Genomic DNA, 136,677 nt, shown 5'->3' with positions numbered 1-136,677 from the left:
CAGTTTTCCTTCCAGATACTGATGATATTTTACTTTTTTTCTCTACAATGAGGTTTATCATAAGGGGATTTTAGTAACATTTACTTAGGAGCTTTACTGTTCTACAAACAATAATTTCAGAGAATCTAAGCTAGTGAGTGAGTATAAGAGACCTCATCTTGCTCTTGCAGCCCTAAAAATGATTCATTTTGGCCATATGACAGGATCACATCCAGGATCCTCATGATTTCTGTGGAGGACTCCAAGCACTCAATGTTTCCAGAAAATTCACATACACAAACACCTGAGAAAAATAAGCAACCAATACTGGTACAAAACCAGGACTCAATCTACCATAAAATGGAATGTCTGGCTGTGACACAATCCTTTCCCCTTTTCAAGGAAAAGAACTAAATGCAATTCACTATCCTTTCACAAAATCATTCTAATGCCCTCAAAAATACATTTACTTTCAGAAGGAAGGCATTGCAAGTACCTTCCAATAACATACCAAGCCAGCTTCTTCCTTCTCCATTTGTTTCTCATTTCCCAGAGCACCCTCAGATCCTTGGGGTCTGCTCCATGTTTGGGTACAGTTCATTCTGATGATGAACCAGGGCCCTCCTCACGCCCTGCCAGCAGGCAGGGGGTGTGTGTAGACCCTGCCCCAGGAGTTCACCCACACCTCCAAAAATACCTGCCAGCAAAACCCCATACCAAGGGTGAGGGGCAGCTTTGGCACAGGACCTTGGCAGGGCTGGGAAAGTGGGGCAGATACTGTCCCTCAGAGGGGCTCCCTGCCTTCCAGGCTGACATTACCTCCTTCTCTGCAGCTCCTGACTGCAAACAGGGCAGGAGAAGGGCTCCCCAGGCTAAGCACGCAGGAGACCCTCAGGAGAAAGGCGCACCAGAAGGCTCAAGGCCCTCACGCAGCGACGCCCCGGGGAAGAGGGACAGCTGTGCTGCTGCTAAGGCTGGGCAGCCCGAGGTAAGGGCGGCTGAGGGAAGGCTTGAAGGGCGCCCTCCGGAGTCCCGGGAGAGTGAGGGCGGCCGTGAGGGTGAGGGAGGGGGAGAAGGGCGCCCTGAGGAGCCCCGGGAGGGTGAGGGCAGGCAGGGACGGTCGCCCCGAGGGGCCCCGGGAGAGTGAGGACAGGCAGGGGTGATCGCCCCGAGGGGCCGCGGAAGGGTGAGGGCAGGCAGGGGCGATCGCCCCGAGGGAGGGTGAGGCCGGGAAGCCGAAGCCGCAGCCGCACCCTCAGCAGCCCCAACCCGCGGGTACCTGAGGGGCGGGGGGGGCACGCGAGGCCGCAAGCAGGTGCGCCCCGCCCCCGCCGCCTCCAAGGGCCAATCAGAGAACGCGGCGGTGCCTCGCGCGCTACACAGGGCCTTGGGCAGAGGGGACGGGGGCGGGGCTTCCCTCCCCCCTCACGCCCCGCCCGTCGCCCCGTCCCCTCAGCGCGGCAGTGAGCAGCGGCCCAGAGTATCGGTTTTGGCTATTTATTTGTTTATTTTGGCCTGCGGCCGCCCTGAGCCACAGGACAATGCCTATTTGCAGTATTTGTCGGCGTCCAGGTTCTTGTGCTCGGGGTTGTAGGGCGCCTTGGCGAAGCACATGGCAGCGGTGCGGTCGCAGTTGCAGATGAACGCGGCGCAGTCCTTGTTCTTGCCTGGAGGAGAGAGAGGAGCGGTCAGAGCCCGCGGCTCCTTCGCCAGGCGCTGCAGTGGCTCGGGCTGGCATTTCTGCTCTCACGGTGTACCCGTTTCACTGCTGCCATCGTTCTAGGGGGGAACAGGCTTCTGCCCACTAACCCAGTGCCCTGAAAGGTGTGTGTTCCAGCCAAGCCATCTCTCTCCTTGCCCCTTCTTCTCTTCCCTGCAGCTTTATTTGCCAGCCTCTCTGCTCTTTACCTACCTTCCAGAGCCCTGTAAAGTCTCCACTATTCATCAGAGGTGTCTGGCAGAAACTGTATAACAATACCAAGTTAACATGCTGATCTCTTGCATACTGCCATTAGAAGGCCTGCCAGAAAAGTACTCAATCCCCTGAAGACTAGACCGGCTTCTCTATCTTCACAAACTCTGAATTGTGGGCTATATAGAGAATACTAATTCCAGTGCCTCTTTGAGGTGCCCTCTTTCTAACGACCAGCTCCCCTGGCAAGAACTTGCACCGTGCCTCCCTGTGCAGAGGTGTGAGTGTAACACAGCCCTGCTCTTTCCTGAGAGGCTGGAGAACATCTGGAGTGAAGTGGAAATGGACGTACTGCTACATGTGACCTGCCCATTAGAGCAGCTGAAGTGGTACAGCTTAGTGTAGGGGTTGTCCAGGAGGAATTTGCAGGAGTCCATTTTCATTGCCTCTGAGTAGCAGTTATCATGTGCTTGGCAGCACCTGGGAAACAGGGAGAAAAAGGTTAGAAAATACCAGAATCACAGGCTCAACTGACCTGTAAGACACAAATATGTTAGGTTTGCTTTGACAAGGCTCTTGACAAAAAAAAAAAAAGATACCCAGCAATAAGAGGGCAGACACAAAGGACCTCAAAGGGATAGAGTTGTGCCAGCTCATGGTCCAAGAGGTATCTGGTAAATACGTACTTATGGGAGCATCTTCACAGTTGTCTATTGGGCACAGGGAAAGCCAAAGCTGGTGTTTACCCTACACTTCCCCTCAGGTAGCTGACAAGCTCTCAGCCAACACAATCCAAGACTTGGCTGCCAGATTTGTGTGTCTCTAAATTGCCCATGCCATTGCTTAGCATTTTGCAACCCAGCCTGTGCATGTTGATGGTCAAGCACCAAGCAGAGTGTGCAGAACTGCATCCAGGCTGCTGGACCAGCACTGCTGCTGGAAAAAAAAAAAAAAAAGCTAGAATGAGCACACTGTGCCACCATAGAAGAGAAGAGCTACTGTAATTATATTTTATCTTAGTCATAAGGCATCAAGATGTGATAGAGCACATCCTTTTTTTCCCTGAATCCATCTGTGAAAGAAAGCTTCCTTCACAATAGCCAGAGATTTTTGTAAACGTTCATAGGCAGGGCCAGCTGAGCTGAAGCTGAAGCAGGAAAGTACAAGCAAGGAAAGAGGTTTGTAAAAGCAGAGCTATAAACCTGTCGAGCTCGTCCACCGGAGTGCCGCTGCCCCCCAAGCCGCAGTAGCAGCCGTAGCCGTTGAATTCCAGCAGTGGGTGGCTTTTGGGCAGGGTGCACTTGATCATGTCACGGAACAGCCACACGGCCCGGGGTGAGACCTCCTCGGCGCTGGCTGCGCCCACTGCGGACAGACACACAGGGTGGTTAGAGTCAGGTTCGGGGTTACCTGCGCCAGGACGAGGGCACCTACACACCCGACAGCAGGAAAAGCAGGGCCAGGAACTTCATTCTTGCAGCTCTTGACACAAACACTGGTGCTAAGGGAAATGAGTCTTTATACAACAGGCTCGCCTTTTATCTCATGGGTATGAGATAAACCAGCCAGTATTTATGTTACTAAATACAGACTTCTTCCATCGGAGGCTGGGGGCAGTAGGTTGTGGCATGACCAGTTGAAGGCCAATTGAGTTAAATCCATAAAAGCTGGAAAAGCAAATATTTGCTCTCTAGGATTTTGCTATTGAATTATTAGAAGTCAGCCTGAAAGATCTGGATATTTTTAAGGGCTCTCTACTTAAAAATAATAGAAGTATGGTAGTTAAGTTGGAGGTTTCTGGCGCACTAATAACCACCTGCCACTAATACTTGCATCCTCTTTTTATGGTATCCCACATTTCATTAATCCTGGATCTCTCCATGGATTCTCCTGGCATAATTCAGAGAATAAGGTACAGGTTGTCCACTCGCATCAAATGACCATTTGGCATGAGCTCAACTGAAAAAAGGAATCGAGCTATTCTTTAGTTTAAAAACACAGAGGAGAAGGAGGTACTACTAGACAAGAAACAGGAGCCAAGTGACCTGGAAAACCTTGAGGTGGCTTAAACAAGGAGTAGTATCTGGTTTTAAGTGGCCTTAAGCAATCTACATTGGAAATGAACCAGGCTTAGAAGTTTCAACATACACAGAAGTCTTCAGTGACTGAGAGCAGTTTCTCTTTCTCCAACACCGATGCAGAACCCAGTTAAGAACCTTTGGTTTTCTATGCCATAGGATGAGGAGAGTTGGGAACCTTGAAAGAAGTTCAAAAAAATGGGTAAGAAAAATCTTCCTGGAATCAGTCAGGGGTAAGTAAAACAGTGTGCTCATATTTAAATCCCAGAGGCTCTGGCATTTTCAGGGCTACAGGTTTGGCATTTTTACACACTCAAGATGCAGTTCCTAGACATGGTTGTCAAGTCTGCACTGATAAACAAAGCACCAAAGAAACACAAAGGCCACATTTCTGCAACCGCCCTGTACACCAGGGTGCTCAAGCAGGAAACTTTGGGCTCACATCCCACCAGTAAGTTCCAAAGGGTTGATGAGGACACTTTCTACCTCATAGGGTCTGAAACTACACCAGGGCACCCACAGTACCCACTGTGTGTTACATATCCAAAAGACATCCAGGGAAAGTTAGACATGGTGCTGAACAACCAGATCCATTCTGACTTTTTTGATCTCTTCAAGTGCTCCCATTCTGGGGCTCCCCACCCATGGGTTACCTACAGCTGAACAGATGCTGGGTTGATTTAAGATTCTCAGTGTTCTAACCAAGTATTGAACAAACATTAAAGGCTGATGTAAACGACAATCTGTACCACAGTTAGTTCAGAAAAAAAATTCTTTCTTTTGCCCACAGATCAATCTGCCAACTTTCCCTTCAATATCCACTTAAGAGATCTCTGTCTTCTCTGCTTTTAACATTAAAAAAAAAATGTTTTCTTACCTATGAAACTTTGGAGTTCGGTTCCTTTTTCCTCTGTTCTCAGTATCTGATGTATTATTGATGTTTCCTAGCAAGTTTCCAGTCGACTGGCCATTTCAAAATCATAAGTCAACAATTTCCTACATTTTTAGTTCAACAAAAGGATCACCAAGTATGGGAAAGCAACCACATGAGTTTTACAAGAGTGCCTCATGAGAAAAATCCCAGCAGAGTACAGATTTTTCCACCAATGCTATTTTTGGTTTCCCCAACCTGTGCTGTATACAAAGCCACTGGTCCCTTGGTAAACTTGTGAACACATTTCAACCTACAACTGGTTCCAATTTATAAGTTTTAGCATAAATTATTTTTAAGACTATTTTATAAGCCTATTGCAGAATTCCCTACTATTCCACACTGTTAAAATTCTCCTTTTTCTCTTTTGTCTCTTAAGGACTTTACTTCCTTGCATCTAGGTTCCTTGGTCCACCATAGTCAATTGAATCCAGGGTATGTTCTAAACCTGTAAGCACCACATTCTCTCCTTTCCTGAACCTACAAATACTTACACAAAACCTCTGTAACGTAAAGAGACACAATCTCTCCTAAAACCAGATCTGCCTCACATTATAAACTCGCCACTGCCATAGCGTGGGAGCAGAACAGCAAATCAGAGACCTGCCTGGGGCTTTTCTCCTCAAGGCAGGATTCAATTCCTGCCAGGTCCTGAAATCTCCCCCACTGGAAAACCTTGCACCCCCAAATAATGACAGAGAAGGACAGTTTTCAAATAATTTATTAGGAATTTAAAACTGAAATCTGGAAAAAGGGTTACAGGTGTGGAGAGAACAAACACTGGAGTGTAATAACTTACTGGCTTAAAAACACAGCTTTATTTCTTTTAAAAAAAATGCCCACCCTGAAACCAGAGCCCCAGCCTCCAGGCAGTGGCCAGAGAGTGACTCACAGCCCAGCAGCAGCACAGCTGGCCCGGGATGTCTGGAGGGGGCACGGAAGCAGCTCAGCGCATACACCAAGAGGGAGGAAAGCGCTGTCCGCAGACCCAAATTTGAAGTATATAGAATAAAAATAAACCCAATAAAATGCAGCTCTTCTTTAATTAGGAAATATTTAAAAAAACAGACATACAGACTCTTGTCTCAGTAACAAAAATTATTGCTTTGTGTTTTCAGTACTGATCTGTTAAGTACTTTCTTACCTAAACAGAACTCTCCAAACGCATCGCCCAGGTCAGGACAAGTTCCAGCAGACGGGGGAGAGATAGAAGAGAAAAAGGGCCCTGTGGGCACTGTGGCCCTCCCAGTCCTTTTCTAAATGCCCATCTCCTTTACAGGGGCTCAGTTTGGGGGAAGAGAGGGAATGATTTTTAAAACTTAAGATGAAGCTTTTATTTCCCTGGGAAAAGAGTTTGGCTGCATCTTAATAAAAGGCTTAATCACCCCCCTTAACAAGGTCTTTGGTTCACTGAAATCCAGACCCAAACCTGCCCCATGTATTCCTGCTGGAGGTCTCCCCTGGCAGAGTGCTGGTTGGCAGAGGCCTGGACCATACCAGGGGAAGCCCCAGCAGGTTCTGGAGAAGGGACCAGATCACCCCGCACAGGACAACGGACAAATTCCCACAGTCTTCAGAACACAGAGTAAAGCAAACGGGAAGCTGCAATTCTATAATTCATATAATCCCTGAGAAGCCCTTAACCCGCCCCCAAATCACCACCCTAATGCTTTTCTCCCCTGTTAATGAATCCCCATCCCAGAGCCCTGCCCTTCACAGAACGACTACCCAAATCTCCCCCTGGCTGACACCCCTTCCAATACCCTCGCCTCCAGAGGAGGATCCCCTTTCCCAGGAAATCTTGACGCAAGCGATAAAGTTTGGAGAGTGAATTCCTTTCAAAGTAACCAAGACAAGCAACGGCGGCAAAGCCCTTTCCCTAAGCCAGCCCAGAGCCGGTGCTACGGAGCCCAGGGATGGAGTCTGTACATCAAGCAATTGGAAGCAGCTTTAACCCGCTCAGCAAAACAGCCGATGGCTGGTACGTTTCACCCCGCCCGCCCCCCGCCCCCCTTTCATCTCATCTCATCAGAGGTCTTAAAATCTTACAGTAAAAGGTGTACAAAAAAAGAACGAAGTCCTGTCAGGATTCTGCTGGAGAGTATTGCTCACGCTGCGGCACCAAGTCCAGGACTTGGAGCTGCTCCTTGGAGCCAGGCTGCAGGCAGCAGCCAGGTTCAGCTCACGATATTTACATATTATACAGGAGGAAAAAGAAAACCCCACGTAAAACTAAACCTAGGAAAAAAAAATCTTTCAGCTGTAAGGATAGTGTTTTTCACTTAGCAAAATATACATTTGTTTTGTTCCATAGCGATGTCCAACGTTTTCGGATCCTTGGAGTTTCACACTTTTCAAAGCCTCACATTTACAAAACAGAAACAATTAAAAACAGTTTCTTTAAAAAAAATAGAAATACAGCAGTTCCTCTCAGCCTTTGCTCTCTCTCTGTCTCTTTCTTCCCTTCAGAACTGCATTCTTGTTACATACCGTGCTTTAAAAACACTGACGACAACAAACAACAGAGTTGAAAATATTCAAAACAGTTTCAAAGCCAAATAAAAATACTCCTCAATGAAAACTACCTAACACAATCACAAAGCCAATTCATAAAATATGTCTACTAGCTCGGGAAAGAGCAAACAACAAAAAGAAGGGGCAGCCCCCAAAAAAGATAAAAAAATAAAATAAAAAAATAAAACTAACAGCTAATAAAATAAATAAAAGAAGAATCAGTGGGCTGGGGGCAGGGAGGGGGAAGCGTAAACCGTCGGTGGTTAGTAGGAAAGCGAGATGATCTCCTCGGGTTCAGTCCAGTGTGGTCTGGTCAAAGGGAGAGATCGGGCAGGGCGGCAGGAGCCTGGCAGCCAGCCGGCAGTGTGCAGTTTGATTCAAGAGAAAGGAAACCTTGGCTCATCCCCCGAGGCTCACCAGATCCTCCAGCCACGCGCTGTCCTCGGTTAGGTCACTGGGGAATCTGCGGGAAACAGCAGGGGAGGGAAGGGACAGGGTCTAGAACAGCCACAGCTTTCCTCCTGGGGTTTTCTTCTGGTGTGATCTGACAGAAACACTCAATACTCAAACTCTGCCCCAGCACAGTCTTGCTCTGCACATGGCTGGCACAGGGACAGGGCATGGCAGAGATGTTTCCGTCTTCAATGGCAATGTGCAGGCCTGGGGAAAGAGGTCCCACACACCACGTGGCCTAGTCCTATGAGGGCTGGGACATAGCAGAGTCCAGCCCTGCCAGGCTGCCATGAGCTCCTGTCTGTGGCCACTGCTCCCTCCAGTTTTTGCCCTCCTTTTTGAAAAGCTGGTTGTTTACTTTTTTTAATTTTAAATTTAAGCCAGTTAACTTCAGTCACATTTGCAAAGCAAACAAAAACTATTCACCAGTTCCCTCTTAGCCCATCCAAGGACCAATACCAGAACTGATCAGATTATCCTTCTGCCCTTCTCCCAGGCAGGAGATGAAAAACTTCACTTCCCAGAGACTGGTCTCAGCAGCAGTGAGAACAAGCAGGTGTATGGTGGAGCTGGGCTGTGACTCTGGCCAACCCTGCAGATGTTTTCTTTTTTTGTCAGTGCTTCATTTTCTTCCTCTTTGTGCCAGACACTAAGACACTCTCCACTCCCAGCCTGGGGAGCGTTCAGTAGGAACCCAACCTGCCAAGCCTCCTGGCTCAGGAGAGAGCCCAGGCTGGCCACAGGACTCCTCCCAAAGGCTGGGCCAGGCCATGGAGCCTCGCAGCAACATCCACAGCTTCAGCTGAGAGCCCAAGCACAGGGACCAGCTCAGAACCTCACTCCTCTCTCTCATTACCTGCTCCTGTTCAAAGCTGTCTTACCTCCTGCCTCCTTGGTCCCCAGCTTCAGTGATACCCATTGGTAAAAGCTGTTGCAATCAAGGGACCCTGTGAAGAAAGAGTTAAAACCCCACTATTAAACAAAAGAACAGTGAAGAAGAATTGCTAACACAACAAATTCAGTCATGGCCCAGATGACAGAGTAAATGTTTTCAGTTGGAGGTGCCAGGTCTAAAGATCACATTGCCCTGCAGAATGCTGTGTCAGGGCCAAGATGGGCTCTTGGAAAGCCTGAGCTAGATCAGGGAAAGGACTGGAGATCAGGACCTTGAGTGGTGATCAGAGAGAGCCAATGTGGGCTCTGCACCGTCCATCTTGGTCTGGGGCTCAGCAGTGGCACAGCCAATGCTGCAGTGGGTGGTATTTCATCACCAGGAAAGAGACTGTGGGCTGAGGGGGCTGCCTGCTGCGGCTTACCTCCCTCACCACATGGAGGCACAGCCCACCCCCCATGTTCCTCCCTCCAGAGGGACAGAGGGAGCACTCACCCCTAGGCTGTGTCCAAAGCCGGTGCTCGGGGCGGGACTGGCAGCGCTGATGTAACTGCTGACCCCTGAGTCCTGGTTGGCGGCTCCGTAAAGCTCTGCCATCGGCCCGGGACTGGTGGTGCCCAGAAAGCCTCCGGTGCGACTGGGGGTGGAACCTACAGCAGGCAGCAGAACTACGTAGTGAAGATCCCAAAAATGCAACCCTGTCCCACCCCCCTCCCGCAGCCCCTTGGCAAACCTCCTACAGGACCCGTGCTGGGGAGGAAAGTGGAGTTACCTGTCCCTCGCACCACGGCCGCCGCAGCCGCTGCTGCTGCCATCGGTCCATACGCAGTGAGGGGGATTGCTGGAAAAGAAGGAACGGGCATCTCAGGAGCACTGTGGCTACATGGGAAACTCCTCAAAGGGAGCCTGCATTTCCTACTGCAAAATACTGGGCTCACACATATGTATTGGCTTAGTGCACCACAGAGGACATTAAAGGATGACAACAGAGAAGTGCAAAGCCCTGAATTTATCAGTGTTCTTTTGCACAGCCAATGTCCAGGGGAATACACGAGCCATGCTCTGTCAAGCCCACATCCCAGAGCAGCCAAAGGCATGGTGTGGAAGAGCTGAATGAGAAGTGGGCAATTTCAGATGTATCCTGTCACTACTAAGCTCGCAAGATGCAGTTAATCTGAAGCTACAGATCCAGATTTTGGCAGTAAATGTGGAGAATGGCAATAGCTCAGGGACAGCAGCTGAAGCTTAACATCCTGAGGCTCAGCCCCTCCTCTGTCTCTTGTTAATATTCTTGAATAACAGTTTAATAGGCTCTTTCTCCCTATTTCTTTGCTCAAGACATACCATTCTCCCCACACTGAGTTTTGCTCCTGATTGCTCAAAACCTTTTTGTTTATTGTAGAAAAGCAGGAAACATATACCTAGGGAGCAGGAACTAGAAATGGCTTAATTAAAACAGTAAGTCTTCATTTATATGTAGCAGTTCTAATTCCCAACTCTACTGCCACAGGCATTCTGCCCTCAGGGCAAGAGGCATCTAGCCAGTATGTTTCTCTTTGCCCTTAAAATGACTGGGTCAGCATTTCATGCTTGAATGTGAAATTCACTGTGATTCTGTTTAGAGCACCATAAAAAGAGGTCAGAACAAATCAATCGCGTAAAGGCTGAAACCCAGACTAGCTTAGGAGGGAATATTTAGTAGCAGGCACCAGCCTGTTTCAAGCAAACGTCATACGAGGCTTCTATCTGGGTTAGCCGCTCATTACAGGCCCTGGGCCAATGCAGGCATGTTGCTGCTTCACATCACCCCCAAAGATGCTGTTCTGGGAAAGAAAGGCTGCTGGCGGCCACCCTCCTGCCCCATCCCTGCTGCAAGTCCCTAACACACGAGTGAATGTGGTTTTACTGAGAAAGGAGGCAAGGTCATCTCAAAAGCTCCAGCTCTTTTGCCAAGAAAAATCCTTCTTGCCTTTGCAGTCTTATCTGCAGGTTTGTGCTGCGGTGACAAAGCACCTGCGTGTGCATCCCTGCCTGTGCCATCCCCTCCTCTTGGCTGCCCTCCCGGAGCCGTGAAGCACAGCCCATGTGTGCTGCAGCCACTCGAAGGCACAAGGGCCCTCGAGCGCACGGCTCTGCCCTCCGCAGGGCCAACTGCAGCCTCTGCACGGAACCGCAGCCGCGGCCCGGCCAAGGCTGCACAGCGCCTGCTTAACAGGAGGGAAGCGTATCGGGGAGGGAAGAATGCCACGATCCCCAGCTGGTACTTCAGCGAGACACTCAGGACTGTAAGCTAATGTGGCACCCAGCCAGGACAGCAGCATTAATAACTTCTTGTTTTGCAGAGCTCCGGTGCACCCCAGCCACCAGTGACAGCCTGGCCCCGGGCGAGTCACCTCTGCTAGGAAAAGGCACAGGACAGCCAGGGGTGGACATGAAGGGAGAAACTCTTCTACCAAGTCACCAACGTTCCTCTACAATTGTGATGGGTTTTGCAGAAAAACACACATGTGAATAAACAACTGGACACACATCTGCTTTGCTTGCCAAGCAGAAGGCTCAAAGGTGCTTATGCAGCTGCATACATGATGTCAGGGAAGGGTTTTGTTATGAGGGAAATGGGATTTAGTTTTCCCCTATCTCCCTCAGGGAAATTTGTTCGTTGGTGGCTGCCAACCTCAGCATCCTCATGAACAGAGAGACCCTGAGGATTAACATAGTTTTGTGCCAAAGAAACTCCTTTTAAGCCTGTTTGTACTGCTAATTCCAGAAGGGCTTCCTAGGAAGGTTTTCCATACCCCTTTGCAGAGAGATTCAAACCCTGAAACAGGTGGGGGCAAGGAAGCACTGGGAAGGAGGAACACTGTGGAAATGAAATGGCACACGGGGAGCAGAGTGCTACACAAAGCTGCTTTTCTATGACAGAAGCCATGGACAGGACAGAGCTGGGGAAAACATGGCCATGGAAGGGAGAGTAGACAGAAGGAACATCACATAGGGAGAACACACTGCACACACCCCAGGGGCTGAGGATCCAGAGGGCATTTGCACTTTGAGGAAGGACACTGAGAACAATCCTCTGCTCCCATTTTGTTCCACAGCTCCCTACAAGGACTGCAGGACTTTGCAAGGTCCCACCACATTCACTCCTACCTGGGAAGCCTGTGTGGGAGTAGCTGGGGAAGTGCACCGCTCAGAGCAGGGAAAGCATTCCCTGCAGCCACTCCTTCCCAGGGAAATGGGATTAGAGCAACCAAGAGTGCATCCACATCCTCCTCTCAGCACTCCAAATTTCATCTTTGCAACAGCTCAGGTTAAAGCCATTTGTAAACCTGTTGAAGTCACCCTGCTCTCTGCAGCTTCCATATCTGGTCTACATACAGCCTGAAGCAAGGAGCTAAAAATGAGGCAAGCAGCAGGAAAGGACCTGCATGGCCCTCTTCAGAGGCAGTACACATGGCTCTGATTGCCTCTCCATCTTTCCATTCCCAGCTTTGGATGGAGCTTATCCAGATGAAAGAGGAAATAAGGCACATTTCCAGTCTAACTGCACCAGGCTGTGGAGCAGCAATACCACTGAAACAGCACAAAGCCCCCTTCTCCCCTTCCAGCTTGTGAGTTTAGGAAATGAGTGGGACTGACCTGTGAGCTCAGGGAGGACGGGGGCACTCGGGAGAGGGGTCCGCTCTACACGGAACTCTAAAAACGAAATGCAAGACAGCTTAGGAACTCATCAAACGCCCCGAGGGAGACCCCCAGAGACACAGCAGCCAGGGTCTGCTGGGGGAGCAGTCTGCAACCAGACTGCAACCAGGCCAGTGTCTTCTTTAAACTGATTTATAACTGGTGCTGAAAGGTGCTGGACTCCTGCCCTGAAGGCTGAAAGGATCCATTTATCCTTGGAATAAATGTGGCCACGGCAGGGCGAGTTTAAGTGTCACTGTATAGCCTCAGGTCTGCCCTGGAGCACCGCTCTGCAGTGACCTCTCAGCGGCAAGGCCAGTGGGTGCTCAGTATGTGCCACGCTCAGCCTGGCACAGGTTTACAATGAGGGACTTGAAGCCACTACAGCTAGATTCATGGAGAGCTTCCAGACAGCCAGGAGGCAACAGCAACTTTCAGCCAGTTAGCCCGGGCTCACCTCAGACAAAGAGGAAACTTCCCATTCCCAGCCCTTAATATCAAAACTTCATATATCAACCATCACACTGAGGGATGGAGTAAGGAAGGGATGCTCAAAGTTGCCACAACTCTAGAAAATAGCAATAGCAATAGTACAGTGTGTCTCTTACGTGTGCTCTGCCTCATTCCCCGGCCTGGCAACGAGCAGGAGGGGAGGCCCCACAGCTCTGAGCAGCTGCGGCACAGCAGGCTCCAGCCATTGATCGCTGAATCCATGTTCTCAGCACATGGCAGTGTTAGAAACCACCCAGTTTGCAGGGGATCTGCAGCCCCTTGGCCCAGCAGATGCTTTGTGAAGGCTGTGAGTGGTCCAGGCACTGTTCAGAACACAACTGCAGTGCTGCAGGCACCTGCCTTTTGCACGCCCAGGAGATCCCTGGCACATGGGGTTTAACATTCTGTGCTACTTTCAGAGTGGTGGCAACTCTGGTAAAGAGAGACAGACACACACAAAGGCGGTGAGACAGGCAGAGCTGCGGGGCCCTTCTGTGTCACAGCAGCAGCCCTGCGGAGGAGGCCAGCAGAAAGGACGTGGGAGCAGCCTTGGGCTTTTCCTGCCACTGCAGTGTGAGGATAATCCTAACGAAGGACAAGCTGTTCCCACCTATTCCAGGGCTTCTCCAATCCCCCTTCTACATCCATCTCCAATTTAAAGAAAGACCAAACAGGGAAAAGGGTGGAAGGGGCAGAGCCTGGGTTATAGATCATGCCAGGGGCTCCCATCACCTGAAGGCAGACCAAAGAACAGAGCAGGGAGCTCCACTCACCAGGGAACTGGTAAGTGTAACCAGGTGCAATGCCAGTGTAACTTCGACTCGCGTAGGTGGCAGCTTGGAAGCCCGGATAACCTGGGGAAGAGAACAGGACTCCGTTACTGCAAGCTGGCAAGTTCTGGCTGCTCACGAGCAGCAGGAGCATCCTTTGGCATCAGACAGCAGAGGCAGGTAACAGCAGAAGCCCCAGCAGAGCGCTGGGCAGAGCACACAACACGTGCGAGCCTGCAGAGGAGTTTTAGCAGGCCCATTTAATTTTTTCTTCCTCCCAACATGCAAGGACATGGAGATTTCCTTCTCAGAGTCACAGCTGTGCAGACTAAGGCTTTCTGATGCATCAGCTGGATTTACAACCGGGAGATCAGGGAGGAGGGGGCATTTGAATGGCTGAGTCACTTTTGCACTAGAAGGGTTGGTGAATGCAGGTACAAAGAACATTTCTTCGTGGCGCAGGCAGGAGCACAAGTCCTGCTCTTCCCCAGGAAGCTGACCACCTATAGGAACAAGCCTGTGAGAATGCAGGGCATTGACTCACAGATGAATATTTAATTTGAGATCTCCCAAGACAAGAATCTGTGGATTTCCCAGTGACTCAGTTTGAGTCTTGCTGCTTTAAATTCAGATGGCTTAGAAAAGGCAAAACCCAAAACCACCGGCTGGAGATTTATTTTCCTTCAATAAGTCAAGTGAAAACATTGGTGGAAAAATGCCCTTTTGGGGGTTTTGTTCAGTGACTAACTGCTACTCAGCAGGCTTAGCACTGAGAGCCAGGCTGAGTACATCCTGCCCAGCAACACCAGCAATGATCCTGAGCAAACAGCGCTCTTGGGTCAGCTCAGTCCTGGCTCCAATGAAAGTGAGAAGAGAGAAAAGCCAGTAACAGCACCCACACTGGAAGGATCATGCTGACTCTCAGATCCAGGCATGAGATTTTGTGGTCCTACAAAATAGTGTCCTACAGATAGGGCTAAAAATTACTTTTGTTTTTCATTTTTAAATTTTTATCTGAATGCTTTTGTCTTGGGAGCATTGGTAGACATGAAACCCAGCCTGCTTGTCACCAACTTCTCCTTACAAGACAGTCCCATGATAAATGTGCAACTTTCCCTGCAATACCAGGTTTTTACTGTACCTGAGAGGGAGGGAACACAGACAACACTGAACTAGAACTTTAAGGGCATTTTAACAGTCTTTAAATGGCAGTGGGAACATTTACACAGACCACTGCTTCAAGTGGAAGCTTAGTGGCTCTTTAATCAACTAATTCATCAGAAAGCCTGTACAAGTATGGCATGAAGAGGCCTGGGTACAGATTACTCCACACTCAGCTCTGCAGTCACATCTCATTCCACATGAAGGAATTGCTGTCCAGGTGCCACGGTCCTGCGGGACCGTGGAGGAGCTGCCGAGGGGCAGAGCCGCCCCGCAGGGGCTGAGCCCAGCCAGCCTGGCTGCCACAGGCCAGCCCGGCTGTCGCAGGGCGGCGGTGGCCCGTCTGCAGTTTTTCCAGATGCCACCAGAGGGCAAGTTGCGATCGCGAACAGGTCCCGGTGGCCCCGCACGGGGAGCGCTGCCCTTGGCCGCCCCGCCGCTCCCGGAATAAACCTCTAAGCTGCTGCCTGGCACGGCCGGGAGCGGGGGGAGCGCGGCAGAGCTGACCGGGGGCTTACCCAGCATGCCGATCCCCAGCATGAAGGCATCCATCCCGTAAGGCATGACTCGGGACCGCCCTCGTGCAGAGCCCGTTGGGGACATCACCTCCTTCGGCTGAGCTTTTTTACACTCCACCTGCCACAGGAAAGTAAGGATCAGGCTTGCCTGTCACAGGCTGGATCACAGACTGTCACAGGACACAGCCACAGAGCACAGGCAGGTCAGGCAGGGCTGCCTGCGTGACAGCACGTCCCAGCCCCAGCCACTGCTGTCAGCCTGCTCTGCTGCCCTTCTCTGGCATCGCTGTCCCCAGCCCACATGGTGCCAGCCTTCCCTCTTGCTCTGCAGCCACCACAGGCAATGGGGAGCTCCAGCACTGCTTTTCTCTTTGTGGCCTTACCCTTGATGTTCTACCTGACCCTGCACCTGAGCCTCAAAGCCTAATTTTCCTCATTTCTGAATAAAGGTAAAACCTTTATCTGTCCCCTCCCAGGCCACTACAAGGTTTTTTGTAACTTCAAAAACTCCAAGCACAGTACAATTCCTTGTTTAGTTAGCTCTCCTCCTTGAGAACTCAGTATTATGCTTGCTCCCCCCCATACAGTGAATTTCTTCCCCAGACTGACTGCTGTGATTTTTGGAAAAAGACTCAATCTGATTCCCCCGCGGCAGAGAACATGCATCAGGACCCAAGTGCCTCACACCCTGCCTCTGTGCCACTGCCCTGCTCTCTCCCACATCTCTATCCCTGCTCCCCCCAGCTCTGCCCCAGACACTCACCATTTTATTGTTGATCTCATGGAAGTGGATTTCACATACTTTTTCCACAATGTCTTCACTTTCAAATGTGACAAACCCAAATCCTGAAGAAAAAGCAAAACTCCCTGATCAGGTCAGACCTCTCACAGTTTGAACCCTCTACTCACAGCCTTTTATTGGCAGGAGAAAAGGAGAGTACAATCGGCCCTTTCGAAAACAGCTGTCACTCATCTTCCTCTCCAGCAAATTCTACTTTTATGCACAAGAACAGGACTGTCCTCTTACAGATTCTCCTCTCCTACTCATCCTGTACTTCCCACCCACTCTGAACCCAATTGGTCTCAAACCCAGGTTTGTTGGTTTTTGTTTTTGTTTTTTTTTTTTAAACTTTGCTATTTGCAAGGCAAACCACATGGCTGGTAACACTGGGGAGGACCTGGGCAGATGCTCACACAAAGAATCAGTGGGGAAAGCAACAGCTGCTTGCCAGGACATCACCACCCTCACTAAACGCACCCCACCAGCAGGAATACCCTGCAGCTCCCTCGCAGGCACTGGCCATAAAGCCTCGTGTGAGCAGGCACAGATCAGCAGTGCAGCTGCACACAGCGAGGCAGATACAGGCACAGCGATTTGCAAAGTTTCACCAAAGTAATGTTTGTATCTGGGGTAAGACAGGACAGCGTGTTCCTGGCCTCTGGCCCACGCTCACACCTCCTTTCTCTCACCAACCCCTTTGCTGACAGTTCTGGCAAAGCCCAGCTTGGGTGGGCAGACTGAACTCCTCTAAACTGACTGCAACTGTTTCCGGAGAACTGAGGCAGGTGGGAGGATGCCTTAAAGCTTGCTGTGCAAGCAAGCTGGGATTAAGCAGAACTTCCCGCTTCCCAGAGCTGGCCAATTCCATGGTGCTATAAAATACCATTCAAAAGCAGATGGGAATCCACTGCCCAGAACCCCACCTTTTCTCCACTCTGCCAGAAACACCTCGCTATAAACCCCTCCATCTCTCTGTGCCTAGGTAGATTCACACCAATCACCTCAACACCCATAAGCAGAGGAGCTCAGGAATTCAGCAGAAAAATGTCAAAAGCAGTCCTGAGCCCCATCACACTCCCAACCAGGCCTGCTATGCCCTGGGCTGAGCCCCTCACTGTTGACACAGTGGCTGGCAGCTCTCCCTGCTGCCTCCCAAAATGCCCAACAGCTCTAATTGGACCAGTGACTGGCAGGCACCCATGGAGGAACAGGGGTTAATGCTTCTTCCTTTTCAAGATGAAGCTGGAACAACATCCTAGGACTGCCGAGGCCTGGCAGTCAGAGTAGATTTAATGGCTTTAGAAAAAAGTAAAAATCTGAAGGGCACAGAGAGTAGCAAGAGCAGAAGGGAGAGTTCCCTCACTGCTCTGGGGGCAGGAGTGCTTGGAAGTGCTTCAAACAACACACAGGAAGGCGGCCAGCACAGGGCTGTTACTGACCCTGACTGGGAAGAGGCTGAAGCTAAGTTTGCAGGTCAAGCTGTTGCCATTAAATCTCCAAGTTGGATGCAATTGTCAAGCCCTGCCACACTACCAGGTAGTTGGTCTGAGGACTGACCAGGAAGGCAGGGACACCCATGGATGGGCTGTGTCCGTGTAGCACAAATAGTACAGCCTTGCTCCCATCCTGTAACCAGACTCCACCAGCAGGACTCGGGTAAGAAAAGGTGACCTGGGAGCACAAGTGGGCTCCAGGCCGAGGAAGGGGCGAGAAGCAGGCACTCTTCAGGCTCTCGTGTCAGCTTTCCCAGAGCTCAGATTACTCGGGACAAGGTAAGACACACACTGCAGACTGGAGCCACGGAGGTGAGCATGCAGAGGAGGGGGCCGTCTCCTCTCACATATCTGCAACTCGACGAGTTTACAGCACAGGAAACGCACAGGACAAAAGCTCTCTGTGCTGCAAGGGCCACTAGTAAAAGATGCAGATGCAAAAGAATGGGGTGACTGGAGGCAAGATAAGAGAGCAGCTGTGACTTGCATCCCCTGCTGCTGGGATACCGACCCCTCCCTAGGCAAGGCAGGAGGCAAATCCTCTGCAGTAACCTTTCCTAGAGCCAGAAGAAGCTCTCACCTCGGTGTCGGTTGGTTGTTTTGTCAAACATCAGCATCGCATCATCCACCTGCAAAGAGAATGGCTACAATCAGATTATTACTGCTGCAACAAGCATCCTCCAACACAATTGTTCAGAGCTTCCCTGGCTTTCCCAAACCTGAGGGGATCAAGATGAGACATCCTGTCCCCAAAAAGGAAACAGGGTGTGCACACATGTGCAGTACACATAAGCTATTACACCAGGCACTTCCTCAAGCCACAACCAGCATGGTCCTGGTCCCCCCACCAGCCCGGGGCAGGTGCTGCTGGGCTGAGCCCTTTCGGCCCAGCCCCTGGCAGCAAGTGACCCTGATTGTTTGCCTGCAGCTCCAGCCGGGGGCCAAGGAGCAGGGAGGGCATTGTTCCCAAATCCCGGCCTCAAAGGAGAGGAGAATCAAAGGGGGGCAGAGAAGCAAAGCTGGAGAGGGGAGAGGAATAAGGGGCCTCCCAGCGGTGGGGGAAGCGGAGGCCTCAGACAACAGAGCCTGCCTGGGAAAGCTGGGAAGCGCCCCCACCCCCATCCCATGAGGAGCCTTTCCTCTAAGTGAGGTTTCCCACTGCTGGAGGCTGTAATTAGAGCAAATTTACTGCAAGGCCTGAGCAAGGCTGCCTTCCCGGGAGGGGGGGGGGGGGAGGGGCAGCCGGATCCCATCCCCCAGCCGGCCTGGGGCTGCTCTCCTCCCCATCACCGCCTGGTGCCACTTTTCCCCCCATCTTCCCGCGGGTGTTGCCTTGTGGAGCCGCATCCACTCCGCAGGTCAGCCCGAGCAGGGTTAAAAAATACACTTCAATCCCCTCCGTGTAAGCCTCAGTGTAAACCTGTCCCACTGACCCATCCCTCCTCTAATACCACTGCCTTAATCCGATTATGAAACTGGACGTGCAAGTGCTCAGGGGAGGTGGCAGCAGACTCCGGCCAGCAGCTGCCTGGCCCTCCTCCTTCTCCATGTGAGACAGCCCCTCCCTGAGCAGCACGCCCTGCACACCCCCCAACTCTACAGGATTACTCCCTTGTCTCACCCCGGGAAGAATCTGCATTGCTGCCTCCTTCTGAACAGTCACTGGACAGGGCAGAGCGCTGCCCATGCCCTGGCACAGCCAGGCACGGGCTTTGCTCATGGAGACCCCACAACCCCAGTCAGGAAGGGAGAGGCTCCTACTCTCAGGCCCCCAGGACACACAGCTCCACCTCAGGGCTGGGTGGATGGAAGGAGCCCTTACTGACAATTCCAGTACCATCATAAGCAGACAGGGATCATATTTGATGCCCTTGGCATTGTCTAACACATCCACTCCAGGTGACAACAGACAACCTGGCTCCTGCTCATCTCACACACTAACCATCCTGGCTCAGCCTCCCTCAGCCAAGTAAACAAACACCTGAGAAACATGCCAAGCATCCAGCCTGGAGCCACAGGGGACATAAGCCTTGACACAGACCCAAAGCAACTCCTCAGCAGCTTCCCAGGACACACAGTTAGGGAGATGGGCGCTGAGGGCAGCTCCTCACACTGTCATTCCCCATTGTCACTTGCTCCCACATCTGCAACACTTCCCTTGATGGCACAGCACAACTGTGATGTGCTGGAGAGAAACCCAACGTGGCTTAAAAAAAGTTCAACAGGTTTTATTGTCTGGTTTTCCTCATTTTAAAATTTAGATCCATTCCCCTATCCAGTTGACAAAAAAGCTGGAGAAATAGCTGTTCTCCTCCCCAGTAAACACTGGGAGAAAGCTGTGTTAAAGGCGCTCTGAGACAGTGCCACTCCTAGCTCTGGTAGCTGGAGACCACAAACCCATCACAAAGAAAGATGGGCATGAGGAAAAAACAAACTAATGTCAATGAGCACAGGCCCACTGCTGACTTACTCTGCCTGACCAGCCCTCCTCCCTGCAGAGCCTGGGAAGCAGGAGCAATTGCAAGTGGCAGAGCCCACTGCACTTCCACAAAAACTCCTGGCACAGCAATATCCCAGGCAATGGCTGGGCACTGCCACAGCGCTCAAGCACTCAGAGAAAGAAGACGTGCAACCACTTCATCCCAAATCACGCTGTATGCTGTGAGGAGAGCTGCAGCCTTCCTCCTTCTGTGCTTTTTCTCATGGCTCTGCTTTGAGGTGTACCCAGCACTCCAAAATGTACTTGCCTTGCAGACATATTTATTTTAACACATGTACTCTATTTGAAAGCTTTTCCTGCTAAAAACTAAATCTTATACAATACGTAAGTATGTGTGTGCATATATATGTGTATATATACAGTTGTATATGCACACAACTCCAGGGCTTCAACTCTGTATGGCTGTAACTGATACATTTTATTGCCATTAAAACCTACACATTACCATCTTTATGTCTCCTTTCAAGGCAGCCTGTGGGCTGAGTTGGGTGGTCTCAGCACACACCTGTGAGGTAAAGCAGGGCCCAGATCCCCCCTAACCCTGGCTCTAGGGGATACCCACGTCTGTCTCCGGCCATGGATAACTTGGGCAGACCCTCACTCTGAGGCACCACATCCAGCACCCACCAAAGCTCTGCCCGCACCGACTCTCCAGCCACCACCGGCCCTCAGTGGGCAGCTATTGTGGTGCTGAAGCACCGCAGTCCCCCCACCCCCGCTCTCCCCGCCGCGCTGGGCCTTTCCCGGCTGGGCCGCGCCGGGCCCCAACAAAGGCGGCCGCCGGCGGGGCCGTCGCGATGGCAACGCGGCCGCCATGGCAGCTGGGGCCCGGATTAGCGGCTCACAAAGCCGCCCCGCAGCGCTCCGTGCCCGCGGCCTGCGATGGGCTTCGGGAGGGCACCCAACGGGGGCCTCCGGCACCCCAGCGCAGGCGGATCGGCATTCCCGAGGGATTCATCACCTCGTTCCAGCCCCGCGGCTCTGTGCAGGGACACCTTCCACCAGGCTGCTGCAAGCCCCTCCAAGCTGGCCTTGAACCTGCCCCTAGGTGGGGCAGCCTCAGGTTCTCTGGGCAGCCTGTGCCATGGCCTCGCCAGCCTCACAGGGAAGAACTTCATCCTAAGAGCCAATACAAACCTACTCTCTCTCTCTCCTTCAGTTTGAAGCCATTCCCCCTTGTCCTGTCACTACATGCTCTTGTAAATGATCACCCCAGGAACCTGGTGCCTGAGCTAGAGGAATCAAGACAGGATGACTTGGTGCTCCCTGTTTTCTAGGTCCTAATGTTCCTATGCCTTCCCTAAATAAGGGGAAAAAAAGAGGAGTGGTTTTTTTGCATGCTTTCTGTCTGGGCTAAAATGTATTTTTCAAAAGCATCTATCCTAATTTAAAGATCTTAAGTGGTGGCAAATCTGAGGCACACTCAGGCTTGTGGCCTGGGGGTGACATACAAACCTTCATGCAAAAGCCATCTACTGGACTCCCCTGTCCTGAGAAGCAGAGCATGATCTCCCCCTAAAGTCAACATCCAAAGTGAGCTTGCCACTGCACTCTCAACAGTTGACTAAAAATCAGCCCTGGGACCCTGGCACCTTGAGCTTGAGCAATCAAGACAGGATGACCTGGTGCTCTCAGCTCTCTCCTCTCTAGATCCTAAGCGTTCCCATGTCTTCCCTGGACAGGCAGGAGAAAAGAGGAGCAATTTTTGTCCTGCCAGGTGCTAAAAAACTGTGGGGCCACTTTGAAGAAGAGTGAACAGAGTTCACTCAGAGAAAGCCCTTTCCTCAAAGGCTAAGTGCCCTAAAGAAATACTTTCAACAGTTCCTTTTCACACAGTCCCAATGCAATTCCAGAAGTAGTACTAGACCCAAATTACAGGAAAAAGTCTGCCTGAAAAAAACATTTTCTGAGATGAGGATACCATGACTGAAGCTTCAGCACCTCTCATTTAATGGTGCCATAATCACAAATGATCCATCCAGCCTTGCCCAAAATACCCGGGGGGTTTTCAGAGGTTTAATTCCACTCTAATATCTTTCAATTTTCCTGTTTCATTCTTAGTTATCTGCTATGGGGAAGCCAATGACATCCTCATGCAGATTTAATAAAATAATAATTTCCAATACCAGTTTGATAAGAAATGTTGGATGCACTTTCACAAAGGTAGTATTTGAAAGTTGTAAATATTCAAGCAGAGGGTTTGTGGAGACGGACATCTTCCACCGAAAGTACAAATAAAAAGGTCTGAGCTGGTCCTAGAAGGAATCCCAGCAAAATATTTATAGTAAAGTTAGGCAGAAAAATAGTAACTGTTGAGACAGCTTCCATATGAAAAATAGAAACCAAACTATCAAGAAACCACTCGGCCATCCTGTCAAAGGACAGACAGCATTACCAGCCCTGTGAGGTTCTCCCAGCTGCATGAACAGGACAGACCAATTCCAGGGAGGAGGATGCATGGACAGAGAGGCTGGCTCCAGGGAGCAGGGGTGCTGTGCCATTCAGACCCTTCTTACCCCGCTCTGCAGACCAACTGGCAGAACTCTGGGAACGAGACTTGGCCAAGGGGACAGAGCCTTCTCCATGCCACAGGAGAACAGAACAGCCTGTCCAGGTGTCCTTGCCCGCTCTCACACAGGCACCTGGCAAATATCAGGTGAACCCCAGAAGACCTGAATGACCATTACTGCTAGAGTGGTTTTGGCTGTGTGCCTACCAGATGCGGAGCACAGAGAACCCTTTGTTCCAGAGGCATTGTTACCACAGGCCAAACTGCCTACTGCCACAAGAGAGGTGATCAGATTCCCCTTCTCCTCCCCTCCCCATCTGTTCATGGCAACCTTGTTATGTGTGAGAATTTACATAAATTGCCCTCTGATCTGTGGAAGAAAATCCAAAATCCAGTTTGGAAATCCACAGCAGGTTGACAAGTAGCTTTGATCCCTGAAATTTCCAGAGAGCGGCAGATTAAGGATTAATTAATTAACATTCTTCCAATCCAAAGTGAGGAAAATCATGGCCACTGTAAGCACAGAAACAAGTCTTCCTTAAAGACATTTGCCATCAGTATCTGAAGGTTTTCCCATTAGTCAGCAGGGAAAACTCATTTCATACACCTAAGTAAACCACCCCATTCTTCTGGCAGGAGTACATGAATAGGCATTTGTGACAGACCTAGAGACCCTCATCTGATCCAGCACCTCAGATACTGTGATTTTCCCTCATGGCAACAGTAACAGCCATCACCCCAGTGAGACCTCAGGACCTCTCAGGTCCAGAATTTGGATGGAGTATTAGATGGCAGCCTAAAGGTCAGAACCCTCCTCAGACCCCAGATCTTTTTTCTTGTTTGCTTCCAGGGTATTTTTAGAGAGGAGAGCTCTCTCTCTGGGCAAGAGCTGCCTCACAGAGAGGCTGAGCTTTCATGACCGACTCATCCACACACAATTACCTCAGGCCCAGTGAGAGATGCAGACTGGTTTTAAGCACTTTCCAAGCACCCTTGGTGCTGCAACTGATTAGTGAGTCATGCAAAGACGTCACTGTGAATGTATTTCCTGCACTGCTGCTTCACCAAATGTAAAAGCACACAACAAAACCATGAGTTCAAAAACTTGATTCAGGTGCAGGCCCCCATTTCTTCCAGGACCTCTGCACCTCCAGTTTCTGTTAAGATCAGCTTCTCTCCTGATGACAAACAAAAGACCAGCTGCATCAAGTTAGAGCAGAGCTGTGCCTTGCCCAAAGCCTCCCAAGATACCAACCAACAGACAACTTTGGAAGTACATAAGAGTAAGGCAAGGACATTACCACAGAGCCCAGAACACTACATCCCCATCCAAGCTATTTGTGATTTGGAGATTTTCTGAATTCAAAGGGGTGTCTGTGTATGTTAAAAGACCTTCCATGAATTTGCCCAATCCTTTTGGAGCCTATGTAAATTTTAGTAATAATATCCTGCGGCAAAGATTTCACAGTTTAGATATGCTCCATGATAAAATGACTTTATTTGTTCTAAGCCTCCTCCTATCTCGCAATTTATATGTCTTTCTCTACCACAAAACTTTATCAAACCAATTCTTGCATTAGAAAGATGATCTGAATTTTTTCAGTTTTGATTTGAAACAAATAACCTCGCTTACAAGATCAGAGACCCAACAGTCCAAAGAAATTACTCTGATGGACAACTCCTTTTCCTCCCCAAAAATAATACAGAACAACATGTTCCCACAGGTCGAAGTAGCAAAGGAGGAAGCTGCAACTTGAGCTCCTCTGGCATTCTCATACATGTTGAACTAGACAGAAGACTAGCTGTGCCTGAGGTGGTAGCTGCAAGACACCTTCCTCCTCTCTTTCTGTTGCAGGTTGCAGTGAGGGTGGCAGCCTGAATCTAGAGAAGCTGTTGAAATAATTCCTTTTGCTGTCTAAAGATCTTCAACACCATCCAACTTAAGCCAAAGTACTTGACTACACATACTGTGAATGAAAATCTTTCCTGGACTTCTGTCCTACAGTTGAAATAATAATCTCCTTTAGAAAGCATGTGCATGGCCTGAGCCTGGATCTCAGAGAGATTCAAGTTTTGGAACCAGAGAGGTGTTTCCTAGAGATCCCGCTATGCTCAAAGCCCTCGCAGCTGCACCTGACAAACCACAGCCAGCTTGAGATCACTTTTCAGTCTCTTCTCTGTACTAAAAAAAAAAAAAAAACACCTTTGTATTTTCTTTCTCAGGAAAACAGCAGCCCACATATTTCAGTCAGAGTTTTGGAAGCGAAAAAACCCCAAGTGATTCCTCTTTGAAGCAGAGACACATTGTATTTGGGATCCTCTTTAAAGCTTCACCTTTTGTGCCTGTTAAAACCAAGTATTTTGATATGAAGAACTGAAGTGCCAGTCTCTCCCTCTCTTGCTTTATCACTAAGTAATACTCACGGATTTCCTTTTCACACATTTTCACCTTTTTTTGCCACTTCCATTTTATAAAGGTGAGAGAAGGTTTTGGACACGGCGAGGAAAGAAAACAAAACAAAACAAAAATAAGAGAATAAGGAGAAATGCCAAAATGGAAAAATCACATCTGGGACTTTTGTCTAATGAAATAGAAAACCATTTCCTTTACAGCCCAACTAAACTTCCATTTTTTTTCCTGCTAATGGACGTAGGAGGTATGCTGCTTCTGACCTGAGATGCACTGACACCAACCACCTTGGAAGGCTTGTGAGCTGCAGTTCACGGATTTGAACTGGAGAGAACATTATGATAATCTAATTTGACCTCATCTGTTCTGCAGGCCATAGCACTTCCTCTTGTAATTCCTTCAGCATGTACATGCTTTCTGTCTGGGCTAAAATGTATTTTTCAAAAGCATCTATCCCAATTTAAAGATCTTAAGTGGTGGCAAATCTGAGGCACACTCAAGCTTGTGGCCTGGGGGTGACATACAAACCTTCATGCAAAAGCCATCTACTGGACTCCCCTGTCCTGAGAAGCAGAGCATGATCTCCCCCTAAAGTCAACATCCAAACTGAGCTTGCCACTGCACTCTCAACAGTTGACTAAAAATCAGCCCTGGGACCCTGGCACCTTGAGCTTGAGCAATCAAGACAGGATGACCTGGTGCTCTCAGCTTTCTCCTCTCTAGATCCTAAGTGTTCCCATGTCTTCCCTGGACAGGCAGGAGAAAAGAGGAGCAATTTTTGTCCTGCCAGGTGCTAAAAAACTGTGGGGCCACTTCAAAGAGAAGGGAATAGTTACAAAGCTCTTTCCTAATAGGGTAAGTTCTCTAAAGAAATGCTTTCAAAGAGCATCCTTAACAGTTCCTTTTCACACAGTCCTGATACAATTCCAGAAGCAGTACTGGACCCAAATGACTTGGAAAGTCTTAATGAAAAAACATTTTCTGAGATGAGGATACCATGACTGAAGCTTCAGCACCTCTCATTTAAAGATGCCATAAATCAGAGATGAAGACCACTCATGGTGTCTGGGACACCCCTAAAGATGGGATTCTAGGAGACCTCTGAAATCTGGGAGGCCCCAGCACATCAGAAAGAGCCACCAAAAGAGACTATGCATCAAAATCATGTTTTCCATGAGTCACAGCTGAAACTGAAGGCAACAGGCTTAGCCCTACCACCCATACAACAGCACATTCAGAGCTCAGAACTCCAGAGGTGAAGGCCACAAGGCTTTCCTCTGAAATGCACTTTCCCATTGATTCCGCCCATCAGCCATACCAAGCTCTCTACTGTAGAGAATCTCTCAGGAAACAATTCTCCTGGCCATGGGTGAATTATTTGAGGCTCAGTCTGGAAGATGGTTACAGGCCAGGAACGGTGCTTTACACAAGAGCTCTGAAGAGTCTCTCATCTGAAGTGAACAGATGAGTCAGAAAATTGCCCTGAAAATAGCAAGTTAATCTGACCAGCCCTAACGTCTCCCCATGGAACCCCCCCCAGAGCCAAGGGGACAACTGCTCCAGCCTCACACAGACTTGAAGCTCTGGATGTTGTCCAGGACACTGGTTCTTCAGAAATGAATTGCTGTGCAGAACTCTCTCTCCTGCCCACTCCAGAAAACACTCTCACACAACCACTCCTTGCGAGTCACCTGATGTCAGAACACCTTGCAGCACACAACCATTAAACAAGAGAAACATAACAGCGCCCCAAAAGAGCTGGAAAGGACTGCTCAGACTAGAGCAACTGTAACTGCCTGTAAACTGAGTGCCCTGTGACATGCTTCTTTGAATTAGCAGGGATACAGTCAAGGTTAAAAGGGGATTATGCCAAAGACAATTTGTTTTCCTATCAAACACATCCATCAGCAGCACAGGACAACTTGCAAATCAAACAGCCTTCAGACTGCACAGACACATGAACACCACCACCTTTAGTGGTGCCACCCTTGAGGATACCATGCAAAAGCTCTCGGAGACACAACAGAGTTTGCCTATTTCTTATAGAAAATGAAACCACACAGAGCTACCAACTGGCAAACACGAGGATATCCAACCACTTTCTCTTAGAAGTGAACAGAGTCCCACTTTGCACACCAGAACATGCAAATTTGACTTAAGAAGCTGAACGAAGGTTCTGAGCAGATACTTGTCTCAAACTTTCTGCCCAAAAGTTTCAGCAATATGGCAAATCTGGTTACAAAACTCCCTTTCCTTTCACTAATTAGTGTGCCTTAACATGACATCACCCTTCTGCAGGAAATTTCAAAAGAAAATTAATACCAAACCTTCATCCCCACACTGCAGCTTCCATGGTGCTTCCCTCCATGACCATGATTCCATCAGCAATGTTCTGGCTGGGTCACCACCCACCAAACCATGTTCTTCCCTCCTAACTGGGCAGGAAGGTTCCAAGAGCTGCAGAATCTAACACTTCCTGCCCCAAAGACCAAACCTATGCACAACTCCACAGAACAACAGTGAAACAGTCACAATGTCCTGCCCACAGAGGTGAGCACACTCGGCGCTTGGGTACGATGATCCCCTTCAGTTCCTAATCCCATTAAAAATCTTGGGATTCTTCAGTCTAATCCTGCTGATATCACTCCTGGAGATGCTGACAACCTCCTCAGCTGAAAGGTCACAACTGAGCTCCCTTCAATCCTCAGATTCAGCCCAGTCTCACAATTCACACCTGGCTGTAATGGACTATGGCACAAGCCACTTCCAGCCACAGTAGCCCATCCTTCCCTGAGCCACCACTGGCCACATAAGAGCCAGACCAACACAAGGGACAGCCTTAGTGCCAAACTTTCTTTAACTATACAAAACTTACACCACCACTTGCCCAAGACTCAGCAGAAGTTTCAGGACCAAAAGAGTTATTTTTAATGAAGGATTATTGAAAAATAAATGACAAGGTTTTGAGTTAGAAACAGGCCAAAATCAGAGGTTTGATAAAGCAGCGACTCTGTTAGGAGTGTCTACAAACCTTCCTCCAGCATTTGAACAAACTGCAAATCTGTGAGCCACAAGAGGCTTCTGGATAGGGAAAAATGTCCCATAGCTGAGGTCCTAGCAACTCTGGGAACAAGGATAAATTCTGTTTCAAATCACCACAGGGCAGGAGTCACTGGCAGTAGCCCCTACAAGGACATTACAGCCAGCCAGCATCTGTAACTGACCTTTGATCTACTTAACCCTTGCAAAAGACTCAAGCTTCTAATCCCGCCCCCAGAAAAGTTCAGAAAACTCCTTTTGCCCCAGAAGCAACAGCTTTGATCCAACATCACTCAAGAGACTTACCTTCCCGAACTGCTCGAAATATTGTTTCACATCCTCCACAGTAGTGTTCACAGACAGACCACCCACAAATATCTTCTTCGTTCGGGTCACCATCTGGAAAAGGGAAGGACAGGAATTCACCAAATAAACCCAGAGCGAGCAGAGAACGAGACTCAAAAGGCCACTAACTCCCCTCTGCTGCCAGGAAGCACTTTTCCCTTTGCTGCAGCTGAGCTTCCAACTTCTTGTAGCCCCCTGGCCAAACACAGCTGGCAGACCTGTCCCACACCAGATTCATGCTCTTGTCTTCACTTAGCCCACCACACGTGCCAGCACCCAGCCACCACCTCCTCGTCAGACAATTACCAGCCTCCTCCCTCACTAACCTGCCACCACTCCCTTGGCACTGTGACACCACCCCAAATGTGTGGGGCACAGCTGTCCCTTCCCCAGCCCTGCCACTTTGCACAGCCAGCCTCTTCCAGGCAGCCCCAGAGGTACCTGCTCTGCTCCCAGGGTGGCAGGAAGCCTGCCATCACAGGCAGGTTCCCCAGGCTTTGCCCTCCCACCCCACAAATTGCACAGCCTTCCAGTCTGAAATGGAATAAACCTCATTTCACTAGCACTTTCCAGGCACTTAAAATGGAGCCCAGTCAACAGCCAGTTAAATCGGTTTTGCCCCTGCAAGAAGGTAAAGACAAGATCCCTGTGTCACTTGTCACTGATACAACTGGGACAAGGAAGAAAACTAACTACCCTGAGAGGGGCCATGGCTGCCAGGCTGAGGCACACCGACATCCTTTGAACCAGCTCTCCAGCTGCATCCTTCCCTTAGCTGCTTGGCTACACCCCTGCTCTCAGAGGAACACATGGTCCTAATTACCCCAAGGAGCATAGGGCTAATCCGCAGCAATTCCCTGGCTTGGAGAGCAGCCCGTTCTAACACTAAAGCACCTTCTGTCACCAAACTGCTTAATGGAATTAACCCAATTCCTACCATGTGCTTCCTGGCTCCAGTTACTTGGGATACCTGCTCACCAATTGTTCTCAGTGCCTGAACCCCTTACTTCCCTCCCAGCACCAGTCTCCTCTTTCCTCTCTGCTTCTCAACACAGCTTCTCCCCAGCTCTTTCACCCCTAACAGCACTTGGAATACAGACTCTAAACTTTAAAACTCACATCCAAGAGCCAAGTTAAAGGAAGACCCAAAGTCTAAAGGCAGTCTCCAGCATGCTGCTGGCTCCTCAGCTAAAAGTTTCTATCTGCACACCCGGAAAAAGTTCCTGCCACTGTGCATTTTAATGCCAGAGCCTCTTGTAGATAAGATCCAACACCAAACTCCTTTTGCCTTTTCCAGTGCTGAAGCACACAAGGGCATTTCACAAAGTGAAATACTTCTCCCCTTCCCTGCCATACACCTATTCATCACACACAAGTGCACACACACAACACTCTTCCACCTGTGTCACATCACAGCACGGAGCTCTTCTATAGCTCCAAGGGCCTGGAACTTCCAACCATTGTTTGCAATCTCAGAAGGACTAAGGTCACCCTGGGCAGCATTTAATCCACCAGCTCTATCTAGTGCATCCCGGAGTACAACCAAGGGGCCTCCTGATTCCTTCAGTGCCATGCAAACTCCCAGCACCGCGCTCCAGGTGAGTCCTGAGCAAACCCCAGCGAGCAGCTCCGTTGCATACATTGCATCCATTGCAAGGGCACAAAATGAAAAGGTTCACCACCACAGATTTTTGTCCCTTGTGGTACAAGGGCTGCACAGAATGCTTACCTTGGGCTGTGCTCGGCGAGGGAACGCTACCTTCGGGTCAATCTGAAAGAGATGTGAGGAAGAACAGGTGAACACATTTTTCCTGCCTATTTACAGACACAGGGTTTCCTCCATGTGTACAGCTGTCTCTGCCCATGTGGCACCTTGTTAAAAACCTAAAGAATCCACCTGAGGTTCATAAAAAGAAGCTGGCTGCAGACATCTTTCCCTCTTGATAAGGTGTAACCCAGGGAGACTACAAGTCCCAGCATGCAGTGGTCCACTTCCAACTGAGCGCTGGGCAGATGCACTGAGAGCCCATCACATGCTGGGATTAACAGGCTGGGCTGCACCCTCCTGCTTGGCCAGCCCCTGGGTGCCTTGCATCACCAGCCTCATATTAAAAGTGATTTCTTTTACCTTTTTTTGCTCTCACCCTGCACTCTTCCTACAACTACAGAGTTCATCTGGGTAATAAAAGGACAGAAAAGAAGCAGCGCACAAACCCCCAAACATTTCATCCCTTTAAACACAGACTGAAGAGCAGACAAAAAGAAGCAATAAAAGAGCAGACAGGATGGCACAAATTAACCCGAGGAGCCCAGGCCAGCCGGCTGTGGAGGCTGCGGCCGCAGGGATCGTGCTGCCCCTCTCCCCAGGCCGCGCTGCACACAAAGCCGTGATGCTTCCCTCCCTCCCTCCCTCCCTCCGCAGGCTGAGCCTCCATTGTGCCTGTTCAGCTTCCCTATAAACCTGCTGCTGGCCGGAGCAGCCGGCCCCGCGCCGCCATCCAGGTGCCGCGTGTTCTGCCGGGCTCAGCACGGATGAGCGCGCGCCTACATCGGCCTCACACCACCACCAGCACCACCACAAAAGCTGGACAACACTAATGCAGCTGCAAGCCAAACCCCCACAAAGCCTTCTCTCCTCCTCAGCCACCACTTCTTTCTTTATAGCCTATTTCTACAGTAACTCCTGTAAAGTTACATCACATCAGGGATGATCCAGACCTACAAATCAGCTTACAAAGACCTGTGGTAAAGGCAGGTTTGGCTCATCCCCACACTTGGACAGGCTGCAGCCGGGAGGGCAGCCTGGAGCATTGTCCCATCAGCCCAGCAGCTCCAACAGCCCAAAAGGAAGCTGTGTTTCTCCAGCTCCTCTCGCTGCTTTGTTCAGTTTTCCAGCCTAGCTGCCCTCCCGTCCTGCATCCTTTTACTTGTCTCACAGCCCCGGAGCTTGGCCCCCCTATGCCCTTCCACCAGCTCCTCTCACTGCCTTCCCCACCTCCATCCTGACTCACAGCTTACAACATAAATAAACTCAGCACGTAGGTAAACACAGGCAAAACTGAAGAGCACAAATAAATTCAAAAATAAACCTCGCTCCCCAAGCTGCGAGCACCAGCAGATTAGCATACCCTCCAGTGCCTCCCTGGGGCATCGGAACCATCCAGGCCCTCCTCTCCGCAGGCACACCCCCCCCTCCCCATTGCTTCCTGGCTAGTGCAGACACCCACAGCGAATTCTGAGGACAGGGGACGGCAGGAGACCAGGAGGTTGATGGCAGATAATAAGCAAAAACAATAATCTACTGTCTTTTACTTCTCAGCCAGTGTCATTCAGCTCCTGCCAATAAGATGCTTTCATACTCAGCAATGCTAAGCTCAGCCTCATTTTCTCATTACCCTGAGTGTGATCAACTGGGCAGAGATAACGTGTCCTCCTGGCTGGAGAGAGCAGGCAGTCATTTCACAAATTCTTCTGCACAACCAGCTATTGTTGCAGGTAGAGGGAGGCTGGGGTGACTGATTGCAGGCGCAGCCCTGGGAACACGCAGAGGGGAGCGAGTTCGGTGCCGGACTCAAGTTACCCAAACTGGACTGCTCCTTGGCTGCTGGAGTCTTTCCTAATTAAAGCAAAGGCACTGGTACCTTATTCCCTCATTTCTGGTGTTAAAACAAATAGCCCTGGAGGAGTTGTGTTTCAGTGTCACCCACTGACGTAATGGATCCTTTTTACAAACCCAGATAGAAATCTGCTAAGAGCATTCAGAACTGCTCAGATTGTATCCAAAAAACAAAACCCCAGATCAGGCTGCAGTGAATGGAAGTCACCTGAGCTCAAACTTCTTCCAGTTCACCCCACAAGACTTTGGTAATGAGGAATCCCACTGAAGTTGCAAGCGTACCAACAGGCCAGCCAGGTCCTTAGCAATGCTCCTTCAGGCCACCTACAGCCCCGTTTCATATCTCAGATCTCGTAACTGCTGCGTTAGCCTAGCTGGTATCAGCGTCCCAAAGCACAGGGAAGGCTGGGAAGGACCTGTGAGACGTCAGGTCCGGGTTTGCTCTTTCATTGTACCTCTGTCACTACCTCTGCCCTGCTGGTCTGCACTGCAGGGGAGCTGCAGGTCACTCCCTCCACCACAAAAGACAAACCCAGCAAAAACTCAACAACGGCAACAAAGAAACAACGGGATGACCCAGCACTGCCAAGTGCTCTTCCCAGAGCGCAGGAAGAAGCAGCTCAAGGCAGCGGCCAGCTGCAGCTTTACAAAGTCACGCAAATCTTTTACCTTGAGACTGTAAAGCCAATTCTCATATCAAGTATTTTCAAAAATAACCCTGTAGTCTGCTATCTAGCTTACAAACAAAGAGGAGTTTGAAAAGAACAAGGCTGCCTCGAAGAATTGGGCCAACCGCCTTCATTAGGGTAGGAAGAATCAGAAGACAATGAAGCAACAAGTTGAGCAGACACTGTCTATCAAATACTGTTTGCCACGAGACACCAAGCCCCATGAGAAGGCTGTCCTTACAGGACACCAGGCCTTTTCCTGCAAAGTTTCATAAAACTCTAAATTAAGATTTAGATGAGTTTGTGTCATTTAACCCATGACTCACAGCCAAGCCTTTCACCTCAGCAGGGAAAAGGCATATGGAGGTTCCTTGTGCTCCCATAAGATCAACCTCTCCCGAGGCAAAACACCCCAAAACATCTGACCCAGCTGAAAACTGCACCAAACAAAAACCGGGAACGAAGGGGGAAGAGGACCAAAGTTCCTAACAAAGAAGGCCCTGGTGAAACTGTCCCCATTCTGTGTGCCATGCCGGCGGGGCGAGCAGAGCAGATGCAGCAGGGAATTTCAATGGCTGGCCGGTCCCCGTGCCACGAGGCCCTTCTGTTCTCCTGCAGCGCCCACCGTCCCTCCCTGCCCGCGTGGGCTGCACCCCGGCTCACAGCGCCTTCGCACAGCCGGCAGCGGCGGCTTGGGGAGGAGAATGGACAGCGTGGATTTCAGCTCGCTCCCAGCCCTGAAACACTTCCAGGATTAGTGCTACAACCAACATCCATCACTTGCCTTTTCAAGAGGGGTCTAAGCCAGCCCACAGACTCATGACAGGACTAGCTGATCAGACACTGTGTTTACACAGGCTAGTGGGGAAAAAAAAAAAAAAGGGGGAAAAGAAAACCCTGGGCCCTCCTCAAAAGACATTACTGTAAAACCCCCGCCAAAGAGCAAAATTCACTTCACATCACTCCTGGAAGGAGGAGGGCCAGGAGTCCTAGGGACCAAGCTTCATCCAGAAAGGCTGGGGTGGGTTTAACCAGGAGCTCCCATGGGGAAGAAGGACCTGTGCACATCAAAGGGAGCGATCCAAGCAGTTAAACAGGAACAGACATAAATCTTGCTGCAACTCATGCCGTAAACCCTAAGAAAGAGGGTCTCGCTCTCCCGCCCTCTCCTTCTGCCAAGATAAAGACTAGGACGCCTGGGCCACGCACTGCAAGAAATAAAACTCTGCAGTTACACTTCTCAGCAGCCCTTGCCTAGAGCCAGAACATGCCCCCCACCATGCCATCCCCTGGCAGCCCCTGCCACTCCCCCGTCCCTACCCTCACCTTCACCTCAGGGCAGCAATAAGGAAAAGGAATTCAGGGGAAGGCAAGTCATTGAAACTGAAGAGAAGGGACCTCCCACTCAGACATCTCACCCCCACCCCTCAAAACAGTCTGCACATCTCCTGAGCACCACAGATTCACAAGGCAGGACCTGCCACCTTACGCCACTAGTCCAGTGAGCCACCAAATCTTTGTGCTAGCCCACTTGGGGGTCCTCACCCAAACTTGCAAAGTGAGGGCTGTAGCTGCAGTTACTCCAAGAAACTGGTGGTAGCCCACGCAGGCAGACACTGGCCACACTTGGAGACAATAAAGTCCTGAATCTCCATGACCATTACAAAAACTTCACCTGGGAAACCACAAGAGAGTCTCTGGGGTGCACAGAATGAGGGCTCTCTGCCAGGAAGGGGGGATGCACAGGCCACCATGGCCAGGGAAGCAGGGCCTGGGCACTGGGGAACAGCACCCCTGAGGAAGGATCAGTGCTCAGCCGTACACAGGATGAAAGGGCAGCTTCCCTCTCTCGGAACGCAGCCACGTCTGATTTCCCGGGGCAAATCCTCATCCCAAACGTTCAGGTGTCCCAGTTTTGAGAGGGCTACAGTCACTGCCAGGATGGGCCTTGTGATGGGCCTGACAACCAACGAGCGAGAATAAAACCATCACCAGGATCCACAGACCCACACCAGGAATCGGCACACAGTGAGCCCTGTGCTTGGGCGGCAGCTAGGCTACCCGCCGGCAAGTGGGACAGAGAAGGGAACGATCGATCCGTATCAGGAATCAATAGTTTACAACCTCTAACTGGAAATCAAACACTACAATCGACGGCTGCTCCGAGCACAGCCGTTCCGCTGGTAAATGCACCCCTGAGATGAGAGAAGTCATCTCACCGTCTTGGAGTCCAGTTCATGTCTGGATTGGGCCAGGACCTTGTCGACGCCAGCCTGGTCCATGAACGTGACGAACCCGAAGCCCCTGAGCCCCGCAGCCCGGGCAGAAGAGGGGATGCGGAGAGAAGAGAGAAAGTTGGTTAAAGTGGCGGTCGGGCCGCGGCGGGGGCGAAGGGAGGCGCGGGCCCGGCCTCTCACCTGGATCTCTTTGTCAGCGGGTCCCGCATCACCAGGCACTCCTTCACCTCGCCGAACTGGCTGAAGTACTCCCGCAAGCCCTCTGCAAGTACAGCACCCACCGTGGGTGTCCCGTCCCGTCCCGGCCTCGCCGCACCCCCCCCCGGGCTCAGCCCCAGCTCCGCCACCCCCGGCCCCGGCGGCAGGTGCGGGGCCCCGCGACGCTCACCTTGCGTGGTCTGCCAGCTCAGTCCCCCGATGAACATTTTGCTGCGGGAGGAAGGGGAGAGCCGTGAGCGGGGCCGCGCCGGGGGGCCGCGGCACCCCGCGGGGGTGGCGGCAGCGGCGGCGGGGCCGCGCGGGGAGGGGAGGGCGCGGATCGGCCATGTTGGCAGCGGCACCGCCGCCGCTGCTGCCTCCGCCGCCGCCGCGCCTGCCCGGGCCGGGCGGCCGGGGCCGGGGGAGGGGGCGGCCGCGGCCGGACCGGGGGGGGTAGTGGGGGTGGCCGGTGGCGGCCGCTGCGGAGGTACCAGGGGTCGTGCGGGGAGTCCGGGGAGGCGAGGCCGGGCTGGCTGCCGTCTGTCTCCATTCGGACCTCTTCTCCCTGCGAGGAGCGGCGCCGCACTCCCGGGGCAGATGAGCGCTGGAAAAGGGGCCGGACGGACAGGCCATGCTGCCCCCTCCCCCGACCCCTCTCCGCCGGGCGGGGAGGGAGCGAGGGAGGAGGGCCCGGCGGGCACAACCTGCCCGGCTCCTCCCACCCCCGCCGGCCCGCCGGCCGCCCTGCGCATAAAACCCGCCGGCGGCACCGGGGCCGAGTGCCGGGAGCCGCGCCCGCACCGCGCTGGGGGAGAGCGCCCGACTTCGGGCTCGGTGGCCGCCGGAGCAGCCCCGGAGCTCGCAGCCGCTTTGTCCCTGGCCGCGCTGCCCGCACCTGCCCCGGGGCGGTGGACAAAGGGCGACGGAGCCTGGCCCGGCCCGGCCCGGTGCGCTCGGGCTTGCTGCGGCGGACCCCGGAGACCCCGGCCGTGTTCCTCCCGGTGTTTCGCCGCCGCCGCGGGCGCTTCCAGGTCGGGACCAGGACTGCCCTGCTCACCCCGGGATCCCGACCGGGCAGCGGGGAGTCGAGGCGCCTTCTCGGAGCCCTGGTACCTCGGTGTCCCCTGGCAGCCCACGGGGACCCTGCAGGGGTCAGGGGCTTCCCGGCCTCGCCGCTTGCTGCCCCGCACGGCAGTGCCCAGGCTGCAGGACCCGGGGCAGAGCTGCTGCCGGGCACCGCGGAGCCCCGTAGAGCCCCGCAGCACCAGGTACGCACAGCCCGGCCGCTCTTCTCTGCCCGCGGCTCACTGGGAAGGGGGTAGGCTGGTCCCCAAGGCACCGCGCAGTTTCTTACTCATTCAGGCTGACAGACTCGTGCCGAGCTGCATTCGAGTTCCACTGCCACACAAGTTCATTCACATGCTGCTTCTCGAGCAGGTCTGTGCACTCTGCCTCTGCTCTTGTGCAACCTAGCCCTGGTGGCTGGAGGAGCTCAGCAAGGAACAAATGAAATACCTGTAAAGTTGGAGTCAAGAGGAGAGCTGAAACTTTGCCTGACTGTACCAAGCATCTCTCTGGGAGAAGTCACTTGCTTGCATCTGTGGCATATCAGAACAGAGCAGTGCTCAAAATCTCTGGTGACAGTGCTGTAACCCTTTCTCATGTCAAGAGGGTATCACTGGATTTCAAGCATACACTACTGTGATGCCAAATACTTCCCACAGGCATCCCTGTCTCTGCTCCTTCCAGCATGGGTCCTCCCTGTACCCTCTCACTGCCTAAAGCAAGGTATTGATAGCTCAGGTCAGTGCCATCCTCATTTGACCTTTCTTCCCCTTCTCCCATGACTGTTCTTCCACATCCCAATACACATCCTCTCCTTCCTGGAGAGAAGCCACTACACCTTTGTTATAACAATACTTTGCAACAATACCTTTTGTTCCATTGGGCTGAAATCCTGAGTTAAATTCATCCTCTGCCCATTAGCTCTGCCAAACCACCATTCACCCACCCCATTTCCTGAGCTGGTTCAGGATCCTATCCTGTGTCCTGGCCCTGTGCTTGGGTACAGCAACACACTCAACACCAGGCACTTGGTAGCTGCCCCTGGGAACTGAGCTATGCAGCATCCCAGCTCCTGCTGCCACCTATCCAGGCTGAGCTGCTTCTCCAGAATAACCCACTCTTCATTCCACAGGGCTGAAATCATCACTTTGGGTGGAGGTGCCCTGAGAGGCAGCAGGGCTGGTGCAGCAGGGAAATATAAATAATGACATGCAGAGGTGGTACTGCAGCTGGCAGTGACGGGCAGGAGTGTAGAGCCAGTGGAAGCAGCGGTGCTGGGGCAGCACCCCAGCCATCTCCCCTTGCACTTCCTGAGAAACCTGGACAAAGCTGGGCTACCAGAGCCACCACAGCTGCCTGCCACACTGCCCAAACTCAGCGATGTTTTTCTCCTTTCCAGCACCTGCTCTCTCCCATTTGGAGGGCAAATACTTTCAAGGGGGAACTAACTAAAAATTTCAAGTCACCTGGCACAGGTTTTATGTTCCATTATTGCCCAACCTAGGCACACTACTAATGCTAATTAAAAACAAGAGGAAAAAAAAAAAAAGAAACAAGAGCTCAGTGTTGGACTCACTAAAGGATAACATCTCTTAGTTTGCTACCAGTGCATTACTATAATTTTAAATGAGTTACTTTTAAGACAGTACAAGTTAAATACTCTGAGGGACACTGTTAAAATACTTCATTGTCTTTTTTTAATGTTTATTATTTTATTTACTTTTTCTCCACCAAAATAATATTGGAGAGGGGAGAACAGGATCAATGTGAGTTAACATCTGTGAAGACCAGAGGAAAAAAAATGAGCCTTCAGGAAGATTTGGCTGGAGGATGTGGTCGGACTTGCATCACTAGCAATGACACAATAACCTACCGTGTAACTTATTCCAAGGTTGTTTCCAAAACATACACATGATATTTTGTATTTCCACCTTAGGACCCCCAAGCGCTTCGTAAGTATCAATTCATTTATCTCTGTAATGCACAGGACAGTGGGTCTTGAAAAATCCGCTGATTAGTGACAGTAGGAAGCTTTCCTCACAGAGAAGTAAACATATAAAACATTCCAGACCTTATGATTGGAAAGATGATCTGCCGAATATAAAATAATGCAGCATTGTATTCCTGGGGCTGCAGACAGACAGCTGTAGTGCCTCTGTGGCTGCTGCTGAGAGGTTGCCAAACACCAGCGACATTAACAAAACTGCTCAGTTTTCTTGCTGCTATTCAGTGTCTCATGTGTGGTAGAGTGACACTATCAAAATCATGTCCACTTCCTGCTGAGGAGGATGATTGGCAAAGCTCTGCCCAGCACCAGTGGCAGACACTGGAGTTATTCATGGTGAGAGGGAGGTTCCAAAAAGTGGAGGTTAGGGGAGGGTCAGGGAGAGCAGCCGCCTCTTTTCCTCCCTCATCATATAAAGCTTAGGGAGAGATTGTCTTGGAGACCTATCGCTTGTTGTGAGGTTTTGGCAGTCAGGAACCATGAAAAGTTTTGCTTTTTATTTAGTTTGGACAGTTAATAAACAAATTTGAACTGGAATTGAAATGATTTTTGTAACACTTGCATTACAGTGCTGAAGATGCAAACCTGGAAGGTATTAACTGTGGCTCCATAGGCAGCCTGGGGGCACTGCCTGGCTCTGGCAGTGGCTTCTGGTGGTTCCCACGCCTGCTTTAGGAAGGATGCTGACCCTCTGGAAAGGCTGATGGCAAAACCCTGCTAGCCCATGCATGAGGCAGCCAGGGGTGTCTACCTCGAAGGGAACCCACTGCTCCAGCAACTACTTGCCTGGCAGGAACTGGCTTAGGGCAAGAGTCAGGCACACAGGCAGAGAGGAGCTATTTAGGGAAATTAAATTATTTAAATTCCACTCAGGTGGGGGGAGGAACAGAGTCAGCAATAGGAAGAGACAAATGACTGCAAATACACCAAGGACTTCTTTAATTCATATAAGAAACCTCAGGGAGCAAGATTCAGGGGGGTTTACATGGTGCAGGGCACTGAAGAACAGGATTGGTGGGAATACAGAAGAAGAACAGGGTGGCATGCAAGAGAAACATAGGTGTTAATAAGGAACAGGAGAAAGGGGATAGCAAGAGTAAATAGAGACAACTGGGATAACTGGAAAAAGGGTGAAGAAGGAAGGAGGAGACCACCCCAATTACCACAAAGCAGGAAGAGGAATTGGAGCCTCATGGGGAAAAAAAGGGAAAGAAGTCTGCAGGGGATGAAAAATAAAGCATCAAGAGAACTTGCAGCGTAGTAAATTCAGTGTAGGGATTCAGCATAAAATAGCAAACCCAGAGAGGTCTCTGAAGGACAGTAGGAGATTGCAGGTTTCCACCCGCTGTCCTGGAAATGATGGCTAAGGGAAAAATCAGAGAGCCCTGCCTGCTATTCTCCCTCTCTACAAACTCTAAAAACTACTACGTGGCGTCTAGTCTCCATGATCCTATCTAAATCAGTCCAGCAAATGAGGGAGGAAGCCCTGTCTGCTGAGCTCTAACACAGGAGCTGTTCCATACATGGACTGTGCCCAGCACCGCAGCAGCCAGGTGCCACCTCTGCAGCAGCCTGCAAAGGACCCCCTCCCCAAGGAGCAGATGGAAACATTTTCATTTTCCATTAATTTTTTTTTTAATACTTCAAATACTGCATTTAAAGTGACAGAAAGCAACAACAGATTTGAAAAATGAGGCCCCTCCTTGAAAGTGCCCTGAGCTCCACCTTCCCTCTAACCTCTTCAAGTTTGTCCCAGCCTTCCATCAGGCACTGCTTTCTGCTCTGTCCTTTCTCCTACCTAACCCCTTCCCAGTCTTCAATTCCTATGGAAAAGGGACCAATCATAGAGCATCCACTGTTAGGAAGCTCTTCCCCAGCTGAGAAGCAGAACATTGCTTCCCATTCTTCCCCTCCTCACCCTGGAAGCTCAGAGCTTCCCATGGAGGGATACAAAGAGACTTATTTCCCCACCATTAGAAAAGAGAGATGAGGATGGATGCAAGCAAAATCCACCAGATGTGCTGGGCTCTTTTAAAGAAGATTGATTAAATTGTTTCTAATGCTCAGCAAAGGTAAGGCAATAGGTTTGGTTGACACAGAAAGAGATAAATGTTATATATCAGGAGAAACTAGCAACTATAAGGATGGCTAAAGATAGGAGAGGGGAGGCAGGAAGGCCAGGAATTCCCATTCATTAAAACTTTAAAGAATAAATCAAACAAATGTCAGTTTGGTGATTATATCCTGTTTTGTTCTTGCACATTACATGCATAGATGGAGCCTAGAGAAGAGGAATAACAGAGAAATTTAAGGGCTTTGGTCCATGGGTTCATATCAGGGCAAGTGACAGTGCAGCATGGGGCCAGGTTGACCAAATACCATCAGACTGGGAAAGAGCTAGGTGAAGAGGGGTAACAGAAAAAGTCCTGAGTCAGGTTTGAGAGCTGCCAGACACCTTATACGAAAGGGATTTCCGTATTAACATTTTAACAAAGTATTAAAGTTCTGAATTCAAAATAAATTCCTGTATCCAAGTGGAAGAGGGGCAGGGTGAGCCCCAGACACACCAGCACAGCCAGCACACGTTTGCAATGTCTCCTTGCAGAGACAGGGCTGGTGCCCGGCTGCCTGGTGTGCTGGGCCTCCAGCAGCAGCTCCTCAGGCAGTGATGCTGCACTATCCTGCACCTGCACATCCCCTGCAGGTCTGACGCATGTGTGAATTATTAATCTGGGCATGGAGTCAGCACCATGTCAAGGACCTCTAAAATCTGCCTTAAAGAAGGTCGGGTCCAAGGGAACAGAGGAACAAGGGGAGAACAGGACTCAAGGGAAGGGCTGGATTCCCTGCTGAGATGCTTGCAGGGGGCAGAAATCTGGGTCCTGGCACTGTCCCAGAGCAGCTCCAGAAGGAAGCACTCAGAGGAACAAACAGAGAACTTTTGGCTCAACGCATGAACAGGAGCTGAGCAAGCAGAAGCTGTTTCTTCATCCCCTCTCTTTCAGGATATAATCGATTTCCTACTCTGCTATAGCACTCGCACTGGCTTTTAACTCTCCCATTTCTTCAAGACTTATTTTCTAATCTAAGATGGTGGGACCTCTGCTCCACAAATCCCAACAGCACTTCTCAGAGGATGACATTATAGCATGCAGGTACTATGATGGTGTAAAGTAACTGGGGCTGAGTAACTGTTAAACTTAAGAGCACAACATTGAGAAGGTTGGCAGATTATTTGGAAGAAAGAACAGAAAAGAGTATCTTTAAAATCCAGGGTGCATGCTGGAGCTCCTGAGATGAGAAAGGTTCAGACCAAGGCAAGTATACAGGACAGAAATACACACTGTAAATCTTCCTAAGCAGCTCAGCCTGTCCTGGTTCCTCAAGGTTTTGCCAAGGTATTTTGTTTGTACTTGTCACATGACTTACATCAGGCATCACATCCTAATCAAGATGGACACCAGTGTCTTCCCAGGCAAAGCTCCCATCTTCAGATTGCAGGAGAGGCTTAGCTGCTCTGTACACGTCACTCTGCCTGAGCCTCCTCCCTGCTGAAGGGGAAAGGAGGCGAGAGGCTGCCAGGGTCCAGGTGCACTTGTGGTCAGTCATCTCTGGTCATTCTCTTGTTTGCTGTAGAACAGGCTTCTGCAAGGCACACACTCACCCAGGGTGTGTTATACTCAGAACTGGTTTTCTACACCAGTGCACCCAGCACAGATGCTCTGGAGTAGGAGTGGTGTCCCCCAGAGAGGAAGGGCTTCCCTCACCCCAGGGCACATCTTTACTCAGGCTTACAGGCTCCCAATCCTTCCAGGCCAGGGAATGTGAAATGAGATGGCTGTTACTAAATACTCTAGTTTCAGCAATCTTCACCAGCTTTTAAATGTGTTTGAAACTAGAAAAGGCTCAAAATATGTTCTTTGGTCCCAAGACACAACGATTCCCCTGCCCACACACCCTGCGAGCTGACCTCTAACTGAAGAGAGGCTCTCATTCTGCACTGCTCAAAGTCTAGTGGGAAATACTTTGCTCATGCTGCTACTTGTCCATCCTTGCCCATCTTTTTCTCACTTTTCACAGCCTTAAAGCATTTATCTTTTCACGCCTTTGCCTGCTGTGGATTTCCCTCAAGGCTGATTTTGCTACCTTAGGGTCCTTGTGCCATTTTCTTTTATCTGGGTTTTTTTGGTTTGGTTTGGGTTTTTTTTTGGGGGGGGTGGAAAGGAGGGGGGGGGGGCGGGGCGGTTTGTTGGTTAATTTTTTTTGGGGGGGGAGGGATGTTTGGAGGGTTTTTTGGTTTTGGTTTGTTGGGGTTTTTTTGGTTCCAGGCAGAAATTTCCCCACCTACCTCATGCCCATGCAGTTCCATGAGCTGAAGTAAACTGAGTCACTGACCCTTTTCCCACCAGGAGTAAGTCGTGATTCACAAACTGTACTCCTCAGAGCTCCCAGCTGGCTGGTGGCCAAGGCAGTGCAACAGTGCTAAGGACCAGCCCCCTCCAAAGTAGCTGGCCAAGGCATTATTTAGCACAAGGCTAAGACAGACAACAGGGAGATATTCCTTCAAAAGCAGGGACACAGAGGAGCAGCAGGAAACCGCTCTCACAGTGGAGGTGTGAAATGTATACTGAAACCATCGCTTTAGTAAAAGTATGAATGAAACAGTAACCTCTACAAATCAAAGTTTCTGTCAGATACCTTAATCAAAATGGAGAATAGTAACATTAAACATTCAAGTAATATTAGTATAGTAACATTAAAAAATGCTTAAGGCTCAGATAAAAATGTGTTTAAGATTTTAGTTCCATCTCCATGCCATATTCCCAATTATTCAATGAGCAATTCTGCACTTCTTTTTGCAGGAATGATCAGTGCCTTTTTAGAGACATCAGAAGAAAGGACTCTCTTGAGTTACACGTGAAATAGAGGGATCATACTCTGGTTTAAGACATCTTGACTCACTGGACTTGTAATCTGATTATATGGGTGGTTTTGGAATCCCTGTGCAGTATGTCCTGCCCTGCTCTAGCCTTTCCCTTCTGGAGGTAACCACGTGTACTGCTTCACAGACACCCCTGGGGTTTGGAACCCACTTGTGATGGATGGAAATAGTGAGGCATCTTCTAAAACTTCCCACTGATTTTAAATGTTTGAAAGAAGCTGGGAAAGAGTAAACATTCCTCTTCCAAAGAAGGCCTGGGAAAGCTCTCAGCACACAGCATTTTCTGCAAAACAAGCTCATGGTGCACACACAAGGTCTGGGATTGTTAGTGGCACAGGTGATCAGGTTGAAAGCATAAGGCTCAGTAATTTACACCTTCTCTATGGTTTTAACTGCCATGCATCCTGGCCTCTGTTTACTGGCACTCTGCAGGACACCCAGGAAACCAGTAGGAGTGTTTTGCTCTCTCAAATGCTACAATGTTCCTGTAACAGAAAGTGTATTTAAATCACATTTTCAAGGGCCTCTCTGGTGTTTGAAGAAACCTGGGAATAGAACAGACAGTTGCTAGCAGAGCAGCTCTGCAGTCAAACAAGTTTTTGAAGTAGGAAAGCTGTTCTTAGACACTCCTGCTGTCAGGCAAAGCATGCTCAAGTGTGTTGGTCATTCTGGAGCCTTGAAAGCAATGCAGTGTCTGGCAAGTTCACTCCCAGATGCTGGGAGAACAAGGGATTGTGGGAGACAGAGTAAGATGGGGAGGGATTTACAGAGAAAAAGCAAATCAGTGGAAGTTTGTTGAGCCTTGCTTCCCTTTTGGTTTGTTTTTAGTGAGGCTGCAGTAGGAAAAAATTTAAGATTTTATGCCTGTGTTGCTTTAAGGATAGGAATGCTGGAAACAGAGGTATTTGATACCTTTGCTGCTAATTACAGTGCAAGCTCCCAGTGTCCTGACAATGCCCTTGTCCCTGACCTGGAGGGGCCTCACTGTCTCAGGGTCAGCTGTAATTTAGTTTCAGGTCAGACCTGGGACTCTCCTGCCAAACCAACTGCACTTTGTTTTGAAGTAGAGACCATTTACTAGTAAGTCTGAGACCATCAAACTCATTTCACTAACAAGAAACAGGAACAAAGTGCAGGGCCCCTGAGATGAAGGTCAGTGTTTGACACAGGGAGAGTTCAGCTGCATCATGAAGGAAGGGGCTGTTCTGCCCACTGAGCCTCACAACCACAGGAGCTCAGATCTCCTGCTCTCTTCAATTAAGGGAGTTTATTACAGACAGGCCTGGGGACCAACCAAGCTGTGCCAGGCCCTGAGCAGGCAACAGCACTGTCAGGCCCCACCTCAGAGCGCTGCTCACTGCTACAGGGCTGCTCCATTTCACAGGAGGCTCCAGGGGAGCGAGCTCTCCCCTGAAGTCATAAGCTGTTTGTGCTGCTCCTACCTCTTTCTCACAAATTGGCCAGGTGATTTGGGCCAAGAAAATTCTCTTTTACTACTTGAAATCCAAGGGGTTTTCTTCCTACCTCAAAAAAAAAAAGAAAAAGTTTCAAGATTTTCAGAGAGAACATGCTGCAGAAAATAACTCAAAGCTGTGAAGGGAAATAGTTTTTATCTTCTCCAAATAATCAGCCCTCTCTAACTCAAGGGAAAGTAGTATTTTTTCAACAGAAAAACAGATTTTGATTCTGATCTTCTTCCCCTTCACCATACTGATGGAGAGATTCTACTGTCATGACACCACATGGCATTACCTGAAATTAACTTGTCATTTAATGAACAGTTCTTTACAATTTATGTCTTAGTCTGAGCACCCCAAGCATTTTGCATTTTGCATATTGTCAGACATTGTTCTTTTGCTTTTATGTAGACATAGGGCTGGGTTTGCTAAGGGATAATCCATCCACAGCACTTTTTTTTTTTTTTTTTACTTTTTAACTCTGCATATCACTGCAACAAGAGGCCAAGTTAAAGGAAAAAAAAATCTGGATGAAAAATTGGTGCCAATTTACAAAAGAGTAAGAGGTTTTTGACATCAAAAGAAGGTTCCATGTCCAAATCTATAAACACATGAGTGAGATGGACAAGTATAGACCCAAACATACTTTTTGGAAACAGTAAAATATATTCAGCTCTAGTTGATGGCCAGAGTTGGGGTTGTTGGTAAGATGTGAGAGACCACAGCTATAGCAAAGAACAGGACTTCTAAGGGGTGTTCAAATCTTTCCTTCATCAAAGTTGACTAGAAGACTGCAACACACCCTGAGGTACATTAACACTTGTTCCTTGCCATGCTGGGCAGCTGAAAGCAGTGTGGCAGGAAGAATTACCAGCACCACAAGCTACAGATGAGTTCAAAATGCAATATTTCTGTTGTCAGACATCACAGTTCCCCAACTGCCTGTACACCCAAACCACTCATCTAAGCATTGGTGCCTCTAGAAATATGAAAGCAGCTTCCAAGAGCTCATCTCAGTTGCCAGAGCTCTTTGTGGGACAGGTCCCAGCTACCCAAGAGCTGCCTATCTCCTTCCTGGCTCCCTGAGAAAACCACGTGTTTCAGGAGCAATGGAACTGGCATCCACCAGAACAAGGCTCTGGAGCAGAGCAGATAGCTTCCTTGGCAGCTGGCCTGCAGTGGAGGAGCTCACTCCCAGGAGAGATTAGAGGGAGTAAAAACCTCATTGCGATCACAGCAAAGCACTCAACCTGCTTCTACCAGAGATTTCTCACAAGAGCAAAAAAAAAATTCCAAAAGTATCTCTACAAATAGGAGGCTGCAGGAACAGAGAAAAGATAACCCAGTTAATGTCATGCACACAGCTTTGCTACCAGCTCAGGCAATCCTGATCAGTAAAGGACAGGCAGAAGCTCTGAGCAGAGCCTGTTTTACACCTGGAAGATTACCTGGCTAACATCTGGACAGAGAATTACCTCCCTACTTAAAGCCACCCAAACTCCAGATCTGCAGCTGCAAAGCTTTCATGTGAGGTTTTTAAATTTGGAAGTTGAATAGCATGAAATGTATTCTATCCCCCAGATGACCTTATCCAAACTCATTTTCAGGGCACAATAAAGGACAGAAGTTACCCTCAGGTTCCCAGGTAGTGCAATTTATACCCTGAGGAAGATGAAAATACAAACTACTTGGACTCACATAGACTTTGTGTGCTTTTAGACTTCCCTGCTACTTCAGGTATCACTACATCGGCATGACCCCCACAGTGACAGAAAAAAAGAGAGGGTTTTCACTTATTTCAAGGAAGGCTGAGCTCTGACCATAGACAAGGCAATTTTCTGTCTACACACAGAGGACTGCACATAGGAGCTGTTTCCCATGGGCACAGCAAGAGATCCTTTCCAGACAGCTCCCAGGGCTGGAGCTCCTGCAGGGCACCACGTGGGCTCATCCCCAGCCTAGGAGGCTCCTGGGAACAGGGACACAATGAGCATGGACTGCCCAGTTAACCATATGGAGGCCATCTCCCATCCTCTGCTTCACTGCCACCGATGTAGGACTCTGCAAGGTGAAGCATGAAGCTCTGGGCAGGGCTGTGCGGGTGGCAGCCCAGCCTGGGAACTCAGGAGCAGCAAGGAAGGAGAGGATGCTGGAGTGGAAGTGATTTGAATTAGAACAAACTGGCTGCTGAATAGAAGCTTTTATTCCAGCATGGAGAAGGCTTTGTTAGTCAAGCACATGTGATGCACAAAAGCCTCCACTTGAATTCATTGAGTTTTAATTGGTTCTCAGGTGGGGGAGGAGATGGGTGTTAGGAATTAGGGATTCCTTAAAGAGGCAATATCATTAAATCTTAACGCCTCTTCCCTCTCACCCCCAGCTTCGGCTTAGGAGTCTGGCCTCATTCAATTGTCTCATGTTAGAGAATCAGAAAAACTGAGGGAGAGAAGGGGTGGGAGGGAGAGTCACTAATAAAGCCTAAAGGGAGATCAATGAATGAGGAGGGTGAGGGGCAGGAGGAAGACTGAAAAAAGAAAGAGCCTGGTTGGAAGAGGAGGGAGGTCACACGAAGGCAGGGAAGACAGGAGAACCTCAAAGGGATGCGGGAAAGAGAATGATGCCATTCCAGTCGGGGCTTTCTTTTCTCCCTGCATTCCTTTTTTTATTGAACACTTAAAACTTCCCTTGGAGATCCTCTATCTTGGCTCTGTAAGCCTGTGCTTCAAAATAACAGAGTCAATCACCAGAAGGAAGCAAGCAAATCCTGGGATGGGTTTGGGGAGCATGGTGCATGTGCAAGGGGGAATGACAGCAGTGAGAGAAACCTGCTTGGAAAGACCTCACAAGAGCTGCTGCTTGTTTTGCCAGACATAGCACTTTTCAAACACAAGTTTTGTTACTAAGAGCCTGCCACAGACGTAGCTGACTCAAGGTCCTTGTGAGTGAAAAAAGAGAGTAATCAGGAGCTGAGGAGATTGCAAAGCCAACACTGCAGGAAGCTCAGGACTCTGCCTAGTGTACAGAAGGGATCCTGGGTACCTGCGAGCCAGACCCTGACCGACAACTGCTATGCTGTGATGTGGAACACACATCTCCCAAATGTGTAATGATTTCCATCAGTCCAATACATCAGAGAAGAATGAATTAATGTTGATTTAACTACTACACTTGGAATTTAGATAGGTAAGTGAATGACATACCAAATGCACTGCCAGCAAACACCAACTCAAATGCATTTTCTTTTAGAGTTCCTGACAGAAGAACACTGTTTCTATATTTAAGCCAGACAGTTTATCCTGTAAAAAGCCACACGCAGGAGATATTTTTTGCAGGAAGCACTGCCTACTGTTTTATTATAATTCTTCATCACAAAATTAGACTGCACGATCTCTGCTTGTAGACAGCATGGCACTAAAACTGTGGCACTGCAACCAATTACTATACAACTCAAATAGGAGGTCTCTGACTTCTGTTCGAGGACAGTGTGGGATGCTGGAAACAGCATTCCCATGGTGGCTTCTCTCTGAGAGACTGTCTGATCCAAGTAACTTACTGTGTTGTGAAATCTGATGGAAACACAAGATCCTCCACTGACATAGCTGTGGTACAGGGCAGCTCTCATACACTTAGGTTATTCATGTATTTCAGAGCGCAGGGGAAAAAAGAGAGATTGGTGAATTCCCCCATTGAAAGTGTCATAGGATTCAATTTTCTAAACCTCCTACCTTAAAGAGGAGCCTAAGAATCATTTAGAAGTGACACAGAAAACAAAGTCTCATTTGGTCCTTAACTCCAACTAAAAGCAGACGTGGTCTCCACCTGGCAAAGGCATTTGTGAGCAGTGGGCCGCGACAGTGCCTGGCAGCAGCTACAGAGAAGGCATTTAACCACACATGGAGAACAGCTAACACCACTTGCCTTGATTTTTAGTACTCCAAAGTCTACATGCAGACTCTGCCAAGCTGCCTACTGTCACCACTTGACCAGCGACAACCCACGAGAGCCCTGCCCTTCAGCAGCAGCAGCAGGGCTTTCCTCCAACAAGGAAGTCTCCTTTGGACAGCTCACATAGGAAAATACAAACAAACAAAAAAAAATCCTATTACAGAGACATTATTTTTCTTTTTCAAGAAATGTTTCCTGTGTGCTCCAGCTTGTCTCTTCTCAGAGTACACCTGCACTATGGGTAACAGATTTATTTCAGTTTTTATCTTAGGGGTTTTAAATACTTCATATAATTCCAGACATAATTTCAAATTATATCTGGCTCACTTGAAGCAACCAGCTGCTCCCCATCAACCACAGTACCATGGGTGAGTCCATCTCTTTGTGCATAGTTCTAAACACCATCCCTGCCCTGTTGGAAAGCCACATCACTCTACACAGGACTGAGCAATTGTACTGTTTTCCTACAGCCCTACATTCCACACTAGAGATAGAACAACTCCTGTTATTATCTTCTCAGCAGCAAAATGTAGGAAAAGGCTGTTGTATTTAGGATGGGCAAGGTCATGCCTCCAAGACTGTTCCTTATATTTATCCTAGACTTATTGCCCTGGATGCATTTGCCCTCCTCCCAGCAGTTTGCTGGTAACAGCCTTTCCTGTAATTGTTTTCTTCTCTTTCAGATATGTTTAGTTTATACTTCAGTTCTGGAGTATTAGTTTTCATGATTTCACCTTGTTTCTCAAGAATCCCCTATTTTGTAGCTCTCAATAGAATCAGACCATTTATGCCTTTGGAAAGAAAAATAACAGGGGAAAAAAAATCCCCCAGTACTCTCAAATATCTCATTGCTCTCCTATGGCTTTCAGTAGATGCCTTTGGTAGTTGGGATCCTCTTGCAACATATTTCCTAGCAAGTACCATTTCCACAACCTCTTGGTATGCGACAGCAGGCACTTCTGAACTGCTTCACTACACAAGCCACAGATTTGTCTGTCACAAACAGTGTCAGTTATCACAGCATCGAATTTGCTGTGTGCAGCAGGTCTCCAAGACTGCCGTGAATTTAAAATTTTTTTGCTACATCTTCTCAGTGCCTGATGGGACAGGTATCTCAGCAATCAGCAGTGGCTTTGGGGCACAGTGTGACTGACACATCTGTATCAGCTATCCTGTTAATTTTATTCCTGGCCTGTTTCATTACATTAAGTCTCATGATGCTCACCATATTTCCTCCTTTCCAGGCAGGAGAGATAGCAAACCCATCCTTTCAGCTCCAGAAGCAGTTTAGCCACGGCTGCTCCACCGATTAGACTGGCTTCACCTCACAGGTTCTCCTGCAACCAGGAGATTGCCTCTTTCTTTTCAAAAACTAAAACCACAAAATGAGACCAATCCTAAGCAAAACTTAGCCTTAACAAGGTATCACTGACAATTTCAACAGGACCACAACAGAACTATCCTGTGCCAAGCTACTGGTCAGGCACAAACTTTTACTTTCTGTTATCCTCTGTGAAGGGGCCAATTTCTGTGGCTCCTGACAGTTTCAAGAATAAGAAGACCACATACAGCACAGGTCTTTACAAAGCTGCTCAGAATGTTCAAACAAAAACAAGCCCTGCCATCCTTGAAAATCACTTGTTTCTGCTCCAACAGACAAGCCCTTGGAAGGATGCTGAGAGCACCCATCCTTTGCTCTGTCAAGGGCCACATCAGCATTGTGCTGAGCCCAAGGATTTCCTGCAGATTGCAGCTTCTCATGCTGCTTCATTTGAAGCTCCAGTCCCCAGACGGGCTCCATACACAGGCTCCTGCTCCAGCCCATGCCAGGGCTGTAGCACCTGCAGGACCAACCACCAGAGCACTCACAGCTTCTCTGGGCCCACAGGCTACATCCAAGTTTGTGCAGGAGGAAGCCAGAGCTGCACTGGAGCCAGGCACTCTGTGTTACAGACAGAATGAGGCTAGGATGACTAATGAGAGAAGCCAGCACTGCAGAAGCTTTCCAGCCCAGTGCCCTCACAGGTTTCTGTGTGAGATGATAGCATTTGCACATTTATCAGTGTAATAGTGCACATTTACTCTTCTTTAAATTTGAACAAACCTGCACCTCCATTGCTCTGCTGGTCAGTGGACCTTGCTTGGAAAGAGCTTTACAAATGCACATCACTACTGATAACAACACACAAGTTTCCACTGGGAACTTCAGGGAAGGGCTCTGCACTTTGGTATATTCACTCATTGTATCTAAACATGTTATTTCTCTGAATGATACCAGTGCTCTGTCTCCTGTGTTTTGACAGGTAAGTAGATGAGGGGCACTGTGACTTTAAGAAGGTCATTTCCACTGTCCTGCCGCTGTAATTAGCCTGCTAAAGAAAGGGCAGAGGCTGGAAATTGGATTGAGCAAACCAGGCTTTAGCCCAGGATGAAGGCAGAGCTCCGGGATTGTTATGTTAATCACCTGAGCTCAGCAGTCCCTGCCCTTCAAACAAGCACAAACTCGGTGCAAACCCAGGACCCCTCTGCAAAGCAAACCCAGCCTGGCTCAGGCTTCAGCTGCCCCAGGACATCTCCTTCCAACTCCTGGGATGCAGGGGCCACCCCTGTGGACAGGCCTGGTGGCACCTGGAGAGGATCCTCTGCCGGGCCACAGCCTCAGGCCATGGTCATACAGCTTCTCTGACCCAGAGCACCGGGACATAACTGCCAGCGGTGGGACCATTAAACGGGGGTCACAGGTGATGCTGTGAGCTGATGGGCCAGGGCTGCTTTACACCATCGGAGAATCCAACCCCAGTCGTGCTGGGTCAAAAGCATGTCTGAAAGCACAGATTGCTTACTGCTACTTCACCGATGAAAAATAGCCTTAAGAACAATAGGCCAGATTTGTATTTGGCATAATAATGGCTGTAGGCAGCAGGACTGCAGGCGGGTGTCAGCCCTTCTGCAACAACAGCACAAGCCCCCCAGGTCCCTGGGCCACTGGCTAGGTGCTCCAGTCCAGTGCCTTCGGCACCAGAACTACCCCAAGCTAATCCCTGGAGCAAGTCCTGGGAGTACAGCCCCCAGCCTGCCCCTGAACTCTCAGGGAATGCAGCCACACTGTGTGCCAGAGCTGTCACCTGCATCAGACAGCGGTGTCACCTCAACAAGAGGTGCTGCACAACCCAGCAGCAGTGGCAAGCTTGGCCCAAGGTGCCCCGTGTGCTCTAAGGACATGTTTGTGGCACAGCCAGTGAGAGTTGGCCATGAATTGCTCCCAGCCGGCTGCCTGCTGCCTCCTGTATTGTCCTCTCCACCTCTCCCCTCCATGGGGAGGGTTTACCTCACTGCACTTTACTAGCTTGTATCCCTGGGAAACGTACCATTTTGTCCCCTCTCTGCTCAGAAACTTTGGGCTAACAGCCCTCACCACCACCCCCCACCTTCTTTTTAAGGCAGCAACCCAGGCTGGCCATTGTCCCCTCCTTTTGCCCTTATTTTCCTAGGGCAAGCTTGTGCTTCTCCCCCGCATCGGGACAGCTGGGGCTCCGCGTTACCTCCCTTGTTCTTTGGCACATTTTCTCACTGCACCCCTGTGCTGCTGGGGAGGGGGGAGGGAGGGGAGGAGGATGGGAGGGCAGTGTCTGGCTCCACATCCAGCAGCCGGATGGCATGGTTTTGGAGAGGCCTGGCTTAGTGAAGTTATTCAAGCCAACGGCAGCCTGGCAACCGGGCGGCCACAATGGGAGTGCAGGAGGAGGAATGTTTCCACATGCCTGATCAATGGGAGCAAGGGAGACAGCAAAGCAAACAGAAGCTGGGAAAGAGACACAAAGAGAAAGCAGCCTTTTCTCTGCTCAGTTCCTTTCATTTGTCACAGCTCTTTGTGCGGCTGATGACAACGGAGGCCCTTCGGAGGCTAGTTTTAGGGAGTTTGGTTTTTCTAATTAAATAAAATGCCGTGTCCCTCTTATTCACTTGTCACCTTCTCCCTCACCAAAAAACCCCCAGGAGCAGCCCCATCAGCACCTCAGCCTCCAGCTCCATGCGCCTCTCAGGAGCCCCAAGCACCACTTTCTCCCTGGGAAGGTAGAAAGGCACAACCACCCCCTCACCCACTCAAGAGCAGCTCCGTGCTGGATGTGCTGCCCTGCCCAAGCGCCGCCAGGGCCCTGCTCGGGGGCTGCAGCACAGGCCACCCGTGGCCCCCTGCCTGCTCATTACGGGAATAAAGAGTCCAGCCAAGGACAACTTCTCTGGAGGTGGCGTGCTCCTGCAGCAGCTGCTGACCAGACTAACGGGCAACTTTCTATGGGAACGAGGCAGTTCAAAACAGGGTGAGGGGACAGTTGCCTTGGAAACTGGGGCCATTTCTGCTGCAGAGCTACAATTTCCCTCAAAATGTCCCAGACAGGATTTACCTGGGAGCTGACTGTGGGACAGAAACTCCTGCAATCTGCAAAGCAGATGCTTAGAGAACGGATGGAGGCAGACGAGGGGTGTCAGAACAGAGGCACCAGCATGCTGGTGCTGGGTTGTGTGGTGACAAACAATCCTGTCCTGTTGCATAACCAGTGGTGGGAGCCCAAAGTTGTTTCCTCTAATTACTATGCAAGAGTTCACAGTGACAGGCCTCCTCTTGTGCAGGTGTTTACAGGAAAGGTCCTCCCTGGCTCGAAGGCATCACCAAGCAAAGTAGCAGGAGAAAGAGTTTGCGGGTAAGCTTTCCTCCATTGAGGCCAGAGGAGAGGTTATTAGGTCTCCTTTTTAAAAAGAAATCTAGCTGAAGAACAGAGAAACCTCCTGGTTGCTGAGGAAAAGGAGGCAGGACATCTGCCTCCTCCACACCTCCACAAAAACACAGGCTTCCCCCTCCTGTAAACAACTCCATCCACAAGCAGACAGGGCTGCAGCAGCTCAGCTCCAGCCCCCTGAGCATCATGAGGGCAAGAAAAGGACTAGTGATCCTGCATGTATCTTAGGAGGAGGGAATTTCTTTAATGATCATGGCAACATCTGGGATCTCACCGGGCTTTTGCTCAGAGTTAGCATCAAGCTGCAACCAAACCATGTAACAAAACCATGAAAATGAGCTCCAGCAGTATAAGTCAGTGAATGGCAGCATGAGCTCAAGGAAATAGAATGAACCTTGGTCCTAATCATGGATGTAGCCTTGGTTCAACAGCACTGGAAAATTCCTGCCCACTTTCAACATCCAAAGACACAAAAAGCTAAATACAGGCTTCTCAGTCCTCATGGGCAGATGTTCCAGATTGTCCAGGAGGACAGCAAGTTCTTCTGTCAACACCTCTTTCTATTCCCAGGATCTACACTGAGCTCAAGACCTCTTGGGTCCTTGGGTCTTTAGTAGTCTTGTGTCTCAGTAAATCAATGGAACCAATATTAGACCAGATATTTTGGCAGGCAGGATCTGAAGTGATAAGGATAGGATGTGTAGCCTTATCTGCTTCCATCATCACTCCACCTGAACTGCACCTCACACACTGCTTCTCCTTTGGGGGTTCAGGCACATCTGTGTAGGCAGGTTAAAGAGAATCCCACAAACCATTTTTCACAAAAGCTGCATTTTAGCAGTGCTGGTGTTTCTTCTGCCTCATTCTGGAGGTATTAAGGGGATGTCATGCCTCAGTTTCACTGTTTTCCCCACCTTCCCACAGCATCACATGTAATGCTTTGATGGCTAATAATGTTTGTTGGTTCATTTAACAATGTAATTGCCTCTAAATAATAATAATTACAATTACTTAAAAAGAGGATTCTACCCTACCCCTTAACACCAAGTTGTTTGCTGCCATATAATCAGCAAACTTGCTTTTGGGAAGCGTCTCAATTTCCATAGTGACTTTATCATTGTTGTCCCAGTCCTGCCTGGCTCTTCCACTGCCCCCAGACACGTGCTAAGTGCCAATCTGCAGATGAATGAATGGGAGCCTCCCCTCCACAACTTCAGAGAGAAAACTAACTCCACAGACATCACCTGCCTCTTCAAACTTATTCTGGTTTTCCTTGGGCATTTTTGTAAGGAAGGAGAAATCCACCTTCACTTCCGCTCAAAGGATTGCTTTCATTAAGGCCTCTGTAGATTTGCAATGGCAAGTATTTGACCTGCTTCAAAAATATTCATGAGGCCCACATGCATTCAGTAAGGGCAGACAAGCAAAATCCTCAGCTCATGTTCTCCTGTGGTCTCAGGGTGCTGATGGCAATATACATCCTAATTACAATATATAACATATTGAGAATGAGACCTTAACAGCTCTAGTGATGCTTTCTTCGAGTCAAAGAATCTGGAAGTGATTGTGATTACTTCTCAGTAGATCAGAAAAAAAGTCTAACCACGTGCGAATATTTTTAAGTGATTGCCCTTTTCCCTGGCCTCAGTGAGAGGCTTTCGAGACAGGCCACAGGTAACATTTGAACTGAACAAGAAAACTTAGACAAGTCCATAGCTGGGGTTGTGCAGAACAGTAAATTGGGCTGCTACTATACATTGGAAAGAAAGAAAATCCTCAGGTATGCAAACTGCCAAGACAGTCCATTACAGCATTCACTAAGCTCCAAAACTGAGATTGCTCTTCTTTACACCCAGTGCATGGTGTAATGTGTGTGGACAGAACAGGAAGGAAAAGCAGCATCCATCCCCCACAGAATTCCAAGCAGTTACTGCAGACTTACAGAAATATTGCAAAACAGTGCAAAACACAATGCAAGTGGTCCCTTGTGAGGAAGAAAATCAAAGTGTATGCCCTCTGAACTCGATCACTGCAAGGCAGAGCAGGTCTTGCAGAGCTGGTGCTGCTCTTTCACTCCTGCACCGGCTGTGAAGACACCATCCCAATAAGTAGCAGCACTCTACAGCTCCCTACTCTGCCTCTCTCAACAAGATCCTTCTGTGCTGCCTATGGATTCATCTCAAGATAACATTCTTTGATAGAAGGACAACCTGCTGATGGACACATGCAATTAGTAGCCTGCTGACAGGAGCCCTTTCAGCCTGTCTGTGGCCCCTTTTACTCAGGTAGAGCTGGCACAGTGATCCAGCCACTCATCCTTTGTTACAGCTCTATAAAGCAGAGGAAATAATTCAAAAAGTCTTAAAGGGAACCTCAGGGTGGAAAGAGAAAAACTGACAGGTATTCCATAACTGAGGGAGAGACACCATTTTTTCACTGTTGATACCGCTCCCACTACTGAATCAATAAGTGCTTGAGCTTTTTATGATCCTCCTTAGTACAGGTAATAGCACAACAAGGGAAAGAGCTACCTCCTGCAACCACATAAACAAGCAAATCTCAGAGGGGAGAAGGAGTGGGATGGACAGAGAGCATTTCTCTCAGAAAAATACTGTGCTCATCCCAACTGAAAGGGGAATACTTCCTCTAATAGCCTTTCTTTCAGTTTTGTGACAATGTGACCCTGATGCAGACAGTGCACAGGTAATGGAGAGAGCACACACAAGACACCTGGGATGGTGGGATGGCCCCACCAACCTGCTGGCCTCCTGCAGGTTACAGAGTTCACACTGTACCCAGTGACCAGATCTCCCAGCAGTCTAATTACACAACTTTGCTAAGGGGGTCAACCCCCAGGAAAGGAAATTCCTTCGGGCATATCACATCAGATCTTCTTGAGATCCTTCCCACTCATTTAAGTCTCAGTCCCACTGGCACACATGTGCCACAGCCTTGCATAGTTGCTTTCTGAACAACACTGGAAGCAAAATTATTCGAACTCATTTTGGTATGGAGCAAGAAAAACAACTTCACGTGGCTACAGGACAAACTGCAAATGTTTACTATAACACCCTCTTCCACCCACAGCCCCACATCCTGCTGAAAATCAGAGAAAACCATGCCTTGGGTACAGCCTGTTCTTGGCCACAGCACATGTGGGTGCCAGAGACAAAGCACAGGGCAGATCCAGTCCTGTTTACTTCACCACTTGAGACCCTGACCTTGATCATTCACTTGGCAGAGCATGTCTCTGGTGTTCAGAGGTTGCTCTTTGCAGCGTTCAGGCTTTTCTCTTTGCTCACAAATATGTTACACAAAACACAGCCTAAAAGTTACCACAGGTTTTCATAGTTGTGAAAACCAAACATCCTCTGTATGAAAATCCACCAGTCTCCCTTTAGCCTACCACACCCCACTCAGACATTCCTACAAACCCAAGGAAAGTGGCTTTTAACCTGTTCTCATTTGCAGACCCTTAAAAGATTTTCACTAGAAATCTGTACCTATACACAGTGACTTCCAGCCTGCTGCAAATACACCACATTTCTGCTGTCAAATATGTAGCAATAATCCTTACAAGCTGGAGGAGCAGATATTAAGCAGGGTCAACCAGGACAACAAGAAAAGATTACAATTCATCCTCTTTACCTAGGGAAGGAATGCTCCTTAGTTCCAGTAAAAAAACCTGAGAGTTGCAGAGAGTTTAGGTACACTGACTTATGTAGCCCATCCCTCATTTTGCAGTGATCAGCCAGGCTGTGCAGTGCAAGGGAGGAATCTCTTCTGGTTTGCTCTCTGTCTTAGAACAGGGGACCAAAGAGCTGACATGTGAGTGCTACCATAAACTCCACTGAAATGAAAAAGCCGTTCATACAAAGCCATCAGTACCTTCCTATACCCTGCCAAGGTCTACGACCAGGCACAGAAGTGCCTTGCTAATGGCTCTGCAAATTCCCTTTCAGAAAGGCTCTGACAGCTGATCTCTTACAGCACTTAGCACCTGATGAGCAGCAACCCGGAAGGGGATGCTTACAGGCCACCGCGATGTGTGATGTGCATCTCAATACTGGGGCCCTGCCAGAGGCAAAGTCCTGCCCAGATCTGGGGGGAAGTGGATTTCATCACTCTGAAACTGTCAGTGCAGCAGGTCAGCCCTCTTCTGCATTGTCACTCTGTCCAGCTGTTTACAGGCAGTTGGCTTGAACACCAGGAGCAAAAAAGCCACTGTCTCATTTCCTCTGTCATCTGTATTGTCTTAGCTCTGAAAGCCATGTGAACCCACAGAGACAAATCCACCCACCTCTGCAATTCCAGAAGTGTTTGCATCCCTCTATCATACTAAAATTGCCACGCTAATGGTGCCTAGCAGCAATTCCCCATCCTGCCTCTTGGCCAATGTGAAAATAACTCTGTCATGCTAGAGGAGTTTGTCAGCTTGTCTCACACCCAGTTCTGGGGATACTGGTGTATAGAAAAGGCATCTCTCAACAGCCCATCATAAAAGCAACCACAGGGCTGAGTACCGAAACTGGCCATGGGATGTCTGCCCACAGCTCCAAGGAGCTAATTTGAACCAGGCCGAGCTGTATGGACTCAATAATTAAGAAAGAATGTACATGAAGTCAGTATATTAAGGGGTGAGAATGCATTTCAGGTCTAGAGAATTAAACCATTGTAATCAGAGAAGAAAAAAATATGAAGTCAAATCCTTGCATAGACCTTGACTATTCCCTCGGCAGGACAAACCTGATGACTAGTTGTTGTTTACAAGGATAAGGTCAGAGGAAAGGCCATTTCCTCTCAACAATTGTCAGAAAGGATTAAAACCTGCATTCAGGCTCGCTTTGAACTAGCAGGTACTCCATTCCCCGATGGTATCAGCATCCATTCAGCGAGGTCTCCGGCAGCCTCCGGGGCATGTCTCCATAATGCCCCCATTGTGGAAGTATGCACAGCACCGCTTCCTGCAGTCACTCCATCTTTATGAAGCTTCACCCTTGTGGTCTGATACCCAGGGCAGGAAGCAATCCTGCAATCATTGTTTAATTAGTCATTTCCCAAGTCTGCCTCAGTTGAGAGTTGCTGCTGCTTGTCAGCTTCTGGAGAGGGAGGCGGGGAGACAGAAACATCACTACCACATTGTGAAAGAAGGGCTGCTGGTAGCGTTTGAGGCGCATTACACCGCAGTTCGACCGGCCACATTCTCCATTTCCACTTTTTTTTTTCCAAGTAGAAGGGTTTGAGCAGATGAAGGGGCCATTGCACCTTCTACAAGTCAAGACAAAAACTGATTTATAACAAAAGTAGGTTTACTTTTCTTGATTTGTTGTTATGGGCTGGGCTTAGGTTGGCTTGGGTTTTGTTTTGGTTTGGTTTATTTTTTCCTTGAGAAACAGCGTCTTCGATAAAAAACACATATTGCAAGAGAGGCCTGTTCCAGGAATTCCAGTTGTATCCTTTCCTTTGTGGAAGTCAGTACTGACCTGAGAGGTTGGATACACTCAGCCTCGGCTTTTCCAAGTGAGATCACTGGAAGAGGAACTTCTTAACACACAGTCACCAATTTGAAAAGAATGAGAGTTACATAGTATTAAAATATTTGTCTAGATAATGAGTGTTTGTGTGTGGATGAATGCTAAAGGAAAAGATTTATTTGTTGAAGCCCAACCGTTTTGAAAAACTTTATGATTTCTCTGTTTAACAAAATTAATGTGGTATTTAAATAATGTCAAAAAGGCCTGTTTTGGCATTTTTGATGTACTGCACATAGTTGAGGAAAGCTTTCCAAAACAACAACAACACCAACAAAACAATAAAATTATATAAAAAGCTAGATGAAGCTATATAAAATAACTATTTTTTTCAGTTTAAAGACACTGAAATCAGAGGAACTGCTCTGATTAAAAGAAGATGACGTTTTCAAAGTTTAATTTTGTAAGAAAGCTTGATCTAAAATGTGATACACTCTGGAATGGTTTTGAAATCTCGAAATTTCCCAGTAAAATAAGAACTTCTCTCTTTCTCTAGTCCCAGTTTCCTTTACTGCAATGAAATAAGTGAAAAAAGTTGTGTATGCAAAAAATTTCCTTGTGACAGTAGGACAACCCTGCTTTTGATAAGTGTGTTGTGAAGCAGGAAAAAGAAAATCAGAAGAAGAAAAACCCCAGATCAGTGATCCCACTGAGAAATTTACATAAATTTCAAGAAGCTGGAATTCTCAGAAGACACTGGAAACTGACTCCAATGGGGAGTAGAACTGGTGAGGGAATTATGAATTTTTGTTGTTATCGTATGAAAAGTTCCCACTCTCTCTGCAGATCTAGCATGTAACTTCTTACAACCTTGCTCAAATCACATCCTGTAATATGCTGGATCAGTCTCTGTATAGGGCTAATGCACACAGCTTCCAGCAGCTCAGAGTCCAGGCAGAAAAAAAAAAAAAACTTATTTGCTACAAAAAATGGTGCAAGTATGTCCTAGGAAGGGGTTCCCCCCCTTCTTTTTCCCACTAAGGCTATACTAACCTTGGCAACAAAATTGAGAAGATATGGGGATGAGACATTTTCACATGAGCATTCTCTCTCCTTAGCCACTCAAGGAGACAAGTGGCATTTTCTCCATGCTCCTTTCCTCTGATTCCATGACAGTTTCCCTTTCTGTAGTGATGTTTCTGGGAGCACACTATGCTCCTCTGTAATGTGATCTCCCTCTTAAGCTGAGGTTTCTTGCAAAGTGCTAAAGCACAATAAGAAAAATTATTGCTAAGACTGAGACGGATGAGAGAAGGGTGCACAAGAGAGCTGTGAGAGAGCCCAGAGACACCTGTGAGGTTGTGGGCTCCATCCCCTCACCTGGGGGAACAAAGGCTCAGCACCCAGCATTGCCATAGCACCAGCAGCCATCAATAAATTGCTCTTCTAAGAAAAGAACAGATGTGACAAAGATTGTTCCAGGGTCTGTAGCAGACCACAGCCAAAGCAGAAGAGTCTAAATGTGCTGGGCTGGGATGGCAAGGGAAGTCACAACTGGGTTCAATCTAGGGGGAATTATTCTTACACTCAATTCATCAATTTATGGGCAAGCAATTCCACAGGCAACGTTGACTTGATTAAACAGAGCCATAATGACAGTGAGTGTAAGGAAGCACCCAGCCAAGTATGCAAACTAGCCTTCTCAGCCTAGAATAAAAGCTTTCCAACCAATAATTTCATGCTTTTATCTATACGATCATTAATACAGATAGCAAACAATGCCAGCTCAACGTGGTGTCAAAGGCTCTGACAACCTCTAATTGATAATAAATAATTCAATTTCTGTCCCAGTCCAAAACTGCTGAATCTTGGGACATGTTCCAAATAAATGATTAAAAAGAACTTTGAATGTAATTATATCCAACACAATTGGGGATATTGCCCAGATGAAATTTACAGCAACTATTCAGAGCTACAAAATTTCAATGACACTGACAACTCCTCATGCCCACTAGAAAATGAAATGTTCTTTACCCAGGCAATGGCACAGAGTGCATTTTTTATCAACAGCTTTATGCCAGCAACTCACCCAGGCCAACAGTGCTTCCCACAGCAGTGCAGTCTTTCCCAAAAACACCAGAGAAAATTTGGGAACAGGGTTTTGACACAGCCAAATCTTCATTATTCTGTACAAGCAGAACTGGATCTTCTTTCTGATACAGCTGAGTCTACCCCTCTCCCCAGACTGCTTACGTTACAATTAGCAGAAGTTTCTTAAGAAATTAACACTCTTAGTTCTTGGAAGGAAACTAGGGCAAGGTGTTTCAGCAAGGCAAGCGACTATCAGCACAGTCCTGAAGGGATGAATGCAGCATCTCATAGGCACACCAATTGTTCTCAGTAATTCCCAAACTCCAAAGCCAGAAGGATCTCTGAACACGTACTGAAAACACAGGACACATACTTACAGAAACATTCTTATATAACATTTGACTCCTATATTTCTCTCATATGTATAAATCCCTGCTGAAATTTTACTTTCTGAATCTGTAAACACGGGATGATATTCACTTTGAATTATTTGGATGCAAATTTTTGAATGCTGATTTTTAATTTTTTAGGAGAAGGGTGGATGTAACTGACCTGAAGAAGTAGTGACTCCTAAGAACTTTGTAGGTTCATCATCGATTGTAAGTAATATAAAGTAAATTATATAAAAGTGCATATATATAGATATAGATATAGATATAGATATAGATATAGATATATATATACACATACACGTATCATACAAAAAGGAGAGTGACTAACAATATTTAAATATCAGAAAAAACAAGGATACTTTCCTTATGCAATCTCAGTTGCACACATGAACTAGACAAAGATCTCACATGTCTTCAGAGCCTTGGTGAGGTAGTTGTTATTTTCTAAGATAATGGGCCAGTGGAACCCAGGAACAAAATAATGTAATGTCAGAAATCCCTCTGGAAGTTGCTGAGAGAACTGGATTGAGCTCTGTGACCCTGTAACATTTTCACTGCCAGGTGACAGGTACAAAATGTTTGTTTACAAAGTAACTTTTAATACTTTGTTGTAAAGCCATATATCTATAGGAAAAGTGTTCCTAGCACTTTGTTGTGCAAAGTTCATTAAAAGGGAGTTTACAGCAGTTCCTTCAGAAATTCCACATGGTCAAGTCCTTTTTGAAAACCCAGAAACCAGTGGCAAGAACGGAGGATTCAAATTAATATTCTGATTTCTCATTGCACACCTGCAGGTTGGAAAGGGCATGGGATAATAAAACAGCTGTGTGCTTCCCCTCTAGCGAACCAGGAAACACATCCCTGCTGGCAGCTTTTCTGTAGAACAGAAGGGACAGCACAGGAAGATTTGATCTAACATCTCTAATGTTAACAGAATTTCTCTACTAAAAAGCCCATAAAAACAAAACAAGAAGAAAAAGCATTTCAGAGCTCCAAGAGGGGCCAGAAATGGGATAAAAGAGAAGTAGAGATACAGATGATGTATTAAAAAGATGTAATCACCTCTTTAATGTGTTTTGTCTTGTCAGCTGTTAACATCCTTAGCTGATCCATTTGCAGTGGTACAGAAGATGGGGAAAGGCTGAGCTTGGAGCAGCAGCTGTACTCTGAGGGCTGGATAACTGGATCCAGCTTCTCAAGCAGACACAGGGCGAGTGCTGCTGAGGTGAACTCAGTTTAATAGGTTGCTACTTACAGGCTCAGACCGATTTACAGGTGTTTGCCCTGAAATATGACCATCTATGTCACCACTGTTAATCCTCTCCCCTTCTGAAATACTCCCACTTCAACAGGTAGCTATTTTTGGGGAAGAAAACCCACATATATACCAAAAAGCAGCAGTGCTCTCTAAATCTCCTCCCACAGGCAGGGCAGCCTGGCTATCATGGAAGACACGCTGTCTTTGGTGTACAGCACAACACCAAACCCTTGGTTGCCTCTATCATGGAGGGCGTCAGCCACCTGCAAATGACAGTAATAACAGGGATGTCACAGGGAGAGCACACACAGACCTCACATCCTCCTCCCTGGCAGCCTGGAAGAAAACCCCCTGTTGGCAATGCAAAGCCTGGGAAGCATAGCTGGCTGCTCCTACTGTGTCCAGGGGAACAGTGTTTTCATCTTTCTCTGCTGAACACTTCCCTTTTGCCTGCTCTTTCAGGCTTCTGACCTCTTTTCTGCAACTGAGTTTCCATCCAGCCTGCAGCCCAGTTTTGGATCCTGACACACTGCTGGAGACATACTCAGAGATTCAGTGGCCAGGGCACTGTGATGCTCTGGACCTGGTGAATCAGTTCCTATTCCCCACACACACTGCTCCAGCACTCTGGTAATGATTTGCAGACATACATGAGGACAGGGTTCACAGTCTAAGTATACCAAACAAAAAATTATCTTGGGAGTGAATGTAAATTTACATAAGTAGATAACCTTTTTTTCCTTAAGTAATATATCATATAGGTACTGACTGTGTTGCATACATCTGTCTCTTAGGTAAGCTTAGAGGCTGCTGGGTACAGTTTCTAGGAATCTACCACTCACAGCAAAATAAAGCTTCTAGGAGGCCATGCCAAGTCTCACATACTGAGCATAAGATCTGGTATCCTTGCTGCTGTTCTCAGCTCCATACCCACAGAACCTGCATTTTAGCTATTTCAAAGCATAGCAACCCTCCCTCTCTGTCACTTGGGGATTTTTATGTGGCAGATATTTTTGTATTGCAGGGCATGCTGTAGGAGAGGTGCCCCGCAGGCACCACAGGTGAACCACAACCAAAACTGCTGCCAGAAGGAAAAGCCTGGTGTTGGGGACCCCCTTGCCCATCATGTGGCCCAACACAGCTGCCAAGTGGGAGATACACAAACCTGTCTCAGAGCCCAAACAATGCCAATTAGGATCTCAGTGTATTCCACAGCTGAAAGAATCAGATGCATAGGCACAGGAGCCCAACTTTTTGCCCTGAAAACATTGTCCAGAAAGCCACTACAAATTTTAGTGGACTTTCTGAGCAGAAACCAAGCAGGAAGCCAATATATACAAGTTAGACACGGGGATAAAGCTGGATGAAAGTCCGAAGTGAATGTGAGTTTCATATCCAAACAAGCAGGGAAAATGGATCTCTGTACTGCTGTAAAACAGTCACATTGGAGCTCCCAGCACAGCATGAACAATTTTGTTTGGGATTCCCCACTTCTTTCCAGCACTACAGAACAAATACCTCTTGCAAAAGCTGATGGCAACTGTAAGAGGGTAGGGATCCCATTCCCTGCAACAGGGACCCCTCACATGCTTCACCTCCATCTCTCCTATTCTTGGCCCTAAAAGTACCATAATATTTTGAGGTATCTAAGTGTGTACCAAGAGACCGACATTGTCCTTCAGCTTCTGTGAATGCCACTGCTCTCCTTGGTATGGACAATTGCATCTGTGCATTTCTACCCTTTCAGTTTTCCCAATAGCTTCCTCTTTCCATTCCAATACAGCTTTTTCCAATACATCCTGCTTCTGTTGTTCCTCTGCTATGTAAGCAGTTCTCTGTCTATTCTTGCTTTTTTTTTTTTCCTAGCTCTGCACAGCAGCTACTTGCTAGTTACTCAGAATCCCAATAATTTAGGTCAAAAAGCTCAGTGAATCTGATGTGGTTTGTTTCACATAAAAAGAGTGAAATTGAAAACCACCTTATTCTTCTCAACTGAAATGCTGCATCCCTATTAATTCAGGTGTATAAATAACACTCTCTAATGCTGCATCAAGGGCTCTGCTGTGTGATTAAACCTGCCTCCCTGACCTGTAATTAGAAACTTTGGTTTTGAAAGGCAGTTTGCAGAGAGAAAAGGAGAAAGAAAAAGAGAAAGGAACCAGCTCTCAGACCCAACAATTTTGTTCTTAATAAATTATTCAGAGTTTTTGAAAGTTGAGCTGGATTTCCATCTGCTAGCATTAAAGACCCAAAGGGAAGAAGAACTGAAGGATTCTCACAGCACAACACAACAGCACAGAGCACGGGGCTTGAAACCAAAACCCAGCGGAGAAGTTCACCGTGTCCTCTGCCTGTCCCTGCTGCTTGTGCACACCTGGACTTCCAGCAGGTCTCAGAGTAATGCAGAGTGACCCTCCACCAGAGTCCCAATGAGCTAGTCATTTACAGTTTGGGACATAATATTAGAAGAAAACACTCAAATTTCATTAATGTCTTACAAATGTCAGTGCAATCAGGCAACAAACAAGTAAAATAGTGATGGTGATGAGTAGAGAAACAACATAGACACCAGATTGCACAGTTGCACACCAGTAATATACAGCCTTTTCAAGACAAGTAATTTAAAGATGAATTATAAATGATTGAACTGATTTTTTGCTCCAGGGGCAGTCAGACAGTACAGACCATTGTACTATTAGAGATGCTAATCACTGTTAGTTGCAATCCCAAGGTACATCTGCTGTTATAAGGTGAACTTCTCACTTGGAACTGGGGAGACAGTAAATACCTTTTTCTCCTGGAGTCATATTAAAAAATTACTATTCCTTCAGCCAAATGTTGACTCATTTTAACATTAAAAACAAAAAACAACCACAAACCAAAAACAAACCCAAAAAACCCACCAAACACAATGCACCAATAAAACATTCCAATTTTTTGCAAAGGATGTCAGTAAGTTTTCCTCCTTCCACAATCTGGGGATAGAACAAGCTTTTGAGCCCCAGGTAACACAGGTGGTGAACTGGCCCTGGGATGAGAGGTCTCTGGCCTTGGGTATTTGGCAGCTGTTTCCAGAGCTCTGCTTGACTTCAGATCAGAGAGATTTTGCGATGAATTCCTCCTCTGGTTACACCTATAATCTTTGTGTTGAGGGTGTGACTGACATCAGTTTCAGTCTTTTATGTTTTCAGGCTCAAGTTTGCAAGGCCTCACACCAGGGGAATCAAGAGTCGGCTAATTTTCTCCATAACTGTTTTTCTCTAGGAACTTTACCAGGTTGATCCAAAGTTTCAGGGCAGCCTTTGAATTGAGACATCAGCTTTAAGGAGACTTAAGTCAGAGAGAGAAAACCTGAGTTTCACATGTCAAGGACACTTTGGTCAAAATACCCGACCTCACCAAATTCTCCAATACTTTGTTTTTTACATGCACAGCTTTAACAAAAAGAACAGGCTAAATCTACCACAATACTAAATTGTCACTGGTGGAAATGTCTTCATTCCAGTTTGCCTAAGTTTGTAAATGTATAAGGTACAGAGCCATTAGGGACCACAGGCTTCTTACGAGGGTGTGGATCCATGAAACAAAAGAGTCCTTCAAATTCAATAACAACAAGTTTAAGTAATCTTTTGTGTTTGCAGTGTGGTAGAGTCCAAGTTTATCACAGAGCTGCCAGAACATAAATCTGATACAAACTACTTTGGATTAGATAGCATAGCAGAAAGAGCTTTACTAGGGTACTGTGACAAGTTTTATGAACTTTTTAAAGAAACAGGACTTGGAAATACTCACTGTTGTTAAGTTATTGTCTTGAGGGCTTGAATACTCAGCATTAAGAAGGGAAGAAGAAGAAGAAGCTAACAAATTCAGAAAAAAAGAGCAGTATTTGAAACTCATATTAAGACACATTTTTTTTTCAACTGGAATTTTATGTCAGTTGTACTTAAAGCTGAGTCCTGTAAATCCAGCATGGCCTGCCTTCCTTGGATGCAGCCATGGGGTCTCCTCCCCCCATTTTGACAAATCCTCAGTGACTACTGTGTCACTTCTCTGTGCTTGCCTTTGAGGGTGTCTCTCATCTTTTAACATTGGTATGCAAGTACATAAGCCAAAAGAGGTAAAGAATTAGGAATACATCAACTTCCAGGGGCTACCTGTCTCTGCATGGTACCTTCAGGCACAGGGAGTGCCTGATAGCCTCTGAGCTGCACCACCTCTGCACCAGCACAGAGTGGAGCAATACCAGCTCTCCGCAGGGACCACGTTCAGGGTGAGTGACTTGTGTGGCTCTCCTCGGAGCTCTGTCCAGCCCTGGCCTCCACGTTGGCCTGCTTGAGTTACCAACCAGTTTATCTGGTTTCCAGCAAGTCATACATGGCCACAACCAGCCCACAATGGCTTGAAACCTCTTTCCCATCCGCTGCCATGGTCCTCCTCACTCTCCACAGCCATCAGCAGAGTTGCTCAGGGTGAGGTGGCTGCCTGCCCTCTATTTCTCATTTTTTGTGGGCAGTTTATTATTTACAGCCATTCCCTTGAAGATTTTGCTCTCCCATACAGGGATTTATTCCATAAGCCTCACGCCCCCCCTGTACATGTGCCTCATATGCCACCTTCCCAAGCTTCTCAGCTCCCCTGGCAATGTCTGGGGCACGTGCATGCCCTCAAGCAGGCTGTGTGTGTTGCTGTGATAGCAGCGTTTTCCTCTTCAGGAATCCCTTATTCTCTCTTACAATAGCATTTTAATGCCCCATCTACCTCCACTCCCTGAGTAAATGGGTTCTCTAAATGTCACTGTCAGTGTTCCTGTGCGTTTACATTACTCCTCTAGCAGAGCACCCTTAACTCCCTCACATCAGGGTTTCTTTTTCCTTCTAACTTCGAGTACAAGCCCTGTATTTGTCTGGTGACATCTTTCTGTGTGCTCACATAACTTTTCTAGAACAATAGAGAGAGATGAGATATAGGTATTGGTATGCAAGAGCTATCACCCAGTTGTTTCACACCTTCAAGTGCAGCGGTACCTAAATCACTGCTGCTTCACAACTCTCCCTTTTTGATTTCCTAGTATTTCCACAAATTAGTGGTGTTCTCTCTCACAGTGATGACAGAAAGTCACTGAAATTTTTGTAGTTGATCAGATGAAGCACTTAGAAGTTATCCTATACCATGAAGTCAGAGAGAAACAATGACCAGATGAGCACACAGCCTCACAAGTTTAGCCTTAAACATAATGAAAATCAAAGGGAAATTTTCATCATTCAAACACTGAGCTGAATCACAGTGCAATAACGTCCAGTTGGTCTTGGAAAAAGAGGGTTTATGTGAGGTTTTCTTGGTGACATCCCAAGTGATTTCCAAATCTCAGAATAAAAGGAAAGATGGATCCAATGGTTTGTATTATTCCCAACCTTCAGGCTGAAATATGGTATTACACTGAAAAATAATTCTCAAAAAAAAAAAAAAAAAAAAAGAGGAATTGTTCAGCATCTGTTAAACTCCAGTGACTCTGAAGAACACCTTCCCTGTTGCTTAGTACAAATGTTTTTCTAGTTTTCAGAATGAAGAGAGGGTTCTAAAAATCAAGCTGGGTTTCTGAGCATCAACAGAGGTGCCATTTCTACAGTGCAGCTTTGAAAATATGATTAAAGCCTGAAGCACAATGCTGTGCTCCATGGGACATATCTGACCCACACGCTGCCTTTTCAACTCTCTGCGTTTTCTAAATCATGTACATTATGAGTGAATAGGAAGAAAACGTGTAAACAAGAACAGAAAAGGTCATTGCGAGTTCATTAATTCTGATCACTTAATAAGCTGTAAATTGAAGTGCATGAATTCCATTCTCTTGAACACCAGGATAAATTTGAAGAATCTCTATTGACTTAATTTACACTGATATGCATTAGAATAGTTTCTGGCACATTCAGAATCAAAATAATTATTACAGCAACATTCAGGACCAGAAGGCACCCAGCTCCATTTAGTAACTAAATGAGGGACAGACTTACAAAAGTAAAGAAACCACCAACTTAAAAAAAAATCTTAGTTATTTTTAAAGGTGGTGCAGAGGAACGGCCATGGGGGTTGTGAAATTTAGGGCTGCAGGACTGGCCCTAAGAAGCAGAGTGACACTTTGCACCTAACTAATGAGAACACTGCTGTGCAAAAGAGCTACTACTGTCCTCTGTGTCCGCTTCTCACAGAAGACAAAGGTGAACTGTATTCAAGGAGGCAGAAATGCTTGAATAACTTTGTCAGGCTAATAATCAGAGTGGTATTGATACATTTCAGAGCTTTTTGCTTGCAGGTCCCCTCAGAGGTCATGAGGACTCCAGGAGGATATCTTCCTATGCTAAGACAAACATTGTTTTTGAATTCTTTACTCCGTGGTTAGGATGCTGTCCAAGAAATCTTACACTAGCTTTCTTGGAAAATAAAACATTTGGCCACTTCTAGAGACTAAAAGGCATCCTCAGTATCTTCCTGAACACCTTAAGTATCTAAAATAACGACAGGTAAAAGCATGATGGTGGGAGAAACAAGCTGAGAAAACTCTAAAACACATTTAATATAAATCACTGGGGCTGCTCGGCTGCAATACCACGAAGTTTCCTCTGCCTTCTGCTGTTGGTGGTTTGTCTGCAAGAAAGTCCCAAGAAGGCAGATCTAAAGCGATGCCCTTGAAACATGCGTCTGTGACTGCCTGGGAACGATCCAGCGGCGTGTCCAGCGAGCTCCTCCTGCCGGCTGCTCTCCCGGCATCCGGGCTCGTGCTGATAGACCTGAACTTCACTTTGGCTTTTCAGGTAGCTGAAGGGAGGCAAAGCTAATGCCACATCTACCTTATTGTCACAGCAATAGTGTCTCTCATGTCAGTGCCCATCCCCTCCAGGAGTCTCAGACACACGGAGGTGCTGTGGTCCATGCCAGGAGCTGGGCAGAGCAGCAGCTGCAGAGGAGCTTGGGGAGCCTGAGCAGCAAAGGTGAGCTGGGTTGGCAGTGAGGACAAGAGGGACCTTGGGTAAAGGGACACACAGACACAGTGAGCAAGCAAGAAGAGCAGAGCAGGTCTAGTGACAGTGACCACATACAGCCAGGAGATCAGTGAGCCCACAGGGATGTGCCAGGCCTGAAGCAATGCCAGAAGTCAAGTCAGGATCAGCCACAGCTAGGCCCACAGTCAGGCACAAACAGCCTTACAGTCCACCCCAAATGAGGACTGAAGACAAGGGCAGCTCTGTGCCATGGCTCCCAATGGAAGTGGGGAGGCCCCAGCTGGCTTCTCCCAGCTCTTTGGCAGACAGCTCTTCTCACAGCACTCTGATCCCAGATTACATTCCACTGTATCATGACAGACCTCAAACACAGGCAGCCAAACCTGTAGGACAGGGGTAGGAGGTTGCAGAATCAGCTGGTGCACTCAGAGCCCTGTCAGCACACTGCCCAGCACAGCCAAGGAAGAACATAAAAATTATTCCAGGTGCTGACAAAGGAAGCTGGGTACCAATATGCAACAGAGGTTAGCATTGTGCAAGACAGACAATCTGTACTTCAACTGTTTCAGGGTCTGGTAAGGAATTACCTTTGCAGGGCACTGTATGTGTGCTTGTGTTTTGCCAGTCTGTTCTTTCCAGGCCGAAATAAAGAAAACTGCCACTGAGATGTAAGCCTTTCCACATTTTTACCTTGTAACTTAAACCAGAAAAAATGCAAATGTAAACTAATCCTGGCTTCCCATTACAATAAGCCACTCACACCATATATTCCTCTGTGACATTTCAGTTGCTCAGCTCTTTGGTGAAACTGTGTGCCAAAAGAAGAACACAGACAAGACATACTGCTACCCCACTTCCTACCTCCTCACATGTGACATCTGCCATGGCCCTGCACCGGCAGGTCTTGTAGGTATCTGCATCCATCCAAACTCCCAACCCTGCCTGCAGGGAGAGATGAAACTTCCTGAGGCAACAAAACCCAAGTGGCACATAACAACTGTCTTTAAAAAGACAACTTCTTGAATCAATAAGGAAAGACTAACCCTTTGGAAAAGGGTGTCTTTGATTATCTTAATGAGTTACACTGGGAAAAATCAAAAAAGGGAAGGGAAAAAGCGTGAGGTCAGCATCCCAAAAGTGTTCCCAGCTGCACTGACACTGATACACCTCAGTCTGCTTTGCAAAGTTTACATGGATACAGTAGAGAGCAATGATCTACTGAAAAAAGAACATATTTTATCAATATTGATTAAAAAACCTTCCAAATTATGTAAAATATTTTGGAAAACCCCACATTTATGAAGAGAAACCCATACATTTGCTGAGGTGGCCAGGGATATATTATGTGTCCTTCCATATAGAGCGCTGAAAATATACAGGACTGTTACTAAATGTGGCTTCTCTGCCAAGTAATTGTATTCTTGTGCTTTATATTTCCAGTGTGAAAACTCTAATGAAACATTTTAAACCAAAGCCGTTTCCTTGGAGCTGCCTTTGACCTTCTTTTCCTTCTCTCTCAGCCAAATCTCCCTGCCAGGATGAATTCAGACCTAATGTCTGCTCCTCCCACCAGGCTTTTGGATATGTGACAATATCCTAGTCACTGGGAGCTGTGCCTGCTGGTGTCCATTGTCTTGTGTCCAGTTTGGGAGAGGGCTTTTAAGGAAAAGCCCAGAATTAAATTTATGAAGAGTCCAATGATTTACAGGAATGACCAACCCTGTAGCTACTTTCTGCACACATCCATCAAAAACTTGTGAGTCCTTCCTAACTCACAAGGCACCAGCATAGGAATGGTTCAGGATCTGAGAAAAAGTTTTTGAAAGTTAAAAAACCTAAACAAATAAACAAAACCAAATTTGAAATGACAGTCCAATCTAAAAATACTACAAGCCTGTGCATCAGCTAGAGGTGTGGTAGTGAGACTGCTTACCAAGCTGCTGTGCAGAGCCTCTTACGTTCCTGACAGGAACCAAAAAGGAGTTACACAGAGCCCAGACAGAGCTGCTGGCAGTGCTCTGTGGAAGGCATCTGTCCCAGCAGTTTGGTGACAGGCACAGCACAGACATGCAGCCTGATCACAGCCACTGCTGAGTACAGCCAAGGCACTACATGATGACACTGAGGTCCCAGTGCAGTGACAGGACATAATGAAGGGTCCAAGAAAGGTGCTGCTCAGAATGGAAATGCCCAGGTAAAAGAGGAATGGGTCTGTGGCACAGGGGACACAGACCAGCAGCCAGGTGTAGCAAAGTGCAGCTGATGCAAGGCCCTGGATAATTCACCAAGGCTGTTGATGGTATGGTCAGACACTACCAGAAGGAAATCACATTACATGCTTTATTTGCAATCAGTCCAAATCTGTAGAAACATTACATGTATCACCTGTGCCTCACTTTGTGTGCTGTCATCTATACTGCCTGCCCTTTATAGTTTTGGTACATGAACAAATACATACCTTGGGAGAGAATAAAACTGCTTGCTCTCTTAAATCTCTTGTAATCACACCAAAAAACCACAAAACCTTTGCAGATATCTATCTGATTCCCATATTAAATCAGTATGTTACTTGACAAACGTTTTCATTTAAATACCAAGAACCTGCTAGGAATTCACGACTAGGCTTGAGCCCTTTGTCAGAGTAACTTTTCTTCTTCAGCCCCCTGTTCCCACTTCCATCTCTGTTCTGCAATTTGCCAGCCTCCTTTATGCCTCAGTTATGTCTGCACAACGTGAGGCAGGCAGACCCATGTGCCCACAAACAGAAAAGCTCCTCCAGCTCACAATAACTCAGCAGGCTTCTGCGATTTTCAGAGCCTGCACTACTGTGTGCCCATATCTGCTGTCAAATTACTGCTTGGACACAGGCTCCACAGCTACCCTCAGCCTTACCCCAAACATGAAATTGTCTCTGAGACCTCAGGAACATTCATCTTGTCCTGCAGCTCTTCCTACATAAAGTGGTGTAAACCTGGCTGGTGCTTCTAGGAAATAAAGAACAAGCTTACCCCTCCAAAGATGTGTTATGATTTTATGGCCCCTTCCTGCAACCTGCTGAGAGTGGATGTGCTCCATATCATACATTTAAAACACATCAACACAGATCTGAAGGGTGTATAACTCTTCTGAAGTTTCTAAAGGAAAATAGAGATGAAAGCCATAAAAAACAACCCTTCATACACAGCAGAGTTTGAGAAGTAAAATTTAAACATAAGTTCATGTTTCCCTTTATTGTAAGTTCTGGCAGTCCTAGGAGTGTTCTAACTTCTAGCTGCTTGTCATGGCCATAGCATGACAGCAGTGAGGGAAAACCCTGAGTACATTGACTCCAACCTTAGTTGCTTTCCCTTAAAACACCCACCTTGCCCTACTCTATTTGAAGCTGTGAAAAGACAAAGATAATAATAGGAAGCTGCTCATAGAGCTCCTACAAAGGAGCCAGTTATTTTCATGTCCTGCCTCATTGCAAATACCTGTACATAGGAAAGATGACATGCACAGATCACACACCAACCTGTAATCGAGGCAAGGCAGGATGTTATTGACTGTAATTGCTGTTGTCTGTCTTGACCTTCTCCTCGAGGTGTCTCCACCTCCCATTACAATGTCAGAGCTAAAGGAGTTCCCCGGTGGTCTGCAAAGAAACAAAATAGCAAATGGCAAATGGCAAGAGAGAACTGACATTGTTTATATAACATTAAAATTAATTCTAAATCAACAATTCAGGGAAAGTAACATTGCATAAAAGTAGACTAAAAGAGATTTCACTGACAGACAGTGCTAACAGTGATATTTTGTATATATAAAGCATCCTGTACCCCAAATCCTCAAGATGTTACCAAAAAACCCCAAAAAACAACACTATCTCTCTCCAGTGTTTTGCAGAAAAAGTGAGGCATAGGCATTCATAGGGCTTTGCAGAGTAACTGAAAATTTACCACCAGAATGAAGAACACAATCCAGGCTTTTTAATCCATTAGTCAGTTATGTGCATTATTTTAAAGCAGCCCTTGGATTTACTCATTTTAGTGTAGGTTGGTTAAAAAGGAGCATTAAAGCAGAAATATACATGTGTTCTACATCTTAAACTAAGACTTGCCTTCTGGAAAGGCAATAAGGATACCCTGCAGCCCAAGGTTTTCTATGCAGCCATAAAACCTTCATCCTCTTGAGTGTGCTGATAGCCAGGATAACCCCCAATCCCTGTTCTATACCCAGTGCATGCTGCAGGAGGGAAAGATAACAAAGGCTGTTTAATGGAGACAGAACTCCATCAGGGAAGTCCTTTTGGGCCCCATTTCCATCAGGTCATAAAAGGAACAGCCTGGACCCACATGCTGGGCTCTGCCAAGGCTGCTCCACTCTGCAGCTCTTCATTTGCAAAAGAAATGACCCATTCATTTCCCTCTGACCTCTGCAGATACTTCAGACTGCTGACCTCATCTGCCCATGGCACCCACCACTATGAGCCAGCATCTTCAAACAGGTGCTCCCAGACAAACCCCTCCACCTTCCAGGGCAAGCTGAACTAAAACACCTCCAAGAATCCTGAATCAAGGCTCCCAGGAGGCTATTTGTGCATGGGCTGGTAATGTTCAGCCCTCAATGCATTTATTTCCTGTTCAGAAAAGCTGAGGCCATATATGAAAAGGAGGTACAGATGAGAAGGTGTAAATTTTGTCAAGTGAAGTTAAAACATGTAAGTGCACACTCACATGCTTGTATGAGTATGCACTTGACAGCACAGATTTCTTCCCTGCAGCTGCTGACAGCTACACTTTCTGTTAGTGTGTGGCTGTCCAAGCAGGTCCTGAAGTCCCTCTAGACAACTCAGTGTCTTGGGACTGTCTCACCTCTGCAGTAGATTTTCAGACTCAGTTTTATGACCAGAGATGACAGGTGACAATTCTACTTCAGCAGAGGAATCCCCGTGCTTGTATTGCATCCCAGGAAAAAGACACATCTCTTCAGACACACCCATCTACCTTGGCATTCACAGCCTTATTACCAAGAGTATCACAATACATATTGACTTTTATTTTTAAGAGCCCCATTCCAGAGAGATTTCTCCATTCCACAGCTAAGGATGCAAAGGCATTCGGTGGCTGAACTGGGAATTCAGTGCTGGTTTCAAGTTCAAATTCAGAGTCCTGCTCACTGGACTAATCTGGACAGCATTTTTCTACTTGACAAAGAAGTGTGAGTTTTCAGGTCTGAAAGAATACTGAGGATGGAGTCACAGATACATGTATCACAGACTAATATCTTTGTCAGTAAAAGCAGCATAAAACCAAAGCAAGCTAGGTCAGCTCTTCCATTGGCCAACAAAGAACACCCAATTAGTAGAGTGAGCATAACCATCTTTAATAAGTAAGCTGTTTTGGAAGCTGAACTGTTTGTTCCGAGTGCCACATAGACAGCTCTTGCTACTGGCAGAAGAGGCCTGTGAATCAGAGCCCGAAGTCTGATGCAAGAGAAATTTGGGCGTCTCAAGCTGATTTCCCCAGCAGAGAACAACCCTATTAGTTTGAGAAAGTCCCCTGCCTGCCTTCTCTCTGAGTAATTAAGAGTGAAATCCTCCTCTCAGTGACCCCAATGCTCTCAGCCTAGGCTGATTTACACATGAAAGGAACCCTCTGTGGGGCTTTCTCTCTTTCACATTCACAACCAGGCAGGATCTATAAATAAAACCTTTCTGAAAACAGGAGCTTTCAAAAAGGTCTGTGTATGTGCACAAACGTGTATGAGAGAAAGGGAATGGCTGTGTGCACTCGAGGATGTGTGTTTGCATGCGTATGTGAGGCGTGGGTGAGAAGAATGTGCATTCACACACCAGTCCTCATGCAAACAAGTGTACTCAGAAAAGCATCTGCATGGGTAGGAGCGTGCACAGGTGCTGGGGGCACTTACAGGAGCCAGAGGGCATGTCCAGGCTGGCTTCCAGCTAGCACAATCCCCGGGGTTCACCCCAGCCAGCTGAGTCATGCTAGAGTTACACAGGGAAAACGAGAGCAGATTCAGACCCAGCTGTGCAGATGAGACCAAGCTTGTGGAGCACTTTCCCTCCACCAAGCAGTAAAGTACTTGTAGGACAAACACCAGTGGTTTACACTGCTTTCACGTGGGAGGTAACACAGAATCAGGGCTCAGGGCATGTGTTCCTACAGTTTTGACAGAAGGTGAGATTTTTAAGTGGTCACATCTCAGCTGTCCGGGAGAGAGTGAGTAGTGGTACATTTTCCAGGGCTGTCATTGTTCAAAAGTAAATTTTAGTTTTCTGGAGTATTAAACCCCTCAAAGTCTGAAAACACAATGAAGAGACAGATGACCTGAAAATTAAGGTCAGCAAATCAAGAAGACTATGACTAACTTTACAGTAGTTATAAACACAAAAATGCCTAGATATGCATCTGAATTGTCCCTCCCCCACTCTCCTGTCCATCCATGTGGCTGTGAAGTCAGGCCAGGATATCTCCCCTTCCATGAGGCCTACGGAGTACCCAACATAACTTCCAGGAAACTTGGCAGTTCGTGTGACCCTGCCCTAAAACAAAACAGGTGACACTGAGCTCGGAGCCAAGCCAGGACAGCCCACAGGGTTTCACAAAGCAGGTTCTGCTCTGTGGGTCTTTGCCCCTGTAAGACAAGACCTGGCTGCTGTGCAATAATTTCAGAACTGCAAATTATTCTACTCCACTACTCCTGACCAGCTGAATCATTTGCTTTACTGAATCTGTGCCTGTGCCATATGCTAATGCCAGCAATCGGGATGTAGGTGTGTTAGAACCACTGCAGCTGCTCCACTGCTTGGGGGAGACCCCAGGGTGTGAGAGGGATGCAGGAGTGGTGCTGCACCCTGCGCCCCTCTGACTTCATCACTGCTAATCGCAGCTCTTGGATCTCTCCCCCCACCCCCGCCCCCAATTCTTATGCAAACATTTAGAAGAAGTAGGCAGAAAAAAAGGCACAAAACAGGAGACATAAAGAGTGCAAAGCCTCACAGGAGCACACAAAGCACAAAATGTCTCTTCTGCTCGTTCAAAAGACTCTTCCCAGCTCCTTGCACTAGGCAGGAGTGTGTGAGCAGGGATTCAGAGCTCCCCTCCCACTGAGCTCGCAGCTAAAGCCCTCCCTCAGTTCCCAGGGTCTTCAAATGAAGATTTGCATAGTAGTTCCAGATCATTCCCGAGAGAAGGGACAATGGCTCTCTCAACACCCCCATTCCTCCCTCCCGAAGCTGATAAAGCCTTGGTGAAAAGGGGAACAAAGGATTTACAGATGTCAGAATATTGATTTCTACCATTCCAGGACTACAGGGAGAAGATGAAGAAAACTTTTACCCCCAGAAACTCTGTGGAGTTTGAGACACAGACGCTATCTCTGCAGCACGGACTCCGCGTTTGTTAAGACAGTATCTGATGGAAGCAATATTGCTATTCGAGAGGGATGAGCAGGGCCATGAAAACGCGAAAATGCGCGGGGATGAGATTACAGCAGTCCCAGAGAGCGCATTTGTTGTTCCCAGACCTGACGAGCGGAGGTACTTCCAGCGAAAGCAGTTTGCCACCAGGCGGGCCGGGCTGGCATTGCTGCGGGCGCCGCCGGCAGCTCCCTCCCAGCTCATCCTGACTCACGCCCTATCCCGCCCTCGCTCTGCCACCCGCCGCTGCAGCTGGGAAAAGTAACGGAAAGGAAGGTGAAGGTCTTTGAGTCTTTGGCAAGTGGCCTTTGATTCGGTATCAGAGTGGAATGAATTTCCACTAAACTCACTAAATTTAGGGCCGTTACCTGAAAGCCAAAGCTTTCTGCTCCCACAACATTTCTGTGCACAGTCCCTGTAAACCTGAGCTTGCTTTTGCACTACAAACATTCCTTCTCACTGTAGTGTGCCAACTCTACTGAACTCCACCTCCACCAGCTCACTGCAGTCGTTCAAATCGTGCTAAACAGAACAGTGACACGATCCAAAGTGTCACATGTCATTGCTGCACGAGACTGGTACTGGGCAGCCAAGTCAGCTTCCAGGAGTTCTGGCCTGATCTCCACATGTCCCACCACTACTCTGAAACAGCTTTCACTCTGTGACTGCCTACTGCCACTTTATAGACATGCATGCATAAATACATGCATACATACATAATATATATTTTCCCCCCTCCCTTTTCAGAGCTCTGTAGCATTTCTATGTTCAAAAAGTCCCTGGAATGCTGGATCTTTTGTAAAAATGTACCTGACTAAAATTTCTCTAAATGTGGGATTTAGGCCATTTTAAAGGTGATGAGCTCTTGGCCCTCAGATAGGTCAGCTGGGGGAAAACCCCACCTGGAACCCTTTCTGCAAGGCACAGTATTGAGTACAAAAGGGTTTCCCATGCCATGGGTCAATAATTCAGGCACAGATGCAGAGCCAGAGCTGACTGTTCCCTCATTTTCCACACAGCTTTGTAAAAACATGTGCTGTCAGGAGGACTGCAATCATCACAGTGGTAACAACCATCACATATTGTAGAATTAAACACATTTCATACAACTACATCAAAACATTATTCACCATACTCTTAAAATATCTAGGATTCTTTCAATACCTGCCTGTCTTCCCTCAGCTAAAATAAATTATTCTTATGGAATCTTTTGTGTCTCCCAGCAGCCACTCCTAATTTACATTTAAAGATGTGAATCAGACCCACCAGACTCCTGATACACCTCATACAGAGATTAATCACAGCTGTTGGGATGATGAAGACTAAGGCAGACCCATTTTAAATCAGTGTAACTCAGACTGCAATGAACCTGCTACCACTCTCAGGTTCAGGACAGACTTCATCCCCGTTTCCAGTTGCTCTCCACCAGCCCCTTAGAGCTACATGGGTGGGCTCCTGGGGCAGCTGTGCTAAGAGGTGCCACTACAGCCTTCTCCAAAGGGCATTTTCCAGACTGTCAGAGGAGTAAAGGTGTCAGGGAGAACCTGGGAGAAGCAAAACTTGGCTACTCTCACCTCCTGTTTAAAACTTGCATGTTGTGTTTTGAGGCAGCTGCAGCAGCAGCACAGCTCACAAACCTATTTTAGAGAGAATTTTTCCTCATCCTAGACAGATGTTTGCTTATTTTGCTGATTCTTTGTTTTCTTTTGTCCATAAACATTACTGTCTGTTGCTTACTTAAAGTTTTTTTTGCTACAAACAAAAGTAGTTTTGTTTATATAGCTCCCGCTACAAATTTGCTTTAGGATACAGAACGTAGTTTCATCTCTGAAATATTTGACCACATAATTCTCAGATCTTCTGTTTCCCCCAAAACCCCATATGCAAATTCCTTTTATATTAAAAGTCTAATATCTTAGATATCTCATAAGCCTGAACCCAAAGGATGAAGGTGTGGAAAAGCAAAATCTCCCTCCAATGTGGATTTAGCAGAGCAGGTGTGTGTGCACATGGCAAGCCCCAGTGGTTTGAGAGCTGTTTTGTACAAAATGCATCTTGTCCATGATGACAGAACACTTGTGCAGGTACACACAGTACCTGGGAATAACTTCTTTCAGTATGGAAACAAAGAGGTCCTTAAAACTATTTATTAAATAAAATTGTACAAAAGCAAAGTACTGGAAGAGGTAATTGTAATTTCAAAACATAATAGAAGAACAAAGAAACCAAAGCACTTTTAACAGTTCACAGTGCCCAGATAAAGTAAATAACTGAGCAATATTCTTATGCTAAGGTGTGTTTCACAACAGCCTTCCAAGGTCCTGGCCAGATTACATTCACACAGTAAATTGGACACAAGCCCTGCTCCAGCTGAAAATGGGTAAAGAAATCCTGTCCCCCAGCAGCAAACACATCTCCCCACCATCTTACAGCCATGCCAGGCTGCATTCCTTGCTCTTGGCAACAGAGAAGTGACCAATTCCGTGGGACCGAGGTGTGCACATGACCAAGCAACCTCCTCCTTCCAACAGCAACCTTGTTTGGAGTAAAACACAATTCCTTCATGTCATTCCTCTCAGACCAGCCCCTACCATTGTCCTTCCCAAAAGCTCAGTTTCTTTGCTTTTTTTACTATTATAGTTTCTATATGCACATGGGAATTCTCTCATTTTGCTGTGGGGTTTGAAGTGCTGAAAAATGTACTGTCCATGTACACCAAAAGTCAAACAGCCAACCACCAGGCCCCGATAAAGAACTAAAAGAGAACCTAGATATTTGTCTTTTTTTTTTTTTCTGGAGGTCTTGTGTTTATTCAAGTGATGTTATTATTTCAGTAGAATCATGCCAGGAATCCATGTAATTAAAAACACATTGGTGGTAACAGAACTGCAGCATTTGAGGGGCCCTTTGATCCCCTCATGCCTGGGACCTCCCCAGCACTCTCCCTGACCCCACAGCCCGAGGACTTTTCTCTCTGAACTACTTATCACTCTCTACCTGACAGGAGGATGTAGGCAGGTGAGGATCGGCCTCTTCTCCCAGGCAATAGCAACAGGACAGGAGAAAACGGCCTCCAGCTGCACCAGGGGAGGTTAAGGCTGGACACGAGGAGTAATTTCCCCACAGAAAATGTGATCAGCCATTGGAATGGGCTGCTCAGGGAGGTGGTGCAATCACCGCCCCTGGGGGTGTTTAAGGAAAGACTGGGCACAGCACTGAGTGCCATGGTCGGGCTGACACGGTAACGTTCGGTCACAGGACGGACACGACGCTCTCCGAGGTCACCTCCAAGCTAAGCGAGTCCATCTCTATAACGCTGCGTCCCTGTCACCGCCCCCGGGCCGAGCTCCCCCAGCCCCGCCCGGGCCCGCTCCGCCCTCAGCATCAAGATGGCGCCGGGCCGCCCCTCAGCCCGCACCGCGCTGACGTCACTGCCCCGCCCCTCCCGCGCCCGGCGGCGCGTGCGCGCGGGCGGCTCCGCTCAAGGTCAGCGCGGCCGCTGCTGCCGCCGGTTCCGCCCGGCGCGGTTCCGGTTCCGGTCCCGCTGTGCGGACACGAGGACATGGCGGCGCTCGGACGGGTGTCCCGCCTGCTGCTCGGCGCCGCCGCCCCGCGCTCCCTGCCGGCGCGCGGCTTGGCGGCGGCCGCGGCACACGAGGAGGGCGGAGGTAACGGGGCTCTGCGGGGCGAGGGCGGAGCCGGGGCCCGCGGCCGGCGCGGCGCTGCCCTTGACAGCCGGTGCCCTTCGCTGCGGGAACGGGGCATGGCAGGCGCTCGGTGGGAGCCCCCGCCGGGGCTCGAACCGTGAGCCCGGATCCTTGTTACAAACGGGGAGGGCGCCCGCGCTCGGACGCGGGGTTCATTAGCGCCTCGTTAATGCGCTAATTGCGGTGAGGCGCTGTCGGGTCAGCATCGCTAATGAGCGCCGTGCTTGTTCCGATCGCTGTCCCGGCCAGCCCGCATGTGGAAGACGCTGACGTTCGTGGTGGCGCTGCCCGGCGTGGCCGTGTGCATGCTGAACTGCTACCTGAAGGCGCAGCACGAGCACGAGCGGCCCGAGTTCGTGCCCTACGCGCACCTCCGCATCAGGACCAAGGTACCGCTGCCCGCCGGGTCACGGCCCTCTGCTCCGGCACGGCCGCAGAGCTCCCTCTGAGACTGCCACAGCACCTCTATCCACTGCTACTTGAGATGGCTGTGATAGCAGCTCACGGCTGTTTCTGAGGCAGTGAGAGTTTGTCACAGCTCTGATGGAGTACCCGTGACATTCACAGCGATCCCCACCCCACAGTGATCCTTCTATGTCGTGCTGAAAAATGTTTCAGTCCTAGAGCTGCTGTACTTAAAGTAATACAGATCTAAATGTAGTGGTGGAGATCCCAAATACTCAAAATTGGGGTCCTCATAATACAGCACAGTGTTTAAGGGCAAAGATTGTGCTGTTTAGAGACTGTGGCTCCCAGCTAAGGGAGACAAGAGTTTTCCAGCTCTTGCTTCCTACATCCTGTGAGCCAGCTTGCTTAATTCACCAGCCTGTCAAGCTGTGTGATCATAAAATCATTTAGGTTGGAGAAGTCTTCTGAGACTGGAGTCCAACCTTTGACTGATCTCCACCCTCTTGACCATACAAGGGCACTAAGTGCTACATCAGTCTGTACCTAAACACCTGCAGGGATGGTGACCCCAGCAGCCTGGGCAGTTTGTCCCAAAGTTTAGCAACCCTTTTTGTGAAGAAATTCCTCCTGATGTCTACCCTGAGCCTTCTGTGGCACAGCTTGAGGCTATTTCCTCCTGTCCTGTCACTAATTGGCTGGGAGAATTGATGTTTGAATTTGTACTGTTCTTGGTTTCAGGTGCTTCTAGGGATTGTTCAGGAGCTGCCACTGGCTTATTTTCTTTCTTCTTTCAACAGCGTTTCCCCTGGGGTGATGGGAATAAAACTCTGTTTCACAACCCCCACGTTAACCCTCTCCCTACTGGTTATGAAGATTAAAACCAAGATCCTGCCAACAACCAGAACTTCAGTTCTCCCCATCCTGAACCAGAATGTTGAGTGGGAGCCATCATTTCTGGGGTCCTAGTTTCAGAAACTCTGTGTTTCTTCTGTAAGGAAGCTGAGTGGTGTTGTGGCCCCCCTGTGTACTTGTGATGGGGCCCTTTAAATAAACAACTTTGAACATGAATTTGGGATTTGACTTGTTTACCTGAATCCTTATGAGTTATTCAGTTCAGTGCTTGCATAAAGCATGAAGGTTTCCCTCAGGACAGAGTGCAGGAGCAAAGGGGTTTGACTGCCTGAATGGTAACACAACAGGAATGCATTTGGCATAGGACATGAAACAATCTCATTTTCTTCATGTCTGGTTTAACTGATGTGACTCTAAACTCACAGCCAGAACAACAGATACTTAGATTAATATTCAATATATACTGAAGCACATTCTCCATTATCAGCTCTTGCAATATTTATTAACAGTCATGAAGGTGATTTTCTCTTGGTCCTTTCTGGCACAGGGATTGGCAGCAAAGATGCTGAGCTGAGCTCTGCCTTCTCACTGTTCACCTTCAGCTCTCAAATTTTCAGGTACATCAGCACTTATCTTGCTCACCACTCTGCTTTCCATAAAGCTGCAGTCTGTACAAAGTCTCTCACACAGGTTTTGCATTAGAAAACACAATTTTGGTTCTACTGCTTGTGTCTGTATAGCATGGACTGTGTCATGCAGAAGCTGCCTGAAGTAGAAGGGATTAGTGAGCCAGCAGCCTGAGCCTGTGCCACTACAACTTCCATTTTCAAGGTTTTGCTCACTGCAAGTCAACCATGTTCCAGTTCTTACTATAACTTCTATATTTTTTGCACAATGTGAGCTGTCTCAGCTGGGCATTGAGCTCTATCTCAGGTGTCATTAACGTGGATCTTCCCAAAAGGCAGAACACAGCAGCTGCTTTGGCATCTTGCTGTTGAAAGGAGTGATGGATGGGAAGAGAGAATCTCACAGTGGCACTGCAGGATGCTTTTCCCCCCGTTTCCATGTGATTTTTTTTGTCTGCTTAGCAGTAAAAGATTGCTGGGAGACGTTTTCCTGTGCTGAAAGTACAAGGCACTGAAGGGCACAGTTGTTTTAAAGCTGACAAAGTCACATTACATTTAGCCCTACATGAAGATCATAGAAAAGCAAACTGGTTTTGTGTTATGCCTTAAAAAAGAAAAGCTACAGAATCAACTGTCTCCAAAATGCTATTTATAGATCCTTCCCTTAGACCTGCTGCACTTTGCCAAGAGCCTGTTTTTTCAGTGCTATATTTAAGCCCTGTGCTGACACTGTAGGAGCTCTCTGCACCTGAGAACAGGAGTGTGGCTCACCTGGCTCTGTGACTGGCACAGGAACAACAGCCTCAGGCTGCAGCAGCTCCTGATCCTCTGCACAAGGCCCACAGGACTCAGGGTCTGGGCTCTGTGAGGGGCTGTGGTGCAGACCAGCTGTAACATTGGAGAACTACGCCTTTTTAGTTTGGTTGTTTTTTCAGTAAAGCTTTTAAATATTTAGTAGTAATTAAAAGCAGAGAGTGAAGCTTTCTTTTTTCCTCACTGTAATTCTAGAATTAGGAAGTTATCTTTCGTCCCCAGTCCATAATATCTTTCCCCTGTGTTGGTGTAAGGAGAGGGGCAAGCTTTGCCCCATCCCTGTGTGAGGATCAAGCCACAGAAATGTGTAATGCTAAAAGGAGAGAGAATTCCAAGTTCATGGATATGTCAGTACCTCAGAAAAGGCTGAAGCAACCTCTGCATTAAGAATCTTCTCTTCAGCTGCTGAGCAGGCACTTCCATCCCTCCTAGGGGGCACAGTCAGACTCTACTGCACAGTTACCTACTTGAACAAAATATAACCTGGTTGTATTTATTTTAGCCAAGCTGTTGCAGGTCCACTAGGGCTCTTACACCATCTCTGCAGCTGACACAAAACAGTGCTTAAGCCCTTCAGGATTACATGAAACTAATTTCATCACCAAAATTCAGCAGCATAGAGATGACAGCAAGTACATCAACCCCCTTCATATTCTTTTTAAACACTTTCAAGTGTTATATAAATAAGCAAGAGAAATCAGTCACAAAGAACCCATCCCAGCCCACTCCAACCAGCATTCCCCCACTGCAGAGTACATTCAGATGGAAGTTCACATGGATTTTTAAGCTGTCAGATGCTGAACCACCACCAAGTTTCACTGGCAAGGAGGCAGCAGTTACCACATGATCCGGTCTTTCTTTTTTTCTTTTAGCTGTTCGTTTTCACAAGCAGAGAACATTTGTCACTTCCTAGAAAGCAGTTAACAAAGGTCTTCTCCAGGTGGCACCTGTGGCACACCTGGTGATGGTGCTTAGTCCAAAGGCTCCTGTTAATGACTCCCCCCATACTGCCAACGTCAAGAGGAGTTCTCAGTTTTTCCTTTACTTGGGCCCATGAACTCCAGGCCCTCAATGGGTATGTCCTTTTCCTTGATTGCTTTCTGAAAAGAAGAAAACCAAATTAATTAAATTCAGCACTTCTTTATAGGGCCTCATGATGCTATCTTTGGTATAAAACACAGAACCACAGAATCAGTGAGGCTGTAAAACACCTCTGAGATCATCCAGTCCAACCTATGGCCCATGAGTAATAGCACCATGTCACCCAGACCAAGGCCATGCCCAGGCTCTCCTTAAACACTGACTACACCTCTCTGGGCAGCCCATTCCAACATCTGATCACCCTTCTGTGAAAAAATTCCTCCTAATGTCCAACTAAACCTCCCAGGGGCAGCTTAGGTCTGTAACCTCTTGTCCTATTGCTTGTTGTCTGAATAGAAACAATCTAAAAAAACAAGTGATCTCGGAAAAGTAGTCTTAAAGGCTGGTTTGAATAAAGTTTCACTGTGAGAGCTGCTGAAGGACGTACTGAGAACTCACTGAACTACAGTCGGTCTGACAGAAACGTGCTGCAGCCTCTACAGATCCGCCTTAAGAAGTCGTGTACAATAAAAACAGGAGACGCCTGTAAAACACTCCGTGTCATGACCGACAGACACGGGGCGAGACAAACCCAGCGCTGCGTGTGGGGGTCTCTGCTGAGGCCTGAGGCTGCCGGGGGTACCGGGCCGGCGGTGGGAAGGGGAAGGACGCTCGGGGCAGGCAGCGAAGGGCCCGGGGCGGACGCACCTGCACGCAGAGCTGGTAGCGCTTGAAGAGCTGCCCGCAGGGGTCGCCGGCGCTGTCGCCCTTGAGGAACTTCTCGGCGAACCAGCGGTTGAAGCACTGGTCGTACTCGCGCTTCAGCTCGGTGCACGCCTCGCCCACGCTGTTCATCGCGGCGGCCGCGCCGGACGGGCCGGGCCGGGCCGGGCGCGCCGCCCACTGACGCACATCCGGCGCGCCGGGGGCGCCGCGCGCGGGCCGTGAGGCGGCGGCGATGCGCGCGCTGCTGCTGCTCGGGCCGTGGCTCCGCGCCGGGCGGGGCCTCCCGCGGGCACCGGAGAGCGGGCACCGGCACCGGGGACACAGCGGGCACAGCGGGCACCGGCCGCAGGGACCGCTCCGGGTAACGCTGCAGACACGGCTCGGGCACCGCCGCTCCGCCTCCCGCCAGGCGGGCGGCGGGCACGGGATACAAGACCCGTTAATCTCCCCAGAGAGGGACAGCAGTGTGCGGGTCCCGACCGGTGGCCTGGATTTGATGACTTTAAAGGTCTTTTCCAGCCTTAACGATTTTAGGATTCTTTGTAAACTCCGGTTTTGACTTGTAACAAGTGTGGAAACCCAGGGCTCTGGGAATATTTCTCTGTCTGCTCTGGGTGCCCTGACCCCCAGGGGAGCACTGACTCTGACCCTCATCCATGGAAAAAGTTTCCCAGACTTCAAGACAGACTAGAATCCACAAAAGTGTGAAATAGATTATAGAGAGCAGTGTAGGCGTATCACTTGGTGAGAAATTGAGGTTTTGGGATTTTTTAGTATGTTGTGGATAGAAGCAAGATGGAGGGCACAGGGTGTCGTCCTGGGTTTCTTCTTCTTCCTTCTTCTTCACGGGTTTGGGTGGCATTTTGTAGTTGGGCAGAAAAGTCCCCATTGTGGGCTCTGTGAGATCAGTTATTGGGTTAAAAGGGAAAATAATCCAGGTGTCTTAATTGGATAGTTCAGTCTTAAAAGCCCTTGTAACAAGAGATTGGCCATTTTGTGCCTTCTAATGAAAAGCTGCCCAACTCACAGTAGTGAGACTGTTTTACTGAGAAGAAATAATAAACACCTGAGTGTGAACATGAACTACAGTCTCGAGTGCCTTCAATCGAGACCCAGGGAAACTGACAACTAGTACCACCACAAGTATCTAATTAAAAGAAAGTAGCACTATTAAACTTGTTAGTTTTTTATATTTTTTTGTCTGTATGAATGCTTTTGTACAGCAGAAAGTGTCGGTGGAAGTGCTGGACCACCTGGAGCACCTGGCCCTGGTGGATTTCCGGGATGCGGAGGGCGTGGAGCGGCTGCAGAAAGCAATCCAGTTTGCTGAGCAGCTTCATGAGGTGAACACCGACGGCGTGGAACCCATGGATTCAGTGCTGGAGGACAGGTGGTGAATCACAGCAGCCTCCTTTTATCTGTTAATGCCTCAAACTGTTTGCTTCTGGGACCTTTTCTTCCCTGGGAGAAGATCACCATGCATGTGGCCCCTTTGCTCAAAACGTCTTCCTGTAGTTCTGTGTGGGGGAGGTTGTCATTGGCTGTGTAATTTTTATGTGTGAGCAAAGCAAAGGTGAACTTGAGTTCTTTAATCTGTCTTAATTATCATACTGCACCCCTAGTGCCTGCCAGTGCCATTTTTGGGTGCTTCAAATGTTCCAGTACTTGTCTCAGTGTTTATTCAAGAGACCAACACCAGATTTAGAGATAAGCCACCCCTCCTACCTCATATTCACAGAACAGCTTGAAGACAACCAGTAACCTTTGTCCTTCAGGTGTCTGTATCTCAGAGAAGATGATGTGACAGAAGGTAACTGCACCAAAGAACTGCTGGAAAATGCCAGAGAGACAGTAGAGGAGTATTTTGTGGCTCCACCAGGTATTGACTTGCTTACAAAAATCTCTTAATCTTGCCTGAATTAACCTGAAGAAAACAACCTGCCATAGCTGCATTTACTTTCAGAAATACTAGTCAATAATAGGGAGCACTAAAAGAAGTTACTGTAGCCGTCTGTGTAAAACAAATTGCAATTTATTGGTCCAGAAGCAGCACAGAGGCTGACCTGACTCTGAAGTTACTGCACACTTGAGAAATTCCTTACAGGAGGTCAGGCAGGACTTACTTCCCTGACTTTCTCAGGATATTTAGGCAGCCTGTACATGGAGTAAACTGGAGAAACACTTCCATGCCAAGGTGTCCTGCCCACAAGGTAACTTACAGCTGGTCTCACACAACCTGTTTTTTGTTTTCTCTCAGGTAACATCCCTTTACCAAAGCTGGAAGAACGAGAGACTTTTCTGCAGGGCTCTCAGTGACAGCCCAGAGCCCAAATGCCCTTTCAAAATTTTATTTGGGGAAAATGAAGTTTTGTGCAGTCACAGCTGAAACACCCTGGCATGTGTTTTGGTCAGAAGAAGAGCATTTGTGAGACAGAAGAAAGAAAGTGTAAAAGTTTAGTAGGGCTGCTGAAATATTGAATATCTCTGAAGCTGGAGAGCAGCATGGCAGATGACCTGGGTGCTTTTATTTGGCAAAGTGAATTTGCTGTCTGGAGGTGAGAGCAAATCCTTGTCCCACTCTTAATTGTGCAATTACCTCATTATTTGTTTAAGCATCCATAATATACTCACCTAGATGCATAAAACATGTAATTACTATGATACTTGAATTCTTTCAAGGGTATTGAAATAAAGCCTGTATTTAACACCACTAACCCAATCCTCTGCAAAGCTGTAACACTGTATTATTGCTTTAATCTCAGACTTGTCAAGATTCAGACCCTGCAAAGCTGAAGTTTTACAAATATACAAGCTCAGCCTGTAAGGAATTTAAGATATGTATAGAAATCATAGCAAGGAAAGACTACAAATATCTATTAATCAATATGATTAATACCACAATCATAATATCAGGTAATTCCCACTTTGAGAAGTCCTCCCTCAATCTATCCATTTTGGCCTCCTCCTTTGACCATCACAGAGAATGGGGACAATATTATTTACACAGAAAAAGGAAGAGGGATTTGAGAGGGAACTGACTGGCTGCAGGAGCTTTTAACCCAAAATAGCATCAAGTAACTATTTAAAGGCAACAACTAAACCAGCAATTTGGACAAGATGATCCCACATTGCCAATGCAGCACAGGCTAAACTTAAAACTGCCAGTTCAGTGCTGCTCCCACACACTCCAGGGAAAGAACAGACTGCCTGATGCTTGTTCCCTGCAGCCCAAACTGCATTTAAAGTGGAAAACACACATCTCCCTAATGAAGGGGTTTGATGCAACTTCACCACAAATAAGGGAATTACAACCTTGACTCAGACACCTGCAACCACCAAAAAGAAAAGCTCACAGAGGGCAGATGAACTGCCTGTGGGGCAGGGCATGTCAGTGCCTCAGTGGGTCTGACACTGGTGGTGCTGAGCCCCTCTGGGCCCTGGCTGCACTTTGAGAGAGGGAGAGACACCCCTCATGTGCTGGTTCCCCTGCATTCACTGCAGCACTCAGTAAATGGATCCAGTTTCTCTGGACACCATGGAGATAACCTCACTTAGAGCTGCTGACATTTTTCCACCACCACAAAACTGTAGATATAAAATTAGATTGGAAGCTCTTGCATATAAATCCCAGGTTTACAAAGAAAATTTCAATGTGGAGATTTCTTCGCCTTTGTGGAAAGAAAAAGAAGATGGAAGTTGTTTTATTGCTAATAGTGATTATTTTATGTTTTGGGATAGCCCCAGGAAAAAGCTGTGTTAGTACAGTGATAGGTTGTGCAACACAGAGTGAAAAACCACCTCATGAAAAGTGCTTACAGCCTAAACTGGGAGAGCAATCTCATGAGATACCGTATCCATTACCCAGTTTTCTTCAGCACCACCTCTACCCCAGCTATCATCTGTATTTATTTGTTCTGCCTTTCCCTGCAGCTCTGTCCTGAGGGAAAGGCTACTTTTATACTCTTGATTAACTTGTAGGGCTCTGATGTATCCCAGGCTTTAATGTTTCTCATTAACAACGTGTATCTCGCCCACGCTGCCATTTCCTGCAGTCGTCATCACAATTGTTCCTTCAGCAAACCATTTCTTAATAAATGCAGAGAAATTTGCCTGCAGCTACCAAACACAACCACCTCCTCAGAGATTCATGGGTGTTTCTGTAGTTCAGTGGGAGCACTTGGAAGATTGCTAAATGGTTCCATTCTGTCAGCACAAAACTGTCCAGTGCTCAAAGAACTACTGCAAGTGCTGCAGATACTGAACACAGTTCTGCAAATTAATTAATTACTTACTGTGGCCCCAAGACCACTCAAAACTTCTTCATGTTTCTAGCACACAAGCAAAGTTGTGAACTCTATCTCTATTTGGAATGTTAAAACCCATGAGTCAGGAGTTATTTCTGAGATATTCTAGAGTGACAAAAGTATTACATTATGCAGTCTCAATATTTCTGGGGGCAGTGTATTCTTCTGAGGTTGCCTTAGAGTTTGCAAAAGCAAAGAGTTGCTTGCAGTTATGCTGCTTTTGCTCTGAATGACACGGAGGAAGTAACTACACTGTATGAATATGCAAAATATTCACATTGCAAGTGAGGTGAATGACTGCTTTTGAGGTGGGTTTTTTTTTAAACTTCTACAAGGAAATGGGAGTCCTACCAACCAGTATTTAACAACCTCTTTTAAATCATCCTGTGCTGTTTGCTGTAGACATGGTTCAGAGTCCTGTTATTAACAGATCAGCTGTGGAAGACTCAACAGCAGTGTTCTATCTGCTGACAAGAGTGTAAGCAGAAAGTGCCCCAGGGAGAGTGAAACTAAGAAAACAGAGCACTGAGGTTCTACCAAAACATCTTGCTTCATTTAAACAAAAAACAAAACCCCCCAAAAAAATCCCCACAAAACAAAACAAACCCAACCAACCAAAATGACCCCCAAACCAAACACAAACTGACAAAAAAATGCAAGAGTTGCAGAAATAGTGAGGTCTGCAAAAGATGGCATAAAAGTCTGATAGATTTGGTTCACTAAAGGAACAAAGTTTGGAGCTGACTTGATCATATCCAGTAAACATGAGTCAGAGATTTCTATCAGAGGTCACTTAGTGTGACATGAAAAGACACAGCTGGAAACAAGTGAACAGGACAGGTGATCAAGTGCCATTTACAAGCCATGGAACTCCTTCCTTTGACATGGGTGGGCTTCACTCCCAGTAAAGGCCATGTTACTAAAACAGCTGCCCCAGGTAATATCTCAGTATTCTTTCAGTGATTTCACGTGCTATTGAAAGGGATATTCCCAACAAGAGCTTGTTCCAAAGAGAAAGTCTGTTATTGGTTAAACTACAACAAGTAATAAAATGGCTTTTGGGGCCCACATATCACCTATGGAAAGATGTTTTACAGAAGCTGGTGGACCTATTACAATGCCTTGGAGACTGAGCATACGGAGGAACAAGTTTTTAACCCAGGATCACCTGATTATGCCACACAGAATCACAGAATTAGATTAGAAATGACCTCTGAGATCATCGAGTCCTATCAGTGACTGCACACCACCATGCCAACCAGACCACGGCACTCAGTGTCGTGTCATGTCCTGTATTTCCATAAACACCTCCAAGGACAGTGACACCACCACCTCCCTTGGGCAGCCCCTTCTAATCACCAGTTCTGCGAAGAAATTTCTCCTAATATCCAACCTAAACCTCCCGTGGCCCAGCAGACCAGTAGCACGGGAGTCAGAACTGGAAGTTTTCCATACAGAGCCCAAATCTACGTGACCATCCCAAAACATGCTCCCCGTTCTCCCGTTACCTCCCCGCATCCCGCCGGTTGCCATGGGAACGGACGCGGCGCGGGGCATCCCGGGCCGCAAGACAATGCTGCAGTAAAACCCGGCCGGGCGCCGCGCCGCAGCCAATGTGCGTTCAGTGGCCGGCAACGCTGGCCAATGGGCGCCCGGGAGGCGGTGCCGATGGCCAATGGGGGCGGTCGGCGCGCAGGGGGCGGGGCAGAGGCGCTGCGAGGCGCGCACGGACCAGAGCGCAGCGCCGTCCGCTCCGCAGCGCCGGTCCCGCAGCGCCCGCACGGTGAGGGACGGGGCGCGGGCGGCTCTGGAGACTCTGTCACCCCGGTACCGGGGACCCTGCGTGTCCCGGCGGCGCCACCGTGCCTGGGCTCTTCCCCGGCCGCCGCCTCCGGTTTTCCCACATCCCCGGCAGCTGCCGGCGGCACCCCGGCAGCCGCGCAGGGCTCCCAGCCCTTGGCCAGGCGTGCCGGGCTTTCCTCGCCTCCCCGGGGCCGGGAAGGGCGTCGGGCCGGGCTCGCGGAGCTCCCGGAGCAGCGCCGGGCTGGAGCGGGGCTGCGGAGGGCCGGGAGGGCGGCGGTGCCTGCGTGGCTCCGGCCCGAGAGCGGGCGCAGAACGGGAGCCGGCGTTTGAGCCGCCGCTGCTCGGGCCGTGCCCGGGGCCGTGTCCGGCACGCCCGGCCGGGGCGGGGGCACCGTGCGGCGATAGCTGTGGGGCTGCTTGGCAGCAGGTGCTTCTGGCAGGTGCTCCTGCAACTTTGAATTTCCTTCTTTTTTCCTCCAAGCAGGCAATCATGAGTGATCGAAAGGCAGTGATCAAAAATGCGGACATGTCAGAGGAAATGCAGCAAGACTCGGTGGAATGTGCAACTCAAGCCTTGGAGAAATACAACATCGAGAAGGACATCGCTGCTCACATAAAGAAGGTAGATGTTGGCTTGTAATGTACTCATGAAAAATCAATTGGGAGAATGCTGCTAGGCAAGTAGCTCTAGAGAAACGAGTTCTAGAGGCACCAGATAATCAAGTTAGACTTTCTCTCTTTCTGTTCTGTTCCCCACCCTTTATGTCGACCTTTCTAGGTCCTTCTGCTTTTCTCTTGTAATGCCTTACACCATTTCTGCCGCTGTCCCATTGTCCAGCTGAGCAGAGAGTGGCACCTGACTGTCCCTGTGACTGATGAGCTGGTACAAGACACGGGCTCTGTGCAGCCTATTTAAAGAGTGGTGCTTTGCCGACCATGTAATAAGTGGGTTTGGTTTTTTGCCTTTCCCACCACATGCAAGACAAGCTGTTCATGCTAATGCTGAACAGATGGTTCATAGCTTACAGTTTGTCACATTTTCTCTCTTGACTCCTACTGGGAACCTGACTGAGCTGCAAGGAGCTGAAGGGTTTGGTTGAGCAGAAGAGAAACTTCCATGTCCTCACAAAATTCTCTTCTGCTGACAGCTGTTAGGTACTGCAGTATAAATCTACTGACTGCATGGGTTTGCTCACTGTAGACCTGTACACAGGAGTTTATTTGTAGCAGGCTCCTGACAGCAGCGTGTCACATCATCATCTCATGACCAGGTGTCAGAGATATGGCAGAGAATTTTCCATCAACTGTTCTTTCAGCATCCTTACTGCAAAAAAAAAAGCTAATGAATTCCATTAGCTTCAGAAATAGAAGCTAATATAGAAAAATACCAGTTTCATTGGAGATTCAGAACAAGCAGACAAATTCTTAGAAGTTATGGTTTGAGATCATGGCATGACTGCAGGGGAGAAGTTACCTCCCCAAACATATGTTTTAAGCTTATTCCTGCTCTTCTTGGAAGCACTTTTTTTTTTTTGGTATGACTAAGCAGCAGATGAGCTATGAAGTGACAGATGATCCTTGTGCTTAAGAGCATATGCTGCTCCTTAATTGCCTTCTTCCAAAAGTGATACTTGTTATCAAGTGACAAATCATTGCCAAAAAAACCTCCCCAACTGTTAGACAATATTAGTATAATTACCATGAAAATGCTGATTTTCTAATTCTCTGTTCTGTAGGAATTTGACAAGAAATACAATCCCACGTGGCACTGCATCGTGGGCAGGAACTTTGGCAGCTACGTGACTCATGAGACCAAGCACTTCATCTACTTCTACCTCGGCCAAGTCGCTATTCTTCTTTTCAAGTCTGGCTAGAACTGTGGACTGTTACTGAAACTTGCACCTGGGCACAGGACTGCACACTGATTCCCACCTTCAGCCTTCCTGGGGAAACACATCTTGATCTTCAGGTCTTGTATTGTATTGTTAATGGTCAGGGATTTTGCTGTAGCGGCTGGTATTTTCATTGTGGCTATATAGAAAAGCAAAAATGTCTTCCTTGTATTTATTTTCTTTCAAAAGATGGCTTCTTTGCTAATAAAACCGTTTATCCCTTTGCCCTCTTGAATAACCCTCTTTATTGCCATGTGAATGAAGGATGAACATCCCCACCTCAATTCCCACACCCCAAATCCATCTTTTCTTAGGAAACCTTCTTACAAGACTGATTTAAGTGGAAAAAAGTTGATGCAGAGCCCTTTTATTTCCTAAGCCTTCCATTTGGCTTTGAAAGAAGGAGTCATGGGAAAAAAGGCTTAAACTCCACATGACATAGATAATAACAGCTTCATGAAAGTCCATAGTTACTTCATAAATCCAAGTTATTTCTCACAAGTATAATATCCTCCTTTAAAGCTTAGTAAAAAGAAAGGCATCTTATTTGGAGACTAATCAGTGTGTGTCTTTATCCACACCCACTGCCAACTTGCTTCACTTGCCAGCATTGCTCAGTTTTGGCCACATCCTTTACATTGCACTTGAAGGGAAATGCAAGTGTAAGAAACACCGCTTGAGTCACTCCACAGGTTTCCTAGTCGGGACAGGTAACTTGTGTTCTTCTGAGCCCAGCTGCTGAGCAGGTATCTGCTGCACAACTTCTTAGAACTCCTTTTGATCCCGTTAAAATTCCACAGCTTTCACATCCCTCATGAAAGTGATACTTTTGGTGTTTTGGTACCCAGACTCACAGTTTGAAACCTGAGTGAATGGCAACAATGCCAAAGTTCAAATTCTCATAATCCACTTTGAAAAAGCCTGCATCTTCTATCATTGCTTTCAGCTCCTCCTGAAAAATAAGTGTCATAAGTATTAAGAGCCTGAAGGCCCACAAACCAGCTGGCCACAAGATTATGCTGGAATTGTGTTTTGTGTGTTAGTGAATTTGGGGAAATCCTGCCTTACCTGAGGGGGGAACTGTCGGATGCTCTCCACGAGATACTGGTAAGACCTCCAGTCACCAGCAATAACCTCACCCAGAACAGGGATAACCTGGAAACTGTAGAGATCATAGAGCCTGCACAAAGAGATGGTAAATACAGATTAACAGAAACAAATTTAAACCCTCTCCAACACGAGCTGGTCTCTGTGCCACTAGGCTATGCAGTCTGTAGCTGACTTTAAAAGTGTACCAAGATGTGGTTTCAGTGTCTCCACCTCTTATTCTGAGTACAAACAAGAGAGCCTTGTGACCTGGCATAAAGCATCACCATATTCCTACCTGGAAAGAAGAGGGTTGCTGACATGACTAAATTCAAGGCAGAGAAATCTTCCTCCTGGTTTCAGCACACGATAGGCCTCTTGAAGTGCCTGAGACAAAGCAGATGTGATAAGAGCTTCTGTAGAACAGCACCTGCCTATTATCATGCCATGTGATATTATCATGCAACTCTGATGAACTGAGGGGAATGAAGAGTATCCTGACTGGCAATCTGCAATATTTACTGTAGAGAAGCATCCCAAGATAAGTATAAAAAAAGCCCCGAATATGCCACAAACCCAAAGCACAAATACTCTTGCTCTTACATAAATAGATTTTTACAAGGCTTTGTGTCAAAACTGTGATGTCGGGTTTGCAATTTTCTTTCCCTACTTGCAGTTGATGAAAGTTTGTTGGCAGAGCTCTTATAATTACAGACCAAACACAAAAGGGAGAAGGTGACTCAGCTACAAGAAACTGAAAATCAAAAACAAGCATGATAATTTTTTTTCAATCAAAAGATTTTACTATGAGGCACACCCAAAGGTTCAAAGAAGGAATGATACTGGGTTTCGGATGAGCAATGTGTAAGAACAGAAAGGAAAGAGAAAGAAGAAAATCTTTGGCTACTTTGAAAATTCCATCCTGCATCAAAATAGAATACCTAACAAGAATCTAGACAAAATCCTGTTTAAAACTCTCTGTTCTTTCATACAAGAGCAGAGTTGTCTTCCAGAACCTCTGAAGGCTGTACATTTTCTTGACTTCAACTGTCCTGTTCCTATGGGATAAAATATCAACACTACACAGGAGCTCTGCAAAAGAGTTGGCAGCTTGGGTGTGTTTTGTATCAGGTCTCCAGGGAGCTCTGCTACCAGACTGCTGTATGCATGAAGGCAAAGAGCCTGTGCTTTGGAAGGGTGCAGACAAAGCACCAGGAAAAGCCACATGCACATTAAGTTCAAAGGAATATGGTTCAAGGTGGATTGGATCCAAATGTTTCACCTTCCACAGGAGCTCTGCCAAGGTTGTAAAACACCCCTCCAAAACAGACAACAAGTGCCTCTAGACAGGTGTCACCCCCACAACAGCCAGTACTTCTCAAAGGACAGAGATAGTTCAGAACAAAGAGTACTGCTTATCCTAATTAAAATCATACTTGTTCTCTATAGGGAGCTCTGCCACCAGCCAGTGTAAAGACACACAGCAGTGGGCTGAACAGGCTGGCTCAACAGCAGTGGGGGCACAGCCTGCTTCCCACTCTGCTCTGGCAGTTCTGTTGGCTCAGGCAGGGAAACAGAAGGGGACAGGAAGCACTGGACCCACTGTTGGTGGGATATAGATCAGGTGCTGCAGGAAGATTTGAGATATGCAGCCTGACTGCCCTGTGCATGTGTAGATCCATCCACGCCATAGGTCAGGAGAAGGTGGGGAATGACTGCAACATGCAGCCCTTTGCCTTAGGAACCTGAGACTGGTGGCTTGCCAAGGATTGGGTGCAACTGGTATAAATCTATCTTTTTATGACAAAGGTGAGGCCCTTAATTACATTTTCTATTCACACAAGTTGCACACTACATGTCCCTTATTTTAAATGTTTCAGGAGTAGATTAGGATCTTCCTTTATCCAAAGGAGTTCCTACTTTGTTTCCTTTGTAGAATAAAAAATCATAAGGACCCCATGTCAGGATACACTATAGTAACTTACCAGATCAATACGAGTTACATTTCGGATTCCAAAGGCAATTGTGTAAACATCAAACTTATCATCATCAAAGGGCAACTCTTCAGCATTCCCAAGTACCCAGGACAAGCCTGTAGTGACAGACAAGTCATAGAACTGAGCCCAGACTGCTCCAGAAAGGCTAGAACTTACCCATTCCGGAAGGAATTGATTATTTTAAAGTGATATTGAAAACAAATGTTTCCATTTTGCAGTTTTGTTAGAGGAAAGGCACCTTGGCCTCTACTCACGAATCTTTCAAGACAGAGTAGTTGATTTTGCAGATCAGCCAAAACACCATTCTGCACATACACACAGTGTGTATGTGCCACAAAGATTTTACCCAAAACTTGCATCATAGTGGAAAGCACTGTTGGCTGCCATTTATTTGTGGCAAAGTTGTAAAAACAGAATCCCTGCTCAAAGTGTAGCTATGCACAATTACTAACATCTTGCCATGCAACAATGGCCAAAACACTTCACACATTTTGCTAGAAAGCTCCCACAGCTTGAGGAACATGAAAAGCCACACTCCCTCCATCAGGACTATCAGTATGAGACGCAGTTGCAGCTGTGTTGCTTCCTAGTCCCCAAAGGACCATGTCTATCTGTGGAGCATGGATGTCCAGGTTATTGGCAAGCAGACAAAATGCACAGTCAGTGACTGTGCAACTCACGCTCCTTTACCCCAGGCACAGCTCCCACTCCTCCTGAATGTACACAGGGAAACAGCAAAAAAAACCTCTGTCCCTTACAATTTCTTGCATTACAGCCACAGTACAATGCATTATTTACCTTCAGAGTAGCCAAGATGCTGTGCTTTCTGCTTCCCAACTTTTAACATTTCTCTGTTGATGTCACAGACCACCACTTGGGAATCCCCTAGTGAGTCAAATTTGTCTTTCTGGTAACTCTCAAAAATTTCCTGCCATGACAAATCCTGATGGTGCTTGAGCTTCCTCTGGAGCTGGCGTTGTCGTACAGAGCGAACATAATTAATGAATCGAAAGGCAATGTCACCTGCAGTTGTTTCAAAAGAAAGACACACATTTTGGAATGTTTTCTGACTTCAGGAAATTGAAACATAAGGCTCTGAACATCCAACTGACTTACTATTTCTTTTTAGTCATATATATTTATAAAAACACCCCCTCAGACATACTGTAATAGACACAGAAAGAGTGTGTGTGTGTACACGTATATAGACAAAAGGGAACTTATTAAAATCAAAGAGTCCACGACATTCTACAAATTCACAGTTTCCCATAACATATCATGGCAGGACTATAACAGTTTTAGACCCTTAAAGCAAGATATTACAAAACACAAAGATATCAGTTCTCAACCCTTCTCTTGGAAAGTCAAGTAGATGCTTCACTAGTTTTAAAGACAAGGAGCTAAGGGTGAGGAAAAAAAAAAAAAAACAGCAGGAAACATAATTCTGAGCAGACTCAAACAGATGAAAAAGAGTGCGGCATTGTCATGAGGAACTCACCAAAATTATTTACCTGTTCCCCCAGCAACATCAAGGAGGAGTGTTCCTGGGCAAGGGTTCATTTTATGCACGAAGATATCCTTCCACACCCGATGAATTCCTAGAGTCATTGAATCATTCATTACATCGTATTTCTTGGCCACATTTTCAAAGACCTGATAAACTGCAAAGAAAGGACATGGGAATCAGATGCAATTTACTTAGAAATGCTTATGTCTAAGTAAAACTTGTCCTTCATTGCCCAGTGGAGGTCTCTCCACTATGTGGAGCTGAAAAATACCACAAGAAAACTCATTACAAAAAAAAAAAAAAAAAGACAGATTGAATCAACTGAGCCTGTTGCCTGACAAAAGTCTCTGGAGAAACACAGCCTTCCCGAGCTGAGGGAAGTAGCAGTGATATTATGATTCCCGGGAACTCAAACAAGGGCCCAGCCCCGAACACTGCCCAGCACTGTGGAGAACGATCACCGGCTGCCCGGGAGCCCAGCTCGGCTCCGGGCCCGGCCCGCCCTCTCCCGCCGCCGCCGCCGCCCTCACTTTTCTCCCTCCTCTCCTCCTCCGTCACGTTCTGGAAGCCGAAATGCATCTCCGGCCCCGCGGCCAGGCCGCGGCGCGCCCGCAGAGCCCCGGCGGGCCGGGACAGCAGCGCCCGGCAGCGGCACCGCCACAGCCGCACCGCCGCCATCTTCGGCACCGCGGGCGGGGCGGCGCTGCGCCCGTGCCCGCTCCCGCTCCCACCGGGACAGAGCAGGGAGAGCGCTCCGCCCGTGCCCGCTCCCACCGGGACAGAGCCGGGAGAGCGCTCCGCCCGTGCCCGCTCCCACCGGGACAGAGCCGGGAGAGCGCTCCGCCCGTGCCCGCTCCCGCTCCCACCGGGACAGAGCCGGGAGAGCGCTCCGCCCGTGCCCGCTCCCGCTCCCACCGGGACACAGCCGGGAGAGCGCTCCGCCCGTGCCCGCTCCCGCTCCCACTGGGACACAGCCGGGAGAGCGCTCCGCCCGTGCCCGCTCCCGCTCCCACCGGGACACAGCCGGGAGAGCGCTCCGCTGCCGGACACGGTCACTGAACCCCCCCGCCCCCGGTGCCACCGCTGCTCCGCGGCGCGACGGAACCTGTGCTGTGAGGACAAACGTGACGGGGAAAAAAAAAAAAAACCAAAAACCCAAACCAAACACAACCCTCACGGTGTGCTTGAGTAATTTTGCAAATAGTTCAACTTTATTTTATTTAGCTTTTCTTTAGATTTCTAATTTTGCAGTTTTCTTCACTTAAAGTGAAGCCTCGTGGGGAAGGGGAGGGAGGGTTTCTGGGTTCTGATGAATTGCAAGGCGGAGCGAAAGATGCCTTGATTCTGGTTAGGAGCATTAGGACACATTAGAAACTTCACTTTTCTTTTCTTTTTCTTTCCTTTTCTTCTTTTCCCAAAACCTGCCCTGCTTATCACATTACTTGAATCATCCAGGAGTTCTGTCAGCTTTGTAGATACAAAGAAGTTACTTAACCCATTCTCAGGAGAGATGACATCATGCTATTAAAATCAGCCCAGGGACTGCATTCCCAGGGCATGAGCTGGGCTCCCTCGCCCAGGACTTTCCTGCCATAGTGGGACTTTTAGCACCATCATCAGACCACACCACGATTTTCTCCTATTTTCCCCATATAATACTTTTTTAACTCTATGTTCTTTGCAGTAGGATGGCCTCCAAAGCATCATATTTGGTTTTGTTGGGTATTTTTCTCAGCCTGAGTGATAGTGACAGATGATCTTTGCCTACCAGAGCAGTGACTGGGAGAATCCCTCAGTGGGGACGGACCCTGCACGGGCACCAGTGACCAGCTGCATTCACAGAGTCACAGAACGCATCAAGCTGGAAGGGACCTCTGTGGGTCACATTGTCCAACCTTCCTGCTCCAGCAGGGTCATCCCAGAGCACATGGCACAGGATTGTGTCCAAATGGTTCTGAAACAGCTCCACTGAGGGAGACTCCACCACCTCTCTGGGCAACCTGTTCCAGTGCACAGTCATCTGCACAGTGAAGAAATTCTTCTTCTTGCTCAGGTGGGACTTCCTGTGCATCGGTTTCTGCCTGTTGTCTGCCTCTTATCCCATTTCTCAGCACCACTGAGAAGACCCTCAGGTTCCTAAGGTGCATCCTCTGACACCCACCCTGCAGATATTTGTACACATTAATGAGGTCCCCTGCCAGCTGAGGCTGAACAGGCCCGGCTTCCTCAGCATTCCACTGGTTTTCTTGTCCCCCAAGGCACACTGCAGGCTCAGGGACAGTTTGTTGTCCACGACGACACCAAGCTCCATCTCCGCAGAGCCGCTTTCCAGCCGGTCAGCACCCAACCTGTACCGGTGTTCGGGGTTACTCCTTCCCCTTCTTCCTTCCTGCGTTCAAGCAGCTCAGCCGTGAAGAAAAAAACAAAGCGACGGGGAAAGGCCGCGCACGGCCTGAGAGCCGCCAGTCGCGGCCTGTCCCGCGCTGGGCCGGCGGGGCCCAAGGCCGCCCCAAGGCCGTGCCCGCCGCGCATCGCCGCCGCCGGCGGTCGCCATGGGAACGGCCGCAAGGCATGCCGGGCTGAAAGAAATTGCTGCGGCAAAACCCTGCAAGAGCGCCGCAGCGGGGCCAATAAGATCTCGGGGTGATGGTGGCGGTGACCAATGGCTGACGGCCGGTGCTGAGGGGGCGGGGCTGGGGGCGCTCGGAGGCGCCGGCGGCGCGCGCGGGTCGGTTAAACAGCCGCGGCGGCGGAGCCGAGTGCGTGCCTTGCTCCGCGCCGTCCCGCACCGTCACCGGCTCTGCATCCGCACCGCGCCGATCCCGCGGCGCCCGCTCGACGGTGAGGGCAAGGCGTTGTCGACTTGAGCATTGGGCGGGAGCAGCTGTCGAGAGGGGTCGAGTCCGGCTCGGGAAGTCTGGGACTGGGCAGCCCCCCGTGCCTGGGCTCTTCCCCGGCCGCCGCCTCCGGTTTTCCCGCATCGCCGGCGGCACCCGGTAGCCGCGCGGGGCTCCGAGCCCTTGGCCAGGCGTGCCGGGCTTTCCTCGCCTCCCCGGGGCCGGGAAGGGCGTCGGGCTGAGTTCGCGGAGCTCCCGGAGCAGCGCCGCGCTGGGGAGGGCCGGGAGGGCGGCGGTGCTTGCGTAGCTCCGGCCCGAGAGCGGGCGCCGAACGGGAGCCGGCGTTTGAGCCGCCGCTGCTCGGGCCGTGCCCGGGGCCGTGTCCGGCACGCCCGGCCGGGGCGGGAGCACCGCGCGGCGATAGCTGTGGGGCTGCTCGGCAGCAGGTGGTTCTGGCAGGTGCTCCTGCAACTTTGAATTTCCTTCTCTTTTCCTCCAAGCAGGCAATCATGAGTGATCGAAAGGCAGTGATCAAAAATGCGGACATGTCAGAGGAGATGCAGCAAGATGCTGTGGAATGTGCAACTCAAGCCTTGGAGAAATACAACATCGAGAAGGACATCGCTGCTCACATAAAGAAGGTAGATGTTGGCTTGTAATGTGTTCATGATATCTCTATGCACATGAAAAATCAATTGGGAGAATGCTGCTAGGCAAGTAGCTCTAGAAAAACAAGTTCTAGAGACGCTAGATAATCAAGTTGGACTTTCTCTTTAGACTGATGTCCATGTGTTCCTGTACGGGCCCTTTTGAGGTGCTGCTTCTTTCTTGCAGTGCTTACGGCCTTTTTTGCCACTGTCTGTTTTCCACGTGAGGATAGAGTGGCACCTGACTGTCCCTGTGACTGATGAGCTGGTACAAAACACAGGGACTCTATTGAGCTCTCCTGTGGTTTTCCTCTGAGAGGTAGCTTGTTCTTCTTGGTTTCGTTTGTATTTAACTTAATCTTAAGGATCTCTTTACAATTCTTGCCAGCTGGATCAAAAATAGCAGGGGAAAAGTGGTTTTCTGCAAGTCTCTGTTATCACACCCTTCTTTGCGTAGTGATATAGCAGAAAAAGGAAAAAAATCCTGGTGCACTGCTTATCTGTTGTTTGAAACATCTGTGTCATCCTTTATGTAGGATTAACAATACATGAGAAAGATCTAGTTCAGATTTATTTCCTGCTTCGTCAGCTCAGGGGAACGGAGAAATGAAAGTGCGTCAGTAGAAGTTAAAGTGATCTGAGAGGAAGAGCTGTTGACATGTTGAGGCCGATTGGACTGAAAGTGTCTGGAGTTAACTGCTTGGCACGAGGAGCTAAGTTTGATAAGGTTTAGGTCACAAGCTATGAATTTTCACATAGATATGTTGACTTTTACCTAACACTGTGAAAAAGGGCCTCAAGAGCTGGTTCAGGCTGGAAAATAATGAGGTTATAACTGTCAGCAGAAATCACAACATGAGAGATAAAAAAGACTGTCCAGAGACAATGAAAAAAGCCAATAAAGAACAATAAGTCCCCGGACCCTAATGTTATTATTAGTCAGAACTGTGAAGGGTGGGAAACTGCACCTTAGACGGTGAAATTGCCTGGCAGTTTCTTTCTTCGGGGTCCTTCTGAAGGAACCCAGCTGGAGCTGTTCTGCTGCTGTACCACTCAAAGCCTGGGGCTCTCCTCCAGGATACCTGGGGTGGAGGTGACTTTAAAATTTGGGATACTTGGGGTGGAGAAGCATCTCTAACATGGGAAATATTTCATCCAAGCAGAATGATTGTTTCTGGTAAAGAAATACTTGTTTGCTATGACCAGAATATTGAAAGGCTTTTTTTCTCCAGACACATAAGGTAGCTATGATAGTTGAAAAGAGAGTTTAGTACTTTTCAGATATCCTTTGTTGCAACTACTGGGAATTAATAGAGGATTTGTTTGAGAATATGTAAAGCGCAACTACTTAGATTTATTGATCATACTGTTGTTACAGAGCAGGTGGCAGAGAATTTTCTGTTTAGTAGCTGTGCTGCTGATAAAAATGAAGTCTAAATTATGGCTTTGTTTCTGTGGGTACAAAACTAATGGTGAATCTTTTGCTTGAGAATTGTAGATTCAATCATGTTATCAGTTATGGGGGAATAGAAGACTACTTTCCTTCAACAAAAGTAATATTTTAAACTTAGTACTGCTCAGTTAGGAAGCACTGTGGGGTTTTTGTGTGTCTGACTAAGCAGCAGGTGAACAATAAGATGTAAATAAAATAATCCTAGTACTTAAAGAGCATCTGTTCTTCCTCTAATTGCCTTGCTCAGAAGGTACCTATTAGAAGAGTTCTTAATTTGTAGTGATCTGTTTTGCAGGAGTTTGACAAGAAATACAATCCCACTTGGCACTGCATCGTGGGAAGGAATTTTGGCAGCTACGTGACTCATGAGACCAAGCACTTCATCTACTTCTACCTCGGCCAAGTCGCTATTCTTCTTTTCAAGTCTGGCTAGAACCGTGGACTGTTACTGAAACTTGCATCCAGTTACAGGACTCTCTGACTAGTTACTGCAGCCTTCCTGAGGACACAGGCCTTGATCTTCCAGGGCAATGGCAGGGATTATGTTGTAACAGATGACATTACATCGTGGATATAAAAAGGAAAAGTACCAAAAAAGTCTTCCTTGTATTTATTTTTTTCCAGAAGGCTCCTCCTTTGCTACTAGAGCTGTTGGAGCAGTTTTGCTTTTGCAAGTTTTATAGCCATCTACTGTATTTCCTGATTACTGCTAGTGCTATGCAAGTACTGACAGTGTTTAGCTCTTTATGTTCCAAACTTCTCTTACTCTTTTGATTTTAATTTTATAAAATTTCCCCCTCTTGTTTTGCTGGACGTGCTGTCTGAAAACCTAAGCTGTTTCTTTTTTCTGCTGTCTCTGGAGAAGTGTACTGGAGAATAAAAGCCAAGTTCTACCCCAGCCAGGTTGTTATTTCTGGCTGATTTGTACGTTGTGGTGATGGTGGATGGCTGGGTCTGGACAGGCCCTGGGGGAGTGCTGCCTGAGGGGGTGTGCAGGGCTCTGTGGGGCTCTGTGTTCCCATTGCAGCCCACAGGCCTTGGCTCCATCCGGATCAGCCTCGGCTGCGGGTGATCCCGGGCATGGAGTGGCTGGAGCCGCCCCTGCGGGCCTGGCAACAAAGGACAACAGCTGCACTCAGGGGGAGTGGGAGCCCCAGGGCCCTGCTTGTGTCCCTGTGGCTGGCAGGGCCTGGCTCCCAGCCAGAGAGCAGCTGCTTAACCTGAGCCCCTGTTTGAGCAGCTGCTGCTGGAGCTGTGCCCCTGCCTGGCACACCCGCCCACGCTGCCCAGTGCCAGTGGTGGCACTAAGGGCACGCTGGGAATGACAATCCCTGTGCGGCTGCTTGGCAGGTGGGCCCGGCAGGGCCTTCCTGCTGCAAATAAACCCCCTTTGCTGGCTGATACAAACACCCCTGTATGATCAGGCAGCTGTGGTACAGGATACACACATGCCAAAGAAATGCAGCAGCTTCTGCAGGGTCCTTTTGGGCTGTGGAGAAATGGGAAGTTGAAAGAGAAATCACAGTCATTACAAAGAGGATAAATGATTGTAATAGCCTTTCATTAAACACTATCCACTCCAGACATCAAGGGGGAACAGCTGGAAAAGTGAAATACTGCAATCATGTGATATTTGAACTTTTCCTGGGGCCTGGTGTCACGTCAAAGAAATCTCTTCTAAAATCCAGAATACCTGAAAGCTGAGCTAAATACATAAGTCACCAACGAGCACTGTGGTTAGACAGGCCTGTGCTCTGTCAGGGACAAGTAGGAGCTACAGTAGCCCTTGGCCTGGGTCAAAGGCTGTCTGTCTGTCCCATGTCCTACTCCCGGTGACGTGTTGCAGGGAAGGAAAATATGTGGAGCCTTGAAGATAAGCCCAGTGTCCTCTGTGTTTTTCCAGTTACCCCAGACTGCTGATAGCAGCTATCGCACTGAGAAAAAACTCAGACACTCCTCCCCGTGTGGGCTCAAAGCTCCTTGAGCAACTAGAGGTAACGGCCAGCCAGGCTAATAGAACGACCCAGGCTCTTGTACAGCAAACGGTGCTTTCAGGAGCAGCGGGGGGCATTTAGTCGATCCCCTCCCTGTTCGTTGCAACGTCCACAGCATTACAATTGTTTTAAGTAGAGATAAGCCGCAGCTGCCCTCCCTGGTGTCCCCGGTTACCGGGGCCGCAGCGGCCGCGGAACCGGCGGCGTTCCCGTCGCCATGGGAATGGCAGCGGGCGCGCGGCACGCCGGGCTGGGCAACGCCCCGCCCATCATCCCGCGCCTGGCCAATGAGCTCCTGGGGAGCTCCTGGCGGTGACCAATGGCTGGCGGCCGGCGCGCAGGGGGTGTGGCCGGGGCGCTCCGGAGCAATGGCGGCGGAGGCGGAGCCGCCGGGCGGGGATGACGGAGAGCGGCCCGGCCGTGAGGGGAACTGGGCGCCTGCCGCGGCCTCACCCTTCCCCTGCCCGGCACACCGGCCAGCGCTGCCCTCGCCCTTCCCCTGCCCCTGCCCGGCACACCCGGCCAGCGATGCCTGGCCACGGCGGTGGCACCGAGCGGCGCCCGAGAGCGCGTTGGCCTTGGCAGTCCCTGTGGGGCTGCTTGGCGGGTGGTTCTGGCAGGGAGCTGCTCCTGCAGCATTGAATGCTTTTTTATTATAGATTTATTCTATTTATCCTGTGTGATCTGACGGTTGTGATAAAGGATACGGAGCTGTCTGAAGCCATGCTCTCCCGGGTGCCAGTCGGGCTCTGCAGTGTTGAGTGTGGCACTGCAGCTCATGTAACCAGGGCAAGTGTTTGTTACTAAAACCTTCCCATTGAGCACTGCTTGAACTACATGGTTGGTTTTATTTGGGGGGAGACTTCCTTGTATTTATTTTCTTTCCACAGCAAGCTAATTTGCTAATAAAAGTGTTGTGGTTTCTTTTTAAAGTTTTGTGTCTCTCTACTCTCTTTCTGGTACTGCATGTGCTATTTCTTATTTATTTTCAAATGTGGAGGAGCAACTTCATTAGGAAGTTGAGGGTTTTTCCCCCCTCAAATCCAGAAGATCTAAACACTGTGCTAACTACACTCACAGTTTGGTCAGTAAGTCTAAGAATTATACACCTAAATAGGGAACAATCAGGTGTTAAAATAAGGCCTTCATGAAGCTTTTCTTAAAATAACATTTAGAGAGGATTTGTTTGAAATATGTAAAACACAAATTCCTGAATTTGTTGATCATACTGGTTTTACAGAGCATGTGGCCTGTGCATACAAAACTCGAAGTGAAGCTTTTGGTTGAGGGGTTGTACATTCAGATCGTGGTATGAATTATGGGGGTAAAGATGTTTAAAGATGCCCTTACAAGTTCCACCCGTACTTTTTTTTAAGAAGCTGGGAATTGCTCTCCCATAGAACTTGAAGCCCCCATCCCCAAAACAATGGAAAAAGCATCAGGGGATGCATTCAAGAATGCATTTTAAAGGTTAAAAGAAATGTCTTTAGGATCCGAGTTGCCTTGTGGGGTTTTTTTCCCCTTTGAGGGAAAAGTTAAAAAAATATCACTTCAAGTAGGCCTGATGAGGTACTTTTTTTCTTTTTCTTTTAACTGTGACGGTTATTTGCTACAAACCGATGGCAGGGATTTTATACCGAATGATTTTCTATCCTGCCGTCCGTGCGGGGTGGGGAGCGAGGGGCGGGCTCGGGGCTCGGTGCTGGGCCCGGCCCGGCTCCCGGCGCGCCCCGCGCGCCCCAGGACTACAAGTCCCGTCATGCCCACGGGCCCGCCCGGACCGGCTGCATCCGGGTCCGGCCACTGCTGCGGGCGACTCGTCGCCATTACGGGGCAGCGGCGGCCGAGCCGGGGCCGGTGCGGCGCCGAGCAGCCGGTGGGTGCCGGGGTGGTGCCGACCCCTCGGGCGGCAGCAGCGCCGGGCCCCGCGGGGCTCCGTGAGCAGCTCTTCTCTTCCCCGCGCCCGGAGCCCCGCAGGCCCGGCCCGGCCTCCCGCGGCCTTCCCCGGTTCGAGCGGAGCAGCGAGAAGATGTCGCCATGAAGGAGGCCGAGTCCGCGCTGCGCCGCCCCCGCCGGTCGCCCCCGCGGGCCATGAGCCTGGGCCCCCGCCGGCTCCGCCAGCGCCCGTCGTGCCCCCCCGCCCAGGGCCGCCGCTCGCCCGGGGCGCCCGTTGATGCTGCAGAGCCCGCCCGGCGCGACCCCCGCCGCCCCCGCCATGGACAAGAGCAGCCCCTGCGGCTCCGGTGCGCCCGGATCCTCGGCCGGCAGCAAAGGGCAGCAGCCGCGCTCCGCCTCGGCCGGGCCCGCCGCGGGGGAGTCTAAGCCCAAAGGCGGTGAGAGCTGGAGGGGCTCCGCGGGGAGGGACGGGGGAGCGTGGGGCTGCGGGGACAGGCGGCCTTGTGCCGCCCTCGGGCTTGTGGCAAAGCTGAACTTCGCCGTGCCGGGTTGTTTGTGTCTCAGCTGCGTTTAATAGGCGGCGTTTCAGGTCACTGCCTGTTTTTGGTTTCTTTTCCCTTCCTCTTCCGGCTCTGCTCACTGTTTGGGATTCCTGCTCTCCTCTTCCTTTAAGGATTAATGCTTTATCTTCATTAGTGTTGGAGTAAGCAGCTTGAGAGCTAAAGCCCCGGTGCTATAGTAAGAACGTACATTTGCAGTGCCTGTGAATAGAGCCCTTAACTTTATCTTGTACCTGTGGTGCTGCACCTCACCGGGGGGGGTCTGGTATCCGTGCACAGCGTTCCCCTTGCCCCGGTGTTTCAGTGACCTGCTTTGAGGGAGCTCAGGGTTAGCTGGCTGTTGTTTGCTCATCTGGCGTTCAACCCAAAGTGTCTCACCTGGGATTGCAAACAGCTGGTTCTGCTGACAGAGCAGTTTGTCAGAAGCCAGTGTGGTTCCTGTCATCATTTCAAGGTAATGCCTAAGCTGGTGATTTTAGTCCTGGAAGTATATGAGAGAGTGTCAACAAGTTGCTACACCACCATTGCTGTACTAATTTCCTTCACCACCATTGCTGTACTAATTTCCTTCCTCCTCAGTGGTTTGTTTCAGCTCTATTACTCGAGGCCTCTGAGAAGGCAGCAGTGCACTCCAGAGGGTTAACAAAATACGTGTCTTGAAGGTGTTTGTTGGCTCCTTTTTGGACCTTCTAAGCATGGTCATGTCCTGGCTAACCAAGTATTACCTGCTCTTCACCTGTATTAATTGGCCTTCCTCAGGATTGACAGAAGTGGGACGTGGGAGGTGACTCACCCACAGCTCCCCAGGCTGTGGTGTAACTGTGCAATTACAATGAAATTTTAACTTATAATTCAAACACTTGGAAGTCTTTTTAAGAAGAACTTTTTCTGTCCCTGTCTTGCCAAGAGACACCTCCTCACTCCAGCTTCTTTTGTAGCAGTGTGTGATGCTCTGTGGAGGATTGTTCACAGAATACAAACATCCTTCAGGAAGGGGTTAAGATGATTTGTGCTGTGGCTGGTATCCCTTCGTGTAGAAGACACAATATCTGGACTGAGGAAGGGTGTAAAAGGCCTGTTGTTCTAGCCCAGAATAAAAATGTTAAGGGATTTTTGTGGAATGTCACCTTTCACAGGTTTGAAATAATGGCACTGGGAGCACAGGAGCAGTGGGGAGAGGAATACTGATGACCGCTCTCTTCTACTCCAAAACTTTTAATTAAATAATCACCAAAACTTTTTAAGACCCCTTTTTTTTTTTAATAAAACAGAGGAAAATTTTGTCATAGCACAATTCCACTTCAGTGATACTTGTTTCCAAACTACAGTAGTTTGGCAGGGGGATGAGTTGCTTCCTTTACAGGGCATCAAAGAGAGCTGGACAAATAATAATCTCTTTTCATAGGAGTAGTTGTTTATTTAGGAATATTTTAACTGGAGGGTACTGAAAACTGAAACTAAAAGATATCCTTGATGAAATTAGGGCAATCAACTACACAGGATGCAGCTGGTAAGACTGGCTATGTTTCATAGCTGTTGGGTGTAGGACAGTGGCGTGTCACCATATGGAATCTTTTTCTGGAGTTCCTTATCGCTGTCCTTGTAGCTGATGTGGTGCACCCCTTTAAGGACAGTTGTATGAATATATATATACACACATATAGGCTATATATAATAGGAATATATTATATATATGTATAGGATGTGTTCTGGAAATCTTGCATTTCCTCTGAAATGGAAGGTAATCCTATGCAGCACAGACCTTTCTCAGATGGTCACTAGGTTAAATCCAGTCAAGCATTTGCCATTTGATGCTTTCCAAAGTTACCTGCTGTAACTGTCCAGCTGAGGAAGTGAAGAAATGCATATTCCTCTACCCTTATGGTAGCTTCTCTTTCTCTTGCAGTGCAGCTGGAAATTGGCTAAATAGAGTACTGGATTCCCATGTATTTGTGGAAGTTTAGTTCCTCCTATCTTTCAAATTTGGCCTCAGAGACTAAATTAAACTGAAAGTTTCTAACAGAAAAGTTTCTTTCTGTTGTATTAGTGTGCCAACAGGAATCATGTCCAGTTAGAGTGGAATGAAGTAGTTAAGGCAAATAGGCTTGTTGGGGTTCTCTGCAGTCCTGTGGAGCTGATGGACAGTGTTAGCTGTCACAAACCTTCCTGGGCCTTATCACAGCCAGTGTGAGCCTGCTTGGCTGGGCTGTGAGAGCTCAGTCACTTCCTGCTCACTGGGATGTTTGCCTTGGCAGCAGCAGTGACCCCAGTGTGTTTTCATGAAACCTCCCTGTGGCTTTAGTGGGATCCAGACCCCTTATGCAACACTGCTGGCTTCAGCACAGCTCAGCAGAAAAGAGGGGGAAAAGGTGGAAGGAAACAGCAGTTCTCACCCCAGTAGCAAGCCAATATTGCAGCTCCAGTGCCCAAGTGGTCACCTACAGCTGCTTCTAGCGCTGTGAGCTTCATCTCCCCTCTCTGGATCTTTGGAGATACAGGTCCTCTAGCAGCAGGAGAAACCACAAATCTTAGGGCTTGCTCCAAAATGACAGAAGAGTTTTATTGCTAGTGTTTTTAAATTATACAAACAGTAGTTTTTATAAGTTTTTTTGAGTGTGAATATGTGGATAAATCCACATAATCTGTCTGTGTGTATGTGTATATATATATATAGGTTAAATGCCATGAAAACAGCAAAAGGACTAACTGGGGACCTGAGTGAAGAGTAAGTACCTCGCCAGTGCACTGGCTGTTGCTAACTCCTCGTTTGCCAAGAAAAGAAGCAAAAAAGAAATGACCAAATCCAAACTTACCCTGCTTAAAACTGGGATTGCACAAGAGAGGATGGCAGTGAGAATCTTCCATTTTTCTCTGTGCCAGAGTGCAGCCACTCCTGCCCTGCCCTTGGTGGCAGTGCTGGGGTGGATGATAGAAAGCAGAGCTCCCTGACATGTGGCATGCTGAAAAGGCATTGCTTAGATTCAGGGTAGGGAAAAGCTGTTCCAATTTACAGATGCATTCTCCAAGCTCCTGGTTGTCTGCTGACCAATTTCATTACTGCTCTGATGGACCAGGCTGCTGCTGAGGTCAGTTATTCTTATGGTGGGGGGGGGGGGGGGGGGTGTGAAACTACCTATCTGTAAAATCAGGTGTGAAGCATTGTTAGACTGTTGTAGGGTCCTTCTAAAAAAGGCACAAGTGGAGAGTTCTTCCTTATAAAATGTGAGAGTCGCTGAAGTGACTCCCAAAGACTCTGGGAGGTGCCTTAAAAGGACCCATGGTATGACAGGAATGTGTGTAAACCATCTGACTGACAAATTTGGTGGTGAGTAACTCAATTAAAACTTTAAGTGGCAGGAGATTCTTCTGTCAGCTCCAGGGGTGAGCTGTTCCTTGTTCAGGGACTTGTAAACACCCACTTTAGACTGACTTTTTTGAGTTGTTTCTTTTCCCCATTTGAAGATGGCAGAGAAACTGCAAAATGGTACAGGCACAACAGGCATGTGCCTCTCTAGTGCATTTGCTGAAATTACAGATAGAAGAGGGTGGCTGAGCTGACAAGTTCTGCTCCTGAGTAACTTAAGGAGTAGTCTAAACTGCTTCAAAACTACTTAATTTTTTACCAGAGACTCTGAGGTGTTGGTTATTCCTTCTTCCCTACAAACATTCTCAAAAAAGGTCTGTCTAATCATTCAGCCAGACCCTGGTCACACCCTCAGTACTTGGCAGCTTCTGGTGTGTTTTTTCCTGATAACACTCAAGCCATGTCCTTTTAGCCTGATGTGCATTAAAGCACTGCCAGCTCTGCAGGCATGTGTTTGAGTTACACAGCTGTGGTTCTGACAGAGTTGGTTTAATTCTGAATTAAAGGATCAGCCTTTTGAATAGCAGAGTAAATTACCAATTCTGATGATGAAGTTTGTCTGCAATATGAGCCTGTCACACTGTGTAAAAGTAATGATAGTGTCCTGTTTTAGCTGTAGTTGCAGCCAGAGAAGTCTGACAAGTGCAAGAAACAGCAGACCAGCACAGAACCTGGTCCAGGCCCTTTTATTGCTCAATTTATTCTTTTGAAGTTGGATCTTCAGTGATATGCAATAACACACAAACCATCCTGTTGTCAGCTCACCTTTTCTGGGGGATGCAGGTAGAAGAAAAAACTTAAAATAACAACAACAAAAGATACTTTATGTGGATGATGCCGTTCCAGCTGTTTTAAATGCTTGGGTAGATGGGAAGTGGTGCTGGGAAAGGGAAAAACTGGGAGCACTGGCAATGAAACTGCCCATATGAGAAACATGATCCTGAATCACAGTGATGTGTTTGCCTGCCAGGAAGATTTATGTTAAGAGGTGCAGGGGAAGACTGCAAAATGGGAAAAGGGAAACTAATGGGCTTTTATAAAGTGCAACTAGATATTGTGTGAGGTGTTGCTGTTTGTGTAATGTTTACTGGGTATCCAGAGTGACTTTAGGGCTGGCTGGTGTGGGTAGATGTTTTGTGGGGCCTGAGGAGTTCTGTTTCTGAGCTTATCACCATACCTCTGCTACAAATAAAACTTGGGGCAGGTGGTGGAAGTGCTGGGTTAAGCATCCAGCCCGCAGCCTTTTGTGTGCTGGGGCAACTCTGATCTTGTGTTAAGACTGCTAGAAATACCTTCATAGTATTAACTCTGTTCTAGCAGTTTGATTTAGCAGCTGTTGAGGCACAGAACACCCCTCTGAAGAGCTGGATTGATTTTTCTGCTCTTTATTCCTGCAGTTTTTTGCTTTGTGCTTCACCACTGTGTCCTGTGTTGGGGTCAGTGGTGTGCTAAGTACAGTTTTTGGCAGGCAGTTGTTGTTGCATAGGTTGGTGGACTTAGATCTTAGGTATGTGCCCTGCAAGGCCACAAAGCATTTGGTTTGTGCTTCAAGATCAGTTAGCATTTTTTGGCCTGATGACATAAAAGTCTTTTTAAAACATAATTAGATCTGCTGGGATCTTTTAATAAAAAAGTGCAGCAGTGATTGAAAACAGGCAATGGAAGCCTTTAAGAAAAGCACAGGCAGCAATGTATTTATACAGTGTATTTTATGTGTGATAAATATGATAAATGGCGTGTTTTAGTCAAATTAAATAAAAGAACTAGTTGTTGTCAGTTCTTGTAATGGGGTATGAAGATGTGATATGTGATGTTAATGTTTATATCTTAATGTACCAGGTCACACACTAATATTTGGTGGTGGCAATTCTAAATCTGGAAAAAGAAATTCAACTTTTTTTTGTAAAAGGTAGAGCACAGCAAATACCTGCTTTTAAGCTCTTTGACCAACTCTTTGGACAGTGTTAGGAGTGAAGTGATTTGAGTTGCTGGGGGATTTAATGTCCTGATAAACACTACTCTTAAGATAGTGAGTGAGGTGAGCTCATCTCTGAGGTGAATTTAGCTGAGGTGCAGTACATGGGGTCAGCTCTGAGGTTGCTGATTTGATTCTTCTTTTCTTTTCCTTTCAGATGGAAAGAATGCCAGTGGATCCAAACAGCGTTATAATCGTAAAAGAGAAACTTCATATTCCAAAAATGAGAACTTTTCCAGTCAGTGCCGTCGCTCCAGTTCACAGAAAAGCAAAGCTTTTAACAAGATGCCCCCTCAAAGGGGAGGCAGCGGCGGAAGTGGCAAAACTTTTAGCTCTTCTAATGGTGGAAGACGAGATGAGGTGAGAAGTGTAATGCCCTGACTCCAAGGCCTCCTTTCTCGGGGTGAGAGGATCACCCTGGCCTGCCTAGCCAGGTCTGCTGTGATCAGTTCCTGGGTTGGGAAGGGAGAGAGTGATAAGAGGTGCTAACATCGCTGAGGTGCCAGAGGGAGTATGAGCAGAGCAACTTGGCAACTACAGAAGAGGAGCTCTTTGCTCTGCTCCAAGAGAAAATGCCATCTGAGGAATGGGTGCCAAGACAGGCCACATACACATGATACAGGTCCTTTGTGAAAATATATAGTGACACAGTTTCACTGCCCTCTTCCTGCTGCCACACTATTTTTAGTACAGCCCAGGTGCCACTGGCTGCCTTGCCCACCTGGGTGCACCTGGTTCCTGTTCAGCTGCTGTTTCCCAACACCCCCAGGTCTTTTCCTGATGTTTTTTCCAGCTACTCTTTTCCAGGCCTGGAGCATTCCAAGGGGCTGTTGTGACCCAGGTGTAGACCTGGCACTTGGTGGTGTTGAACCTTGCACCATTGGCCTTGACTCATCAGTGCAGCCTGTCCTGATCCCTCTGCAGAGCCTTCCTGTCCTCCAGCAAACCTACATTCCCCCCAGCTTGGTGCCATCTGTGAACTTGCACAGAGTGCCCTCAATCCCCTTGTCCAGATCATTGATAAAGATATTAAACAAGACTGGCCCAAATACTGAGCTCTGGGGAACCCCACTCGTGGGGGCCCAGCTGGGTGTCACCCCCTGTCCCTCTGCTCCCTGGGCCCAGCCATCCAGACAGGTGTTTTTGCTTGCAGTGGTTTGCTTATCCAAGGCATGGGCAGCCAAGTTCTTCAGGAGAATGCTCTGAGAAACTGTGCCAAAGGCTTTTCTAAGGTCCAGGCAGACAACATCCACAGCTTTTCCCTCATGCACTGTGTCACCTTGTCATAGGAGGAGATCAGGTTAGTCAGGCAGAACCTGCCTTTCACAAACCCACATTGGCTGGGCCTGATCCCCTGGTTGTCCTGTACACTCTGTGTGATGGCTTGAAGGATGATCAACTCCATAACCTTGCCCATCTCAGAGGTCAGATTGACAGGCCTGTAATTCACCAGATCCTCCTTCCACACCTTCTTGTAGGTATGTGTCACATTTGGTGACTTCACTCAGCTGGGACCTCCCAGTTTGCCAGGGCTGCTGGTAAATGATGATCACTGCTGCCAGCTCCCTCCCTCCCTCCCTGTGGGTGGATCCCATCCAGCCCCGTGGGTGTGGGGGTGTCTGAGTGGCACAGCAGGGCACTGACTGTTTCTCTGCAGTGTGGGGCTTCATTCTGCTCCTTGTCCCACTCTTCCAGCTCAGGGGGCTGGGTACCCTGAGGTCAACTGGCCTTGCTATTAAAAGCTGAGGGACAGAAAGCATTAGGTACCTCAGCCTTTTTCTCACCCTTTGCCACTGTTTCTTTCTGCATCCAGTAAAGCATGGGGATTTTCTTTAGCTCTCTTTTTGTAGCTAGTGTATTTATGGAAGCATCTTTTTGTCTTTTACAGTAGTGGCCAGATTAGGTTCTAGTCAGGCTGTGGCCCTTCACTTCTTTCCCTGCTCAACCTCATTACATCCTTGTAGTCCTGTTGAGTTCCCATCCCTTCTTCCTCAGGTCATAAATTCCTTTTTTTAGTGAGTTCCATTTAAAACTCTCTGTTGAGCCAGGCTGGTCTTCCCTCGTTTTTTGGCACAAGAGGACAGCATGTTCCTGTGCCTTTAAGATTTCTTGAAGTATGTCCAGTCTGTTGGACTCTTTTGCCCTTCAGCACTGCCTTCCAAGGGACTCTGCCAATCAATCTTCTAAACAGGCCAAAGTTTGCCCTCTGAAGATTGATTGATTGTGTCCAACCAACTCAGGGGCACAAATTTACAGGTGATAGTGGTATAGCAAAAGTAATTGTATTTGCCTTGCTGATATCAAGGTAAAACCAGATTGAGGCTTTTTTGCTGATGTGGATCTAAGTACTGTAGAGTGTTTGTGGGCTTTAACTGATACTCTGGTTTCTCAGTGTTGGTGGATGAGCAGCACTTCTCACCCAGATCACTGGCTGAAAATTCACCTGCTTCCTCTGCTGAATTTTGATTTGTTGCTTCATTACATGAAAACTAACCAAAACAAGTACAGCCTGTGCAGACAGTAATCAGGCTTGTATTACTGTCTAATAAAAGAGTATTGTTGTGATTTGAACAACTTCTTCTTGACTGTGTTTTGCCAGCTTTTACATATCTTTGTGGTTGTTTTAACTCTCTCCTCCTTTTGCTCAGTGTGGGTAAGAGCACTGAGTTCTGCCTTTCAGGTTCTCATGCATTTCTAACACTGCACTACTTGATTTGCAGAACAGGGATGGGAGAAGGTGAGTGAGTAGATGCTGCATGTGCTGTGTGTTGTCACTGATGGGGCCTGGATGTCCACCTGTACTGATGCCTTGGCTGTAAACTCCAGCAATTTCTAACCAGTGCTGTTCTCTCTTAGGTAGCAGAGGCTCAACGGGCAGAGTTCAGCCCTGCCCAGTTCTCTGGTCCCAAGAAGATTAATCTGAACCACTTACTGAACTTCACCTTTGAACCCCGTGGCCAAGCAGGACATTTTGATGGGAATGGACATGGCAACTGGGGGAAAAGGAACAAGTGGGGACATAAACCATTCAACAAGGAGCTCTTCCTACAGGCCAAGTGAGTGGGAGATCCACAGGGCTCTTAGACTTCTGCAGAGACATGGAGCTGTAAGGGGTGACAAGCCAGGGAATTCTGTTTGGGCTTGACGAATTGTCTTGTCTTTTCCAGGATGAAATTACCTTTCTGTAGTGTTTTTAGTCATAATAACTATATTTTAAAGGGATGTTGTCTTCACCTATTTGCAAAGGTATCTGTTGGAGTGAGCCCTTTAGATACGAAAAAAATCCTCTGCTCAAATTTTCAAGCACAGCTTTGGGGCATAACACTCCTATTTGGGAATATCTTTATAGTTCTTTATAGAAGGTGATTGTTTTTTCTAGCAGTTGGTTTGTTGAGATAGAAGGGATAGCAGTTGCTAGATGAAAGCTAATCTGAATTTTTAAGTCCCAAAGGCAATTACTTATATGGGTCTTAGTTATTAAAATGCTAATTATTTTGTGGGCCTCAGAGTATGTAGTATAACCCAAATGATGATCAATGTAGTAACCTAGCAGCAGAATTCCTTTTTGACTGGAAATTTCCCCAGAATTTGAAGTGTGTTCAGGACATCCTATCTCTGATAATGTTAAAGATAAAAAGTATTTTCAGCATTGATGCTTCTGATTTCTCCATGATGTTTTGTGGCTTATTGTAGTGATGTCTATTTGCAGGAACCCCAATAGCTGTAGTTTGTGTGACAAGATTTTTCCCCTTGTGGATTGCCTGTTTTTTAATAGATCCCCATTGCAGCTGACTGTTTCCTACACGTTTCTGGAAAGCCAGTCTGCCTGGCTCGTTCTGTACTTACTGTGTGATGTTGTGTCTAACTGAAATTAGACACACCTGTATCCTGAAAATCTGGTTGTGAACTGAACTCTTGATTTCTTGTTGGTAGAAGTTACTGACTGCATCCAGCAGTTTTCTGCTGGACAAAGAAGAAACTGAGAGAATCCTATAGGATAGTTCTCAAAAAGTTTTTAGAAACAACTGAGTGGATCATCTGTCTCTTTGCCTTTCCCCAGCTGCCAGTTTGTTGTCTCTGAAGAACAGGACTACACAGTCCACTTTGCTGATCCAGATACCTTGGTCAACTGGGACTTTGTGGAGCAAGTGGTCAGTTGTGATGGGCTAGATTTTTTTTTTTTTTTCCTTCTTAAGAACCTCAACCTGTCTTTAACTACCTCTTTCCCTCTGTGATGTTACATAAAACTCATCTGTTTTTGAGTTGAGGCCTTTTCTGTCACTCCCACAATACTGGGAAAGATCTGTCATGGAATATATTATGAAATACTTTCATGACAGGAAAAGAGAAGTGCTAAAATCTATTAGGAAAATTAGCAGCTTCTTCTTGCTTTCGCAGATGGGAGCTCATCAAAAATAGTATCTGACATTCTGTAGACAGAGTCCTTGTGATCGAGATATTAACAGAAAACTTGGGCATGAGTCCACAGAAGAGGACTAGAGTGTAGAATTTTGAAGAATTTTTCTGTGCATAGGTGGCCTATCTTGCCTAGCAACAAAATGGAAAATCTCTTGAGAATTGTGGTCAGAAGTTTTGGGTTGCCTCAAGCAGCAATTTATATCTGCCAAGACAGTCTGGTGCATGGTGTAGGCAGAGAGGAGGTAGGCTTACTGTTACCTGTCACTACAAGAGAGCTGAAAAATCTAGGTGCTTGCTTGGCAGTTATGTCTCTGCCACACAGAGAAGCTACCAAAGTGTCTGACTAGACCTAGCATGTTCATGGAAGTGGGTAAGTTCAGTCTCACAGTTACACAGGGCTGCACAAGTCTGCTTGTGGGAGAGGCCACAGAGCTCGTTTGCCTTCTCTCTGTCTGCATTCTCATGATGAGGATGCTGCTGACTCTGAGATGAAGAATACCTGAAGGGAAACATGAGGAGACTTGCTTTTTAATGTCATTAGAGTAGAAATATGATGTAAGAAATAAGATGGGTTGCTTAGAACATTATTCCATGTGCAGTCTGAAGGTGTTAGTTCACAGTGCACTAATTTCTTGGTAAATAAACAGAGCCTAAGGAGCTGGAAGATAATATATTAGAGTAGATCTTACAGGTGGCTTATTCTGGATCCCAGGAACTGATTTCTGAGTCTTGTACTGTTCTTCTCATGTGCCATTTCAGCGAATCTGTAGCCATGAAGTGCCCTCTTGCCCCATATGTTTGTACCCACCAACTGCTGCCAAGATCACCCGCTGTGGGCACATCTTCTGCTGGGCATGTATCCTTCACTATCTCTCCTTGAGTGAGAAGACCTGGAGTAAGTGTCCTATTTGTTATGGCTCTGTTCATAAGAAGGATCTCAAGAGGTGAGATGATATTAATTAAATCATGCATCTTTCTGCAATGTTATTTTTACACTGCTAACCTCCTCCATACATTGCAGTGTTGTTGCTATGGAAACACGTCAGTATGCAATTGGTGACACCATTACAATGCAACTCATGAGAAGAGAGAAAGGTGTTCTGGTAGCACTGCCCAAATCCCAGTGGATGAATGTGGTTCAGCCTGTTTACATCAGAGGTGAGTGTATCTCAGTCCTGGTGGTTGGAATCCTTTTCCTGACTGTGACCAGGGTTTGTGTTGAGACAGTTAACCCTGGCTGCAAAACATGGGGCTTAGCAGCAGAAAAGCTTGATGATCACATATTAACAATAAACTTTCTACTCACACTGTTTTTCTGTAAAAGCTTTAACTTGTGTGCTGTGTCCCTTCAAGTGCCTGAACTGTAGACTCCTGCCTTCACAGACACTGCTTATAGTTTGATGTGCCCTTTGTATCCTGCATTCATTGGTTTGACTCTTGCTGCTTTTATTGGCTCTTCAGTGTCCTTAACATTTTTCCTCCTGACTCATTATACAGCTTCACAAAAATAACTGTCTCTGTGTCTAAACTATTTCAAGGCTGTAATCTTCAACAAGGTTTTCATCATCTTCACTTATCAACTGAAGTCAGTGAATGCTATGGGGAAATAATCAAAATTATTGCAAACCTTATTCCAAACATCTGTTGCCTGACATCTTCAGTTTTCTCCAGTCAAGAGTGTGACTAACTCATCATCATCTTATCTGTTAGTATCGCAAAAATTTTGTGACTAAAGAAATACTTTTACTGAACATTGCTGCTTTGTGGGCTGTCTTGGCTCACTTCATTTTGCAGTCACATTTAGGAAATGCTGCATGCATTTAAACTCTCTGGAAAAAGTCGAGTCTTCTAATGTGTGATGGGTATCCAACATGCAGGCTGTGGTCTCACATGCTTCTCAGTACCTGAAACTAGGTACTTGGGACTTTAAGTCTTTTCACAAAACAAACAGAAGAACAAATATAGGATTTGAGAACTCTAAAGCCAGGAGATTTACCATTAACTTGGTGTTTGTAGATAAGGTTGGACCCTTGAGGAGCAGTGAATATAGGGATTGTGTTAATATGGGATGCTGTGGTTGCTGTAAAGTAACAGCAATAGCAATGGTCACCTTTTGCTAAACTGCAATTCTTTAGCTTACTATTTCTGTTGTGCTTCTTGTAAAAACCTTGTAATAATGTTTTGTATGGATTTTTAATGCGTATGGGCATATGAACTAGTTTGAGCCAAGCCAGGGTGGCTTTGCAGAAATTACCAGCAGCAGTATTTTTGAGAGAAGAGGAAGAAGCTGCAGACTGCATTGTTTCAGGAAGCTTTGACGCCCTCAAGGCTTCTCAAAGGTGATGCTGCTACAGTGTGGAAGTTTAGGCTTCGTTTTTACTGATGTGTAGCAACTCAGTGGTGAAATGGCAGGTGAACTGCTGTGTGGGGGAGATGTCAGAGCAGCTATGTGACACCAGCTTGTGATACAATGCTAATTTGTGGAGTCTGTGTCAAACTCTTGCTGAGTGTTGTCTGCCCTGAGGGATTAACTCCCAAAAGTGAGCAGTAACTAAACTTCAGAAGAAGCAGCACTCCAAACTGGTGGCTCTGCATGCAGATATTAATGATTTGGTGCTCCTTCTGTGCAGATGACCAGCACAGTCAGTATTCAAAGCTGCTTCTGGCATCCAGGGAGCAGGTCTTGCAGCTGGTGATCTTGGAGGAGAAAGCAGCACTACTGAAACAGTATGAGGAAGAAAAACACACCCCAGAAGCCTGTTTCATTGAGGCAGCTATCCAGGAGCTGAAGGTAACAACCTCTTGGGAGCCTTCTGGTAGCTATATTTTTAAGAGTGTGCTGAGCATCCTTGTTCTGCTGTATGGATGGTGGTGGGTGATTATTCTGGTCTCTAGCAAATTGCTGGTGTTTGCTGCTGGAGTAGCATTATACACCTTGGAGGAGACTGTAGCCTTTGGGCCCCAGGTATCTGATGTGGTATTCATGATAACACAGCAGAATGGTTTTTATGGGATGGTATTCCAGTAAAGGAATGCCAGGACAAGGCTAAAAATAACTACAGGGGTGGTCTCCTGGCTTAAAGGGCAAATTGAAACTTGATCCCTTTGGATGATCTCCAGGAGCGAGAAACAGCACTATCTGCTGACCAGGATAAAAACAATGGCATTGCTGGACTCAGTGCAGCTGTGGAAGAATTGGTCCTAGAAAGCTCCAAAGCTGTGGAGCCTGCTGTTTCCCAAGAGAAAAAGGTGGGTGACAAATGTTCTCTGGCAGATCCTGTTAGCACTTAATTCTGCCACCTCACGCTGCAGTGTGTGGGGTGCTCGTGCCAAAGATTTTTGCAGAGATGATAATCTTTGAAGTAGGTGGTGTGGTACCAACTCTGTCCTCTCTGCTGTGGTAGTGTGATGTGGAATATCTCTCTGCATTTGATGAGGAGCTTGTGGAGCCTTCCTCTGACCTGGCAAGTTCCTTTTCGCCTCCTGTGGAAGTGGAAGAGGCAGTGCTGGATGAGGAGGAAGTACCTGAGGTGGACACTGTAGGAGAACATGTTATGAACACTGTAGAGGAGCCAAATCCAGCTGAAACAAGCTGCCAAGAATCTAAAGACACAGTTAGCAGTGGACATCTTGGCAACTCTCCTTTTTACTATTTTTATCAAGGTCAGTGCAATGAAATCTGGGAATCATAGGGGCAGAGATGCTTCCTTTGGGACCCTCCTTTAGGAATGTGTTTGTCAGTTCATTAGATGCAGCTAACCCCTGTGAAATAAAAGTCCTATAGGAACTCAGAAGGGAGCTTTAATTTTCTTAGTGGAGGATATCCTGAGGTGGGGAGAAGGGTACTGAAAATTAACAGGCAAGGAAGGAGTGATGATGATGTGTATGGCATTTGTGGGGTGCCCTCGTGGCAGGAAGGAATGATGACTCTGACTCCATGTTCTCAGAAGGCTGATTTATTATTTATGATACTATATAATATTAAAGAATGCTATACTAAACTATACTAAAGAATACAGAAAGAATACTTACAGAAGGCTAAAAGATAGTACTGAAAACTCATGACTCTCTCTCCAGAGTCCCAACACAGCTTGGCACTGGTTGGCCAAAGAGTCAAAACAATCACCTGTGGGTGAACAATCTCCAAACACATTCCAAAGCAGCAAAACACAAGAGAAGCAAATTAGATAATTATTGTTTTCCCTTTTCTCTGAGGCTTCTCAGCTTCCCAGGAGAAAAATCCTGGGCAAAGGGATTTTACAGAAAATGTGAATGTGACAGATGTGTTGCCTTTCAGCGGAGGATGGGCAGTGCATGTACCTTCACCCTGTGAACGTTCGATGCCTTGTGCGTGAATATGGCAGCTTGGAGAAGAGTCCAGAGAAGATAACTGCAGCTGTAGTGGAGATAACTGGCTACTCCATGACAGAGGTAGTTATTTTATCTTTTTATTAATTAAGGGCCTTGTTTTAGCAGGTTGGTCATTGTAGAGGAGACTTGATTCACTTCAGTAGTAAGAAATAATAAGAATGAATGGGTAGGGATGCTAATCTTTTAAGGGCATCTGTGGAAGGTGCTGGGCCTTATATTGCTTTTGATAAGTAGACTGCAGTATAGATTTTTTTTTCCTAGAAGGTCCACTACAAAAATAATTGTGTTGCAAATCTGGTATTGCAGAATTTTATTCCAGTGATGTCAGTGAGAAGGGAGGAAGAACATGAAAATCAGTCAGCAAGCTGGCGTAACTGCATCCAAGTCTGATTATGATGTAGCTGGTGGAGATCTTGTAATGTTTGATTCTGACTCAGGGCATCTGTCATGTGTTTGTAGTTTTTAAAGTAACTATTGTGTCACTGGTGCTATTTTTTTCCATTTGATTTGATGACTATTGTGCATTCTATTTCTGTTCATCACCATGGCTGCCTCTAGTCCTTGTGGTGATATATCACTCTCTCTTTATCAGGATATAAGACAGCGTCATCGCTACCTCTGTCACTTGCCCCTCACCTGTGAGTTCAGCATCTGTGAACTGGCTCTGAAGCCACCTGTCATCTCTAAGGAGACTTTAGAGTTGTTCTCAGGTTTGTTGTTGTTCTTATCCCTTTAATGGTAGAAAAAAGAACATACATTAGAGCTTTACTCCTCTTGTGCCACCTGTCTGGTGACTGCTAGGCAGAACAGCCCCAGCTCACCGTTTCACAGACAGCAGTTACAAAAAGAATAAAAAATCCCAACTGCTCGGAAGAGCATATGTTAAATGTACGCATGTTTTGTTACTAATGTGTTATAAGGCTGTTCTCAGAGCTGGAGGAAACCTTGCCAGAGTATTGGTGTGGGTTTTTTGATATCCAGCATTATGCATTGCTCCTAGATGACCTTGAGAAGAGGAAACGTCTGCGGCAGAAGAAAGCACGCGATGAACGGCGGCGTGAACGCAGGATTGAGATGGAAGAAAACAAGAAACAGGGCAAATGTAAGTGGTGATGGCACATAACTGGTGGATTTTCAGTCATATTTGGTTGCTGAGCTGATTTCTTGAGCTATAGGGTGAACTCTGAGGCCTGTAGTTTGTAGTGTGTACTTAGAACAAGATTACAAAGTATTAGGAACAATGTCTGTGTAATGAAAAACATAAGCTGTTTTAGGCAGGATGTTAAGTGATGTTATGCAATTGCTACATACTTGTGCATTTTGGGAGAGATGGAGGGCATTCAAGGGCACAGTTATCTCCATGGTGTACATAGCTCTCTGTTTTTATAGTAATCATGATATAAAGTGAAAAGTGAAGAAAGCAAAAAAAGGCCTAGAAACCGCTTCCATCCAGCAGCAGGACTTGTACTGGTCTCCAAATAGAGGGTGGAAAGAAATGAGTTGGCACCTCCTAGACTCCTGAAATGACTTGCATATTGACAGTCCTCCCCCACATTGTGTAGTGCTTTAATTTAAAATCTCTTTCTAGATCCAGAGGTCCATATTGCTCTGGAGAATCTGCAGCAGTTCCCTGCTTTTACCTCTTGCCCCGGAGAAGCTACCAGCGTTGATCATCAGGGCTTCTGTCAGTCTCCTCTTGGCAGAAGCCCTGTGTTTCAGACAGGTGAGCATCTGGAAAAACACATCACATCTAGCTCTTGATCATTCTTTTGGCATCTATTGCTCAGGTCATCATGCTAAACTTTCTTAATATTGATCAAAGACAGCTTCTTTTCAGAGAAGCTCAGCTGCTCTGTCCCTGAAAGTGTTCAAGGCAAAGTTGGATGGGGCTTGGAGCAACCTGGTGTAGTGAAAGGTGTGCCTGCCCATGGCAGGGGGGTGGATTGAGATGGTCTTCAAATCCTTTCCAACCCAAACCATTCTGTGATTCTATGATTCTTTCCTGAGCTGCCTGTGAGTTAATAAACAAAAGACAGACGTGGTTTAGAAACATTCTGTTCCTTTGTCTGCTTTTTGTTGCCTCTACCATGACAATATGAGATCTGCACTGAAGTTACCTCATTTTTTACGTGAGGCAGAAGAAAGGAAACAATTGACCCCAAAAAGGGAAGAAATTTGTGTTTGCCAGGAAAACACTGCTGGCATTTTTTCTTTCTATCCATCTCCATCTTTTCAATACATTATTCTAAAATAAACCTAACAAAAAGCCCCACCACCACCAGCTTTCCAAAATAAGTAAACAAAACCCCTCAAGCAAGCAAACAAACAAAAAACCAAAATAAATCCACAGGCAAACTTAAATTTTCCTTAAATAAAAAGATGGAGGAAATTTGAGAGATCCCACTGTGTGACTGATGGATAAAACCAATGAGATCAAAATGAGTAATTACATAGGATAATAAACTTTACTTCTGTTACATCCTGATAAGCAGCATAATGACTGCCTTGGCCAAGTGTAACTGGCTTTAATTCTCAGTTCCTTTCTCTGTAGAGTCTATTCCAACTCCACTGTCACCTGCTGCCAGCCAGGTCAGCCCATTGCTCTGTGGAAGCTTGGAAGAAGAATCTCCCTTCCCTTCCTTTGCCCAGGTAAACCATGTAGCAGAGTGAATCTTGTCAGAATTACCTGTGTCTTAGTTGGGGATTAGGCTGAGACTGTAATTGCTTCCCCTACAAAAGCAATGTGGGATAAATCTTAGGGAGACATCATAAGGTTTGAGTGCTTGAAGGGGTTTCTAGATTTTCTTGCCACTTAGAGGGTCTGCAGGATTGTTCAAGTATGTGGAATTTAATCATATCCTACAACTGTTTTGATAGATGTTGAGAGTTGGAAAGGCAAAACCAGAAACGTGGCCTAAACCTGCTCCAAAGACAAGAGGTAAGAAAATTTGGTAGTAATACTTCAGGTTCTTTACCATGCACCTAAATGTGAGAAATCTTGTAACTTCAAAAGAAGGATCTGGAGTGTGGAGGGGCATTTGTGTGGTGAAAGTTTTATACAGCCTTCTGCACGTCCTTCCCTCTTTCAGATGAGAACACTCTGGCACTCCCTGTGCCTGGAGAGAGTGATGGAGAAAGTGACAGCTCTGACCGGATTCCTGTGCCCAGCTTCCAGAATTCCTTCAGCCAAGCTATTGAGGCAGCCCTCCTGAAACTGGACAAACCGTCCACAGCTGATCATTTATCAGGTAAAGGGCAGGGGGAAGGGCAGGAAAGCTTTCTGAAGTGAAAAAATTGAGAATTTTCCCTTCTTCCTCTGCGAGAAGTCAAAGCGGCAATTTTAGGGACCAAAAATTGGCCAGAGAACAGTTCTGAAAATTGTCAGGTTTTGGGTTTCTGAATAGCTTCACTAGGGCTTCTGTCAGCTTAAAGCAGCCTCTTAGTGGGAGCTGGGATCTCCAACTAGCAAAGAGTCCTGTCAGGACAAAGGTGGCAATTGTGTTGGCCATGTCTCTACTGGAACCTAAATTAAGCTTTATCTTAAGGAAGTTCAGGTTATACATTTCTAAACTGAAATACCTGAGCTGCTGAACTACTACTTCAGTTTGACCAAAATGTCAAGGTAACTGCTAGCTGAAGTTTCAAATTAGGGAATGTGAAACAAATTGAGGTGAACTTAAACCTGGTGCTGGCTGGTGAAACTTATTTTTAATGCTCAGTTCTGATGTTTAGCTTTGGCTTCTGTTTGGAGACAGCACTGGATGATGGAGAGAGTTGGTTGGGAGGGCCTGGGAATTTCAGTGGAGTGTCTGCTCCACTTGTGGTTTTTCTGGACATGCATCAAAGTGATCCTTGTTGGAAAGGAAAACTGCTGCACACTGCAGTCCTAGGATCTGCTGTTGCAACAGCAACTTTACAATCATTAAGGCATGTTTATAATTGTGTTTCAGATGTGATGGAGTCTCCCTTAGTTCATCTGCAGTAATTTTTTTGTTAAACTCCCTGGTGTGCAGTAAATTGATAGTAAGTGTTGTGGATTGTAGAAGCCACTTTAGCCAGGGAAGACCATTTGTCATTTCTGTGTGATGTTCCTGTTCCATGATAAGAATGACAGTATTATTTTAATTCTTCACAGAGGAAAAGGGAGGCAAGAAAAGAAAGAAACAGAAGCAGAAGCTATTGTTCAGCACCTCTGTTGTTCACACAAAGTGATTCTGCTATTCAAGAGAAGTTTCCTCTCCTGGTTTTCTTTTATTTTTGCTTTGTTTTGCTGCTATAGTTTAAGTATTTAAATTTGAACAGCCTAAACTTGTTTTTCCAGGACTTCTAGGGGCTTCAGGAGGAAACCATGATAGCATATGTTGAAGTAACATGTTTTGATTCCAACTGCTTAATGAATTCATACTAAAACAGAGTTTTGGAAGTAACAACCCACAGACAAATCTGCCAAGGCTTCTAGTTGCTGAGTCAGTCCTTTGGGCCTGATAAGTAGTGTGAAAGTCCTTACAGGTGTGTGGCACTGCCAAAGTACTGCAATATTACCCAAGAGAAAAGGCAGGGAGCCTTTATTTTCATGTAGTTATTCATGGGCAGAAGTCCAGCTGACTGACAGTAGTGCTGTTGCAGTAAAGCTGTCAAACTGCTCTCTTGAGAAACTGGTTTTGGCTGCACTGGATACAGGCAAAACAGCTTATTGGCTTTAGAGTGTTAGCTGCTATATCTGTTCTTTTTCTAAAGAGCAAGAATTCCTCCTGTTCTCCTGGCTTGGAAAGATAAAAAGCTGAGGTGAGTGTAAAGCAGAACTTGGCTACTTGGTTTTAAAGTGGCTTGATGGTTTTTGTATTTCAAAATGGCACTAGTGGTAGAAGGAACCTCCTGACTTCTCTCAGTTGTTCAGGTCTGTTTTAACGTGGGTGAGTGAGGCTGCTACTTTTTGTTTGTTTTTTGCCAACCATGGGCTACTCATTCTTTTTAACCTGGTCATCTAGAATAAACACTCCCCTCTAGGGCTCCTGATAACCTTCTGAATGATGGTTTGACACTGGCTGCTCTTGAGTTGGAAGAACAACTGATAGCTGAAGTCTGTAGATAACTTTTACACCCTAGCAAGAAACTGGGGTTCTCTTGTACTGGGCTAAGGGCCTGTATGTGCTTGGTTCTGGGATTTAAGTTGATCTGTGCTATGAACATGTCTCCTCTGGACCCCTCCCTGCTCTTTCTTTGGGTGGTCACATTCTGCACTGCTTGTGGTTTGATTTGAGCTACTGAGTTAAGTGGTGTGGATTTTGTTGAATAAAATGAATTTTAGGTGTAATGTACCAGTCAAGGCCAACATTTGCAATAAATCAAACGCACACACGCTTACAGGGCTGCAGCTGAGCTGTCAGAGCAGCGTGGAGCCCTGGAACATTGCACAGGGTCACATTTTACCTTCCTGCTGGCAGAGTTAATTGCAGGGTGCTGGTAAAAAGTACCACTGAACTAAGGGAGGGAGACTGACAGTGTCTTCTGTTGTCTTCAGCCCCAGTGGCACAGACTTCAGTGTGCTCTGTCCCTCTGACATTGATCTGAGCAGGAAGTGTGTGTCTGAGACACCTGGAGTCAGGTATTCCAACACCACTGGCACTCAGTGGCTCTGTCCCTGTTTAAAAAGCTGATGTCAGTAGATGGGTGCTTGACTTCAGAGCAGCAGGCTCCACATGTGTGCCTCATGGGAAGCTGGTACCAAAGAGTCCATCACATGTGGCTGTCAACCAGAAAGAACAGGAGAGGGGGGAGGTAAAGAATACTTCCAACTGCTGCAGGAGGATAGAGGAAACACCTGCAAGACATTCTTTGAAAGCAGCTTGGCTTCACGCTTGGTCACAACTAACCCCACTCGATGAAAGACAGTACAGCTTGTCAGGGGACTGCAAAGAAACTAAGACAGGATACCTGACAGTGGTAACATGTCTTGCTGTCAACTTTAAATGCATATGGGAAAACAATTGGTGAGGGCAGAGAAAGCAACTCAGAGAGATTCAGATATGCAGTGAACTGTGGTTACAGCAAGTCATTTTAAGCTAAGGAACAGGAGTAACTACTTAAGTGTCTAACCAGTATCTGTTGTGTTCTGTTATCTCTGCACATTTATAGTCAACTTTTCTTTGCATTGGGAAGAGAGAATAGCTGGAGCTGGTGTAACTCACCTCCACATGTCACAGGCACTAGGATAAGGGAAGTGATGTGAGCAAGGCAGGCTGTCCCTGCTGCAGGGCTGTCCCCACAGGGACAGCATCTTCAATTGTATCTTGTTTTCCTATGGATTCGAGATAATACCAGCAATGCTACTTTCCTGTAATTGATTGGTGTAAACTTAATAAATATCTAAGCAGTACTTGTACCTATGAGTTTTATAATGGGGGGGATGGAGTTGAGCCTTGCACTCTGCCATACATTCCATGTACTCACTGCTCCTCGTTTACACAACTGGTGCTTTTCTCACTCAAAACGGTGGATAGCCCTGTGGCTAACAGTGCACTTAAAAGTAAAAAGCAGATGTTAATGCTTTCTGTATGCTGAAGGAGAGTAACTACATTCCTTGTTTCTGCCAACTGCCTAAAGCTCCTCAGCATGAAGAACACATTGAGCTGCTGCACTCCTGAGGAGAGCAAGTGGTTTTGACTCCTGGAGTGAAATAGGCAAGTACCCTACTTTAGTGAAATCATGTTTTATTTTTTTAAAATTTGTTTAAAAATATTTGGAATGGGGAATGAAGTCTAAATATGAAAGTCTAAATGCTTTTCCAGTCCCCTGCACTGCTTAACACTGAAGATAACCAGTCACATCTTAAGTAAGCAAGTACAGAATAGAGGTGAACAGTAACAAGTGACATTCAGTCTGTCTCTGTGCCATCATCATCCTCCTCATCTCCACTTTCAGACTGCTCTTCTGTAAGGGAACAGCTCAACAAGGACTTCTGTATACATTGTCTTTCCTCTACAATAAAGAAAGCAACAGAGGGTTATTACTTGATCTCTTCACATACACTGGACTGTGTTCCACTTCTAAAGACAGAAACATTTCTCAGGCCAAGAATTCAGAAGTAGCCCAGCATATCCTACAAAAACCCCAGGAACTGAGGCTACATTTTAGGAAAGTGGCTGGAGAAACTCACCTTCATTTGTACAGTTTTGCAACAACCTCAGCAGCTGTGTTCTGTTATACTGAATCAGGAATTTCTGACATGTTCTTATGGTACCTGTAGAAGTCACAAGAACAGCATGTAACAATCTACACAACCAAACGTTTCAGAGCTGTGTGCGTATTTCCTAAAGAGCATTGTATCAAGTGACAAATGCCCCAGGAAAAACTAGGTTGTTAATGTAAATGTTAATGTAAATGATACAAAGAGGCTGCAGACTTCTGCACTGCTGAGGTTAAGTGGTGGAGTAATAATTTCAAACACGCAGTGCCTGTTAGTTCCCCTGGGGGTTAATTTTCACAATACAGAAGATACTATACTTTGAAAATATATTTTTAAATAATGTAACATTGTATTTGCTGCTCTGGTTTTGAGATAAATGTAATGAAGCTTCCAGCAAAATTAACGAGGCTTTCAAGAAAAGAACTGCGGGTGCCTGTTTCTTATTTAGATTTGCTGCAAGCAGTTGCTGTTGGTAACATACGAGGAATGTCTGTCGCACCCAGAGCAGCACCACAGCGTCGTGGCAGGTACGATTAAAGCTCCGTCCTCCCCCCGTGCCCGGGGGCTCCTGACCTCCGACGTGCAGGGTGTTGAGGAAGCAGGGGTAGCGCTGGCCGCGGCTCTCCAGGTACCGCACGAAGGGCAGCGCGGAGCACAGCAGCCGGTACGAGTCCTTGCGGCACCGCAGCAGCACCGTCCCGGTGTAGGCGTTCAGGTACTTCACTGCGGGACATACACGCACGGTGAGCGGAGCCGGCGGGACCCCGCACCCCCGTGGCCGCGCGTCTCGCCCGCACCTGTGAAGGAGATGGAGCAGCACGCCAGGCCGTAGTCCCCGTGCACCCGTGTGATGGCGTCTCTGACGGCGAGGCCCAGCACGCGGTCCTCGATGCACTGCCGGCACCGCGGGTCCTCCGAGACCACCTCGCAGAGCACGTACCTGCGGGATAGCGCGGCGTGAGCGGCGCGGCACCGACCCGCACTCGGCAGCGGCGCCCCCCGCCCGCCTCACCTGTTCTTGAAGCGCACCATGGCGGCGGCGGCGCGCTGCGCGGACGGACGGCAGGGCCGGCCAGTGGGGAGGCGCCTCCGCGCTCTGTAGCCAATGGGCGGCGTGCAGGGGCGGGGACAAAGGGAGAACAGCGCGGGCCCGCAGCCGGGGCGGCCCCGCCCCCTCCTTGGGCCGCGCGTGCGCGGTGCTGCCGCGAGCCGCCCGCGGGCCACGGAGCCAGAAACGCTTCGGGTGGAAAAGATCTGTGAGGTTATCGGGGCCGTGTGTGACCAGTCGCCACCATGTTAGCTAAACCACGTCCGATCTTTCCTTAAACACCTCCATCACCCTGGGTAATCCATTCCAATGTCTGATCACCCTTTCTGTGAAGAAGTTTCTCCTCATGACCAATCTAAAATTCCCTAGGCGCAGCTTAACACTGTGTCCTCTTGTCCTGTCGCTTGTTGCCTGGGGGAAAAGCTCGATCTCTACGTGACTCCGGTTCCCTTTCAGGTACTTGTAGAGAGCGATAAGGTCCCTCCTGAGCCTCCGCCATGCTAAACGCCCCAAACTCCCTCAGCCGCTCTTCTCAAACACATACGCTCCAGACCCTTTCCCAGCTCCGCAGCCCTCCTCTGGACCCACTGCACAGGCACGCTCTGGCTGGGTTATATTACACCTCAATATCCTTCCTGAATTGCGGCGCCCAGAACAGGACAGAGCCTTTGAGGCGCGGTCTCAGCAGTGCCGAGTCCGGGGGGACGATGGCTCCCCGGTCCCGCTGCCCGCACCGTTCCCGGCCCACGCCGGGTCCCGCCGGCCGCGCGCTCCGCTCCGGGGCTCGCGCGCCGCCCCCGCCTGTTCCCGCCCTCCGCCAGGGGGCGCGCGCGGCGCGCGGGCCGGCCTGAGGGGGCGGCTGAGGGGGCGGCGGGAGCGCGGGGGCTGCCCAAGGTCCCATGCTTCGCCTTTCTTCCCTTTCGCTGCGCTGCACCGACCCGCCCTGGCCGAGCCCCCCTTGTCTTGTGCCTAGAAAGTCTAAATGAGGGAGACGGGACGTCTCCGTGTGATGGGAGCCGTGGGAGGTCCGGGGCTGGGCGAGTACCGGCCCCTCGAAGGCCTCAGCAGAGCGTCCAGAGCCTCCGCGGTGCTCCTGGAAGGGCTCTGTCTTTGCTGCCTCAGAAAACTGCTCCAGTATTTGTAGCTCCTCATGCTCCAGGTATTGGGGGTTTGGGGAGATATGCTAATTAATGACAACAGCTAAGAAAATTGTGGAACAGAGCTGCTTCCTATAATTATTTCTGTAGTGGTGTCCCAAACTGTGATGTGTGACACTGTGGAGGAAGCAGTGAGGGCTCTTTGAAAAGATCTGGTAGGAGAATTAACTGAGGGGAAGGGAATGAGGAGAATAAGGGAAAATATGTGAGGTAGATATCTGAATGTGAGATGGGAGAAAGAGTTTTGCTGGGGTTCTTGGAGCCAAGTCACATAGGAGTGCTGAGACAGTATAGATTAAGTGGGAACTCATTGCTAATTCAGAGTGGAAACATCTTTAATGACCTTCATTCTAGACACAGAAAACAATTATAAACCCAGTGGAAATCTTGTCCTGGGTGATAAACTTCTGCCCTCTGAAATAGATGCCTGTTTTGCTGCTCTCTCCCCTTGGCTATTAACTTCTCTCCTTCACCTGTGATCACGTTTTCGGGTCGTGTTTTTTTCTAAGAACTGCAAAATGTGAGTTGCCTGGGGAGAAAAAAGCTCAAAGCCCAGCATGGACTTCTAAGAGACCTTTTCTCTCGGGCCACGATCAAAGGGACTGGGCCAGTTTTGAAGCTAATGCAGATAGAAGCATTTTCTCGATGAGAGGACTGCATTGCATTGATCTTTGCCATATTGCTCTGTGTTTTAGTATCCAAATGGGGATCTCACTGTAATCTGTTCCACTTGTCAATACAATGAGCTCCTAGGTGATAAGCTAGTCCCACATTTTTGAACAATATTAAAGTCCACGAAGATTCCCATTGATTTTCTTTGTGGAGTGAGATTCCAGTTTAGTCTTACAGTTTGCCTACCAGGTATGTTTCCCTGCTGCCCCCGTGTTTGTGGTGGCATCCCCCATCTTGCCTTCCGACAGGGCTCGGGTTGCCTTGTGCTGCTCAGGTTGCTTTTATCCATCCCCTCCTTTATTTCCTTCTTGCAGAGGCACGCTGGGCTCTGACAAGCAGAGCATGTGAGTGCACTCTGCCCTGTAATCCAATAGGACATGTGCACTGTGCATGCTACAGGCTGGGCCCTGTGTACAGCACAGGCCTCTGCTTTTGGTCCAGAAGGCTGATTAGGAGAGACATGGTGCAGAGAGCAGTGTTGTGAGATAGCCCCGTGCTGCTTCGTTTCACCCAGGGTGTTGCCTTAGCTCCCTGTTGTTGGTTTGGAGGATGGGATGATGCCCAGGGCAGACCTGGGTCGCCACAGCTCCTTGCAGAGTCACTCTCTGTTTGTACAAGGTGTGCAAGTCCAGTCAGGCATCCTGGTGTGCTGAGCTGACAGCACAGGACTAAAAGGTCACAGCATCTTCACGTTTGTTTTCCCATCTCCTCACTCTCATCCTCTGCCAGCTCTGCTGTGTGGATTCCAGTGTCAGGGATTCAAGAAATTATTGCAAGTGATGGTGAGTTATACACTCAAGGTGGGAAAGAACTGTGTCCTAAGAAAAGATCTGAGAGAGAAAAAAATAAGAAAATGCTATTTAAATGGAAGAATGGGTCAAGAGACCTGCCAAGAGAGAGGCTGGATGTCTCTCCTGCAGACTGGGAGAGAAAATGGCCTTGGGATATCTTATCAAATAGAGGTTATGGAGGACAGAGCATGCAAGGACGGGGGAAATAACATGCTCTGTCTATACACATTAGATACCATTTGTAAAGCAGTTTAAGAACCTTTGATAGAAGATTCTCCATCAGTGTAAGTGTTCATCAGCGATCATCCAATAAAGTGGTGATGCTAGGGAGGTGCAGGAGGAATACTGAGGTCTCCTTTTCTCAACTGCTGTTTCTTATTTGTGGTAGTGTGCCTTCAGAGCTGCTAGTACCAATCAGTCTGGGTTGGTTTTATTACCATTTAATTCATTATTTGACATTTTACTACAGGCTTGAAGGTCTAGACCCTCACTTTGGTTTTACATGCCATCTGTATTTCCAGGTTGCAGGTCAGAATACATTTGTATGGAATTAATTGTGCTAATAATCTTCAATAGACTGTGATGAATGTATGTTTTCTTGTGTGTAGCCAGCTCCCAGGGTTTGTATGTATTTACTGTAATTAAAATTACTAGTAAATGTATTCAATAACACACACACACATTTTAGTGAATCCTTGCACTCTTTTTAGGTAGAATGCATCCATTTTATAGATGAGGAAGCTAAGGTACAGTGGGAGTAAAGTGGTTCTTCATGGCAAATAGCTGTCAGTCTGGAGATAGAGATCAAGGACATAAAGTGAGTAGAAAGAACTGGCATATCAGCACATACTGTGTTGGAGTATAGCTCTGGTGTGTTGCTTGTGCATGAAGTAGCCAAGTAATTACATTCTGGAGTAAAATTAGGATGCATTGTGATACTCTGTCCTTGTGATACCACAATTTTATCTTCCCTGTGTAGCCAAAGTAATGCTTTTTGCTTCTCCCTGGAAGCACAGAACTGAATTTGCCATCAGGTATGGTAGCGGAGTAGGGGGAGACAACTACATTTTGTTCCACTGTGTGCACATTGCATCCCCAGATAACCTCAGTGCTGAAAATACAAAACAATCTGGCTAAAATTAAAACTGCTTCTTAAATCCTGTCTGATGTTGCCTGAAGCTTTTTGTTCAGTTTATCTTCACAAGGTCACTGAGACAGAAGAGTGCATTCTCTGAGCATGCTGGCCTAGAGCTTTTCATGCAGATGCTTTCATTTAACATTTGGGACATTCTTCTTCTCCCTTAGGTCTCTTCCTTTGTAGTCTCCCTCATTTTCTCTGTCTCTCTACTCCTCTCTTTAGAGTTCAGGTTCCCTCAGATCAATACACATAAGGCTAAAAGCTGTCCCTTTTTTTTATCACCCTAACATGTAATCATTAATCATAAGCTTTCTGTACACCCAAGCTGTCATGGGTCAGAGACTGCTGGTCTGTCAGAGCTGCCACATGAGCTCTGCCCTGTGTGCTGCCTGCAGCACTGCCCTCATCTTTGCTGTCATCCTGCCACGTGGAGTAATTGTCTTGCAAAACCATGTGATTGAAGCAAATTCTGTTGCAGCCTCTTTCAGTGCTAGCAGTGCAATCGTGGACTACTTGCTTAAGTTCAAAATTGTAAATTAACATTTCTTTGATTATTTTTTTAATAGTCAAGAACAGGATGGGCTCTGAGAGACATCCCATGTGTTTATAAGGTGAGCTTCCATTAAGATATTGGAAATTGGAAGCCACATTGAAAGATTGAAGCCAAATATTAAGATCTGATGAAGGGCATTCAGTGTCTGTGAGTCTGGCATGTGCTGTCTAGCATGAACACAGAATCAGGAGTGTCCTTGTGCAGCAAAAAACAGTGTGAGAGAAGAGCAGTACAAAAAGGTGATGTGCCAAGTGGGAAGCTGGACCTAGAATTCTGAGAAAATTTCATTTTCTCCAGCTCTGCAGTGGGGATAATTGCAAATACCTTATTCATAGATACATGTTAAAAATAAGTAAACTGTTCACTTGAATGTTACCATTTATCAAATGTGGTAAAACTGCTGCTCTACAGGATAGATCTGTAGGCAGCACACTTCATTTGCAGCAAGGTGCTGCAAGAAGCTAACAGCTGCTTCCAAACTAGTTAATTAAATTAATCAAGAACTAGAATATTAGTTCAGGTAGTTTAGGATTCTCTTTTCTTTCCTTTCCATATTAGAGAACCCAGACTCAACTGTAAACCAGATAACTTACTATGTAATCTGCTGTGTAAAACCCCCATATTTAATACCTCCTTAACGGGGATGTTAAGATGGATTAATTATTCTTTGTTCTGGTCTCTGAAGATAAAGGGTAATTACTATTAATTATGTGTAATTGAAAAATTGCTACTTCACAAAGAATCCAGTAGCATTAGCAGGATTTTAACTTATTGCTGCCTATAGGGAGTCTTACAACATTCCACAATGTTATGGCAAAGACTGCCATAAACTTGAGAACGGTCTCAGCGAGTCTTACTCACTTTCCAGCCCACACCTGAAACCAGGATTTTCAGACATAGCAGATCTCAGAGCAGCCTGCGAGGCAGGACTTGTGTTTTGTTCTGTGCTGAATGCACTGAAACAGGAGGTGCAATTTGAAGGGGTGGTTGTTATTGAGGATGCTGTAAGACTTTTCCTCTGTAAATTTCCAGAAATCTGTGGAATAACCACCAAAGGGAAGGTATTAGAAAACAATAAACAACCCCAACAAAGGGAGAGATTGCTTATCTGGGAAAGAAGCTTATGAAAAAAAGAAAAAAAAAACCCCATGACTCTTTAGTAACCAGTACATCTTAGACAGCAGAGGTGTCTGATAGAGTGAAGACTGTGTTGAGATATTTGAATTTAGCTGAAAAAGAAAAGAACAAATAGAATTTTTACAAGAGCAAAGCACTTTCAATTACATAAAATTAGTGGATAGGTTTGCATGCAACCTGAAATTCTTAACAGCCCCACTGATTTCTGTGTTCAAAATATGTGGGTATATAACTTCCTTTAATTACAGTAGGAGCTGGGCACCTTCCTATGCATAAAAATCGGGCCTTTAAGCTCTCCAGGCCTGAGTTTCACATTGGTGAAATGAGGAAAATGACATTTATCTACTTCAAGGATTGCTGCAAATAAATTCTTGAGTTATTATGCACTTAGGCAATATAATAAATGAGATAACAGCGACTCGTATGGCATAAACATAGCCTACCCTGGGTAACCTTGGTGTAGGGGCCACTCTGAAACAAAAACCATGTGTCTGGTGCTGCTGTCGTCTTGCAGATATTTGCTCTCTGTTTCTCCTTTCCCATGAATTCCCATGAGCAGATTAAGCCAAGGCCCTATTTTACAGTAAGATGTATCTGCTTATGTTGCTGCATATTGAATAATCCTTTCTTTACGTGGCTTTATGTTTAACTCCAGCAGCCTAGGAGCAGCGTAGGATCAGAGTCTTCCGCAGAGCATTGGTCTCCCTGATGAGGGAGGCAATGAAAAACATTCCCAGTGTATCCATCACTCAGTGCTGAGGCGGCAGGACAGGCATCCTGGAGCAACCTTATATAACGCTTGCCTGCTGCCTGGCTCTGACTGGGCAGCAGCAGCGCGTGCAGGGGAGAATGGGGGCTGTGCTGGGGCTGCTCGCTGGGGTACAGCCAGGGCACCCCTTGGCAGCTGCACGGTCTCAGCTTGTGCTGGTGTCAGCTCGGTGCAAGGAGTGTGTCAGTCACTGCCTAGCTGGGGCACACAGGTCTCAACTCTTTGCCTGACCCACTCTGACAGAGACTCCCCCACCCGTCTGTTCTTGCCTAGATCCAATTTTAGCTGCAGCGTCCCACAGCCCAGCACAGCAGGTGAAAGCCCCTCAAAAGCAGAGTAGGGTGTAGTGTGCGATGTGATTTGGTGGGGAGAATCAAGAGTGATTTTGCTTCTGCTCTGCTGGCTGGGGGTGCTCACAAAGACCAGTAAACACAAACAGATTTCCAGAGGCAATGGCTGTTATAGATCAGAGAAGACAAAAAGCACTGAGAGCATCTGGTCTGTTTTGGGAAGCCTACTTGGACTTTTAAAATTATTTTTTTCAATTTTTTTTCTAAAGATGTGCTTGCATCTGAGTCAGAGTGTCAGTATTTGCCACTGTTTTATCCATACACACCATGAAGACCGAAGCGAACAAAAAAAAAATCTTGCTAGATTTTCAAAGCTGTTGCCACCAGTTGCCTTGAGGGCCCAGGGGTTTGAGCTACATTTGAGATGCCTTCTGCCTGCTGCTGGGTGGTTCTTAGCTGGAGCTCCTGGTGATGCACATAAGAACCTTTTCCCAGTGCTTGATAGCCTCTGCCACAGTGAGATGACTCTGGGGAATTGACCCTGGGCACGTCCCTCAGGCCTCCTCAGTAAAATTCCACAGTGTTCATGCTGGAACTCAAGGAGTTGTTTCTATGTGACCTTCTGTGTTCCTGTCTCATACCTGTGATGCATAAAAGAT

General features: G+C 47.6%; 10 protein-coding genes across 15 annotated transcripts; 5 read left to right on the top strand and 5 right to left on the bottom strand.

The window, feature by feature from the left end:
- Positions 1 to 1,524: 1,524 nt before the first annotated feature.
- Positions 1,525 to 3,396, bottom strand: PLA2G1B (phospholipase A2 group IB; the record flags this gene model as incomplete). The annotated part of the gene is made up of 4 exons (XM_084217235.1): positions 3,330 to 3,396; positions 3,094 to 3,256; positions 2,244 to 2,371; positions 1,525 to 1,646 (listed from the first exon to the last, which is right to left on the bottom strand). Exons 1-4 carry the CDS (start codon positions 3,361 to 3,363, stop codon positions 1,525 to 1,527), a joined length of 447 nt encoding a protein of 148 aa, XP_084073361.1. The 5' UTR covers positions 3,364 to 3,396.
- A 3,773-nt stretch (positions 3,397 to 7,169) lies between these two features.
- Positions 7,170 to 35,929, bottom strand: MSI1 (musashi RNA binding protein 1; the record flags this gene model as incomplete). 3 transcript variants are annotated; one of them, XM_084217420.1, is made up of 15 exons in its annotated part: positions 7,170 to 7,877; positions 8,749 to 8,814; positions 9,255 to 9,409; positions 9,532 to 9,600; positions 12,399 to 12,455; positions 13,706 to 13,786; positions 15,382 to 15,499; positions 16,145 to 16,227; positions 18,236 to 18,284; positions 28,420 to 28,512; positions 30,188 to 30,229; positions 34,962 to 35,046; positions 35,160 to 35,241; positions 35,368 to 35,408; positions 35,669 to 35,858. In XM_084217420.1, the coding sequence occupies 14 exons, from the start codon at positions 35,725 to 35,727 to the stop codon at positions 8,773 to 8,775; spliced, it is 1,056 nt and encodes a 351-aa protein (XP_084073546.1). In that variant the 3' UTR covers positions 7,170 to 7,877; positions 8,749 to 8,772. The 3 variants fall into 3 exon arrangements, with proteins under 3 accessions (XP_084073546.1, XP_084073545.1, XP_084073547.1); XM_084217419.1 differs by having other exon boundaries at positions 34,962 to 35,241; positions 35,669 to 35,929; XM_084217421.1 differs by lacking the exon at positions 12,399 to 12,455.
- Positions 35,930 to 80,444: 44,515 nt separating this feature from the next.
- On the top strand, positions 80,445 to 82,143 carry COX6A1 (cytochrome c oxidase subunit 6A1). Its single transcript, XM_084217250.1, has 3 exons — positions 80,445 to 80,628; positions 80,917 to 81,056; positions 81,873 to 82,143. Exons 1-3 carry the CDS (start codon positions 80,523 to 80,525, stop codon positions 81,951 to 81,953), a joined length of 327 nt encoding a protein of 108 aa, XP_084073376.1. The 5' UTR covers positions 80,445 to 80,522; the 3' UTR covers positions 81,954 to 82,143.
- Positions 82,144 to 83,464: 1,321 nt separating this feature from the next.
- Positions 83,465 to 85,337, bottom strand: TRIAP1 (TP53 regulated inhibitor of apoptosis 1). Its single transcript, XM_084217145.1, has 2 exons — positions 85,155 to 85,337; positions 83,465 to 84,466 (listed from the first exon to the last, which is right to left on the bottom strand). The coding sequence occupies exons 1-2, from the start codon at positions 85,299 to 85,301 to the stop codon at positions 84,383 to 84,385; spliced, it is 231 nt and encodes a 76-aa protein (XP_084073271.1). The 5' UTR covers positions 85,302 to 85,337; the 3' UTR covers positions 83,465 to 84,382.
- Positions 85,338 to 85,376: 39 nt separating this feature from the next.
- On the top strand, positions 85,377 to 89,201 carry GATC (glutamyl-tRNA amidotransferase subunit C). 2 transcript variants are annotated; one of them, XM_084217231.1, is made up of 4 exons: positions 85,377 to 85,533; positions 86,399 to 86,562; positions 86,948 to 87,051; positions 87,430 to 89,201. In XM_084217231.1, exons 1-4 carry the CDS (start codon positions 85,405 to 85,407, stop codon positions 87,486 to 87,488), a joined length of 456 nt encoding a protein of 151 aa, XP_084073357.1. In that variant the 5' UTR covers positions 85,377 to 85,404; the 3' UTR covers positions 87,489 to 89,201. The 2 variants fall into 2 exon arrangements, with proteins under 2 accessions (XP_084073357.1, XP_084073356.1); XM_084217230.1 differs by having other exon boundaries at positions 86,396 to 86,562.
- Positions 89,202 to 91,191: 1,990 nt separating this feature from the next.
- LOC311160430 (dynein light chain 1, cytoplasmic) lies at positions 91,192 to 93,395 on the top strand. The gene is made up of 3 exons (XM_084217217.1): positions 91,192 to 91,259; positions 91,764 to 91,901; positions 93,016 to 93,395. Exons 2-3 carry the CDS (start codon positions 91,770 to 91,772, stop codon positions 93,151 to 93,153), a joined length of 270 nt encoding a protein of 89 aa, XP_084073343.1. The 5' UTR covers positions 91,192 to 91,259; positions 91,764 to 91,769; the 3' UTR covers positions 93,154 to 93,395.
- COQ5 (coenzyme Q5, methyltransferase) lies at positions 92,470 to 98,643 on the bottom strand. 3 transcript variants are annotated; one of them, XR_014616585.1, is made up of 9 exons: positions 98,292 to 98,643; positions 97,766 to 97,915; positions 97,053 to 97,277; positions 96,243 to 96,349; positions 94,556 to 94,644; positions 94,240 to 94,351; positions 94,026 to 94,123; positions 93,212 to 93,310; positions 92,470 to 92,603 (listed from the first exon to the last, which is right to left on the bottom strand). XR_014616585.1 is itself a non-coding variant. In XM_084217215.1 (8 exons), exons 1-8 carry the CDS (start codon positions 98,437 to 98,439, stop codon positions 93,265 to 93,267), a joined length of 975 nt encoding a protein of 324 aa, XP_084073341.1. In that variant the 5' UTR covers positions 98,440 to 98,643; the 3' UTR covers positions 93,180 to 93,264. The 3 variants fall into 3 exon arrangements, 2 of the variants coding, with proteins under 2 accessions (XP_084073341.1, XP_084073342.1); XM_084217215.1 differs by lacking the exon at positions 92,470 to 92,603 and having other exon boundaries at positions 93,180 to 93,310; XM_084217216.1 differs by lacking the exons at positions 92,470 to 92,603; positions 93,212 to 93,310 and having other exon boundaries at positions 93,500 to 94,123.
- Positions 98,644 to 100,469: 1,826 nt separating this feature from the next.
- LOC311160393 (dynein light chain 1, cytoplasmic-like) lies at positions 100,470 to 103,596 on the top strand. Its single transcript, XM_084217137.1, has 3 exons — positions 100,470 to 100,602; positions 101,102 to 101,239; positions 102,994 to 103,596. The coding sequence occupies exons 2-3, from the start codon at positions 101,108 to 101,110 to the stop codon at positions 103,129 to 103,131; spliced, it is 270 nt and encodes an 89-aa protein (XP_084073263.1). The 5' UTR covers positions 100,470 to 100,602; positions 101,102 to 101,107; the 3' UTR covers positions 103,132 to 103,596.
- Positions 103,597 to 106,488: 2,892 nt separating this feature from the next.
- Positions 106,489 to 127,653, top strand: RNF10 (ring finger protein 10). The gene is made up of 17 exons (XM_084217582.1): positions 106,489 to 107,025; positions 112,645 to 112,847; positions 115,344 to 115,543; positions 116,548 to 116,638; positions 117,666 to 117,850; positions 117,928 to 118,064; positions 119,537 to 119,697; positions 120,027 to 120,155; positions 120,311 to 120,569; positions 121,204 to 121,337; positions 121,870 to 121,987; positions 122,278 to 122,379; positions 122,866 to 123,000; positions 123,829 to 123,926; positions 124,155 to 124,215; positions 124,367 to 124,525; positions 125,413 to 127,653. The coding sequence occupies exons 1-17, from the start codon at positions 106,866 to 106,868 to the stop codon at positions 125,487 to 125,489; spliced, it is 2,409 nt and encodes an 802-aa protein (XP_084073708.1). The 5' UTR covers positions 106,489 to 106,865; the 3' UTR covers positions 125,490 to 127,653.
- Positions 127,654 to 127,953: 300 nt separating this feature from the next.
- POP5 (POP5 homolog, ribonuclease P/MRP subunit) lies at positions 127,954 to 129,530 on the bottom strand. The gene is made up of 5 exons (XM_084217583.1): positions 129,476 to 129,530; positions 129,261 to 129,403; positions 129,037 to 129,186; positions 128,434 to 128,517; positions 127,954 to 128,255 (listed from the first exon to the last, which is right to left on the bottom strand). The coding sequence occupies exons 1-5, from the start codon at positions 129,493 to 129,495 to the stop codon at positions 128,152 to 128,154; spliced, it is 501 nt and encodes a 166-aa protein (XP_084073709.1). The 5' UTR covers positions 129,496 to 129,530; the 3' UTR covers positions 127,954 to 128,151.
- Positions 129,531 to 136,677: the final 7,147 nt, after the last annotated feature.

The sequence above is a fragment of the Fringilla coelebs genome (genome assembly GCF_963513975.1).
Source record: "Fringilla coelebs genome assembly, chromosome: 17".
NCBI classification, from domain to species: domain Eukaryota; kingdom Metazoa; phylum Chordata; class Aves; order Passeriformes; family Fringillidae; genus Fringilla; species Fringilla coelebs.
The sequence above is the reverse complement of the archived record's forward strand: the minus strand, read 5'-3'. Positions and strand labels throughout refer to the sequence as shown.

Bases quoted from the DNA above. Each gene is read 5' to 3' on its own strand.
- COX6A1 (XM_084217250.1), top strand. From the start codon at position 80,523: ATGGCGGCGCTCGGACGGGTGTCCCGCCTGCTGCTCGGCGCCGCCGCC. The intron at 80,629-80,916 runs GTAACGGGGCTC...TGTCCCGGCCAG, and splicing joins GGCACACGAGGAGGGCGGAG to CCCGCATGTGGAAGACGCTG. The intron at 81,057-81,872 runs GTACCGCTGCCC...TTCTTTCAACAG, and splicing joins ACCTCCGCATCAGGACCAAG to CGTTTCCCCTGGGGTGATGG.
- TRIAP1 (XM_084217145.1), bottom strand. From the start codon at position 85,301: ATGAACAGCGTGGGCGAGGCGTGCACCGAGCTGAAGCGCGAGTACGAC. The intron at 84,467-85,154 runs GTGCGTCCGCCC...TCTTCTTTTCAG, and splicing joins GCTACCAGCTCTGCGTGCAG to AAAGCAATCAAGGAAAAGGA.
- GATC (XM_084217230.1), top strand. From the start codon at position 85,405: ATGCGCGCGCTGCTGCTGCTCGGGCCGTGGCTCCGCGCCGGGCGGGGC. The intron at 85,534-86,395 runs GTAACGCTGCAG...GCTTTTGTACAG, and splicing joins GGCCGCAGGGACCGCTCCGG to CAGAAAGTGTCGGTGGAAGT. The intron at 86,563-86,947 runs GTGGTGAATCAC...TTTGTCCTTCAG, and splicing joins GATTCAGTGCTGGAGGACAG to GTGTCTGTATCTCAGAGAAG.
- LOC311160430 (XM_084217217.1), top strand. From the start codon at position 91,770: ATGAGTGATCGAAAGGCAGTGATCAAAAATGCGGACATGTCAGAGGAA. The intron at 91,902-93,015 runs GTAGATGTTGGC...TCTGTTCTGTAG, and splicing joins TCGCTGCTCACATAAAGAAG to GAATTTGACAAGAAATACAA.
- COQ5 (XM_084217215.1), bottom strand. From the start codon at position 98,439: ATGGCGGCGGTGCGGCTGTGGCGGTGCCGCTGCCGGGCGCTGCTGTCC. The intron at 97,278-97,765 runs GTAAATAATTTT...AAACAACTGCAG, and splicing joins TGATGTTGCTGGGGGAACAG to GTGACATTGCCTTTCGATTC. The intron at 93,311-94,025 runs GTGAGTCTGGGT...TTTTCTATATAG, and splicing joins ATTCACTCAGGTTTCAAACT to CCACAATGAAAATACCAGCC.
- LOC311160393 (XM_084217137.1), top strand. From the start codon at position 101,108: ATGAGTGATCGAAAGGCAGTGATCAAAAATGCGGACATGTCAGAGGAG. The intron at 101,240-102,993 runs GTAGATGTTGGC...TCTGTTTTGCAG, and splicing joins TCGCTGCTCACATAAAGAAG to GAGTTTGACAAGAAATACAA.
- RNF10 (XM_084217582.1), top strand. From the start codon at position 106,866: ATGCTGCAGAGCCCGCCCGGCGCGACCCCCGCCGCCCCCGCCATGGAC. The intron at 118,065-119,536 runs GTGAGTGTATCT...CCTTCTGTGCAG, and splicing joins TCAGCCTGTTTACATCAGAG to ATGACCAGCACAGTCAGTAT. The intron at 120,156-120,310 runs GTGGGTGACAAA...CTGCTGTGGTAG, and splicing joins CTGTTTCCCAAGAGAAAAAG to TGTGATGTGGAATATCTCTC.
- POP5 (XM_084217583.1), bottom strand. From the start codon at position 129,495: ATGGTGCGCTTCAAGAACAG. The intron at 129,404-129,475 runs GTGAGGCGGGCG...GCTATCCCGCAG, and splicing joins ATGGTGCGCTTCAAGAACAG to GTACGTGCTCTGCGAGGTGG. The intron at 129,187-129,260 runs GTGCGGGCGAGA...TATGTCCCGCAG, and splicing joins CTGCTCCATCTCCTTCACAG to TGAAGTACCTGAACGCCTAC.